The following is a 142,617-nucleotide window of genomic DNA, read 5'->3' on the forward strand; positions in this document are numbered from 1 at the left end:
TTATTCTACCCATTTCACTATTATTTCACATGTTTCCATGTTTTGGTAAAATCAACCTGCTCACCACTTCTTACAGCACAGTAATATTCCATCAGTCATACACCACAACTTATTTAGCCATTCTCCAAGTAATGAGCATCCCCTTAATTTCCAATTCTTTGTCACCACAAAGAGAACTTCTATAAGTATTTTAGCACATGTAGCTCCTTTTCCTTTTTCTCTGATCACCTTAGAAAAGAAGACTTGATAGTGATATTCCTAGGTCAAAGGGTATATATAATTTTGTAACTCTTGGGGCATAATTCCAGATTGTTCTCCAAAATGGTTGGATTAGTTCACAATTCCACCAACAGGCTATATATTCCAGTCTTTCCACATCTCCTCCAACATCTGTCATCTTTCTCATATTATTTTAGCCAATCCAATAGGTCTGAGATGACGTCTCAGAATTATTTTCATTTCGTTGCTCTAATTAATGATTTGAAGCATTTTTTTTATATAACTACATATCTTTTTTATTTCTTTTTCCAAAAATTGCCTGTTCACATCCTTTGACCATTTATCAATTAGGAAATGACTTATGTTCTTATAAATTTGAAAAAAGTTTTCTCCATATTAAAATATGAGGCCTTAACAAATTGTCTATAATTTTTTTTCCAATTTCCCATTTTATTTCTAATCTTGTGCACATTGGTTTTATTTGTACAAAAACAGTTGCATGTATTGTAATCAACGTTATCCCATTTTAAATCTCAATGCTCTTTCTCTCTTGTTTATTCATTAATTCTTCCCCATCCATAAATCTTACAGATAATAGTTCAATGTTCTTCTAACTTATGATCTCTCCCTTTATGCCTAAGTCATGTGTCCATTTTGACCCTATCTTGGTAAATAATATAATGACCTAGTTTCTGCCAGGCTTCTTTCTAATTTTCCCAAAATTGTTTACCAAAAAGTGAATTCTTATCCTAAAAAGTGAAATCTTTATATTTATCAAACACAAATTTATTGTAGTTATTTACAACTGTGTGTGGTATATCTATTCTACTCCATGATCCATTATTTCTTAATCAGTACCACATAGTTTTCATAATTGCTACTTTACAATAGCAAGTTCTTTTACTTCCCACCTTTGTACAGGCTACCTTCTATGCCAAAATATATATATATATATATATATATATATAATATATATATATAATATATATATATATATATATATATTTAGCTCAGGATTCAGTCTCTCTGTTTCTCTCTCTCTCTCTGTCCTTCCCTCCTTTCCTCCCTCCCTCTCTGTCTCTCTGTGTGTGTCTCTCTTTTCTCTTTATACAGGCTACCCTCTATGCCAAAAAAAAATAAGTAGAGTTCTTTTACTTTTTTATTAATTCCTTTGAGATTCTTGTCCTTTTGTTCTTCCAAATGAATTTTATTATTTTTTCTAACTCAATAAAATATTTTTGCTATTTTGATTAGGTGGCACTGAATAAGTGGATTACATTAGGTAGAATTGCCTTTTTTATATTAGTACGGCTCATTCATGAACAATTAACATTTCTCCAATTATTTAAATTTAATTTTTTTTAATAAAGAATGTTTTAAAATCATGTTCATTTAGTTGCTGGATTTGTCTAGGCAGGTACACTCCCAGGTATTTTATATTGTCTGTGGTTATTTTAAATAAAATATATCTTACTATCTGTTCTTGCAGGGCTTAACTAGTGATATATAGAAATGCCGATGATATGTTTGGTTTTATTTTATATCCTGATACTTTGTTAAAATTATTGTTTCAACTAACTTTTTAGTTGAATCTCTAGGATTTTCCAAAATGCCATTATATTATCTGTAAAAAGAGAAAGTTTTATTACTTCATTGGCCATTCAGATTCTTTCAATGTCTTTTTCTTCTTCTATTGCTATTGCTAGCATTTCTAGTACAATATTGAATAATATTGGTGATGATGAGCATTTTTGTTTCACTCCTGATATTTTTGGGAAGGATTCTAGCTTATTCCATTACAGATAATGTTTCCTACTGGTTTTATGTAGGCAAATCCATTTATACTAATGCTTTCAATTTTTTAATAGGAATGAGTGCTACATTTTGACAAAAGCTTTTTCTGCATCTCTTAATATATCATGTGGTTTTTGTTACTTTTGTTACTGATATCAATTATACTAATAGTTTTCCTCCTACTGAGCCACTCCTTCATTCCTGCTACAAATCCCACTTGGTCACAATGTTTAATTTTTATGATATATTGTAGTTTCCTAGCTAGTAGTTTATTTAGGATTTTTAGTCAATGCTTATCAGTGAAATTAGTTTATAATTTTTGTTTCTCTGACTTCAGGTCTCAGGACCACATTTGTTTCATAAGAAAAGTTTGGTAGAACTCCTTCTTTGCCTATCATTCCAAATAACGTATTTAATATTGGAATTAGTTGGTAAAATCCCTTTGCAAATCATTTGGTCCATGTGCTCTTTTCTTGGGGAGCTCATTTATGACCTATTTAATTTCATTTTCTAAAATAGGCTTATTTAGATATTCTATCTCCTCTCCTTTTATTCTGAACAGTTTATTTCTTATAAGTATTCTTCAATTTCACTTAAGCTGTTAAATTTATTAGCATGTAATTGGGCCAAATAACTCCTAATAATTGCTTTAATTTCATTTTCATTAGTGATATACTCAACATTATAATTTTTGATGCTGGCAATTTGGTTTTCTTCTTTCTTTTTTAATCATATTAACCAATGGTTTGACATGTTATTTTTTTTCATAAACCAACTCTTAGTTTTATTTATTAATTTGATGATTTTCTTACATTTAATTTTATTAATCTTACTTTCAGTTTTTAGGATTACCAATTTGGAGATAAATTGGGTTTTTTTAAATTTGTTCTTTTTTAATTGCATACTCAATTCATTAATCTGTTCTTTATTTTTTAATGTAAGCATTTGGAGATATAAATTTTCCTCTGATTCTTGCTCCATCCCATAAATCTTATGTTGCCTCATTTTTGCAATTTTATTTAATAAAATTATTTACTGTTTCTATGACTTGTCTTTTAATCCACTTATTCTTTAAAATTAGGCTATTTAGTCTTCAGTTTATTTTTAATCGTGTTTCCATGGGCATTTATTAAATGTAATTTTTATTATATTATTATTTGTAAAGAATGCATTTTAACACTTCTGCTTTTCTGTGTTTAACTCTAAAGTTTAATGTCCTGATACGCTGTCAATTTTTGTAAAGGTACTATTTACTGCTGAGAAAAAAAGCATTTCTTTCTATTCCATCAATTTCTTTCCACATGTCTATCACACCTACCTTACCTAAGATTCTGTTCATCTCCTTGACTTCTTTCTTATTTGTTGGTAAGATTTACCCAGTTCTGAAAAGGAAATGTTAAAATCCACTCCCCCTTTATTGTTTTGCTCTCTATTTCCAAATGTATTTACCTTTTCTTTTAAAATTTTGAATGTTATAAAATTTGGTTATAGCACTTTTTAATATAATATAATTACCCGGTTTATCTCTTTTAAATAAATCTATTTTAGCTTTATATCATGATCACTACCTCTGCTTTTTTTCATTAATTGAAGCATAATAAATTCTATTCCAGGATTTTGTTTTTATTCTATGTGTGTCTCTCATTTTTAAGTGTATTTCTTGTAAACAACATATTGTCAGGTTCTGTTTTTTTTTTTCTATGATCTGCTATCCAATTACTACTTGTGTATGTCCCTCCATCCTACTTTTACCCGTTGCTTATCATTCTTTCTCTTTTTACTCTATTCCTCCTCAGCAGTCTAATTTACTTCTGACCATTAACTCAATAATCTGAATACCTTTCTAAAAGTCACTCCCTTATCCTATTCTCTTTCCTTCCTGTTTCTTAATCTATACACTTTTCTAATATTCCATCCCTTATCTCTGTAAATTAAGAAGTTATTCCCTCTTTAATCTAGTTCAGATAAGATTAAGGTATTCTTTCTACCTCCACCCCTTAGTCCCTTCCTCTGTAACTTCTTTACATTCAAGCCTCTTTTGTATAAGATAACTTGCTCTATTTTACCTCTCCCTATCCAGTTTTATTTTTTGGTATTATCCCATCATAATCAATTCAACCTCAAGTCTTTCCATATGAGAGGTAAATTAATTTAAACTTATGAAATCCTTTATAATTAGTCTTTCATGTTTACCTTTGTCTCTCCTGGTCCACGTAGATCAATTTTCTGTTCAATTCTGGTCTTATCTTGTCCTGAGTGTAGTCCACAAATTGTTTGATTTTTTTTTCCTAGCGGTTTATAATATTTTCTCCTTGAACTGAGAGGTTTGAAACTTAGCTATAATGTTCCTGTGAGTTTTCATTTTAGGAGTTCTTTGAGGTGGTGATAATTGGTGGATTTTTTTTTCATTTCTAAAACTTCAGAAAATTTTTCCTTAATTATTTCTTGAAATATAATATTTCGACTAACTCTCAGATAGTCCAATAATGCTTTATTATCTCTTATCAATCTGTTTATTACCAAGTTAGTTGTTTTTTTTTCCTAAAGAGATATTCACAATCTCTTCTATTTTTTTTAATGTTTTATTATATTATATCTTGAGGTCTTGTGTTGCTCCATTCTAATTTTGAAGGAGGTATTTCTTCTATAAGTCTTTGCCTCTTTTTTTCCAGCTGGTTGGCTTTCTTTTCTTAATTTTCTTGATTTTTCTTGCATTCCTCTTATTTTTTTTCCTCAACCTCTCCTTTGATTTTTAAAGTCCTTTTAGAAGCTCTTCCAAGAACTCTTTAAGATTTGTGACCATTTTACAGTTTTCTTTGAAGCTTTATAAGAAAGTGTTTTGTCTTCTGAGTTTGAACCCTGATCTCCTCCATCACCGTAGTAGGTAATCTGTGGTCGGATTCTTTCTCTGTCCTTCACTCATTCTTTTTCTAACAACTTTCTGCTAACTTTAGATTAGGGTTGGGCTCTATATTTGGGGCATGGGGGATAAGACTGGCTTTTGAAAACTCTGTTTTCCATGCTGTTGTTTTCTGAGGTTTATCTAGGAGTCTTGGACCTCTTGGTTCTTCCAGTGTTCTCTGTTCTAAGGCCAGGTATGGTCACTGCTCACCCAGCTCACTTTCTGGTGCTCTCAGGTACCTCTCCCAGGGTGCCTGGCGCTGCTGCCAAAGCTCTAGTTTCCAGTGGATCCTGCAGGGCGAGCATCAGTATCCCTCTCTGTCCGGGTACTGAAAGCAGGGACTTTGCTCCTCCGGGAATGACCACAATCCCTCAGGGCTGCACTCATGGTTTGTAGTCCATCAGACCACAGCCGCAGCCTAGGACTGTGTCTGGTCAGCACGCTTGGGCCCTGGGTCCAGCAGAAATGGGACGTTCCCTCCCCTCCCAATCCTTCCCAGATCAGTCACCCAACCCCCACACCTTCATCTTTACCTTTCACCTTGGGGTGAAAGTTCAGGAAGTAGAGGCTGTGACTACCCAGCTGCCCCAGGGCATTTTTGTTGATTTCCTCGGAATCTGCTCCCAGGTGTTTGCACTTCAATCAAGCCAAACCAGCACCTCAGAGCTTAGCGCCTTCCCGACTTTCTCCAAACTCAAGTTATTGAGGATGGGGGTAGACTTAGAGAGAATCGGGTAATTTCCTGCCTCATTGTAACCATCTTCCCACAGTTCCTCCCTCCACCTCCTCTTAATTGCCAAATCTAATAATCTTTTCTTTCTTTATTTGTTAAATTCAATTTATTTTATTTTTTCAGAAAAAATTCTTCCTCTGCCCCTTCTCCTCACCCTTGAGAGAACATGGAAAACCCTATTATAGCCGTATATAGCCAAATAAAAGAAATCTGTGAGCTTTTCTCAATCCTCAGCCTTCTTCAGCTCTCTGGAACCTCTGCCCCTGTCCATCACCTCTTCTCCTTAATACTTTCCTCTTTAGATTTTCATGACACTGCTGGCTCCTGGATATCCTCCTACCTTCCTGTTCCTTCTCAGTTTCCTTGGTTGGATCTTCATCTAGGTCACACATTAATTGTGAGTGTCCCAAAAGGCTCTCTCCTGTCTTCTCTATTTATATGATTTTACTAATCTCATAAAGTTCCACGAATTTAATTATCATCTCTTTGCAGGTGATTTTCAAATCTTTTCTATAAAATTCTGACTCTAATTCCTGACTGCCAGATTCACATCCCCCGACTGCTTATCCAACATTTTGAACTACATATTCCACTGACATCTTTTTTTTAAGAAGGCATTTGAGGTTAAATGACTTGCCCAAGATCACACAGCTGGTAAGTGTTCAGTGTCTAAGGTCACATTTGAACTCAGGTCCTAATGACTCCAGGGTGTTGTTCTATCCATAGTACCATCTAGCTGCCCTTCCATAGACATCTTAAACTTAACTTGTCTAAAACTCAACTCATTAATCATCTTTTCTTTTAAATAACCCTATTACTCTCAAGGGTACCACCATACTCTGACTCCAAGCTTGCAAAACCTAAGGACTGTCCTCAAATCCTTGTTCCTTCTCACCTACTTCTGCTAGATTCTATTGATCATATCTTTAATGCAATATCTTAAGGCTTCTTTCTCCACTCAATACTCTCACCACCCTAGCCCATCATAACTTCTTGTTTGAACTTTTTCAAGTGCCCACTAGTTAGTCTTCCAACCACAAGTCTCCCCTACTTCGGTGCATCTTCCACACAATTTATCAGAGTGATCTTCCTAAAACATAGATCTCCCCACAAAGTAATAAACTCCTATGGCTCCCTATTACCTCCAGGATCAAATATAAAACTCACTGTTTTATTTTTAAAGTCATTCATAACTTGGTCCTTTTCTACCTTTCCAATCTTCTTATACCTTGCTACCTCCCACATTCTCTATAATCCACTAAAACTGAGATGTTTATTTTTCTTCCCTTTATTTTCACTGGCTCTCCCATACCTAGAACTCTCTTGCTTTTCTTCTCCACCTCTTGGCTCCTCTGATTTCTTTAGAGTCCCAGCTAAAATTTCATCTTCTACAATAAGGAGATCTTTTTCTGATCCCCTTTCATTAGGATATATCTCTACTTTATCCTATATACATACATCTTGTTTAAACAGTTATTTACAAATTGTCTTCCCCTCTTAGACTGTGAGCTCCTTGAGGGCAGGGATCATTTTAGCTTTCCTGGAATCCTGGGTGCTCAATGTGTCTGACACATAATATATGCATTTTAAATGGTTGCTAACTTGACTTGTCTTTAATCAGAACCAGAATCAGAGAGGTGACATCTTCTCATCATCATCATCATCAGACTATAGCATCTAGTTATCCAACCATTTCTAAACCTGCCTAATCATTCCACCCTCTTGTCTACATGTTTTCTTGTCCATAAGGATAATATAAAAGAATCTGTCAAATACTTTGCTAAAATCTATGACATGTAACCTACTAGTTAAATAAAGAAGTCACACTGGCTTCCAGTAAACATAAACTTTTTTTTAAGTTCCTATCCTATTTTTTAAAAATATAGTCTCTAACTTTGTCAGGAACTACTCAAACTCCTTGACCTATAATTTGAGGAAATGGCCTTTTTCTCTTTTTCTGAAATTGGGAAGAATAATTGTAATAGAAATATCATCTAACATTTCTATAATGCTTAGTTTGTGCCAGGCACTGTACCAAGCATTTTACAAACATTATCTTGTTTGAGCTTTCACAACAACCTTAGGAGATAGATGATATTATTATCTTCATTTTACAAGAGGAAGAAACTTAGGCAAACAGAGGTTAGATGGTTATATAGCTAGTAAGTGTCCCGGAGTCGATTTGGATTCAGGCTGTCCTGCCTCCAGAATCAGCTCACTTTCCTCTGTGTATTTGCTTTTCTCAGTTCCGCTGTATGTCTTCTATCTTGCTCAATTTTTCAGAGCTCATTGGGAATATCTCAGCTATCACAGTAAAAATTCTTTTCAATACCTAGGAATGGAGTGTCAAGCTATCAGGTACGGTGCCAATGTACCTGATAGCTACCGTAACTTGAATTCACTAATGGCGTCCAGATGTTCTTTTTACATCAACTCACTTATTAGCCAATTCTACTGTGTTCTTTAAATCACAAAGATTATTCTCTTTGTTGGAGAAAAGAGAAACAAACAAACAACAACAACAACAACAACAACAACAAAACCACTGTCTTTTTTTTTGTCGATCCTTAGCATTGTTCCATTCACCCTGAGTAGTGATCCAATCCTGATTTTGCTTTTCCTCTTGTCCCCAATATAGGTTGTTTTTTTTTTTTTTAACATTCATCACCAACTCTGGAGGCATATTAGCACCCATTATTATTCTTGTGAAAGTAAGTTGTTTTTTGTATTCGTCCTATAATATATTTCCTGTACATATACAACAATCTATTAGAAAGCTTTTCCTTGGGATAGGGTGAAAGGAGAGAGAGAATAGAATAAACAGTGAGGAAATACAATTAGCACTAGTAATGATTAAAAGATTTTTAAATATTTGAAGGCCTCATTTCTCAAATGTATAGAGAACTGTATAGGGAAATTTATAAAGGATAAACAAAATTGATAAGAGCCATTCCCCAATTGGTAAATGATCAAAAGACAAGAAATATGTCCAGAGGGCTATAGAAATCCTGCATGTCCTTTGACTACTAGACGTGAATTCCAAAAGAGATTTTTACAAAAGGAAAAGGAAATATATATATATGTGTGTGTGTACATGTATATGTATGTATGTATGTATATGTATGTATATGTATGTATAAAAAATACAGTATCTTTTTTTTTTCAGAGCAAAGAATTGGAAACTAAGGGAATATTCATAAATTAGGGACTGGCTAAATAAAGTATGGTATGTGATTATGATAGTAAGAAATGATGAGCAAAATGCTCTCAGAAAAAAAATGCAAAGTCCTCCATGAGCTCAAGCAAAGTAAAATATACTTTATATAAAGTAATAGCAATGTTGGGGGGTGGTCAGACTTTGCCATTCTCAGTAATGCAGTGATACTCTGAATGACTTATGAAAATTGCTAGTCATACCCAGAGAAAGAACTGATTGTGTCTGAATCCATACTGAAGCATACTTTTTAAAATATTTTTTTCTTGAGGGTATTTTTTGTGGAAGATCTATGTTTTCTTACACAACATGACTTTTATGGAAATAACTTCACATGCGCCTTCTAAGGGGAATTGGGAATGGGGGAGAGTGAGGACAAGAATCTGGAACTCAAAGTTTTAAAAACAAATATAAAAACTGTTTTACTGTAACTGGGGAAATTGAAAATATGAAAAAAGAAAACTCTTCCTTTTTAATCCTCATTTGAATAATTTGTGTGTATGTCTTTAAAATTTCATTCTTTAGAGTTTCCCCTCAAAATAACTTCCCCTGTAAAATTTTTAGGTCATGGTATTTTGCAGATGAGAACTTTCTTGGAATATAAAAATCTAGAGTTTCTGTTCCACTATACCTGGTTTCCTTTTTCAGTCAAAAAAAAAAAAATCTTAGACAGATTGATATCTTCTTTCCAAGGCTTTTTTATTATTTCTACTTCAGCAACCAGTTCCTCCAAATGGATAGGGATCAAATCCACTATGGCAGTTTCCTATCATCGCCACTGACACTTTTTGAAAAATGAAATTGTCATTAAAGCAAGTCAAGAATCTGAGTTGTTCTCCTTTTGGCAGAAAAAGATTTAGGAGACATCCAGATTCACTGAAGGCCTTGATCTCAATTATATACTGCCTCCATTCCAGGTTTATTATCTGTTTCCCAGGTGTCTCATCTATTTTCTACTTCTTGCCTAATGATTTGCAACATGCTACCATGGAAATATGGCTTACATTTCTTGCTCTATTCTCATCTCTCTGCTTTTATTCTCAGTCTGGACCATTGTATGACTCTTGCGAGTACATCTCCCTAGGGAACAGCCTTATTCCACTGCCCTTTATATTGCTTCTGTCCTGGACCAACCACTCTACTTCCAGACCATCTTTAAATCCATGCCCACCAATATTCCAGCCTCCTCCCACTAGCATTCAATGCAAAGCTGACTCTGATTAGTCAGCTTGTGTTCACCACAAAACTTTCCAGTCATCTCCAGCTCAAACCATTACATATTGCTCTCCATCATGCCCACCTTTTTGTAACTCTTGCCTATATATGTGTATGTATACATATCTATATTATGAATATGTATACATATATGTGTGTGTATATACATATCTATATATGTGAATGTGTGTGTATATATATGTATATATGTATGTATATATATGTATATATATACATATATATATATATAAAATCTTTCCTCATTGTTATATCAACAATATCTTTGCGGACAGGGTCTGCTCTTCCTTTCTTATACTTGTACATCCTGTATTTAACTTAGTACCATAGTATTTAATAAATAGACTTTATTTTGAAAAAAAGTTTGTCCTTCCATAGCCATATAGGAATCAATAATTCTACCGCAACCAATTTCAGTGAGCAATTTCTGATTTTCTGTGATCCCATTTGGAATTTTCTTGGCAAAGCTACGGGTGTGGTTTGCCATTTCCTTCTCTAGCCCATTTTAAGATGAGGAAACTGAAACAGACATAGTGAAGTGACTTGCCTAAAGTCACACAGCTAGGAAATGTCTGTGGCCAGATTTGAACTCAGTGACCAATTTCAGTACAAAGTCCAATTTACCACCTTATATTAATATATTAGTTTTGAGTTAATATTAATTTTAAATATTACATTAATAATTGATTGACATTTGTGCAAATGAATAATCGATATGATAAATATCATTTAACTTATATTATTCTTACTTTGCAAATTTGCATATAGATATCTTAGAGCGATTCCATTGCTTCTTTTCTTCTTAGATATTGTCTCTGGTGAATTACTGACCTGTGATGATAATAATGTTTTGTTTTGTTTTTTTCTCGGTTGTACCTGCATATCTCTGTACTTGGCATGTGTATATGCATGCAATCTTATCTAGCTTTCCCCCTTTTTCACTTTAAGGAAATTTGGCAAGACTCCAGGAAAATATGTTGTCTCTAGATCTTACTAGCTGTCCTCCATCTTGGCCATAGCCCAGCATTACTTCATTTTAAATCAAGATTCAGGAATCTATATTCCACTTACAGATATCATCTTCAAAGACAGTTGATTATATCTCGCTTCTTCCTTTCTCTTCTGAATCACTTTCCTTGAATTAATAGTAATAAAGACAATGCCAACTGCCTTCTTATGGTCTTTAATGTTGTAGATTATGGGGGAGGGAGTTATTTGTCTTTGCTCAATACTTTGTAATCCTTACCAGTGCTTTCTTTGTGGTTCAATTGCTTTTCAGTTGTGTCCAACACTTTGTGGTCCCATTTGGAATTTTCTTGGCAAAGATACTGGAGTGGTTTGCCATTTCCTTCTTCAGATCATTTCCAGAATAGGAAACTGAGGCAGACAGTTTGAAGTGACACATAGCTAACGTCTGAGGACAAATTTGAACCTTCCTGACTACAGGTCTAGTGTCCTGTGCACTATGGCGCCACCTAATGGCCAAAGCAGTGCTTTCTGGGTTCCTTCTGATAGCATCATTTCTCCCTGTATGCATCACCTAAAGCTTGTCATTCAAAATGCACACACCTTGGGATGCTCTCCATCATGTCTCAGATATATGCCCAAGGAAACACCATACCTTTCCAGTATTCTCATCAGACTGACCTATAGCTATCTTGGTATCCCTCATCAGAGATTTCAGAATCACTCCTTTCTAGGTTTATTATATGGTCTCTCTCTTCGTAGAGCTTATGCACAAAATGTTAGTTGGTCTGCTAGCCAAATTCACCCATAGGTTTTTGTAGAATCTAGCACAGAGACTCTGTCCCAGTAACCAATGATTTATAGCCTTCAAGAAGCTCAAAGCATTGGAGGGTTGGAGGACTTGTGGAGAGTCCTCTGCTCTACTTTATCATTCCATGGAGCATGAGCAAATGCTTACTCCTTGGATCATCCAGCTTCATCTTCCACTTATTAAATAGCCTCCCTTCCTTCTATGAGAAGTATTCTTCCACCTTCCATACTCCTGGCATAAGTTAGCATTGCTATCACTATTTTTTTCTTTCTTTCCTTCGCCTTCAAAGTATTTCTTCTAATCTTCCTAGGAACACAAGTTATCTCTGACAAGCTGGAGAGGAAACGTGTTCTTCCAAGCTTTTCACCTTCCATAGGAAAGAGACCCACTTGTGTTTGACCATTGTTGGTTATTATAGGGCACCAGTAGAAATAGAAACACAAACTCAACACACCCTCCATGGGCCGCTGCAAAATCCCTCTTGACCTCCATGTGTACTGAGAGGGAGAACTTCAGGTCTCTATTGTTCTTTAAGCTAACTATGACAGCAGACTATTGGCAAGCTCTAGAGGGAAGCTGTATTTAGAAAAGGCTTCTCTCTGTCTTCTTAGGACTTTTCACCTTTCACAGGAAAGCACTCCACTTGTGTTTGACCCATTGATAGTTGTTATTGGGCCCCAGCAGAAACACAAATCCATCACACTCTCCAAGGGCCTTTGCAAAATCCCTCTTGGCCTCCATGTGTACTGAGAGGGAGAATTTCAGGTCTCTATTGTTTTTTAAGCAAACTGTGACAGCAGACTTCTGGCAAGCTCAAGGGGGAAACTGTATTTAGAGAGGATTTCTCTCTAGCTTCTCAGGATAGGACATGAGGTACCTCCATTGCCTTCAATCTTTACTTAGAAGATTCCTGTCAAAGTCTTATTGGAAAAAGAAGCTGCCAGCAGGACAGCTAGATGGCACAGTGGATAGAATACCTGTAGTTAGGAGGATTTGAGTTCAAATCCAGCCTCAGATATTTGATATACAGATTTGCTGTGTGATTCTGAGCAAATCTCTTAACCCCAGTTGCCAAGAAGGAGGAGGAAGAGGAGGAGGAGGAAGTGCTCGTCATGGTGATAGCAGGTACTGAATCAAGATAGAAATCAAACTTCCAGATACTTTTCTTCTCTACCTTTCTATTGTTTTCTCACCAAGCTCTCTCTCTCTCTCTCTCTCTCTCTTTTTCTCTCTCCATTTATTTTTGCTGCTCTCTTCACAACATTTAACCTGTCTTTTATCCACTCTATAGCAAGCAAGGATGCAAGAAAATGACGTTTCATAGAATGGAATGATGCTGATGGCTACACACATGGAAGGTACCTTCACAATTGGCCCAGCCCAATGTCTTGTCAGTCGGTCAAACAAAGCACCGGGCACTGGATTAAATACTGGTGATAAAAAGAAAAAGCAAAAACAGCCTTTGCCCTCAAAGAGCTTACATCCTAAAGAGTGAAACAACATGGAGATAAATAGATATGTATAAGAATAATCAAACTTGTGCAGCTGGGCCTGGAGTCAGGAAGACCCAAGTTCAAATATCACCTCTGACACTTGACCCTAGGCAAGTTACTTTTGTCTATCTCAGTTTCCTCATCTGTAAAATGGGGTACTACTATCTCCCCAGCTTATGGTAAGGATTAAATATCTCTAAGGAATTTGATAATAGCAAGATGCTAATAAATATTAGTATTATGATTATAAGATGCAAAATATATACAGAGTAGATGGAAGATAACCTCAGAGGTGAAGGACCATTAGATTCAGCCCCCATGCACGCCCTCAGGAATTGCTCTTGAAGGTCCAGGAGAAGGTTATCATGATGACAGAAAGTTAGAAAGAAGAAGAGGCTGGTGGGATAGAGACTCATATATATTACCATATATATTCCTCTCTGTAAGTCTAGACTCCATGGCACTTTTTCATATATTACCTTCAGTTCAGGAAGGTCCACAGCCCCTTTCTTAGAACATAGTTAGTGAAAAGACCTATCAGAAGGCCTGGGTTTGAATTTCAGCTCGCATAATTGCTCCCTATGTGATGGTGGGTAAGTGATTTTCTTCCCCTCAGTTGTCTCCTCATCAATGAAATGAGGAGTTTAGATTTGGTGAGATCCTTTTCTATTCTAATTCAGCAGTTCTATGATCCCAGAGAGGTGAGGAACACAAAATTAGGCCTCAGCAAAAAATTAAGGACAAAGGGAGAGAAAATCAAATTCAGCTCCATGTAAGGAAAACCTTCTAATTATTAGAGTTGGACAGGAGTAGAACATGAGAAAATATAAGAACACATCAGATATTACAAAACTCATGCAAAGAAATTTGATTTGGTGAGGGCTGAAAGAAGCACTGGACCCCTTGGGGATACTGATCCTATCCTTGCCTTCCCCTAGAATTGCGCCAATGATCAAATGACACAATACAGGTCAAGTGCATGTGCCTAAAAAATGGATTCTTCTGATATTAAATGTATGTAATCAAATTAATATTATGTAAAGCACTTTGCAAACCTTAAAAGTGCTTTAATAAACTCTGGCTATTATTATTATTGTTACGTGAATATATAAAAAATGATGTTAAAATTTGTCCCTTCTTTTTACCTTATATTTTATATCTTTATTACATATATGTAGGCATTTTGAACCATTATTATATATGTAAATGTATGTTATATCTGTACTCCTGTTTTGTACTTTTATTATACGTGTATATTTCTGCTATATTACTCCTTATATGTTGTACCTTTCTATGTACATGTCTGTTACATTGTATTCCTATGTTGTGCACGTATGTTATATATATATATTCTTCACATGTTAAACCTTTATTGTATGTGTATATGTCTGATATACACTTCTCATATTTTGAGGAGGAAATGACAAACCGTTTCAGTATCTTTGCCAAAAAAAATCCAAATGGGATCACAAGGAGATGGACATGACTGAAAAATGCCTGAACAACTACAAATATGTATATCCTCATATTTTATACCTTTATTTCAAACTACCCCCATGTTTTATTCATTGGTGCTGTCCACTTTACCAACACTAGTTCCAGTCTTTCAGGGAAGACTGATTTCCACTAAGGCAAGGTGACCAATCTTTCAATGTCCATCAGCCCCTCCCTCTGACATCCCTAAGGATAATATTTCAATCTGTGTAAAGGACTTGTTTGAATTCTGCAGGGAAAACAATGGCACAGAACATAAAATAAAATCACTTGCATTAGAAATTGAACTAAGTGGGCTAAAAATGAACAGAGATGATTAAAAACAGCAAAATTGTTGACTAGTTTTTTATTGGAAAACTTAAATCTTAATGAAAGAGCAATGTGAAATTATGGCTTTGAATAATTAATAAAAACAAACTCACTGTGATTCCTGGCTTTTTTGTTCCTCATGACAACTTTGTATTTAAGTGCTGTTTTCCTTTTCATTTTACAGTAAAGGAAACTGAGGCAGACAGGGGTCAGATACTTGACCAGGGGCATACAACTAATAAGTCTCTGAGGCTACATTTGAACTTGGGGCTTCTTGACCCTCTATCTACTGTTTCACCTAGCTATCTCAATTCAATATAATATTAATATAATATAGTCACTCTCATTCAATGTAGTAAACATTTATTAAGTGTCTACTATATTTAAGGCACTGTACTAGGCCCTGGGAATACAAATACAAAAGTAATCCAGTTGCTGCCCTCAAGATGTTCTACTGAATGGGAGATATGTAAAATGATAATATAATACAAGCTAGGAGTCGATGGGGATAACAAAAAAGACAAGTAGAGGGCAAAGACAATCTAGAACAAGGCTTTTTGAACTTTTTCCACTCATGACCCCTCTGTGTCCAAAAAATTTTAATAAGACCCCAGGTATATAAGCATATAAAATAGGTATACAAATCAAACATTCAAGTGTATAGGCATATAAAATAGATATAAAAAATAAATATTTACTAATAATAAATAATAATTTCACGATTCCTACATTCAATTACAAGATCTCACATGGAATCGTGATCCACAATTTAAGCTGGTAACTAGAACACTTTCAGTTGGGAGAAATCCAGGAAGGATCCATCCTGGAAATGGTCCCTAAGATTGAAATTTGTAAGAAATAGAGAATAGCCAGTTACTTAAAAACATAACTATAGGCCAAAAAAAAATTATTATGGGCAAGGGGAGGGCTGTTTATTTCATGGGAATAATATCATTAATGGACAACTGACCAAATAGCACTATAACTGAGCTTCATAATGGAGCATGGGGGTTTAGCTATAGTCTATTAATTGTATTATTGCAAAAAGAAACTATTTACTATCAAATTAGGTGGGCTGTGCCTGCACTGAAATGACTTTCCACTTCCTGAACACATTCTACTGGCAGTGAGTTGGGGGGGAAGAGTCTGGGAGTGCCCAGGATGATAGAAGAAAAAGAAAATCAATTTCAGGAATGAAAATTAACTCAAAACCAATCACCTAACCAATGATTCCCATGCAGACTACTGAAGCTTGACGAGACAAATTTACTGCCCTTTTCCAGTCATCTTGTATCTCTGATTGAGAGAAAGGCTTTCAGACTCATGCCCTTTCCACCAGACAAGGTTACAGTGAGATGGGGAAAGAGTCATTGGCAATAGACTGGAACTCTACAAACTGTGTGGTCTGGAAGTCCACTGACTACGGGGGATTTCTGTTGAAGAAAATAGGGAAGAATTCAGAAAGTAGTCCCTGGTTCTGACCTTGTGACAGTGTCATCCTCCAACGCTTTGGTATACTCTGTGCCCAAGACCTCAGGCAGCTGACAGCTCAGCCCAGTGAGGCTCTCACAAGCACACACACAACAAGAAAACACAGAAACACAGGAGAGAATGACCCAAATAATCAGTCTCCTCAGAACTACATGGCTGTCATCCAATAGGGTCTCAACTGGCTCTCAGTCTTTTCTTCATCACCTGTAATTGTACAATCATAACTTAAGGATCAGTGAAAGACCATCAGTCCAGAGTTTGGACATCTCCCTATTTTAACTACCTAAAGGCAGACTCAGAGAATGAACGAGACCGGTGTTCTCTTTAGAGATATTGGTAACCACGACTACCTTCCTGCCCCCAAAGATCAATCACCCTACCTCCTTCTGTTGTAAAACAGCATCTAGTAAATTTCAGGGACTCTCTTAACAACTCTGGGTGCAAGCCAGGCAGTTCCTTGTTGGAACTGTCCAACAACCACACGTGATCTTCTATCTGCTGACATAGACTGTGTCTAGATAATCAGTCAACTAAATCAGTATGGTTTGAGAGCCAGACACAGAGATCACTCATCCAACTCTTAAGATGCTCTAAATCACTTAGCCACAAACCATCAGACAAATTGTTTCATCTTAATGAGAAAATCAAGTCAAATCAACAAATGTTTAACACAGACTCTGGGCTGAGAAATGTAATGAATTTGATGAAGAGGAGTGTGTCTGCACAGGATGTGGGGCACAGAGATTTTACCAAAAAATGGAGAACTGTGGGAAGCGAGTGTGGATCGCAACATAGCATTTTCACTCTTTTTGTTGTTGTTTGCTTGCATTTTATTTTCTTCCTGATTTTTTTCCAGTCTGATTTGATTTTTCTTGTGCAGCAAGATAATTATATAAATATGTGTGCATATATTGGATTTGACATATATTTCTACCATGTTTAACATATATTGGACTACTTGCCATCTAGGGGAAGGGGTGGGCGAAGGGGGGAAAATTGAAATACAAGGTTTTACAGTTAATGTCACAAAATTATCCATGCATATTTAATGAAAAATAAAAAACTTTAATAAAAAAAAAAGAAAAATGGAGAAATGGAGAAATCATATGGTAGGGGAGTGATGAAGATGGTGATGATGATGATGGTGAAGATGATAATTACTTTTTCTAAAACACTTTGAGATTTGCAAAGCTTCTTCCTCACTCATGATTGCATATATAATTTGCCCAGGGTTTTACAATTATTAAGCATATGAACCACCACTGAAACTCAGGTCTTTTTGACCTGACCAGTATACCAGGTGGCTGAGAACAGTCATGACAGCAAACTCCTTCTATAATCCTGCTCCCAATCTCACCAGGGTGCCCTTATCTTACAATGCTTTTCCCCATCACTACAGGTACACAGAAATAATCCCAAGCTAGAAATGTAAAGAGGAATATGTTGGGGGTAGCTAGGTAGTGCAGTGGATAGAGTGCCAGCCCTGAAGTAAGGAGGACCTGAGTTCAAATCTGGCTTCAGACACGTAACACTTCCTAACTGTGTGACCCTGGGCAATTAACCCAAATTGCCTCAGAAAAAAAGTTATAAAAAATAATAATAGTAAAAGAAGAAGAATATGTTGGAATACTACTGTGCAATTTTGAGCAAATTGATTTTAGAAAAACTTGGAAAGACTTTCATGAATAATGAAGAATGAAATGATCAGAACCAGGAGAATGTTGTTCACAGTAATGGCCACAGGGAAAGGGGCCAGATTTGGACTCAGGGCCTCCAAAATCCAGGCTCAGCACTTTACCACCATACCTACCAAGAAGTCTATCTGATCAACAAAGTGACCAACCACAATCCCAGAGGGCTGATGATAAAGCAAACCCCTCATTTTCCAATAGAGGAATGATGGATCCAGGGCACAGAACGAGGTTTGTATTTCCTGGACATGGTCAAAAAGGGAATTTGTTTGAATGATTCTGCATATGAGCTACAGGGTTGTTGTTTTCCCCTTGATGGGGTATAAAGAGGCAAGAGAGAGAGAAAACAGATTTTTATTCACTGGAGGGAAAAAAATAAATTTTCAAGTAAGTTTCTGAATGTAGCTGGTAAGAAAACAGCCCTGATATGACCTAAGCCCTTTCCCAAGCAACAAGCTAGTCACTATTCCACAAGGCTGAGTTGACTGTGCTGAAGGGAAGAGCTACGAGGGGAAGATCCAGAATCTGACCTTTTCTTGGGACTCAGCCATGGGACCCATTTTTAAAAGCCATGATAAGAATCCTAATGATCAATTCCGAGGGTAGTCATTTGTGGTTTCCTAATGGAATATTTGCTGGGCTGTCAGTGCAGAAGAACAAGGCCTCGGGGGCGGGAGGGAGAAAGGGAAGGACACAAGGAGGGTAGGAATTTTTCTGAAAAATCCCCAAGTTCCACTTAAGCGAATGTTGTTTCTACAGCCATGGGAGCCTCCAGAGGACAGAGACAAAGCCCATGGGTTGTTTTGAAACACCTAAGATATAGGGAGGACAGAGATGGGGAAGAGGTAGTGTTCTGAAATGGGGATGGGGAAGGAAATAAACATTTATAAAGCGCCTACTATATACCAGGCATATTACCAGCATTATTTCATTTAAACCTCATTTCAACCCTGAGAGGTTGGTCCTATTATTATCCCTGCTTTTTCAGTTGAAGTAACTGAAGCAAGTGACTTGCCCAGAGTCACCCAACTAGAAAGTATCTGAGGCTGGATTTTAATTAAATTTAATTTAATTAGTTTAATTCTTATTTCACACCTAGCACTGTAACCTAACATAAAGTTTGTAGTGGGAACACTTGTGTTCAAGGTCTGACTCCAATTCAATTGGACATGTTCCTTCAGAGTACAGACTATTACTTTTTTTCTTTTTCTTTCTTTCTTTCTTTTTTTTTCTTTTTTTTTTTTTTTTTTTTTTTTTTTTTTAGTATTTGTATCCCCAGACCCATCATACTGCCTGACCCATAATAAACATTTAAATACTTTTTGATTGAGCACTGTGCCAGATTGAAGGAAACAAACCCCCCAAAAAGAATGAAACAGCCTCTGCCTTCAGGAAGCTTATGTTCTACAAAAGGGATATATGGACATTTATATAGATAAGGCACATTCAAAACAAATACAAAATAACTAATAGCTAAAGGAAATTAGGAAAGTCCTCTTATCAGAGGTGACTCAAGCTGAGTCTTGAAAGGAAGTAGGGCTCCAAGAAATGTAAGTGAGAAAAAGGCACTCCAGGCATGAGGGACAGCCTGTGCAAATGCATAGAGGTGGGAGATGAGATGTTATATGGACAATATAAAGGTTAATTTGACTAGAATTGGGAGTTTAGAATGTGTGATGAGGATTAATAATCTTGAATGTCAGGATGAAGACAGGCTCTGAAGGGCTTATTATTATTATTAGACATGTGACCAATATGGTGTCATAAAAAGGGCCCTGGACTTGAAAATCAAATTGAATTTGAATTTTCACTTAAATACTAGATGTATAATCATAATCCTAGGAAACTGGATCTCACTTTCCTTATCTGTAAAAGTAAGGAAGATATGCCTAGAGAAAAGTTCTTTAGAAAAAAAAGTTGAGAGTCTTGGAGGACTTCAAGCTCACTATGCATCTGCTCTGTCAGGCAGAGAGATATAGTATAGAGCTAAATGAATCATCAGAGGAAGTTGAGAGCATAGTGTACACAGAGCATTAGTCCTAGAGTCAGCAAGACCTGAGTTCAAATCCAGAATCAGATACTTACTAGCTGTGTAACATTGGGTAAATCGGTTAATCTCTGCCTAAATTTTCCCAACTGTAAAATGAAGATAGCACCCACTGTGTAGGTTGTTGTGAGAATCAAACGAGATATTTGTAAAGTGTTTGGTATGTAGTAGGTGCTATATAAATGCTTATTCCCTTTCCCCACTCTTCATTGCTCCTTCATCTCTGGCCTTGACCAGACTAAAGCTGGTACATTTGACACTAACAGTTGTAAAAAGGACACTGACACTTCTTCTCAATAGCAACTACAGGAGCTCTCCATGGTAGAGCAGGCAGGATAAAGAAAGACTTTGAAGATCACACCTTATGATGACCAACTGAGGGAACTAAGGATGAGCAGCCCAGAAAGGAGTAGACTCATGGTGAATGTGACAGGCCAGTCACAGGGAAAGGGATAAGACTCTTCTGCCTGGCCCTGAGGCTTCCGAACTAAGAACAATTAGTGACAATTACCCCAAAAAAAGCAAAGTTAGGCTTTCTTTGATGAAAAAAAAATCTCCTTAAGAATTAATCAGTATCGATGCTGAGTGAAATGAGCAGAACCAGGAGATCATTATATATCTCAACAACGATACTGTTTGAGGATCTATTCTGATGGAAGTGGACCTCTTTGATAAAGAGAGCCTTAATTGATCAAAGATGGACAGAAGCAGCTACACCCAGAGAAAGAACACTGGAAATGAATATAAACTGCTTGCATTTTTGTTTTTCCTCCCGGGTTATTTATACCTTCTGAATTCAATTCTCCCTGTGCAACAAGAAAACTGTTTGGTTCTGCACACATATATTGTATCTAGGATATACTGCAACCCATTCAACATGTAAAGGACTCTTGCCATCTGGGGGAAGGGGTGGAGGGAGGGAGGGGAAAAATCGGAACAGAAGTGAATGCAAGGGATAATGTTGTAAAAATTACCCTGGCATGGGTTCTATCAATAAAAAATTATTTAAAAATTAAAAAAAAATTTTAAAAAAAAAAGAATTATCAGTATCTTAGAGTAGAATGGGATGCTGTGAGATCAGCAGGTTTCCCTTCTTGTCTGTCAACAGCTGTGTAATAGAGTGCCTGTAGGACTTACTTTAGCAGGTCACAGAGAATTCCTGTTGAGATCCACCTTGGATGGCACTGCAGTCATGGAATCAAAGGCCAAAAAAAATGGAAGAGAACCCTGAAGTTAGTTATACTGATCCATCCATTTCACAGAAGAGAAAACTGAGATCAAGAGAAGGGAAAAGACTGCCAAGGACACTCAGGTAATACATAAAGAGCTGGGATTTGGATCTGAGTCTCCTGCTTCTGAGGCTGTGGTCTTTCCATGAGCTGGAAGCTCAAGAAAGAAGCAGAGCCTGAGAGAAAAAGCAGCTCCCTTCAAAGTGTAGGTCCCAGGGTCTTGCCTTTTAGGTCACCACCAAAACCGCCATCCTTTATGCTCTCGACCAATCACCTTCCCCTAAAACCTATCAGCAGCCACTGAGACTAAAACTAGGTGAAGAGAGTCATCTAGTGGACATGTGGAGTTACTACAATTAAAAACAGTAGGTGTACCACATATCTAGAGAGAAATAGAGATAAATATATACCTGAGTATATGTGTGTGTTGTATATATAAATATATATGTATACTTATATGTATATGTAATTCTTGTACCTTTATACACAAATATATGTATTGAAATTATGTGTGTATATATAGATATATAAATATGTATATTTGTATATAGTTCATATATTATTTAATGTACATATATCATATATACATGAAGAATATGTATTAAATATATATACATAAGGAATATACACATATATTGTGATTCTGTATATCGTGTATGACGATACACACATGTGCATAAGTCATGTATGATAACTGGATGAGTCAGTAGATAGAGCACTCAAGAAGACCTGAATTCAAATCCGGTCTCGGATACTTACTAGCTGTGTGACCCTGGGCAAGTCACAACCTCTGTTTGCCTTAATCCACCGAAGAAAGAAATGGCCAACCCCATTGGTCCCGGTATCTTTGCTAAGAAAAACCCATGAACAGAATGGACCGTGAAGATCAATCAACTGAACAACAAGTGCCATGTATGTGTTGTGTATGTCTAGATGTGTGTGTATGTAGATATGTACACATATAAATTTCATATTTTGCAATATTCTTCTGTTTTGGAGAATCCCAGATTTGAGAGGAAAGATGATATTAAGAATTGGCCAACAAACCAATTCTTGCTTGTCTGGCACCTGCTTTATGCCAAGTGCTGTGTGTGTATGTGTAAAATATTATGGTATATAATAACATATGTGTATATACAACAACTCTCGTATTTGCCAGACCTTTAGGATGCTCCTATCAGCCTAGCCGTACAAGGAACACGTTGGCTTTCTCAACGCAGCATCCAAAGCCCTCTCCGATATGGTACCACCCTAACCCTTCCAGCTGGATTTCGCCATACTGTCCTTCCACTCTAGAATAACAGCAAGCTTTATAATTCAAGGGAGATACAAAGAAAGAGCTCAAGAGAGAGTTCTGGAAAGAGAGAACCAAGTTTTGGACTTCTCTGAAATAGCCTGTTTCTTCACTATAAAATGGGAACGAGATGAACAGGGAGGTAGTTCTACATCTAGGATCTAGGGTTTACTATCCCCTAAATATGAACTGTGTGTCACCCCACCCCTATTCCTATACACTGAGCACTGGACTTGCCATGAGGAGCCTGAGTTTTGGCAACTGATTAGGACATCGGAGAGTTAGAAAGAGATTGATGAAGGATAAGGTTTGGCATCTGGCTGCTGAAGAAATAGTAAGGTAAAAGTATAAGGAATTGGGGAAACGGGATAGGTATAGGGAAAGAAAATATAAATTTAGTTATCAATATAATAAATTTGAGATGCAATGGGATATATAGGGGGAGGTGTCCAGCAGGAAGTTGGAGCCTCAAGGACAACCATTATTCCTTTGTTACTACAAAGTTACTAGCTTGGGAACACACACACGTGCACACACACACACACACACACACACTGGATTTTAGTCCAGCTCTGATGCTTCGTACAGCAGAGAGCATGAAGGACTCCAAATTCGTCTTCTCGGATCCAGAGAATGAAGGGTTTTGAACATCAAACATATCTTAAAAGCAATAAGGATCCTTCTTGAGGAGGAGAGCTCAGACCTGTTCTTTACAAATGGCAGTTTGTTGACGGGGCAGAAGATAGAATTAGAGATGAGAGTGAAGCAGAGAGCCCCATTAGAGGCAGCTGCAATATTCTAAGAGGTATTCTAAGGGTCTGAACTAGAATCATGTATGTATGGAGAGAACATACAAGAGAGATGGAGATAAAACCAAGGAGAAAGTCTCAGAAAGCCACAAATCTTGGGGACTCACAGGATAGTGGGTCCTTGACAGAAATAAGGGTAGTTTAAGAGGAAGGGTAGATTTAGGGGAAAGGATAATAAATTTAAATCATTATTTAATTAATAAAAATAAATTAATAAAAATAATTTTAAAAATTCATTGGGGAAAATTCCATGAAAAGTCCTAAACCAATACAAAAGGATCCCTGATATTATTACAGAGGCTCCTGTAATTTCTAGTGATCCAGGGGAAAGACACTGAAGTAGGGATAAGATACCTAGATTCTAAACCTAATCTGGCACATATTAGACAAAGGGTCTTGGAGAGGTCCATTTACCACTCTGAGCTTCAGTTTAATCATCTATAAAATTCACCCAACATTGATGATGCACTTACTGTGGGCAAGGCCCTACCCTGGTCACTGGGAGACATACAAAGTTTAGACAATTCAGGCTTCTTGTCCTCAGGGAGCTTCTAGGCCAGTAGATCCCTCACCCACAAATAAAGATACAATTCCAAGTCATGGGACAATTGCATTGGAAAGTTTCAGAACCAAGTGATTTGAGAGATCAGAAGGGAGACCTTTCCAGTGAGAGAAGATTAACTAGATGAGATGAAATGCAAGAAGAAAAGGAAAGATGGGGAAAAGAAAGGCGTAGGAGGGGAGAGAGAATCACAGATAGACCATTATGGAACAGTCATAGTAAAAGCCCAAGCAGAGGATTTGAACAAAGGAGAGGTTTGGAAAAGGTTAAAGCCAAAGCAAGAGAAAATCCAGCAAAAAAGGGGGAACATTCTGTCAATAATAAGTTATTTTTAAAAAGGGGGAGACAGGGCCAAGAGTGTCCTCAGTGATAGAGAGGTCAGGATGAAGGTCTGGCATGGTGAGGTACTGGCTTAGTGACTTTTGAAAGAAGAGCTTCAGTAGAACAGCTACTGCTAAAAACCAGATTCAGGGAGGTGAGTAAAAACAAATTGGCTCCCAAAGAAGGAGAAATATTAGGTGTAGATGACTTTTTCAAAATCTTTATTACATAAAGTTTTTCCTAGCTGTTAATCTGAGCACCTTTCTTCTTATATTATCTCCTGTTTACCAGAGACAGAGAGAAAAAATGACAGAGATGGGGAGAAACCGAGATAGAGACAGAGAGAGACAGGAGAGATAGAGGAGGTAAGGAGGAAGAAGAGGAGGAAAAGGGGAAGAAGGGAGAGAAAAAGACAGAGACAGAGACAGAGAAAGGCAGAAACAGAGAGAGAGACAGAAAAGAGAGAGAGGGAGGAGAAGGAGTAAAAAAAGAAGAGGTGTGAGAGAGATAGAGATGGGGAGAGAGACAAAGAGAGGAAAGTGAGAGAGAGGGGGAGGAGAAGGAAGAACAAAAAGAGGAAGAAGGGGGAGGAGAAAGAAGAAGAGGACAGGAGGAGAGGAGGAGAAGGAAGAGAGAGAAGGGGAAAGGAAGGGAGATCCTATTTGTACATAATTGCTTGCATACGACTCTCATTAGATTGTGAGTTCACTGAAAGCAGGATCTGGTTTTGTTTGTTACTTTCTTTAAATCCTTAATTCGTAGCATGGCTTACTGACTTGTCAGCTTTTCAAGAAATTTAACCAACATGATTAAATGGCGGAATGATAGATTGATCAAGAAGCGTCAAGGACTTTTGTAAGGTTAAGGAAACCTGATCGTATTTGGAGGCAGCTGGGAAAAATCTAGTGGCCAAGCAAGACCTCTGGGGAGATGGAAGAGCACCAGGGAAGGGTCACCAGCTCTTACACTGAGCAGAGGGAAGTAGAGAAGAGTGGGTGATGATGGAATTAATGGAAAGAGCTCCTGTCAGGTGTCCTCAATCATTTCTGAAGTAGCAAGCTGTCATCTTCTTTGACTGAAAGGATCGGTAATGGAACAGAGACCAAAATGATGGAAAAAATTATTTTAGGGACAATATGTAACTCCCACAAGGTGGCGATAAAGACCAGAGGCAGTAACAGGTGGGAAAGTCCTTTGTCATTTGGAAAATCCAATTTAAAATGCGAGGAACTATTATTGAACCCCAAATCAGTCTTGTGACTCCCCCGCTCAGCGGCCTGGCCTCCAGAGTCACACAGATGAATGTCTATTCCCTTTTCATGACAGCTCTTCAACAATCTGAAGGCAGCTCCTGGTTCTAAAGATGCAAATAACTTTTGCAATATGCCAGGGAATGATTCAATATGCAAATGATTTCACAATACATTCTTAGAAAAGACAGCCCACATATTCCCAACCCCCACTGTGACCCTCTGTAAATTTCCATATAACCATTGATAGCTCACATTTCCAATGTCTTATAATTTAAAAAAAAAAAAAAAAGAACTTTCCTCCCAACAACCTTTACAAGTAGGTAATCTATATTTTGAGGTGTTTTTTTCAATCATTATGACCCTTTATGATCCTTTATTTATGACCCTATTTACGATTTTCTTAGCAAAGATATTAGAGTGGTTTGCCATTTCCTTCTCTAGCTCATTCTACAGATAAAGAAACAGGGTGAAATGACTTGCCCAAGGTCACACAAATATGTGTGTGTTTAAGACTGGATTTAAGCTCAGAAAGATGAGTATTCATGACGCCAGGCCCAGCACTCTATCCATATATGTCCTAGTTCCATTTTACAGATGGGAAAATTGATGTTCAGGAATGAGGAGGGACTCGCCTATAGTCACATAGTCTGGAAGCATCAAAGACTGGAATAGAGTCCAATTATTCCAGAACCAAATCCACTGTTTTCTCCTACTGAAAGAATGATTTATCCAAAACAAATTCAGAATTTGTTCAGACTTGAGGGGATAAAGAGAGACAATATTTTCTCTTTAAAAATTAAATAGTCAAGAGCATTATCTGTTGGAATCTTTACAAACTGCTAACTCATTAGAGTTGATAGATTATTGATCTGATCTCACAAGAAGATGTTTTGGGCCAGAATCTGAAACAAGGTACTAAGTAGAACTAATTGATACAATGCTTGTGTTCACACCTTTACTCATTGGAGTTCACAAGTACAGAAGTAACTGTGTAACTTTGTGAATTCACACCTCCCTTGAAGCTCTTAGGGCCAAAGATCACTATGGGAGAAAACCCATAATCCCTCTCTCTCATATCCCACAATTCCTCTCTTGTATAAAAGAAACAGACAGAGGCTCTTGGACAGATTTCAGCAGAATTACATGAAGAGTGGAGCTGGATCGAAGGCGGAAGAAAGCAGAGACAGAAGCAAAGGACAAAACTGCAAGAGCTCTTAGAACCAAGGAGAGAGAAAGAGGCCTCTAAGAATCTAGCTATCCAGGCCCAAGGAAAGAGACAAGATTTGGAAGGAGAAATACAGTTGTATTTTACCACCTGGCTGCATTTGGGGTAATTATTGATCTGAACTGATACTAAGGCTGCCCCCAGAAAACCTCCCCCGAGAAACCTACCTTCTCTCCCAGAGAGAACCATCATCTTATATATTTTAAAGAAGAAAAAGAATACAACAATTATCTGTCTTAGAGAGATGGGGTAAGTTTGAAATCAAAGGACTTGAATTCTTTCCCCCACAGTACCTACCTGCCAAACTTTCTGACTCATTTCTTTATCTGTGAAATGAGAGTCTTGAACTAGCAAATCTCTAAGATTCACTAGGGCCAGTGAGTAAAATTTGCAGGAAAATTGACTGATACGTATGGTGTAAGATGTTGAACTGTGCCTACTTCCTACATTAGGGTCAGTGAGTAAAATTTGCAGGAAAATTGACTGATACGTATGGTGTAAGATGTTGATCTGTGCCTACTTTCTACCCTGCTAGTTCCCAGATTTCCCAGCAGTTTTTGTCAAATGATGGATTCTTATTCCAGAAACTGGAGTCTTTTGAGTTTACCAAACTGTAGAGTATTATCGTCATTGGCTACTGTGTCATGTATACCTAATCTATTCTACTGATCCAACACTGTTTCTTAGTCAGTACTTTAGTTTTAGGTCTAGCATGGCTAGGCCACTTTCCTTTACATTTTTTTCCCCTTAATTCCCTTGATATTCTTGACTTCCAAACAATTAGAATGGTGCTAATGTAGAATGGGTGTCTTAATAGTCAACTAGTATCTAGTAAGCACCTACTGTGTGCTGTGTCAGGGCTCCAAAGAAAAATAAAGGACATTCTTCTAAGGAGCTCACAGTCTAAGATTAGATAGTGAGCTCCCCATCACCAGAGGTATTCAAAGAGAGGCTAAATTATTGTAGATTTGAGGAAATTCTCATTGTAGAACTATACCTAATGCCTTCCGAGAACCCTCTCAATTCTAAGATTCAGTCAAGTCTTGATTCTATCAACTCAATTCAATCTAACAAGTATTTATTTAGGTGTCCACTATATACAATGGGGACATAGTGGATAGAATTTGTTATACACTAGTGACCCTGGACTGATGCATTGGCTGAGAACTAATGAAAAAATAGACTCCTGTCATTAAAAATAGAGTAGAGGCTTTATTTTTAGGACCGGTCCTATAAATTTATTGGCAAAGAGTATCTTTGCCAATAAAAAGGGCATATTGCTAAATTGGCAGTTAGCAAAATGGCATCTACCAATATGGATGAACTATTTATAATTTGTAGCCAAAGAGAGTAGGTGGGAGCATTAGGTAGTGCCATAGTGCATAGAAGCCAGAAAGCCCTGAATTCATACTCAACATCACAAGTATCCTAGCTGTGTGATCCTGGGCAAGCCACGTCATCTTAATTGCCTCAGTTTCCTAATCTGTAATTACTCTCTATCCATATATTTCCCTATACTATACTGCCTTTCATGACTAAAACAAATTTGGGGAGAGAGGATACTAGCCCTTTGGGATGGGGGGAATCACTTCAGTTAAGGCTTCAATGAAGGCGTGAAACATGGCAGTTGTCAAAACAATGAGTTTGAATCCCAGTCTTGGACAGAATAACAAGATGATTCTGGGCAAGTTTAAATAAGAGAGAAATAAGATCTCTCTCCCTTCCCCCTTCGCTCTCTTTCTCCTCTTCCTCTCCTCCTGTCCTCTTCCTCTTTCTCCTCCCCCTTCTTCCTCTTTTTGTTCTTCTTCCTTCTCCTCCCCCTCTCTCTCACTTTCCTCTTTGTCTCTCTCCCCATCTCTATCTCTCTCACACCTCTCCTTTTTTACTCCTCCTTCTTTTCCTCCTCCTCCTCCTCTCTTTCTCTTATTTCTTCTCTTTCTATGCTTCACAGGCTGACAAAGGCCCTTCCCAGATCTCAATCAAGACATTACAATAAGGTGATGGTACTTCCATGAACCGTGTCAGATACTCAATCTGCTTGCTGCTTACCAGCTGGTCCATTCTGGAAGGAGGAAGGGGATAATCAACATACATTTCTTTTTCCACTTAGTATTTTATTTTTTTCAATTACATGTAAAGATAGTATTCGACATTCTTCTTTTATGTAAGAGTATGAGTTCCAAAGTTTTTTTTTTTCCTCCTTCCTTCCCCAAGACAGCAAATAATCCGATATAGCTTATAGTATACAATCAGATTAAACATTTCTATGTTGGTCATGTTGTGAAAGAAGAGTCAGAAGAAAAGGGAAAAACCATTTTTTTTAAGTTAAAATAGAATGCTTCCATCTGTATTCAGATTCCATAATCCTTTCTCTGTATGTCAATAGCATTTTCCAACACGAATCCTTTGGAATCGTATTTGGAAATGTCCTGGGATCATTGTATTGCTGAGAACAAAGTCATTCACAGTTGATCATTATATAATGTTGCCGTTGCTGTATACAATGTTCTTCTGGTTCTGCTCATTTCACTCAGCATCAATTCATTAAGTCCAGATTTTCTGAAATCTTCCTGTCCGTACATTTCCAATATATTCTATTACATTCATATATCACAACTTCTTTAGCCATTCCCCAATTGATGGGTATCCCGTGTTCTCAGTTTCCAGTTCTTTGTCACCACAAAAACAGCTGCTATAAATATTTTTGACCATGTAGGTCCCTTTTTTATGATCCCTTTAGCATACAGACCTAATACTAGTATTGCTAGATCAAAAGATATGCACAGTTTGACTGCCTTTTGGGCATAGTTCCAAATTGCTCTCCAGCATGGTTGGATCAGTTCACAAGTCCACCAATTAAGGTATTGTGTTCCAATTTTCCCATATCTTCTCCAACATTTATCATTCTCCTTTTCTGTCACATTAGCCAGTCTGAGAGGTGTGGGCTGATCCCTCGGAGTTGTTTTAATCTGCAATTCTCTAATCAATATTGATTTAGAGCATTTTTTCATATGACAATATATTTAATGTCTTTATCTAAAAACTTGTCTTTATCCTTTGATCATTTATCACTTGGAAAATGACTTGGATTCTTATAAATTTGACTCAGTTCTCAAGAAATGAGGCCTTTAACTGAAATACTGACTGCAAAATCCCAACTTTCTGGGGCAGCTAGTGACTTAGCGGATAGAGCACCAGCCCTGAAATCAGGAAGACCTGAGTTCAAATCTGTTCTCAGAAACTTAACACTTCCTAGCTTTGTGACCCTGGGCAAGTCACTTAACCCCAATTGCCTTAGGAAAAAAAAAATTCCAACTTTCTGCTTTCCTTCTGATCTTGTTTGCCCTGGCTTTGTGCAAAACCTCTTTAAGTTAATGTAATCAAAAATCTCCAGATCTAGGTAGAATTGTCATTATATTAGTTCCACCTACTCATCATCAATTTTTCCAGTAACAAAAGATTAAGGTGAGTGCCTGCTTTAGTTTTAGGTCTGGTACGGCTAGGCACCTTCCTTTGCATTTTTTTCATTATTATTTTTTCCTAGCACTATAAAATAGGAATGCCTAATTAATCAATAATACTTCGATTAGTATGGCACTGAATAAGTAAATCTAGGTAGAATTATCATTTTTATTATTAGTTCCAACTACCCATTATCAGTTTTTCCAGTTGTTTAGATCTGGCTTTATCTGTGTGAAAAGTGTTTGGTAATTGTGTTCATATAGTTCCTGGGTTTATCTTGCCAGGTAAACTCCCGGAGACTTTATATAGCCTAGAGTTATTTTAAATGAAACTTGTCTATCTCTTGCTGTTGGGCTTTGTAAATAATATATAGAAATGCTGATTTTATCCAGCAGCTTTGCTAAAGTTGTCCGTTGTTTACGGTTTTTTTTTTAATTTTTAATTGATTCTCTCAATATACCATCATGTCATCTGCAAACAGCGATGGTTTCTTTTCTCATTACCTACTCTAATCCCTTCGATTTCTTTTTCTTCTCTTATTACTAAAGCTAATTAGGACGATATCGAATAGTGTTTCTAGGACAATATTGAATCGGGGTGATGATGACGGACAACCTGTTTTCACCTCTGATCGGCATGTGTTAAGCGCCTAGTCCGTGCCAGGCGCCGGGCGAAGAGTTCCATAGCGATTGCCTCTTTGGGACCAGTGCCTCAGTTTCCCCGCCTGTAAATCGGGGGGCTGGGGACAGCGCTCCCTCCCTAGGTCGCTACCAGGGTAAACAGACACTGTCGCTAGAATACCCTGCAGACCTTACGGCGCTGGGCTAACGCCAGGCGCAGTTTTGATCGTTATTGTTACAACGCTCCAGGGGGCCGGGCGCGCAGGTAGAGCAGGTAGCGCAGGCGGCGCAGGTAGCGCGCGCCCCGAGCAGGAGCTGAGGCGGGAGCCGGAGCAGGAGCCGGAGCAGGAGCCCGAGCAGGAGCAGGAGCCCGAGCAGGAGCCGCAGCAAGAGCCGGGCAGGTATTCGATGCGCTCGGCGCTCCTCCCCTCTCTCTCCTCCCTCCTCCCTTCCCCGGCCCGCTCCCCCGCCCCTCGGGCCCGACCGGTCGCCGCGGTGGAGGCGCTCGGCGCTCGGCTGCGGCGGCCTGGCGGCTCTCAGCTCTTCTCTCCCTCTCAAGATGGCGGCGGTCGGCGGCGCTGAGGCGGGAGCCGGGCCCGCGGAGTGAAGGTAGCGGCGAGCAGCGACCCCGCCCAACTCGGCCGGCCGGGGCCCCCGGGCGCCCGCCACCCCCGTCCCGCGCCCCGCCGCCGCCCCGGGCCCGCGCCGCTGGCCCCGGGCCGCCTCCCCGCGCCGCGCGGCCTATGCCTTGGGCCCGAGCCGGGGGCTGGAGTGGCGGCCGCAGCCCGGAGCGAGGCGGCGGCCCGGGGCGGCCGGAGTGGGGCCGACGGGGGCGGGACGCGTTCAAACAGAGAAGGCGGGAAAGTGGCGGCGGGGGCCAGGGGCAGGCGCGCGCGCGCGGGGGCGCGCGAGGCCAGGGCAGCCCCGCCCCCCCGCGCCTGCCCAGTGCCCGCCCCCGCCGCGGGGGGCGCCCTGGAGGCCACGGGCGCGAGCGCGGGAGCCGAAGCCGGGTGGGAATGGGGAGCCAGCGGGCGGGAACGGGGGTCGGGGGGCGCGGGAACCGAGCGTGCAGTGCAGGGAGGTCGGAGCACCCCGGGACTCCGAACTGAGAGCACGAAGCCGTCCAGCCCGAGCCCTGCCCGTCTTATAGACCGGGAAACTGAGGCACGGGGCTGGGAAGGAGGGTAGAATACTCTTGTGAGACCAGGGAGCCTGATTCCCCAGCCTAGAGCATGCTATTCGGTCCAGTTCCCCCACATTTTTACAGACGGGGAAACTGAGGGACAGACACGGCAAGGAGCAGAAGGCACTTGTGACCCCACGAATGTGATTATTCGGCCTGCAGCATGTGAGAGCCCAGAGGCCCTCAGGAGCTGTCCGGCCCGACCTCTCCCGCCCCCTTTTTTACAGACTGGGAAACTGAGGCACAGAAAAGGCTCTAGAACCACAGACTCGGAGCTAGAGGGCATCTCCGAGACCTCCAAACCTCACCTTCCCGTTTAACGTCGAGGAAACCCAGGCCCCAAAGCCTAGATTTGAGTTAGGAAGCACCTGAGTGATTGTAGGTCTCGCCTCATTTTACAGGAAACTGAGGCACAGAAAAGGGAAAGAGTGGGGAATAATCAGGGAGCCCCAAATCATGGAGCCAGACTCAGAACTGGAAACACCCTGCAGCCCCCTCCCTTTTCAGAGGAGGGAACTTGAGACCCAGCGAGAACTAGGCCCTCTGGGCCTGTCCTCTAGCTTAACAGGTGGGGAAACCGAGGCTCAGAGGGGTCTCAGGTCGAGAGCTGGAAGTGCTTCCAAACCTGGCAAACAGATAGAAGGTGATGGCGGGCCTGTCTGAGCCCCAGACTTTGCTTAGGCTGCAGGAGGGACTAGAACTCATGACTCCTCATTCCCAGTCCAGAAGACAGAAGCATTCTAGATTCAGCTGTGGGAGGCCTTAAGGATCATCGTGCCCAGACCTGTTTTTCAAGTGGGCAGAGGAGCCCAAGAAGGGGAAGAAGAGCTGGGCGCTGACTGGAAGTGCAGGGGTTCTGCTCCGAGGGACTTGTCAAAGTCAGCTGGTGCCAGCCCTGTCCTTTTGTCTGTAGGAACACGGCTGAATAGGCTTCCAATGCCTATTGTGTCCTAAGTCCTGGAGATCCAGAGACAAAGACTGGCCCCAGAGTAGGGACCAGTGCTGAGGGCGCTCCCCAGGCCAGGCTGTCAGAGGATCAGGGCCAGAGAGCTCATGGGAGAGGGCACAGGATTCTGGCCCCCAGGCTGGGGGCCCTTAGAGGCAATCCACATTCACCCTCTTTTTACACGTGGACAGTCTAGCTCAACAAGCATTTATTAAGCATCCACTATATGCAGAGCTGTATTCTAAGTGCTATCAGTGAGGGCCAAAGAGGGGAAGGAACCAGATGCCAGATATTTTCATTCCCAGGGCTACTGGCTCATAAAAATTTAGAGCTGGAAAGGTCCTGATCGATATAATCCTAGTTAGATAACTAGGCTGCAGTTTTACAGATGGGGAGGAAAAGGGCTTGTAACTACACCAAGAGCCTTGCTCCAGTTCCTAATGGTTCCATGAAGTTGCCTGAGTTCTAGGAAGCCTCCTTGGGGAGATCCGAATGCTGCCAGGGCTTTCCGGGAAAGTGGGGGACATTCTGGGGTCCTGTCTTGCTGGGCTCTGAGACACTGTGGCAGAAATTTGGCAGTCCTTGCTTCTGAGGCTCCCCGAGGTAGGATCGCCCCCCCTCCCAAAGTGAGGACTCAGATGGTGATGTACAACGAAGGCATCAGTAACCAGTCAGAGGGGCCACGAGAACCAGGACAGTCCCTTTGATATTTTTTTCTTGGATTATTCTAAATAATGTCCAGGCTAACCTTGTCTCCAGAGCTGGAGCTAGAGGGAACTTAGAGGTCAGGATCTCCTTCACTTGGAGTCCAATTAGGAAGGGGCAACCCAAGGGTGCCCAGGGCCTAACATAACTCCTGGCACATGTTGGATAGCTAATAAAGGCTTCTGAGATTAAGCAGGTAGCAAAGCCGAGGCCTTAGAACCCAGCACCTCTGAATACAAAACTTTCCATTTAATCAGCTGCTTCCCTGAGTCATTTGGGAGCTGTGTTTTCACCCTGAGGAAGCAACAGAGTATAAGAGAAAAGACTGATTTGGGAGCCAGTGGCTCTGGGTTTGAATCCTGCTACTTCATAGCCACCCAGATTCTGAGAGTTGGAAGGGAACTGGGGCGGGGGGAGGGAGGGGGGAAGAAGGGAGGACTGGCAATCCAGCTATGACTCAAGACTCCCAGTCAGGAAGATTACCCCAGGAGGCCATTCTTACTCTGGACAGCTGGGATACTAATAAATCCTTGTAAGCTTGAGCCTTCCTTGGGTCTTTGAGTGCCTGAAGGCATCCTCATGAGCTCACTGCCATTGTCCCTCTGGGCTCTTCCACTGTATCCCTTGTGTTTTGCTACAGAACCAGGAGGAAGTCCTCAGAGCAGTTCTTAACCATTTTTGTAGCATCAAGCCCTCTAAAAGTTTGGTTGTACTCTGTTCCTCTTAAAATCACGTTTTTAAATGCATAAAATAGGAAGCCATTTATAGTGAATGAAACCAATTATACTGATAGGGAAATGTCATGTTTTTTCCCCATCCAAGTTTCTGAAACTCTTGAAATCTAGCCATCACTTAGACTAGTTAGAGCAACTTCATTCACTGGAGCTTCGCATTTTACAGATTGAAAATAAGATGTACAAAGAAAAAGAAAATAAGATGTAGCTCAGATTAAGTAGTAGATCTAGGATTTGAGGTCTTCTAACTCCAAATCTCACTCCAAGTACAGCACACTTGGTCAAATCAATTATCTTCTGCTCTTGATTTCTTCATCTATAAAATGCAAGGGACTGGGATAGAGAAATTAACACACATATATTAAGTGCTTGCTACAAGGAAGGCAGCTTTGCTGGGCTGATAGGAGAAAAGGGTAAGATGGAGCAAAAGAAAAACCGCAAGTGATGTGTGCTAGGAAAGTTTGCCAAGGGAAGGGACCCTGGCTGACCTCTTAAGATCCTTCATAGCTCCAGATTCTGTGATTAAGGATTGATGCATTACTTATAAACTGGAATATAAGGAAGTGTTCTTCACCCAAAGTCCATGAACTTTTTAAAATTGTGTTTTGATTGCTTTTTCAATGTAATTTTTGTAATATTATGTTTATTTGTTTTATTTTGTGCATCTAAAAAACATTGTTGAGAAGTGCTCCATAAAAGTTTCACCAGAGGGGGCCTTTAGGTCGATAGAGCCCCAGCCCTAAAGTCAGGAGAACTGAGTTCAAATGTGGCCGCAGACATTTAACACTTCCTAGCTATGTGATCCTGGGCAAGTCACTTAACCCCAACTGCTTCAGCCAAAAAAAAAAAAAAAAAGTTTCGTCAGACCACCAAAGGGGTCCATGCAAGGGGACAAAGGGGCAAATCACACTGGTATCTAAATTGAGATGGTTGGACTAAGTGATTTCTGAGGTCCCTTCCAGATCTGCTGTGCTTTGATCCATAAAGAGAAGAATTGAAGGGCTCTCTTCATTCCCTTGTCTTCACCTTTTGCTAATCATGTCCTAGTTTGGCAAGGGGCACAATGGTGGCCTCAAGTATTTGTCCAAATTGTGGATTTTGTGCGTATTTTCTTCTACAGTGTACTTTGAATGTGCTTCACTTATGGGGTTCCCTGTTTGCGGACAGGAATCTTGTTTTAATTTACTCTCACAGAATATAATATCACATTGCATGATATTATATACTCTGAGGGAAAAGATTCATATTCCTACCTTCTGTTGGGCAAGCTGGTCACAGCTGATTTCACATTCATTGTACAGCTCAAGAAATAAAACTTACCTGAATGTAAAACAAAACCTATTTATTAGGCAAAATTTGCATCGATGGAGGGTTTTTGGCCTTGTTTTCAAATGAACTATTGCCATAAATTCTCATTTCTCTTACTGTTGAGTTGTTGGTACCAGCTGTGCCTCTTTCTGGGGACTAAGACATCTGTCCCTATCCCAACTTGTCTGTAGCTCCGAAACTTGCAGAGCTGGTAGGGGCTGGGAGTGCTGCAGAGATCCTGGGGGAAGGCAGTGAAGCCTGGCTGAAGACTGGAATTCTGTGCTGGGAAGAGAAGAACCTGGGACAGAAGTGAGAAGATGCCCCTTGAAGTCATTGGAGAGGTACACTCAAGAGCTAACAGAGACTCTGGACATGCTGGAAGAACCATCTGTAACTGCATTGACCCATGCTCACATCCTCGAAAAGACAAGCTTGGGAAGAAAATGAGGCAGTTTGGAAGACAGCATCTTGATTCTCAGCAATTCCTGGATCTCACTTAAAATGCCCAATTTATAGATTTTACTTTGTTCTTTTTCTATAATCAAATAGAATCCCAGGAAGAAAAAGCTTTTTGATGTTATCTGGGACTCGATTTTTTTTTTAAATCAAATTTTGAGACTTTTACCATTGTAAGCCTAAGTTTTTCATTTACATGTACTATCAAATTTTTATTTAAAGTATATCATATCAAATAGCCCCCTTTCCATATTTTGTATACAAATGTCAAAGAATCTGTAGAACTTTCTAAACATTTTTCAAGATTGTCTCTTTGGGTGTTTAAAGTGCTTCTCACCCCTCTAGAGCCTCAATTTTTCTCCTATCTATCTTAAGGATCAGTTGTATTTTCTTAGCCTACAGAAGTTTGATCTTCATCTCCAAGTTTAAAAAATTCCCAGATTATATATAGGTTCATCTTAATAAGCTTATCGACCATTAGTTTAATTAACTTGCCCCTGCTCCATTTTCTGATAGAAAAGACACAAGTGATCTTTTGAGCATTTTTTCTGAATTAGTAATCCTCAAGATCTGCCCCCCCATCCCAAGTTTACCTCCCTATTTTTATCATAAAATCCAAGCCCTGTTAAGAGACTCGTTATATTAATTGGTCATAAATTGACTAGACGATACCTTTCTTTAACACTGATCTCTAAGACTTACTGCTCCACCACTACCACCGTCTTTTCTTTCTCGCAGTCAGCAAACAGAGCCAACAGCTGCATACTAGATTAATATGTTTTTTTTTTAAAACCATAGAAATGAATTTCTCAACATTAAGGCTAAAACAGTCTGGTGAATATCTCACTGTAGATTTCCAAATTCAGCCTATACTTTTTTATTTAAAGAGATGTCAGTCACCTCAGCATCTTTTTCTAATTTATTAGATGACATCTACGTGTTAAGAAAACATCTAGCAGTAGAATTCCTAATAACAGTATACAAAGTAATCTCTTTTCACCTCCTCTGGGATGAATATCTTGTTGATCTGTTTCTCATCCCAAGCAATTTTTCAAATCCATTGGCAGTTTTAAGAAATGCTCCTTTTATAAGCCAACTAAATCATCCCCACCCTGTTCTTTCTTAGGTTTTTTTCAAATATTCCTGTTCCCACTATGGAACCTGTTATATAGCCTTTTGATGTACAGATGAAGTTTTTGAGTGTGATTTCTAGGCTCAATCTTTGTCCTGGCTTTTAAAATTTATAAGAGGAGCCTTTTTTTCTTCTTTACACATCAGTGACTATATTTAATGGCATTGAATATTTCATGACTGTTTTCCTGTTCATTTTCTTCACTTTTACTTAGTTGGAAGAAATTGACTCGTAGGCACTTACCAGCTCTGACTTCTCAAATTGCTGGGATTTTTGGCAGTGGAAAACTTTCTCAGGAAAATGATATATTTCTGACAAGTTCCTTACCTTGAGACATATGGTGTTAATAAAATAACTTTAAATTTTTTTGAGGAATAAAAAGGAACTATACCTTTCATTACCCCATTGATGCCATCATTAGTCGGATGGAAAGGGGAAGAGCTCAGGGCCTGTTTTAGAACTGCAGTATCCAGTTTTAGCTTCAGGGAGATAGGTAACATTGCACTTGTGACTTATTTTCCCATGTGTCCCCTCAGCCCTTTCTCCAAAGTAACAGTTCTCCTTCACTTCTAATGATAAGAAGAAGAGGCCAGTAATTCCCACTGTCGAGTTTTTCTGATTTGTCTGGCCTCCATCAAGTCTGCTTACAAAGCAGAAAGACAGCAGGGATTTTTAAAATTATTTGTTGACAAAGTTCTCCCCATCTCTGCATCATATTTAAATCTAATGACAGAGAAAAGGACTGTGTGTGTATGTTTATGTACATATACATATAGATGGCATTTTCATTCCTCTTTTTTTAATTTTGTAACCCCCAACATTATGTTTCCTTGATAAGTATTCTCTAGTAAAGCATCTTAAAATTTCTAAATCTTTGCAATGAACGTGAAATTTAAGTAACTGCTAAGCCAAGATAAAGATCTAAATTATTTACTGATTTCATGAGAAATTCTCAAATATGCCTCATGTATATAGGCTAGCATATAAGGTAAATATATTGACTGTCTAGACCATTTGGAATCCCTTGCAAAAATATGTGCATTGCTCTCTTGTGATGTGTCATGTACCTTAAGATATTTGATAAACTTCAATTTCTTCTGCACTTAACAAATTAACAGGGCCATCTTTGATGTTTTAAAAAAAAAAAAAACAACTTATAAACTGGAATCCTAGCAGATCTTTTTCATTTAATTGTGAAGTCCATCAAGTTACTATGAATGCATGACCATCTTAACATTTTTTGCTGATTCAAATTCATCGGTATTCAGGAATATAGCATCCTTCCTCCCTTTTTACTGAAATAATCCAGTTAGAAATCATTTCACCAGTGCTGAGAGATACTGTTGAGCCATTTAGTATGTCACTCACTTTGCCAACTATTTTGATAAATTCCTTAACCTGCCAAAATCCTGAGCTCTATAACATTGCTAGGGTGATAGCCACCTGCCTATTGAAATTGGAATACAATAGATTCCCCTCTGTTGCCATTTCAACCAATGTAAGATCTTCTTACGCTCTTTTGTATGTACAGTGTAATGTGTTGTCTGACAGCCTTCCTGATCTCTGGAGCCCGTGGCCAGGAATGAACCCAGCCGGTTGCCTTAGGTCTTTTTACCCTGCTCAGTTGTACCAGGCCCTCTTGACAGGCTTTTTTTGGCATAAGAATTTATACTTTTCCAAGAAGCACAACTTCAGATTGTGAATCCAAGCCACATTGTTAGGTCTGGTGCACCTTCTGCAATCTGAACCCCTCTAGATTTGCAGGGAACGTAAGGAGGTGTTTCTCGCTGCCCTTTCCTTCAGTGGATGACTACTCATTTCCATCTGGCAGCCTCCTTGGCCTCCACAGTGATTCCCTCACAGGAAGGTTTTCATTCTTTGTTTCTCAGGCCTGGTCCTGTAGCCGGGAAGGAGTCTGGAAACGGCGCCCCATTCTCAGGTCCTGCAGGACGGCCATGGCTTATGATGACTCCAGGAAGAAAGAAGGTATGAGCCCTTAATCTGAGAAGCGTTCCAGAGGGGGTGCCCTCTTCAGTCCCCGCGGGCCATGGAGTGAGAGGCCAGGACTGAAAATCACAGCCTGCTCTCTCCTAGGATGCTACAGAGCACAGTCCTTAGGATGCCCAGTCTCTACAGCATTCCCAGGCTGGGTGCGTGGAAGTGAAAAAGCAATACAGGGAGGGCCAGCATGAGAGCACGGACATTAGCTTCTGTTTTCCTGGGCTGAGCCCCTGCAGCACTCTTGGACCTTGCCAGCTCCATAGAGCAAGAGATTGGGGATAGGAAGCACAGTTTGGCCTCCCCCAGAGAAGCAGAGCACACTAATGGTTCCTCTTTGGGGCCTGCCCTTTGCAGTGCTCTTGACCACTGCCCAATTGAGAACTGAGAACGAGAGGCCCCCACCCAAGGGTGGGTTTTAGGTGTCTGTGCACCCTTACATGTTGGTTCTGGGCCGCCACCTGGGGACGAAGAAGTCGTCTCCTCCCCTTGGATCCAGGCCCTTTACTCTGGTGGAATTATCCACCGTTACTGTCATGAAGCAGAGGGACCGCTGCAGTGACTAAGGGATTTATCGAACGTTTTTGTTTTTCTCCCTCCGATGCTCGCGTGGCTTTCAGATTGCTTTGATGGTGACCAGAGTTTGGAGGACATAGGACTGGCGCCTGGCCGGAGCCAACGAGAGAAGAAGCGTTCTTATAAGGATCTTTTAAGAGAAGAAGAAGAGATTGCCGCTCAGGTCAGGAAGTCCTCCAAGAAGAGGCTGAAGGTAAGGCACTGGTCATCCAGCATGGGGCAGTTGAGTCCTCTCTCTCACGAGTAGCAGAGAGAGCTTCTCTCCTGGGGTTTTTGTTTTTCTTTTTTGGTGTTGTGTTTATCTGTTTCTAAAGGTGTGAATTGACAGGGAACAAAGCATGGTTTCTGAAGGGTTCTTTGCTTGCCTCCTCAAACAGCCGTCAATTTCTATTCCTCTCCCTTGGTTCTAGGAGAGAGATCTCTTCTCCCTGGGCACGGACACGCACAAGAGGAGGAGGAAGCATTCCTCCGGCGAGTCCTGCTATGGAGGTGAGGACAGGAGCGGGACCGCAGGAGTCGGGGCGAGGGAAAGGGCTCCAGATGTTGCTGACTCAGTGGCCTATTTAACAGGACAGTGGTTCTTGTTCTGATTGCCGATAAACCAGTGTGAAGGAGGAGAGAGGTGGAGGGCTGGGATTGTGGAGGATTCAGCATAGAAGAACAGTCTTCATTTGTGATACACCAGGTACCAGGTTCCCTGTCCCTCCCCACCATCCACTTGTCTTCTGCCCATTCCTCTCTAGCACCCCCTTTGCCACATGTGGTTCTCATGCCCTCTGGCCTGCACCTGTGGGTCACTTCTCCCTCTTCTGGAGCATAACTGCATAGCCACTCCTGACTAAGACCAGTTTTTCTTGGCCATGTAATAAGCACAGCTGAAGAGACTAACCCTTTTCCCCAGTGGGTTTGGCCTGGACACAAAGCCAGACGATACTCTGAATTCTAAATTATAACCTACCTTAATCCCACAGCTCTGTTCCATCCTCTGGGGTGTGCTCTGTTTGGTTGCCTGCGAAGACTCCTGAGTGGCCCGCTGCCTCCCAGGTCCTGAGGCAAGCGGCCACGCCGAGCCAGGACGTGCACGGGCATTCACTTCTGAGTGCTGCAAACCACGTAGAGGGTCACCCCTCTCCCCTTCCTGTTGGCCTCTTTCTTCCTCCTGCTGGTGGGGTGTCTGGTGAGAAGGGGAAGCACTTTAGACGGTGCCTCCTATCATTCTGAAACTGTCTTCCTTTTGATGATTTTCAGATCTTTCACCTTTGGAGTCGTCACAGAAGAAAAAGAAGAAGGTGGTACCGAGTTCCCCCGCCTCCGATACAGCCATGGACCTGCTGAAGGCTATCACATCCCCCCTTGCAACAGGTTCCAAGCCCCCCAGAAAAACTGGGGAGAAATCCTCGTTCTCTTCCTTTAGCTCCTCAAGCTATTCAGAAAGCAAAAAGGAGCAGCACCCCAGAAAAAAGGGGAGCAGCGGCAGTGGTGGGGAGCTCTCCCTTGAGGACGGTGGCTTCCATAAGGCCAAAAAAATGAAGCCGCTTTATGTGAATACGGAGACCTTGACCTTGCGAGAGCCAGATGGCTTAAAAATGAAACTTATTCTCTCACCCAAAGAGAAGGAAGGCAGGACAGGTGACGAGGAGCCTTTTCAGAATCCCCCTCCACAAGGGACAATGAAAAAGTCCTCCAAGAAATCAGCTCGAGATGAGCAGGGCACTTTCCTCCTTGGGCACGAACTGCAGAGTTTCCTAAAAACGGCCAGGAAGAAGCACAAGCCGGCCCCGGACCAGCACCCCTCTCCTGGCCCCGAAGGCTTCTCCTCCGACGCCTCCATCTTTTCGGAAGCCCACGGCACTGACTATGAGCTCTCCAGCCTCGAACCTGCTCTGGAGTCGGGTTCATCCTCGGGGGCTGAGCTAGAGGCAGGTGAACTGGTGATTGATGACTCTTACCGGGAGATCAAGAAGAAGAAGAAAAGCAAGAAGAGCAAGAAGAAGAAGGACAAGGAGAGGCACAAGGAGAAGCGGCACTCCAAGTCCAAGAAGAGCCCTGGGCCCTCTGCTGGGACCGTGGCTGTAGGGGAAGCCACGGGGGCAAGCCCTGGGCCCCTGCCCCCAGCGAGCACACCTTTCCCGGCAGCCACGCCTCCACTCCCACCACCAGTCTTCCATCCTGATGGGCAGAGCGAGAAGAAGAAGAGGAAAGAAGAGAAGGAGAGGGAGAAGTCAGAGAAAACAGAAAAGGTAAAGAATTGGTCAGCTGGGGGGGGGGGGGGGGGGGGGGAAGAACACCTGAGGTAATCGGGGCCAGAATTCCCTTAATTACTTTCCCGTGTTCTTTCACCACATCCCCACTTGGCCAGTGCCAAGGAGGGTTTCCAGTCTCCGTAGTGTGAATATGAGGAGAACAGTGTCCAAATAGGGATGCCTTTTAGAGGCCAAATGGAAATGGCCAGAATTGCGAGCGTAATAACCAATCACATGAATGAAACTCATTCTGGTCTTTCCTGAGGATTCCAAACTAGGTGGGTTTGGGGATTTTCTTGTTTTCTCTTTACATTCACTGCTTGAAATGCAAAATCATGGGGCTTTGATCTTCAGACAAAATGAGATTCCCTCCAAGTGACTCTTCTGTAGTCTGTGATCGTACGGTTCCCAAACTTCATTTCTTTGTCATTCTGCAGAAGTGGGGTCTAGCAGAAAGAGCTAAAATCACAGTGACAAGGGACCCTTAATGGCGTCTTTACAAGAAAGCAGCTAATATGTCAGAGAAATTCTCTTCACCTCCATTTTCAAGTAGCGCTTGTGAGCGAATGGGTGGGAAAAAGATGGTGGCAGAGGCGGAATGCAATTCAGAAAAAGGGGAACTAGGGAGCAGCTCAAGGTGAAGGAAGTCAAAGAGCCAGTGGAGATAGACTAAAGATGCTCTAAAAAAGGATATCACCAAGGAGATGGGAAGAGCTGGACTTCAAAGTAAGAGATAGGAGTTTAGTACTGGAAACACTAAGAAAGAAAAGAAAATACATTAAGAAAACAAATCAAGGTATAAAGGAACTGTCAACATGATTTTATGCTTTTTTTCTACAGGATTAACTGCATCAGCATAGATTTATTTAGTGCCTCTTATTTGGCTTGGCCTGGCAATATAGATAAGTTGGTGATGGGGAGAGTTAATGAGGCAAAAGATATTCAAGAAGATGGGGTTAAAGTGTCCAGTCTTTTCCCCTCCCTCATTTAATAGTTAGAAAGAATCTTGAGGAATGAAATCCTAGAATTGGAAGGAATCTCAAAGATCAGCACATATGACCCTTCCCTAAATATAAACCTCTATGGGCAGAACCCTGACACAGATAGCCAAACTTGAGGGGGAAAAACCTTAAAGAAGTCCCAAGGCAGCTCCTTCCTTCTTTGAGCATTTCCCAATGTAGCAAATTCTTCTTCATACTGAGCTGAAATGGATTCCCAGTGATTTAGTGATTCCAATCCTTTCTTCATCTGTCGAGTATCTGGACAGCAGTACTCTCAGGTGGGCCTGATATAGAGGAGGGAGCGAGTTGAGGTTCAAATAGGTTTTGGCACTTGAACCCGGTCTTTTCTGCCTCTAATTCCAGGGCTTCTCTCTCTCTCTCTCTCTCTCTCTCTCTCTCTCTCTCTCTCTCTCTCTCTCTCTCTCTCTCTTTCTCTCTCTCTCTCTCTCTCACTCTCTCTCTCTGTCTCTCTCTCTCTCTCTCTCTGTTTCTCTGTCTCTGTCTCCTCTCCCTCTCTCTTTATAATGACAGCACTTTTTTACCCTCTCCCCAGTCCTTCATCTCTGCCTCTGGTCTTTCACAAAGAAACTTCTACTAATCTTGTCATATATCTGATTTCCCATATTTACTCTGTTCTGCAACCTCCTGTTTCCTTCTGTGACTTTGGTCATGGAGAGAGTGCTAGACAAACTATCCAAGCCCTCTTGAACGAGACAGCTACTTTATCCCCCTGAAATCTTTTTTCCTAGACTAAGCATCCTCAGCTCTTTCAGCTAATATCATAAAACATGGCTTGTCATCTTCTCGCCATCCTGGTCATTCTCCTCTCGATGACCTACTTCTTGATACTCACTGTCCCTCCTGAAATATGGTACCTCCTGAAATCTGAATTGGGAGAGGAGGAGCATTTAGAGAGCTGGTGTGCTTTGTGTCGGGGAAACAGAGTCAGAAGATAGGCAGAGCATGAACTGTGATGAGACATAGCCTTCTGGAGTCTGGTAGAGGTGCCAACATCAGCAATACAATACAAAGCTTGGCCTCCACAGGGCAGCTGCAGGGGAGGTGGAAGTCGCAGTGACCTTAAGATAAAAGGCTCTTCATCTCAGAGGGTGAGGTCATGGGGGCAGAGGGGAGAAGGGGGAGGAGAATGTAGGCCAAACGCTTGATATTTCTAGGATATCAGAAGTAGTTGAAGAGGCTGACCCACCCATAGTCATGGGAAGAAAATGATCCTCATTCTTGCAGAGAAACAGAGAGGGTAATAATTTCATGTCCTGAAAATAGCAAAGGAAATACTGAGAATGTTGTGGAAGAAAACAGCAAGGAATATAGTGTCATCAAGAACAGCTGGGTGTGGTTAGGCAAGAAAGATAAGAATAGAGAAGTTATAGGTGAAAGAAATAAAGCTCAAAGCATTTCCCCTACCATCCTGGAAAAGGGCTATTGTACTGGGCATATTAGAAGGAAACAGGAGGTTGCAGAACAGAGTAAATATGGGAAAGCAGATATATGACAGGATTGGTAGAAATTTCTTTGTGAAAGACCAGAGACAGAGATGAAGGACTGGGGAGAGGGTAAAAAAGTGCTGTCATTATAAAGAGAGAGGGAGAGGAGACAGAGACAGAGAAACAGAGAGAGATGGAGAGAGGAGCAGGCAGATATTATCTTAAGCATCAGGTGTTAGAATGTAGAATAATGAAGTTCTTATGAAATGTACCTTTGGAAAATATGACATTTCCAACCCCAGTCTGGACTTGGCCATATCTCTTGGGAATAAATAGCATAGCAGGAAACATTCTGGATAAAAGAATAATTGTCCAAAAACAGCTCAAGATTATTTCGCAGATAGTGATCATTAGAAGTGAAAACTTTGGGGGGTGGATTTGTTTGTCTTTGTTAGGAAATGGAGCAGGCAGAATATCTCCAGTTAAGGAATATTTTGAAACCATTTTAATGAGTAGCTTAACATTCCCTTCTCAAAATTGTGTGACTTTTTAAAGACATTTCAAAAACAATGTCAGCATTTTTTATGTCTAGAGATAGACTTGAGATAGAATTATACTCTCTTCTTACTAGTGAAACTGAGGCATGAGGCATGAGGACACAAGGTCCATTAAAAATAGGTTCTAGGTGCCTCTCCCTGCAATCTGGTCTTCCCCTAAAAGCACTACTGCCTCAGATGATGGTGACTCCAAAATCTCAGGTGCCTGTTGAGAAGCACTTCCTAAAGTTCAACATTCACTGAAATAACTACTTTGTCCCTTACATTTGTAAATCATTTTGTGATCCTGAATTCATTAAACATTGGAGCTTTATTCATTAAACACTAAGGTGCTATAGAAGGCTTTATGGATAAAGAAGGTGAACTTGAGAGCTTTGTCATGTATGTCACAGAGGCAGCCAGAAGGATGCTGTTAGTCCTCAGGGAACATGGAGATCTGAACTGCGGCAGACAGAAGTAAAACCTGTGAACACGGTGCTTAAATGTGGGAGATGAAGTTGTGAGAAAAGCTGGTGAGGATGCTTCTAGTGAGAATGGTCCTGATGAGGATGCTCCCAGCTCTGAGGATGATCCTGGTAAGGATGCTCCCAGTGAGAATGGTTCTAATGAGGATGCTCTCTGTGAGGATGGTCCCAATGAGGATGGTCCTGATGAGTTTGCTCCTGGTAAGGATGGTCCTGATGAGGATGGGCCCAGTGAGAATAGTCCTGGTAAGGATGGTCTCAATGAGGATGCTCCTGGTGAGGATGCTCCCAGTGAGGATAGTCCTAATGAGGATGCCCCTGGTGATGATGGTCCTGATGAGGATGGTTGCAATGAGAATGCTCCTGGTGAGGAATCCTGATGAGCATGGTCCTAGTGAGGATGTTCTCAGTGAGGATAGTCCTGGTAAGGATGATCCTGGTGAGGATGCTCCTAATGAGGATAGTCCTGATGAGGATGCTTCCAGTGAGGATGGTTCTGGTAAGGATGGTCCCAATGAGGATGCTCCCAGTAAGGATTGTCCTAATGAGGATGATTGCAATGAGGATGCTCCTGGTGAGGATGATCCTTATGAGGATGTCCCCAGTAAGGATAGTCCTGGTAAGGATGATCCTGGTGAGGATGCTCCTAATGAGGATGGTCCTGATGAGGATGGTCCTGATGAGGATGTTCCCAGTGAGGATGGTCTTGGTAAGGCTGGTCCCAATGAGGATGCTTCCAGTAAGGATGGTCCCAATGAGGATGCTCCCAGTAAGGATGGTCCCAATGAGGATGCTCCCAGTAAGGATGGTCCTAATGAGGATGATTGCAATGAGGATGTTCCTGGTGAGGATGGTCCTGATGAGGATGCTCCCAGTAAGGATGGTCCTGGTAAGCATGATCCTGGTGAGGATGTTCCTAATGAGGATAGTCCCGATGAGGATGGTCCTGGTAAGAATGGTCCCAGTAAGGGTGGTCCTGGTGAGGATGCTCCCAGTGAGGATGGTCCTGATGAGGATGTTCCCAGTAAGGATGGTCCTGGTAAGGATGATCCTGGTGAGGATGCTCCTAATGAGGATAGTCCTGATGAAGATGCTTCCAGTGAGGATGGTCCTGGTAAGGATGGTCCCAATGAGGATGCTCCCAGTAAGGATGGTCCTAATGAGGATGGTTGCAATGAGGATGCTCCCGGTGAGGATGGTCCTGATGAGGATGCTCCTAGTAAGGATAGTCCTGGTAAGGATGATCCTGGTGAGGATGCTCCTAATAAGGATGGTCCTGATGAGGATGTTCCCAGTGAGGATGGTCCTGGTAAGGATGGTCCCAGTAAGAATGGTCCTAATGAGGATGCTCCTGATGAGGATGGTTGCAATGAAGATGGTCCTAGTGAGGATGGTCCTAGTGGGGATGGTCCTGATGAGGATGCTCTCGGAGGGTGGTTATAATGAGGATGGTTCTGGTGAGAATGGTACTAGTGAAGATGTTCCTGAGGAGGATGCTCCAGGTGAGGATGGTCCTGATGAGGATGGTCCTGGTAAGAATGATCTGAGTGAGGATGCTCCCATTGAGAATGGTCCTAATGAGGATGTTCCTGGTGAGGATTGTCCTAATGAGGATGATCCTAGTGAGGATGCTCCCAGTGAAGATGATCCTAATGAGGATGGGCCTGGTGAAGATGGTCCTGATGAGAATGCTCCCAATGAGGATGGTCCTGGTGAGGATGGTCCTAGTGAGGATAGTTCTGGTAAGGATGGTCCCAATGAGGATGCGCCCATTGAAGATGGCCCTAATGAGGATGGTCCTGGTTTATTGAGGATGGTCCCGGTAAGAATGATCCTGGTGAGGATGGTCCTGATGAGTTTGCTCCTGGTGAAGACAGACCTAGTGAGGATGGGCCCAATGAGGATGCTCCTGGTAAGGATGGTCGTAATGAAGATGTTCCTGGTGAGGATGCTCCGGGTGAGAATGTTCCCAGTGAAGATGCTCCTGGTGAAGACATTCTTGATTCTATTGAGGATATTCCCGGTCCTGCTTCTGGCAAGGTCTCTGGGTCATCAAGAAAGGGATCAAGTCTAGTGGAGACTCAAATCTACAACAGACCAGGGAAGGAAGGAAAGAGGCAGGTGAAGGGGAGAGTGTACAGAACGGAGAAGGATGGAACATGTTAAAAGATTTCCTTCCAAAATAGTTTAAAATATTGACCATTTTGTGGTTTATAATGATTAGCTCGTGGCTATCCACACCTTGTCCATCTATCGGGAGGGATCCATGTTGTTATTATTCTCATGTTACCACATGTCTGGAAGGCTGTTAGGGCTGAGAGAGTCTTCAGAGACCATTTTGACCAATATTTTTTTTACAAATGACCACACTAAGGCCCAGGGAGTTTAAGATAGTAAGAAAGACAAGATGAATCAGATCCTCCAACCCCAAAGCCATTGTTCTCCACTGTACCATAGACATGAAATAAGAGACTTCAATAATTCTTAGCTTGTTGGCGAGCCCACATCTTCTGGACCGTCTCCACAAACTGGGCTCTGGATTTGCCTTCCAAGGTCATTCTCTAGAGACATTTCAGCTGCTGGGTGACTTGACCCCAGCCGAAGTGGATGTGCATGTCACCAGATAGAGAAACCAAAGGGATGTTATGTGAGAACTAGTGTTCCCCTGGTCTGGCCTTTGGGGCTTAGCCAGATTTGCTGCCAGGGATTAGAAGTTTGTTATTTAATGAGCTACTTGCTTTCCATTGCTTCCAATGCTTTTCTTCTTTTTAGGCTTTTCTCATTTTCCCCACACGAGCTTCACATGAATTGTGCCCTCTCTCAGCTTCTCACTCCAGCACTGTATTGAGTTTAATATCCACTTTGTATTCAAGAGATGTTGCAAAGGTGAAACAAACCAATTGTGCTTGGCAACAGATCGGCAACAGTGTGTCTCGTTCTGGATGATATTCTGAGAAGAAAAATTGGACAGAGTCTCCTTAGAAAAAGTTATAAGGGACTCCTGGCTGCTTGCCATAGGGGGATTAGACTCAGATGTTCCATCCAGGACACTCAAAGTTAGTAGGTTTTTTTTTTTTAATAATTGAATTTTATTTAGATTAACTTTTATGTTAAAATATTATTAGCAATTTTTAGACTTAAAGAAAGTTTTAACTTAGGTAAAAGCTCAGAGACTAATGGAGTAGGAATAATGATTTCTATTTATAGTATATAATACCTAAAACAGTTTTCAGCTATAAATAGAGATCTTATAGGCTTTTTTCCCTTGCCATTATTCTTAATTCTTGGTACTAGGGTTAAAAAACAACTACTGAAAAAATATTGTCAGTGACGTGAAAAATTATATTTATGTGTGTGTATTATGTAAGTATATGTGTCTGTTCATTATTTATATATCTTGCATACTAAACCCTTATCAGAGAAATTTAAGACAATTTTTTCCCCATTCACCACTTACCTTCTTAGTCTAGGTGCATTCATGTTGTCTATGCAGAAGCTTTTCCATTTCATGTTATCAGACTTCTCTCTTGTATCTTCTGTCACCATCCCTTATTTTGTTAAGCATCCATCTCCTACTCAGATCTGTAAGAGGTCTATGGTCTGTTTCTCTTCTCATTTTTTTAATGATATGGTCTTTAATATTAGAATTACATGAACATTTAGGTTTTATTGCAGAGTGCAATGGGAGGTGATGGTCTATGTCTCATTGCTGTTAGACTGTACCTCTTCCTAGCACTTTGTATTACATAGGGAGATCTCGCCTTTATGTTTTTTGTTTCATCAAATACCCAGGTAACTCTGTTTTTGATTTTCCCTTATCTAATCTGTTATATTAATCTGCCTCTATTTTTTAATCAACATCAGTGGATTCATTGATTGCTGCTTCATAATATAGTTTGAAGTCTGGAAATTCTATATCCTCTTTATGCCTACATCTTTTCATAATTTCTCTTCATAGTCTAAGTCTTTTTATTATTTACAAATAAATTTTATTTTATTTATTTAAAATATTTCCCCCCTGAGGCAATTGGGGATAAGTGACTTGCCCAGGGTCATACAGCTAGGCAGTGTTAAGTATCTGAGACCAGATTTGAATCCAGGTTCTCCTGAATTCAAAGCTGGGGCTCTTTCCATTGCACCACCTAGCTGCCCCTCCTTTGATAATTTTATTGATATAAAATTAAATGTTTAAATTAACTGATCACATTATCATTTTACATTCATGTTATATTGGCATGGCCAAGCCAAGAATAAAGATTATTGCTCCAGCTATTTAAGGTTTGTTTGTTTTTTCCCCTTTAAGAAATATTTTATAATGTACAGTCTTTTATGTACTTTAGTAAATCTTTTTTTTTCACCCTCTGAAAGTAGATTGACTTTGTTACAAGGGATAGTTCCTAGAATGGGGAGGGAGAAGGGATCTGTTTTGAAAAGAATGTGATATAGAAACAAAAAAATATTGATAAAAATGAGATGAAATTTGACAGAAAGTAGGTGGACTTTGGGGAAAGAACTAGAGTAGTCAATACCAAAACTAAAACATCCTAGAATAGTCAGTACTAAATATAAAAAGGACATGCTCAAGCTGAAAAATGCCCCTTTCTTAGAGTCTGCAGAATAGTGAGTATCCATTAAATATTGAGATTCTCTTTCTCATGAAATTTTAACTTTCCATAGAGGCAGTTCCTACATTGGATTCCACTAACTCATGAGCAATATTAACATCATGGGAACGGATACATTCATGTTCTTGGCAGGGCACTAAAAGGCAACCGTCATTCGCATTGATATATGCTAGTGATTTTTTTAAAAACTAGCCCATCATTTTGTGGTGACACAACATCCAGCTACTGATTTTTACAGAAAACTAAACTGCTTCACTGACAGAAGTTCCTTGAGTAACACAATCATCAGAGACTAGTGGAATGATCTTTTTTTTTTTCTAACATTTGAAACTTTCTACCAATGGCAAAAAGAGTGTTTTCTTCTCTTGTACTAAAGATAGCAGGGGATTTGGTGGGAAGAGTATTGGAAGGGGAATCAATCACTCTGGATTAGGAAGGCTAAAAGTGAGATGGAAGTAATGATTGACTCCATAGGGTGGTCTCTTGAACCTGCCTTCATATTGGAGTCACCACACTGCTCCCCTGATGATATCCCTTCCCCTTCTGGCTTCAGTCTCCTAATACATGAAATGAGAAGCTTGGACTGGATGACCTCGTACTAAAGTCTTGTATGGATGCATGATTCTTTCAAAAGAAAGAAGAAACCAGTCAATTTCACTTAGGAATTGAAAAAGCAGGAACACATGGCTTTGGGTTGGTGTGTCTCTCCTTCCCCCCTCCCCCCATCCCCTCACCCCTCACCCCCCCCCACAAAGTCATGCATAAACAAGGTAAATACCAAATTCATTGTTTGCAGTTTCTCATGTTGACAGAGAAGACACAAACATTTATTAGCTGTCTGGCCCTACGCAAGTCATTTAACTTAAGCCTGTCTGCTTTAGCTTCTTCGTATGTCAAATGGGGATAGCTGCCACTTTCCAGGATTGTTGTGAGAATTCATTGAGAAAAGATTTATAAAGTACTTAACAAACTTTAAAGTGCTATATAAATGCTATTGTAGTGGTAATGGTTTAGTTAAAGTAGCTTTTGGTAATGAAGAAAAAAAAAAAACAGAATACACTATCATTTTGTTTCAATGAAACAATTGCAATGCCTTAGGATTTTAAGGTGAAGATCGTGGGCCCAGCACCACTCTTGGTGAATTGATTGTGATTCACTTTTACTTCACAAATACAATTAAATTCTCATTTAGATACATTAGTTACATTAAGTGACTTGTGTGGAGTCAGACAGCTAATATATGTTTGAATCTTCTATGTCAACATGAGAAAGTTCAAACAACTTAAATCTTTTTTTTTTTTTTTTTTTGGCTGAGGCAATAGAAGTTAAGTGAAACAATTTAATCTTAAAAAACAAACACACCGGTTTAAAATGAATACTATGTTTCAAAGCATAGAATGTCAGAGATGAAGGTATCTCAGATAAAATCATCTGATCTCCTCGTTTGAAGAAATCATGAAACTGGTACCTTTAACTGATCTATCTCTGAGGTGCAGAGATATGTAATAACTAAACTATGTTTAAATTTTCCATAATATTTTATTTTCCAATTACATGTAGAGATTGTTTTCAACATTCATTTTCATAAGACTGTATTCCAAATTTTTCTCCTTCCCTTACCTTTCCCCTCCCCAAGTCAGCAAGTAATCCTGATGTAGTTAAATATGTTCAGTTCTTTTAAATGTATTTCCATATTTGTCATGAGTAACAGTACTTTTGAGAAAAGCCATCTGGTTTTGTCTTTTGTGCTTTCAGCCCTAAATTCTAGTCAGCCAGGAAACATTTATTAAGTGCCTACGGTGTACTAGGCACTGTGCTAGACTTGTGATACAAAGAAAGGCAAATGACAGACCCCATCCTCAACAAGCTTACAGTCTAAAGAGATTCTTTCCTTCACTCGGCAAACATTTATTGTGTACTCTATGCCTAAGTATTGTGCTAGGTCCTTGCGGGGCTGGAGGGGAGGTGTGCAAATGATACACAATCCCTAACTTCAAGGAGGTTATAATCTATAACCAGTTATGACACATCTACTTCTGGGCTATCTGAAAACCTTAATTCAGAATCATCTCCCTTGATGGAACAGCACAGAAATCCTTCTTCTTTGTCCCCTTGGGTACCAGGTTTCTAAATCTGTGTCCTAATTATGTCTTGTCCTGTTCACTTTTCTCTCTGGGGCTAGCCAAAGAAGAAGAACATGTCTGCTTACCAGGTATTCTGTAAGGAGTATCGGGTCACCATCGTGGCGGAGCACCCAGGCATAGGTAAGGCTGCGTCTCCCCTTTGACCTCAGGCCTTGCAAGGAGTCCCCCTGGGGCAGGCTGCTTCCTTGTGCCTTGTAGGGACTCCTGCATGAATGGGAAGAAGGCCAGATCTGTTTCCGGCTTCATTTCTGATGTTATTTAAGTAGGTCAGATTAGCATCTGAAATGTTAAATACCTGTTTTATAAATAGAAGATGGTCTATCATAGAAGTATCCAGTGAATATTGATGTTTTTGTGGGAGTGTGTATATTGGACTTGCTTTTCCAGGAGGCTGCTGCAAACTTTCCATACTTGGGGGGTCCTGGTCTAGACTTTCTTGTTTACGTGCTTGGTATCACAGCATCCATGCTCTTACCTGTATCCCTGGGGTCTGGCTGTAGGGGTCAGAGTGTAACCCACTACCATAGATGTTCATTTTCTCTATCTTTTCTAAGCAGCTGGTATAGTGGCATAAATCCCGTAGGAGAAGTCAGGAGCCCTGGCTTCTAGCCCTGGCTTTTCTCCTGACCTTCTCTGTGACCTTGGGGGAGCCCATCAGAGCTCTCTAAGCCCCAGCTTCCTTCTCTGAAAACTGCCTGCCTGCCTCTTATATCTCACAAGTTACTGAAAATCAGGGGAGAGCTGAGGGGAAAGCACTTTAGAATAGTACCAGCTAAGATATGGTTAATGTGTGGCCCACTCTTCTTGTATCTAGACGATCGCCTCTGAGACAGGAGGAGACAGAAAAACTTCTTTGGTTCTGTTCTCTCAGGTACTTGGCCTATATAGGACTAAGGGATTCCTTCTATATTTGTGTGGAAGTACAAGTTGATAGGTTCTGTTAGAAAGCATTTATTGAATGTGTTGAAAAAGGAGAACCTTTGGGAGCCAAACTTTTAGGGATTTGGTTCTAGGTTCTCTCTGAGCTGGGCTGGAGGCCTATGCGTTTCATCTGGACAGACCAACAGTGAATTCAAGTCTGATCTTCCTAAATGCTTACACACACTCTTGTCACCTATTTTTGTTCTTCTTTTAATGGAATTGTTTATCCATACTGGATATTTACCTTTTTTTCTTTTTTGCCAGATTTTGGGGAACTGAGCAAGAAATTGGCTGAAGTATGGAAACAGCTGCCAGAAAAAGACAAACTGGTAAGTGTCCAAATAATCATTTAGGAGCTTCTTGTGGTTGAAATACTCCTCAAAACCCTGGCTTCATCGGGGATATTTTGAGTCCCTCGTGGCCTCAGCTCATAGATAGAAATCAGAAAGCTTTCCCCACTTTGGCTGTTGTACGGAGAGTCCAGCCTTGGGCTGTGACTTGGGCAGTGAGTCCAGAGGCCAAGAGAGAGCCAGCCAGAACCTGCCACTCTTGGCCTGGCCATCAGGAGCCCCAAAAAGCCACTGGAAGCACGACTACCTACCAGAACCAAGTTACTTCAGGGACCCTAGAGCCAGAGATCTTTGAATCCGACCTCCTCCCCCCTCCCCTTTTTTTTACCGGGAGGAAAGATGTCTAGGGCAGAGGGCACAGCAGGAGTTGCCTGGGGCCTTTGGCCAGTAAATCTGAGTTTGGACTTGATCCCAGGGCTTCCTACATCCAAGACCAGTGCCCTGTACTATATGCTGCTGTGATGTCTTTCAGATTTTTTAAATAACGCAGTCTAGGTCTTTCCTCTCCCATCAAAGTTCACAGTTTTTCACACATCTGTAGACTTGTGGCCAGAACTTTGTAGCACTGAGCCCTCTTCTAACTGCTCTGGATCTGTGGCCCTGGAGACAACGGTTGTCTCTTCAGCAGGGTAGTTTACAGTCTTTCAGTGATATCCCTCGAGAATAGCTGTCCCTGAGGCATTGTGGGCCTTCCTCTGACCCTAGCAGAACTCTGCCCATGGGTGCTCCCCCTGCCCTACCTGTTGTGGATATTCGTGACATTGACCACGTTCCCATGGTGGATGTGATGTGTAGCCAGGCGCCCTCCCTGCCCTGAGAGTATGGTGGGAAAGTCAGCCCTTTGTGTGAGGAAGCAGCCCCAGGCTCTCCTCTCCAATCTGCCCTCCCTGCGTCCTCCCCTCGAGCCCAGTTCCCCCACGCTCTGTATCTCAAGGAGCCAACTTGACTAAGCGGAGAATGAACAGAAACCTCCTTTGTGGGGCGCACTCAGCCTCCAAACAGAAGCAGAATTGAAAGGGATGCCCAGTCTAGGTCATAACAGTGCAGATTCCACACCACCTAAAGCTACAGGACTCTCTCCTTACAACAGCCAAAGTGGGGAAAGCTTCCTGCAGATTGTTACCCTCGAGTAAAGCTGAAGAAGCTGAGCCTCTGAGAAGGACAATGTCCCCTGTCATGCACCTGGACAGAAAACCCCTCTTCATCACTCTCAGAGGAGCCCACCACTGTTCACTGGTCACTTTTGGCCAATTCTATTGTTAGGCCATTTCTCCCTACGTCAGGCCTCAGTTTGCCTTTTTCCAGCCTCTGTGCCCTACACAATTCTCCTTCTAGGGCACTCCCCAAAATCTCCCCAAAGCCTCCTTTCTCCAGCCCCAGCAGATCCTCTAGGTTTTGCCCTCCAGCTCCCACCTCATCCCTGGTGTCCAGGATGAGACCCTAACTGAGGACTCTGCATTTCTTTCCCTCTTCTAGGCCCCACCAAGGCCCACTCCTGAAAGCAGAATCTCAGGGCTAGGGTCACATGCACTGTGGATTTGGGCTGGTCTTGCTGTCCTCCAACACCCCCATTTCTTTTTCTTGTGCACTCTCATCTCTCCCTGTGTGTATTTCCCAAAGAGGGGTGCAAGAAAACATATTATTCCTTTTTGACAAATGAGAGCATTGAAGCTTTGTAGCAGGGCTTGACTTATTGCAGGTGGTAGTGGTGCAGCCACTCATGCTCTCCATTGTTCCCAACCTTAGACTTGACTCACCAGGCCGGCCAGCCACTTTGTAGAATCCTAACCTTGGCATCCTACTTTTTGGTGATCCCCTTCCATTTTATGTCCTCTTTATATTGGCCGGGCATCCCATCAATCCCTTTGTCAAATCACTGATAAAAATGCAACCAGCCAGAGCCAAGGAGAGATCTCTGCAGTGTTACACCAGACACCCTTTCCTTGAGCTTCAGCAGCCTCTTAACTCTTTAGGTCCAGTGAAATCAATTCCACATCAAAAGAATTGTACTCTTATTTAGCCCATATCTCATTCACAAAAATATGTTGAGCAATTTTGTTCAGTGCCTGGCTATAAACTCCAGGAACGCTTTGGCTACAGCACTGAACTAGCAACTAGCCTGTCATAAAAGGAAATCAGATTATGTGTCATGACTTGTTCAGAATGAAACCATGATGACTGTTCGTGACTTCTTGCTTCCCCTATTTTATGTATGATTTTATTTGTTTTCCATGGACCTGTTCTAATATGGAGAGAAGGTAGCTTAAGGGCAAGCCTTGGGGCTATCTCAGGAGACTGTGGGAAGAACATAAGGAGAGTGGCTCTTTCCCATTGGGAGTCAAGGGTTGGTGGTAGAAATCCTGGGGACTGAAGCAGGGTCTGGCCCTGATGTTGAGCAGGGTCTAAGGGAGCACATGAGAAATTGGCAGAGTCAGCTCCTCCCGGGCTCCCGGTGTTTATAATTATTCCTCTAGCGTAAGATCCTCTAGAATTTTTCCAGGAACTGAAGTCAAGCCCAACAGTCTTTAGTTTCCAGGCAGAATACTTTTCCCTTTAAAAACTGTCCATCTCAGGTCTTCCCTCTCTTTCCGGTTCTCCATACTCAGCAAATGTTTCTCACAGCAGTCGAACATTTCCCCTTTGTGGTTCTCTCCATAACCTGTAGTGTGGTTCTGCCAAGCCCAAGGCCATGACCTATAGAGAGTAAGTACACCAGAGCACTCCTCAGTATCAGTCACTGCTTTCCTAAGCTGCCTGTTTCTAATGGTCTTGCTTTTGGGCCTAAAAGCCTGGGCTGCCAGCAGAGCGGTTCCAGAGGTCAGAGAGCATCATTTAAGAGAAGCGTGCTAGCTGCACGTGGTCCAAAGCTTGAACAGGAGCGGAATCATAGATTAGACCTGCATCAATCTGGGCAGCTCTGGGGCACCCATCTGATCCACTAGCAATGTGCTGTTGCACCGGGAGTGAGAAGCGATCACCCATTTGTGCAAATAATGAAGCAACCTCTTCAAAGAAAGGCAGGCCACAAGTGCTGTTCGGGGTGAACAATTTACCCAGGACCTCTCTCTTCAGAGTCATACTCATTTGTCTATTAAACATTCATTCAGCAGCCATTTATTACTCGCTACAGTGGTCATAATTCATATTTCTATGATGTTTTCAAAGCTATAAGACATTTTCCCCACAATAATCAACACTGTGAGGTGGGTAATAAATTATCATTAGCATTGTTATTATTTCCACTTTACGGATCAGTAAGCCCTGGCCCAGGAGAGAGCCCTGACTTGCTTAGGGGCCCCTGCTAGTCAGCTTCAGAGGGAGACTGGCCCCAGGTCCCCTCCTCTCAGTCTTTCCCAGACAGACCAGCAGCATGTGCTATAGTCACGGCCCAGAGGAGACAGAGTGCTATGGGAGAGCTAAATGAGGGTCACACTTTGAAGGACAATTAAGATTTTAGAAGGAGAAGGCCATTCCAGCCATGGGGAGTAGTGAAAACAGGGAACATACTCATTCTGCTTTCGGAGATTAAGTCTGCCTGACCCTGGAGCAGCTCCCTGCCGGTGAAGCTACTGCCTCTCAAACTCTCCGGAGAGACTCTTCATCAGAATGGATTAGCCATGGGCCCTGGCTCACCAAGTGCTTAGCCCCCATATAAGCTAAATGTCAGGCTTACATTTTGACGATCCATCCCACCACCAGGGCCTCCTTTCTTTAGTAGACCTCCTCACTGGGCCTCCAGCTTGGGCCTCCTGTCCGAGCCCAGCGGGCCATTCAGTTTGCCTCTTCCTTGTTGTTCCCCCACCTGAACAACCTTCTCCATCCTTGTCTCTGCAGGTCTGGAAACAGAAGGCCCAATACCTCCAGCACAAGCAGAATAAGGCCGAGGCCACCACGGTGAAGAGGAAGGCGGCCACCGGCTCCGAAGGGGCCATGAGAATCAAAGGTGGGAGCGAAGGCGGTCTCCCAGTCTGGGAGGTGTCGCATCCCCTCCCGTACACAGGCAGGGGATTGGACTGGCTGACCCCCGAGGGCAGAGTGGGGGGCCAGAAAGGCCTGGGCCATTGTGGGGTGTGAATCGTAAAAAGGCATAACGAGCCTATCACTATCTGGCGCTCAGTTCAGTAACCAAGACTCATCTCCCTGTTTTCTTCCTTTGGCCTTAGCTTCTCCTACTGGAGTGATGTCGCCTCATAAAAAGTCCCCTTCCAGCACAGTCGTGTTATCTTCCTCCCCAGCCAAAGTCCCTGAAACAGACCCCATTGATGTAGCTGCACACCTTCAACTCTTGGGAGAATCGCTGAGCCTTATCGGTCACCGGCTGCAAGAAACCGAGGTGAGTGGGGCCTTCCCTTCAGCCTGACCTCTGCACTTGTCACAAGTCACCCTGACTCCTAAAAACCAGATCCACATCTATTACAATTGTCTTTATATTATATTTATCTTTGCAATTATCTTTATAATTGTCTTCATTGTGTTATGCATTATTATAATGAATTACATTCCCTTTTTATCACTATCTTTATATTATAATTATCATTAATGATCCTCCCTGCCAGATTAATCTTCTTAAAATCTGGCTTTGATCAGACCTTCTCCCTGCCCTCGGACTTCGAGCGACTCTCCTTCATGCATCGGATCCAAGGCCTTCCTCTTGCTGGCCTCCTGAACACACCCTTAACCTCCTCCTTCCCACCGTCGTTGGCTTTGTCCATAGCATTTCCTTCCCTATGAAGGTGGTCTCCAGGGCCTTAGGGCATTTTGTTGGTGCCTCTCTTAGGATCCTCCAGTTATAAGCATGTGTACGTTCTATCTCAGCCCTGTCCCCCACTGTAAGGTCAGAGGCCAGGGACTGCCCTTCCTCCTTGGGCCTCCCCGGTGCCCAGCACAGAGAGGATGCTTGATAAGCATGCGCTCCATGGGAGGCTGTGGCCCCGGGGACTCTGGGGGTAACTAGCATCGCCTTCCTGCCTAGACTCATCCTCACATTCAGCCAGGGGCAGTGTGGGCTAGGAGAAAGGTGACCACACTAGGAGTTGAGGGACCAGGGGTGAACCTGGATGTGCCCTTCTGCTGGTTGCTCTCAAATCCTTATCATTTCCTATAGTTTTCTTCTGCCTTTGTCAAAGCAAAGGTCAATTTGGAGTGATTGCTCACAGCCTGGGGGCCCAAACCACTTGGTTACCAAAGACATCCATTCTCCTCTGACCTTAGAAAGTTAGAGTTTTCCTAAATTCCTGATTTATCCTTCCCAAAAGGCTTGAATTGGGACTATCAATCATTGGAGAGAATTTGTGATGTAAGGAATATATTTGCTTCACACTCTCCCAAGGTCTTGTACTTCCTGAGAATAGGTATCCACAGGGGCCTCCGCTTGCTCCCTCTGAATCATACCTGGCTCTAGGTGCTTGGGAAGTGCTTGTCCTTTGACGTGAGGGAACCCACAAAGTAACTTCGGGATTTCCTATCTTCATTACTCCCTATATCTTCTCACCAGAACCGCTCTTTGGCTGACTGCATTCGAGCCTTCTGATGAGTCCGCAGATGACTTGAGCAATTTTATCAGTCCTTAATCAGTTTGCATTTTTCAGCCAGGAAATCCCCCTAGGTCTATGGAAGGTACAACCCCTTCTGAGAGGCAGTTGAAGTCATTATGAACTTTGTTCAGCAGATGAAATAGCAGGTTGACTTTAGAAAGACAGAAGGATTTGAGGGGCGGATAATTTTTCTCCTGAGTCCCAGGAAAGCTGGGTGTCTGTCTCCTGGATTTTCCACGGGCCCTATGATGCCAGTGACCTTTCCGTATTCTGGTGAGGCTGCCCCAGCATCTGCTCTTCCCTCAAAGCCAGCCAAGTCTTCTCTCCCGGGAAAGCAATGGGAGGTAAAAAGTGTGTTGTATAAGGCAGGTGGATGTTAAAGGTCCCTTGGGAACCTCCACTCCATTGGCTGGCACAGCACTAGATCTGTTTCTTTGCACCTCAAGGGTCATGGCAGGTGATTTAAGAGTGTTACATCCCCTGAATGTAGGTATAGACACACATCCACAGCTGACCCAGAGTCCAGGGCCCATACCCACTTCTGCCTGTGGATTGTGTCCTGCCTCAGTGTCTCCCTTGGCACTTCATCCAGCACTCCCTGCAGACAAGCTGGCAGAGTGGGGTGGCAGGAACAGGGCCTGCCTGGCCAAGAAGGCACCGAGGTGCCTACAAAGGATCTGTTTCCTGAGGAGCAGCTGACCCCAATAGAAAGAGCCCATAGAGTGACCCCCATGATGATGTGACAGAAGGCAGTGACCTGGCGGGTTGGGCCTTGAACCCGAGCTGTGCTGCCATCCTCACGGTGACGAGGCAGGGCTGCCAGCAAGGATGGGTGAGCGTCCATGGGGCCAGCCTACCTAGTGCTTTGAAGATTGGCAGAGTGCCTGACCGACTCACAACAACCCTGGCAGGTACCTGCCATTACTGTCCACATTTCACAGATGAGGAAACTGAGGCAGAAGTGAAATGACTTGCCCAGAGTCACACAGCTCGAAGGGATCTAGGGCAGGGTTCCTTTTATGGCCTCCCATAAAAGCACTACACCCCCTAGAGGATTCTTAGTGGTTTTCAGCAAAACTCCCAGAAGGGCTGGCATTTGTATTCCTCTCTGGGGTCACAGTGTACATGTGTAGGTGGCACATGGGAGATGCTCTCAACGCCCCTTCAGGTTTAGCAGTGTGAATAAACCAAAAGAGGTCAGGCCAGGTGGGCAAGGGCTCCTCAGCTCCTGCAGCCCCTGACCGTGGCCTGTGCTGGGGTCCCAGATGTGGGGCATGAGGATACGCAGCCGGCCCCGGCATGGCCAGGGGCCTCAGCCCGGCAGGACAGGAGGTGGGGGAGCAGCTGCTGCACTCGTCCCCACACCGTCCTCCAACACATCCCCCACTGCAGATAACATGAGCATTGTGTGCACCTCGCGCAGGACTGTCCAGTCACACAGCCCACAAGGGCCTGGCCTCCAGCCCCCGTGCCGGCCTCAGGGCCTTCTCCATCTGCCACCTCCAGAATGCGAGGCCTTGGGCCTAGGCGCTCATACTGAGGGGCCGGACCCAGGAAGGACCATCGGAGATTCACCTGCCACACTCCCCGCTCTGGGTGCTCGGGGTGCCCTGGGGGCCCGGCCGGGCAGTGAGGTGTTCGTGAGGAGTGACTGGAGTCTACGACCCCTTTTTTTCAGGGAATGGTGGCCGTTTCTGGAAGTCTGTCAGTTCTCCTCGATTCCATCATTTGTGCTCTCGGTCCTCTGGCCTGCCTGACCACACAACTGCCTGAGCTGAATGGCTGCCCTAAGCAAGTTCTGGTGAGTCGTGCTGGGCTCGGGCATCTGTGCCAGGCCCCGGAGGAGCCCCTCCGTGTGGGTGTGGGTGTGTGTGCCCGCGTCTGCCTGCGTGCGTGCTCTGTACATTGTCCGCTGGAGGGAGGGAGATGCCCTGCTTAGAGGAGAACAGAACTGGCTTCTTTAAACAGGCTTAGAAAGGAGACGCGCAGTCAAGTGCCCCACCGGTACATGGCTGCTCTAGCCCGCCCGTTCTTCCCCATCCATTTCCAGGCCTCCTGTCTCCCAAATAGGGATAAAGGGAACTTAAAGGCGGTGTCTTCCAGCAGCATTATAACTCATAGGCCCTTCCCAGGGTCTCTGCTGACCCCCATTTCCCCATCTCTAATCCCTCCCCTGGGTCCTTCACTGACCCACCCTCCTTAGGGCCCCTGCTGGCCCCTTCCCCTACCCCCCACCCCACCCCTGCTCTCCAGCACAGAGAGCTCCCCTGAGTCGGGTCCATGCTCTCCCCCTGCAGTCGAATACTCTGGACAACATCGCCTACATCATGCCCGGACTCTGACAGCCAAGGATTCTGGGACCCGCCCTCTCCCTGCCCCCCTGCTGGCCCGCGTGGACATGGACTGTTTTGGCGCCCGTTGCTGGCTTCTGGGTGTAGGTTTTAATGTTTTTAATATATGTACAATATATACATAGGATTGTAACTACCTACTTTTAACAATTTTATGGAACGTGAAGGCCCAGCCAAGGGGAGCCTTGGCTTAAATGTGGGTTTGGGTTTTTAATTTTGTTTTGCTTTGCTTTTCTCCGGTGGTGGATCAATCTGCCTTAAAATCAAAGAAACTTGGGGCCTGGGGGTTGTTCTGGGCACCGAAGGCATCTCTTTTATGGACAGATAAAACGTGGTGGTTTTGTTCCGAGCCGAGTGTTGTCCCCCAGACCTATCATTGACCGTTTGCCTTATCTATCTTGCAGTGGGAAGTGTAAGAGGGAAGAAAGGGATGGGAAGAGGGGAAAGAAAACACAGGTCCTCTCAACTCGAGGTGACCATCTCCACTTCATGCCAGTTGGGAGATGACAAAGTCATTTCCGCCTGGAGGAAAAGAACAGGTTTAGGCAAGGGATGACTAGCTCCTGGTCCCATCATTAGTCTGGATGGAGGCCCAGGGCCTCCTGGGAGGGCCCAGCCCACGGGTGCAGCACGCCAGACACCCGCCGAGCTCCTCCTGGAACGCACTTAGTGGGATGCACTGGCAGAGGGCTGGCGGCTCCAGGCCCGGGGCCTGAACTCCCCGAGGCCTCTGAGGGCCACTGCTTCAGGTGCTCGGTGGCGGGAGAAGACGTGGGTTTGCTCAGCAGGGCCCTCCCTCATCGGCCCATCTTCCAGGGTCTCCTAGCATGTAAGTGCTGAGTATCTGCTCTCTGCTCACAAGGGAGCTGCAGGAAAGCACTTGAGTCTTAGGTAGTTTTGTATGTGTGTGTGTGTATGCGTGTGCGTTTTAATCATGTATATTTAACTCTTTAAAATCTGTTAGTTTTTAATTTATCCTGTAAATTTCTGTATATATAATTTAAGTAACAAAAAAACCTCCACCAGCAGCAGCATGTGGAAGATTGAGATTGGTTAGATCTGTTCCTCTTCCAACCCCTTTCCTCATCCTCCCTCCAGGCTGCCCCAGAAACCCTAACACACCTGTAGCTTGAAGCATTTCTTGACAAAGAAGAATCATTCCTTTAGGATTTTATTCCTCGTGGAAAATTGTGTGGGCTTTGCTGAAGATGAAGGGCTAAGGCATGTGTATGTGGGGCGTGTGTGCGCGCGTGTGTGTGCATGTGTGTGTGTGACCCTTAGCCTTGTTTCCACACAACCAGAATAATTTCACTTTCTCGTAGGAGAGAAAGCTGTTGAAGTTTGGGGGCCCAAGGTCTGCTTGAGTTAGGTCTGACCTCTGTGGTCTGCCTCCTGGGGCTCCTTTCCCTGGGCTCCAGTCCAGCTGGCTCAGAGGAAATTCTTGGGGAGCCTCTGAGGTTCCCCCCATCACATAGCCATGCTATCACCAAGCTCAGCTTTGGGACAGTCACCAGGAGCCGTGTGCACGCCCCCTCACCATTCAAAGCTGCTGTGCGGTTGAACCGAAAAACAGGGAGAAAAGGGAAGGGATGGGAAGTGGCGGGGTTGGCCTCCTGACCCAAAGCTTTGTTGCACACCAGTTTAAAGTAAAAAAAAATGTTTTTAAAAAAGCTTCCATTTTAACAAGGAGGGAACACTGAGACTTAGATCTAGAACCAGAAGAGGTTCCTTCTAAGTTGTCATTTTTAGAGTAAGGAAATTCTGATGTGGGCCCATTCTTTGTTTTTGTTTTGTTTTCAAAACCGAACCCCATTGTATTTGTATTTAAAATTTGTACACATTTGTATAATAATCTGTACCTTGTGGCATTTGGTACTATTAGAGGGAGAGCTTTGGATTCAGACCCACTTACAGTTTTTATATCATTGCTTTGGTTTGGTTTTTTAAACAAATCCTAGTGGTTTGGTCCAAATTCCATTAAAGTTGTATAAAGAAATAAAATTTTGTACTTATATATTAAAACAAAACCCACATTTTTAATATTTGGAGTATCGTCTCATCTGTTTTTCCCTGTGCTGCAAAGCGATAGGTAGTAGATTCCTTCAGGACTCACACCATCCCCCAATTCTCCTTCCCACTGAGAATCCCATCCCCTTTTTCTAATAGAACATCACCCTCCGCCATTTTCCTGGCCCACCTCCACTCGTGCCGTCAGCTTTCACGTCGTGAGCGTACGTGTTTCCCGTCTCCGTGCCAAGGACAGGGAATTTTAACAGACTTGGGGAAGGGGCCTTGCTCAGTAAAAAAAATTTTTAGTGCTTTAGTGCACGACTGCCCTAGTGCAAAGCACCTTAGCCACGACTTAAGTGATTACGCTGAGCTCCGGGAGAGAGGGTGATCTGCCACTGACCCAGCTTAATGTCAGGGCCGGGATCCAAATGGTGATCTTCTGACAGTCACATTACTTGGCCCGTCTCTCCACATTAGTTTCATGAGAGTTCTGGACCGCGAACCAGGCGGTCCCTTCCAAAGGGCCAGGCCCTGTAACTGCTCACTCCGACCTCCTTCCCCTGTTGCTTCTCTTTATACTGAATAGCTGGTTGGTGCAACTGGGGACCAAAGCATCCTGACATTTGCCTCCCCCCTCCCCAGGTCCATGGTTGGCAGATGTCCCCGATGACCTCATTTAGGTCCTGCAGTATTAGTCATTGTCTAAACGGACTCCGTTCCTACCCATCCCGGCTGGCTGCAGGGAGCCTCCTTCATCTTCCAGGGTGCACACTAATGGATTTCCTTCCTCCCTTCCTCAGCCTCACGTTAATGGGAATGTATGAAAATGCTGGACGTGAACATTTCTCCCAGACGCAACAGAGTAGAGATATCACAGGGCTGAGGGGAAGCGAGATTGTGCCTTTATTTTCACTCGAACTGTGATTTTGAGGACTTGCCTCCTATTAGTGCAAACCAGAACCTTCCCTGCCCCTTGGGAGACTCATCTGGGGTCACAGGTAGCATGTGTCTGAGGCAGGAGGGGAACGCGGGCCTTCGGCTCTGAGGCTGGCCCCACCCACTGAGTCATGGCTTTGTCATGGGCTTAAATGGAAATCTGTGACTGTTAAGCCTCCTCAGTTTCTCTTCTAGGCTTTAGAGCTGTGAGGATAATCCCTACCCTCCCAGCGGCAAGGGGAACACTTGCCGAAATCATCACATTTTGTAGGTGAGGGAGGCAGGGGAGGGGACGGCCCTAGGAGGGAGCGGCTGAACCCCGCTGTCTTCTTGAGGGAAGCTGGGGTTCTGGAGGTGGAGACAGAGGGAGTGAGTGCATCCCACTGCACAGAGACAGAGGAGGGAGGTTTGGGATCGAGGAGCAGCGAGGTCTGTCTGAGACAGAGAGAGGAGTCAGCTGGGTGGGAGGCTGGCGGGGGAGGGGTTCCATCAGCGGGTGTGGAAGCTGGTCAGAAGGCATTAATCAAGCCACAGAGGGGTGCGGACCACCTTCCTGGGCCCTAGGAGGGAAGCAGAAGGTTTGGCTCGAACTCTTTCTTCGGCCCTCCTGGGAGGCACTGGGTAGCAGAGGGATGTTGGTGCATCCGACAGCTGTTACGTGAGGGTCGGGAAGTTTGTCAGAGGAGGCCGAGGGGCGTGGGGGCTGCTGATGTCTGGGCGTGAGCTCCTTGAGACCAGAGCTGCGCTTCACTTTTCTTGGTGTCGCCAGCACTTAGCACATTGCCACACAGACCCCCATGGATGCTTGTTGACTTGACTTCTGGTGGAATCCTGGTTTCCCTCTGAACTCAGCTTTGCATGGAGGCTGGGAAGCCTTAGCTGCTGCCCCCGCTGCCAGTCTGCCCATTTCCCAGGGACCTCATGTTCACCTTGTGTGGGCCCTGCACATGTGCATGCGAATCCCTGTTGTGTCTTCTCCCCACCTCCCTGCCGCATGAGAACCTACGCTCCTCTGTGTCTGCATCCTGAGCTCCGGGCACAGCGGGGGCCTGGGTCATTGGGAACCTACTGAAGGCCTTCTGATTGAATCATCCACCACCTGGTCCCGCCCACCCATCCACCCGTAGCTTATAAGTGGATGGTTTGCCTGGGGTCATCTCCAAAGGTCATCTAAAAATGCCCCTTCCCACATCCTCATCTCCTTAAGGGCATTCAGTGACATTTGTGTGGCTGTTTTGTGAGTGAGTAGAGAAACAGGGAAACAGAGGCAGTCACTTAGTGAGAACGAGGGGTAACAGAAGGCAGACCCCACAGCATGGCCCTGGCACTTCCAGATTTTTTAAAGGAGGGCCTTTCATCCATTTGGTCACTCCCACTGAAGGACTTGTGAGAGACAGAGGCAAGAATTGTCAATCAAGTATTAAGTGCCTACTGTGTGCCAGACCCTGGCCTGAGTCCTGGGGATACAGAAAAGGCAAAGGACAGTTTCTGCCCTCAAGGAGCTTACAATCTAATGAATTGCCCAACATTTTTAAAAGAAAAAAGGTTTCAGTATTCTCAGCGAATGGAGTATCCAGACCAACAAGATCCCAGATCCACTTAGGTAGTGGAAGACTTCAGGCTTAGAAAGGGAAGAGCGGCCTTGAATCCCAAACTGCCCTTCAGTCGAGTCATGACATGGAGATGGAGAGAGCCAAGAGCTGGGAGAGCTGGGTTCAAGTCCTGACCACCACGAACTAGCTGTGGGACCTTCAGCAAATCCTCTGATCCTCCCTTTCCCCAGAATGGAAGAAAACTAGCAGCCACTCGAGGGCCCCTGGGGGATGGCTAAAAAGTTGTAGGATGTGATTAGACAGGAGGATGGCTTCCCCATAAGAAAAGATGCAGAGAACAGAAGCCCAAAGAGCGATGGGTGGAGAGAGAGAGAGAACACGAAACTCCTGCAAACAGAGCCAATGACGCTGAGCCTCCTTGTTGTAAACCCAGTGCCCACGATCAGCAAACAGCAGGGCGGAAATAATTGCAAGGACACCAGCTTGACCATCTCTTTATAATCATCATTTTCCTCGTCTAGAGGATGGGTTGGCAAACCGGGGCCCGTTTTTTATAGAGCTAAGGATGATTTGGGGCCCCTGGGCCATAATTTGCCAACCGCCAGTCTATGGGATCAGGGGCCTCAGAGGCAAAACTTCTAGCGCGGGCCCTTCAAGCCGAGAGAAATGATCTGGAGTCACAGATAATGGGCATCAGAGGCAGGACTTGAACTCAGGACCAGTGAAGCCAGAAGAGGCGCTCTCTCCACTGCCCTACATCGTCCTCTTGAGGGAGGCGCGTTCTCGTTTTTATTTTCAGTCAGTGGGTTGATATGTTTATTCTGTGATTTGTCGGGGAGTTCCATTGTGTTTCTGGGGCTTTATCGGGGTCAGTCTTTGCTTTTCACATATCCATATAAATATGTCTTTTGATGGAAGTGAAAGCAAAATTCATCAATGATATGAACAGGGATGCGCCTGGACATCTCTGAGACTCTAGCTTTTGCACGTTGTTCCTCCGTCTTCCCCCAAACCAGACAGAAGCGAGAAGGTGGCCCCGACATGGTGTGAAAATGTGTACTTCCCTCCTGTGCTTCCTTCCAAGCCAGAGAAAGGACTTGGGCCAATGACTTAGCCGTGTCCTTCATTAGAACGTGACTTCTTTTTCTCTCTGCATCCTAGAATGTTCATTCATTCATCTCTGGGCTTCGGTTCCCCTTCCAATAATATCTGCCTACCTCACGGGGTTAATCGTATGGTCCTTACATGGGAGTCAGAAGATTTGCATTTGAGTCTCCTCTTTGCTTCTCAGCTAACTGGGCGACTTTCGGCAACCTTCCGACCTCAGCGTCCCCATTTGTAAATTAAGGGTGTGGGGGCCTCACTGGAAGCTCCCTTTCAGTCTTGACATCTCAAATATAATAGCACATTCAGGTTGACAAAGTACTTTCCTAACGATGACCCTCCAAGTTAGAGAGCGTAAGTATTATGTCCATTTTACAGATGGGGCAGAGAGGCAGAGGAGGATTATCACTCGTCTGGGCTCACAGCTAGTGGAGCAGCCACATCGTTACTAAAGCTTCTTTAATGGCTGTTGTGGACATCAGATCTGAATGGAAAAGCACTTTGAAAATTCCAAGGCCTATGCAAATGTCAGGCCCTAGCACCCTACGTCGGGTCGTTCCTGATCCCCCCAATAACTTTGTATATGTTTTCATTCCCTCGTCAGTGTACATTCTCTCCCTTTTCCTCTCTCCCAGTAGAATGGAAGCCCCTCGAGGGCACAGAATGCTTCCCTTTTGACTTTGTCTCCCCAGGACCTGGCACACAGCAGGTGTTTAATAAATGCTTGTCGAATTGAACCATCGCAGTAACTAATACTTTTATAAAAAGCACTTTAAGGTTTCCTCTGAGGCCTGAACAGATTTCAACTACTTAGGTCTTCAAAAATCACATGATTGTAATCGATGGATACTTCACACCTAATAACAATAAAGAAAACTTCCATTTTTATGACTTTGGGCTTATCGCATCTTCCTAATAACTGTGAGACAGCCTATAAAAGGTCATTAGCTCCATTTCACAGATGAGGAACCCGAGGCACAGAGAGGTCAGACATGTCATAACTGGGAGCCCGCCCACCCGATTTCCCAACAGAAAGGTCAGCCTCTTGCCAAGCGGCCCCCACCCTCAGGGATTTCCAGTTCCCGGCTCTTCCTTCTTTTGCGAGAGCAGACAGCTAGGCTTGCTGGAAAGGGCCCAGCCGGAAGAAGCAGGGGCCGCTGGGAGGACACTGAGTGGTCTGACTGGGCCAGTCCTGGCCAGAGAGGAAGGCTGGGGGAGGATGACTTCCCCGCCGGAGCCTTAATGGAATTTTACCAGGGCCGACAGCAAGAGGAGTGAGCCGCCTGAATTATTCACCTCGTCTCCTTTTACAGACAGAAACCCAAGGGGAGACGGACGTGCTTAAGGTGGCACAGCAAGTCAGCAGAAGGGTGGTCACTAGGCCCGCTTCTCCCCTGGGGGGAGAGGTAGGAGCGTCCCTAAGACAGACACGGAAGACCAGGGGATTGGGCGGGGGGCAGGGGTGGGGAGAGAAGCCCCCCAGGTCAGACAGCAAAGGGAGGCGGAGAGTCACCGAATGCAGCCCTCTGGAGCCCCGCAGTTATTAGTGCCCGTTATGTACCAAGCTTCTTGGAAACGACAATATCCAGGACCCCAGATGTGGGGCTGGCAGAGGGGGCGGCACAAGGTCCTACAGGTCACTGTAGTTGGCATGTTGTTGTCTCTCAGCATTTGATCGGGAGCTCCTTAGGAGGGCTTTCTTGGTATCCACACCATCCCTGGAAAATAGTAGGTGCTTAATAAATGCGCACTGACCCACAGACTTCAGTAAGAAATGAGCAGAACCTGGGTATCCTGATTCCAAGCCCAGCCCCTTGCCGTTTTCCCTCGCCCCTCCCCCACTCCATCCTTTTTATCTTATGGAGAAACTAAGGCAAGAAGAGCCCATAGTGAGCATCTGGTCAAACTCCTTTTATTTTTATTTATTTTTATTTTTTCCCACATATGTAATTTTTTACATGTATATTAACTTTTTTAAATACACATTTCTTTATGAATCATGTTGGGACAGAAACATCAGAACAAAAGGGAGAATCCACGGCAGAAGAAGAAAAAAGTGAACATAGCACTCGTTTTATTTTTTTCACAGGTGCCCAAGGTGCCAAGCCTTACAAAGCACCAGATGTCCTAATGATTCCAAAAAAATCCAGGCCAACGCCCCATTGTACAGATGAGCAAACTGAGGCTGGGAGGCAACCAGTCGTGGGCTTTGTGGCTTCGGGCAAGCCCCGCCCCCTTTCCGGACCTCAGCCGTAAAAAGAGAGGGTGGAGCTAGATGAGAGAGGCGGCCCCTACAGTCGCGTTTTGGGAAGAGAAGGGGAGCCAGAGGGTTGATCTCGACGATCTTTGCTAATCAGGGGAGGAGGGTGAGGGGGTAAGGGCCCCCCGCTCCCGCAGATAAGAGCGCAGTGACGTCAGGACGCTGACGCTCCAGCAGAAAGGGCCTCCCCTTCCCACCTCCCCACCGCCTCCCGACTCGTGTCGGTGATTGGCACGTAACGGGGCGGGGCCTATGGTTACGCCCCCGGCCGGCGGCTCCAAAAGGAGGCTAGTCACGTGACGGCTCCGCGGCCGTGGCAGTTGCTGTCAGCTGATCCCTTGGGCTCGGAGGTGTGGCAGCGGCGACCATGGATTTTCTCCTAGGGAACCCGTTCAGCTCTCCTGTGGGACAGCGCATCGGTAAGTGCCTCGCGCGTCCCAGCCTCCCCAACGTTGGCCTCCGCCCCCCGGGACCCTTCGGGTTCGAATCCCCAGCTCTTGGGGACTCGGGCGATCCTCCCCCCTCGCCCTCCCGAGAGCGCAGAATGACAAGGTCTGTCAGCCAATAGAAAGCATCTCCGTGATGACTAGCGGGAGTTATGGCCTATAGGCTGCGTGGGGGCGGGCTCCAGAGACCGCGGCTCATCCAATCAGTGCCTGAAAGGGTACCCGGAGCCGGGCAGAAAGTTTTCTCTCTTAAAGGGCCCGCAGCGTCCCCGCCCCCGGGAGTCAGGGACTCCCGGGGCTCCGGGCGCCCGCGTAGGTCTTCCCCGGGGTCTGCCACTAGGACAGGGAGTCGGAGCGCTCGGCACTTGTGACCCGGGCGGGAGCGGGAGGTCCGGCGCGGAAAGGGACTTTAGAGGCGGCGGGATTTAAAGGAAAGCGCCTCTGGAGGCGGAGGACCCGAGTTCAAATGCGACACTTCACGACCCAGGTGACCCTGGGCAAGCCCGCTCTCTTGAGCCTCAGTGTCCTCGTCTGCCCCCTGGAAATTCGGTCCCACATCCGTCGGCATCCATTGAGCTCAGGAGCTGGCTGGGGGACGGGGTGCAAGCAAGACGTCCAGATAAGGAAACTGAGGGAAGGAGACAGAAGGCACTAAGCTCCCGCCTGAGCTCCAACTGCGCTGCGGGGGAGCACGCAGCAAGGGCTTACTGCCCGGTAGAACAGCCGCCGGAGTCCTTGCTTTTGGCTGTAAGCCCCTTGCTCTTCATCTGCCCTCTGGCTGAAAAAGCATAGATGAAGCGCCTGCTGTGTGCTCCGCACTGGGGATACTTTAGGAAAATCTAGAAGCCTCTGGAGGAGGGGAGAGGTGGCAGAGGGGGGAGGGGGCATGAAAGCAGAGACGCGCGTGAAACAGGTGCAGAGTAGAGGGAAGGCGTTCGCAGGGGGCTTCAGAAACAAGAAGGGGGTCCGGCCAATGCAAAGGCCCAGAGGTGGGAGTCAGGGAGCAGCAGGAGCAGCGTGGAGGCAGAAGAAAGTGCGAGCAGCCTGGGTGGTGTGGAGGAGAGGGGGAGCCCCTAAGGACTTACTGAGGGGAGGGGCAGAGGGACTGACGGGAGCCCCGGGGGCTTACTGAGGGGACGGGGCAGAGGGACTGACGGGAGCCCCAGGGGCTTATTGAGGGAAGGGGGCAGAGGGACTGACGGGAGCCCCGGGGGCTTACTGAGGGGAGGGGCAGAGGGACTGACGGGAGCCCCGGGGGCTTACTGAGGGGAGGGGCAGAGGGACTGACGGGAGCCCCAGGGGCTTACTGAGGGGAGGGGCAGAGGGACTGAGGGGAGCCCCTGGGGCTTACTGAGGGGAGGGGCAGAGGGACTGACGGGAGCCCCGGGGGCTTACTGAGGGGAGGGGGCAGAGGGACTGACGGGAGCCCCGGGGGCTTACTGAGGGGAGGGGCAGAGGGACTGAGGGGAGCCCCTGGGGCTTACTGAGGGGAGGGGCAGAGGGACTGACGGGAGCCCCGGGGGCTTACTGAGGGGAGGGGCAGAGGGACTGACGGGAGCCCCAGGGGCTTACTGAGGGGAGGGGCAGAGGGACTGAGGGGAGCCCCTGGGGCTTACTGAGGGGAGGGGGCAGAGGGACTGACGGGAGCCCCGGGGGCTTACTGAGGGGAGGGGGCAGAGGGACTGACGGGAGCCCCGGGGGCTTACTGAGGGGAGGGGCAGAGGGACTGACGGGAGCCCCGGGGGCTTACTGAGGGGAGGGGCAGAGGGACTGACGGGAGCCCCGGGGGCTTACTGAGGGGAGGGGGCAGAGGGACTGACGGGAGCCCCAGGGGCTTACTGAGGGGAGGGGCAGAGGGACTGACGGGAGCCCCAGGGGCTTACTGAGGGGGGGGCAGAGGGACTGACGGGAGCCCCAGGGGCTTACTGAGGGGAGGGGGCAGAGGGACTGACGGGAGCCCCGGGGGCTTACTGAGGGGAGGGGGCAGAGGGACTGACGGGAGCCCCGGGGGCTTACTGAGGGGAGGGGCAGAGGGACTGACGGGAGCCCCTGGGGCTTACTGAGGGGAGGGGGCAGAGGGACTGACGGGAGCCCCGGGGGCTTACTGAGGGGAGGGGGCAGAGGGACTGACGGGAGCCCCAGGGGCTTATTGAGGGGAGGGGGCAGAGGGACTGAGGGGAGGGGGCAGAGGGACTGACGGGAGCCCCTGGGGCTTACTGAGGGGAGGGGGCAGAGCTTTTCACTTTGGCACTGCTGTGAGCGTGGGCCTCATGAGAGCAGGTGCAAAGCTCCATCTGCTCCTGGCTGAGTATTTTTCTAGGTAAGACAGTCATAACTAAGCCTGCCTCAGTTTCCTCGGCTGGGAAGTAGGAATAACAACAGCCCCGAGCCCCCAGAGTTGTGGTGACGGTCCCCCTTCTCTCCCCTTCTTTCCCATAAGTCCCTCTCCTGGGGTACCTGCTAGTGAGTGAAGGGAATGTGGAACTTAGACCCGAAAAACTTGGGTTCTGCTGCTGGGCGGCCCGCCGCTCATGCCCCGGTTCTGGGCTTCCAGCCTTGGTTCTGCAGGGCTCCGGTCCCGGATTCCTCCCGCACTCAGGGCAGGGCATCTGACCGTGAGTCACTCTCCGGCCTGGGGAGCGCGAGCTCCGGCCAAGAGCGGCTGCGGGCTCGTAAAACCTGGCCCTTTGTGCTGACAGGCGCCGTCTGTCCCGGACTTTGGGGGGAACCGGCCCTCCGGGGCCGGCGCAACTCGCCGCATCATGGCGAAGGCCCGCTCTCCGCGCCAGCACGCGGAGAAAGCTCTCCCAGGAGTGAGGAGGACGGCCACCCGGGCAGGAGGGCAGCCAGGGTACAGGCTGGGCTGGGGGCCACAGACCCCGCTAGGGCAGGACAGGGCAGTGGAGAACCGCCGCGTGTAGGCACAATAGTCCCTCCAAGGAAGTCTGAGAGATGTTGTCTCCGTTTTACAGATGAGTGACTCCTCAGCACCACGTAGTATCCCAGGCAAGACTCAAACCCAGCTCTCTCCTTGCCCCACGGCGGCCCCCTTACTTGTGCCAGTGTTTTTGGCTGTGACAGGTTTTCCTGAGGCTCTGTATAGAATAGGGCCTTCACCAGAAGCTTAAAAAGGCTAAGTGAGCTCCTCTTGTTAGCTTGAGCTCTTCCTCTCCTTCCCCAGCCCCCAGAGATCTCAGTGTATTAGAAGGAGCCGGGCAGGTCCCTTAGTAATCACGGGCGCCCCCAGAATCAGCCACTACCTTTGGCATTGACCCAAAACTCAGGGGACTAAGGAACGGATGTGACTTGAGTTTCTTTAGCCTTCTGAGATTCACGATGGCCTCATGGGCTAGAGAATCCAGTTATTATCGTGCCCATTTCATAGGGAAGGCCACTGACACTCAGTAGTCAGATGGTGGCCAGGGCCCCGAATCTAAAAGCACAGAGCATGTGAATCCATACCAACCCAGTGTTCTGAACATAGTAGGCTGGGAAGTCCTTATTAGCCCAGTGTTCTCACACATAAGCTCACAAGTCCTTACTAACCCAATGAACTGCCCATAATAGGTCCACAAGCCTTATTAAAACAGTGGTCTGCATATAGTAGGACTTATAAGTCCATACTGATGTGGTGTTCTGCACATAGTCAGCCCATAAGCCCTTTCTAACCCAGTGTTGTGTACATAGTGGACCTATAAGTCCACATTAGCCCAGTGTTCTGCACATAATAAACCCATTAATCTCATAAACTCTTACCAGTCCAGTGGTTTGCACATAGTAGGCCCTTAAATCTATACTATTGCAGTGTTGTGCACATAGTAGGCCCGTGAGCCCTTACTAATCCAGTGATCTGTACTTAGTGGCCCCTGGGAAACATTTATTGAATAGTCCAGTCATTCTGTTACTTCTCTTGGAGGGAGAATGAGCACTAACCTAGGTTCACCCCAGATTCCCTGTTGGCCCAAGGCCATCTTCTTTGGGAGAGGAGAGTCCAAATTTGTACGGAAACTAAAACGGTTCTTCCTCGATCTGTGGGGCCAGGACTCCTACTAATGAGTTGCTCTCCTTGGGTCTGTGCTGATCATGGAACAAGGATACTTGTTCAATTGTGATTCAATAATAATAATAATGTTAAAATAAAATATGTTGGTTTTATACTCATTTACTGGCCCAAACAGGCAGAGTTGAATATCCTCTTCTCTAATAGATGACTGTCTTCCAGCCCGTGGGATGCACACGATCCCTGAACTCCCCATCTCTGCAGGCTGGCAAATATAATTTAGTTAATGCTAACCTTCCTGGCGCATATTGTTCCTCCATCCACGGGCCCCTTCACCAAGGCAACAGCCGGTGGGAAGAGGTTTCCAGATTAATCAGTAATCCCTTGTGGTTACATCTGGTGACCATCTAAGCATTTTCTGAGTACTGTCCAAGGACAGGTCCTGCTAGCACCAAAGCTTAGGTCTTAGAGACAGACTACAGTTTAGGAATCCTGTTTCCCAGCTATGGGACCTCTTGGATAATTTCAGGGGCAGAATAAGTAAGATTTGAAGCTTCCATCTAGCTTTCATTCTGTTCTGTCTCCTGCCTGTGTAACATTGGGCAAATCACTTGCCTCTCTGTGCCTCAGTTTCCTCATCTGTGAAATGGGCCTAATAAAAGCATCTCTCTTCCAGAGTTGTTATGAGGCTTTGTAAAGCACTTTGCAAACACTAAAGAGCTATATAAATGCCAGCTATTCTTACTACTTGTAATACTGAGCTGTGGCCTCCATCACTGCCACCAGTTCCTCACCGGTCTAAATGTCCCTTCTTCCCCTCTCCTCTTAGACAGAAGGTAGGTTACTTAATGGACTTGTTTAAGGTAAGTGTAGGAAGCAAAAGAAAAACTCAGATTATAGAACTCTCAGATTACAGAGTAGAGAAATCTCGTACTAAATAATTCCTGGGATATAGCATGATGCAATGGAAAGAATATTGCGTCTAGAGTCAGAGGCCCCGAGTTCAAATTCAGCCTCTGCCTCTGCTTGTGTGATCTCGGACGTGACACTCTGGGGACCAGTTCTCCTTCATCTACCTAATAAGGTGGTCAGACACCCCTTCCATCTCAGGAGCTCTGGACTCCATGCTCAGCTCTCTTCGTAGGCTAACAAGGTCACTCCGTCTAGCACTGGTACCCGCCTCACAGCCTACCGTGCCCACCGTATTGCCTCAGAGAAAAATCCAGCTCAGGAATTCCTTCTCTCACTTGGCCCGCTGCCACGGTCTTGAGGTACCCTCCTGGCAGCTCCCACCTATTTCAGAAGCCAGTACTCCAGCAGCCATTTGTCTCCCACATCTGGAAGACTCCACCCAAACTGACTGAGTCATAGATCTTCTTTAAGGAGACCGTCTGCTTAAAAAAAGACCTATAGGGAAACTTCATATATATAGGTTTTTAATACCATACTTAAAGAAGTAGATAAGGGAATAAGTATTTATTAAGCACCTACTACATACCAGGCATTGTGCCAAACACTTTACAAATGTTAAATTATTTGATCCTCACGACCCTGGGAGGTACGTACTGTTATGATCCCCTTTTTCCCCTTGAGGAAACTGAGGCATACAGGTTAAGTGACTTAACCAAGGACACACAGCTAGGCCAGATGTGAATTCAGAGCTTCCTGAGCCTAGCCATTGTGCCACTTAGAGACATTTCCCAACAGCAACAAGGAAATGGCCATTTCTTCACCGCATTTCTAGATGAAAGGAAAAGGATACTCTGGAGAAATCTTTTGTGCAAAGTGAGACACTCATAAAAGCAGAGTTCACCGGAGGCCGTTGTGGGATTTTGTATCATATTTACAGCTGGCAGAGATCTCTTCTGGAGACCATCTTATCCAGCCTCTCCTCCAATCATGAATCCCTAATGTGGCGGCCAGCAGCCTCTGAACATCTTATAAAGAGGGACTCACCGACTCCTGCCTGAGTTGGCCTGTTGTGCTAGTGAGAGCTTAAATGATTCAAGTTTTCTCTCCCACTGAAATCAGCTTCTCTAGAGTTACAACACATTGCTCCCAGGTCTGGCCTCCAGGGCCACATTTACACCCTCTCCCGTACTGGAAGGTATATCATCCCCTGCCTTCTCCAAGTCATAGAAAGTAAGCACCATGAGGGAAGGAACTGTCTCATTAAAAAAAAAATCCCTAGCACATAGCAAATGCTTAATAAACATTTGCCTAGTCGTTAATTTCCTTCTCCAAGATTAACTCCCGTGACTCCTATGCATCCGATTATCGTCCTTCCATTTTTCCCTAATAGTTGAGTGGGAAGAAGAAGAACACAAATTGTTTCTGGTCTTGCAAGCCTGGTTTGGGTAGATCCTATCATTGATAGGATTCGGGAAACAAGATATACCTGCTTAAACAGAAGGATGGTGTCGCCTTTGGGAGGAATGTTTAGATGGAAAGATGACAGAGTCTTTAGGGAATGTTTCAGTGGAAAAGGGTTGGAGCTCCAGCTTGGGAATGTTTAGTTTCTGATTAGTGGGACAGTGAAGGAGTATTTTCCCCCCGAGCAAATGAAAAGATGGAAATGAAGATTTGGGAATGATCTTCTAGTTTCTTTGGGGAAGGACTGCCATTTTTTTTTTTTTTTAATCTAGAAGGATGAAATGGGGAGTGAAGGAACTAGGCTGGGTGGAGAGAATATCAACAACTGGAACAGAGCAGGCAGAGCGACTTAAGGGAATCATAAGTAATCTGGACTTTTAAAATAATAATAGACTTTTGAGATCTAGTGTTTTTCTATCATTGAGATTTCCTCCTGTGTCCCTTTCTTTCCCCTCCCAGAGAGACGTAGCTTAAAACAATTTTAATATGGAAAGGGGTGAAGCTAGATGGCACGGTGGATAAAGTCTGAAGTCAGGAGGATCTGAGGGCTAATCTGCAAAACACTAGCTGTGTGACCTTCACCACATCACTTAACCATAATTGCTTCACCCAAAAGAGACAGAGAGAAAGACAGAAAGAAAGAGAGAACATGCGAGAAAGGAGAGAGAGAGAGAGAGAGAGACACTCCCCCCCACTTAAAAAAAAAAGAGAGAAAGAAAAAATATTCAGCAAAGGGAATCCACACATCCAAAAAAACTACTGTTCTGCTCAGTATTCCACACCTGCAGTCCCCAGAGTTGGGGCAGATAGGAGGGAACAAGGGGAGATGTCTTCTCATATATCTTCTTTGAATTCAGGCCTGTATTTTTGCAGCATCCAGTTGCAGTTGTTCTATGCTTGTTAGCTGCCTTTGTAGGATTTCGAAGAAAACCCAGTGTCTCATTTGGATAAAACATAGGTGGGACCCGATAGATTTCTTCCAAGAATTTGAAGAGCCACCATTTAGGAGTGAGATTCATTCTTTTTGACCCCAGAGGGCAGGAATATAGATAAGGTGCAAGTTAGAGAAGGTGGATTTTACAGAAGTGGAACAGAGTGGGTGAGAAGAGCTGGTTTTTCAGCCCCTCAGGCTGGAATCTTCGCAAAGGGATTCCTAGTGTGCTGAAGGATGAAGTAGATGGCTTCTGGGTCCTTCCCGGCAGAGACATTCCCAACTGCACTCATGAGGAAATACCTCGAGAACGAGACAAAATGATAACAAAATTCACTTGGAGGAGCAAAAGATCTAAAAGATCAAGAGCAACAATGACAAAAAGTAAGAAGCTCACTTCTGGTCCTTGTATTCTAAGGCAACAATTAGAAGCGGATCGCTGGGACAGAACAACCAGCAAAGAATCGGGAACAATTGCACTCAGGAACCCAGAGTTTGTTAACTCTTTCGTCCCCCTAAAAAAAAAAGAAATTTACCTGGAGAACTCCCTATTTGACATAAACTTCTAGGAAAACAGGAAAATCATGTGGCAGAAATTAGCTTTCAACAAGCATGCTAAACCGTACACCACATTAAACAGCCTGGGTAGTAAAGGCCGTATCATAAAGCAGAAGAGATCCAGAGCAGATATCTCTCATAGGTCCCCCCCATTCTTCTTCTTCTTCTTCTTTTTTTTTTTTTTTTTTGGGCTGAGGCAGTTGGGTTAAGTGACTTGCCCAGGATCACACAGTTTGGAAGAGTTAAGTGTCTGAGGCCAGATTTGAACTCAGGACATCCTGATTTCAGGGCTGGTGCTCTGTCCACTGTGCCACCTAGCTGCCCCTCCTCCCAATTCTTAACCCGGTGAGATTCTGTAGTAAAGACAGCCTGGTGGGTTCCTCACGGTCTGAAACAAGTTACTGAATGTCTCTTGTCTCAACCCAGCATTGAAACAGATAAAGTCCCTGCCCTACCCACCCGAGAGTATCACAGAACAGAGGGGAATAATGGCTGTGAAAAGGCCAGTGGGACTGGCGTCAGCCCAAAGGAGGCACATGAGAGGTGATCAGCTGAGGCTGAACGAGATGAGGGCCCTTGTAGAGTGGGGCCTGGAAAGGTAGGGCAAACTGGGACAGGGCTGAAAGGCAGGGGAGGGGGGCTGGGCCTGGGCGTTTCAAAGCAGTCCAACCCAGAGAACTGTCCGGGTGCAGAGAAAGTCAAAATCAGAGACACAGATAGGAGAGAGAGAGAGAGAAAGAGAGGAGAGACAGAAGGGAGGGAGGGAGGGAGAGAGGAAGCAGAGAGGTAAGACAGAAAGGAAGGAGAGAGGAGAGGCAGGGACAGAAAGAGAGGAGAGAGGGAGAGAGAGAGAAAGGAAGGAGAGAGGAGAGGCAGGGACAGAAAGAGGAGAGAGGAGAGAGAGAGAGAGAGAGAGAGAGAGAAAGGAGAGAGGCAAGAAAGGACAGAAAGAGAGGAGAGAGAGAGAGAAAGGAAGGAGAGAGGAAAGACAGGGACAGAAAGAGACAGGGAGGAAGGGAGAGGAGAGACAGATACAGAGAGGAGAGTGGGGCAGGTTGTATAAGTAAAGACAGGAACTAAGGGGCTCAGGAAGCCTTAGGAAAACAGGTAGGAACAGGATATTTGAAGGAGGAAGGAGTTGTAGTTTTGTAGAAAGGACACAGTTCTTGGATTTGGGGCCTCCTCGCCCGTCCCTAGCAGATTATGGCAAATCATCTCACGTCCCTGGGTGTTCCCTTTCTGATGGGGTTGCACTTCCAGGCACATTGTTTAATTTACGGTTTCCTTTTTTTAATTCATTTATTTGGGGCATCCTTTTTTAAAACCTTTGAGTTCAGATTCTCCCCCTCCCTACAGCTCTCCCTGCTCATTGAGAAATGAAGGACTAGGCTATCACTTACACTTGTAGAGTTATGCAAAACAGTTTTTTACTTATTCATTTGGGGCCTTCATTTTTTAAATGTTGAGTTGCGAGGAACATTGTAGGGAATTCTCCAGTGGTGCTTCCCTCCACCAACACAGACTCCCCCCCTATCCCAGACTGCCATTCTGTGCCTCTCTTGTCCACATCCTACCAGAAGTTGGAGGAGGGGACATGTCACAGTGGAGAGGGGCCTTCCTTCCTTTCTCCTGACATCATGAAGCTTTGAGGGAAGCGCTATTTTAAAAAGTGATGGTGGCTTTCGGTATGAATACTTGTGCCAGACAGATCCCAGGTTCTCCTTCCAAATGAGAGCTGCCACAGGAGTTCTCCCAGGATGCTCCGCACAACCCAGCATTATCAGGAAATTCCCCTTCAATGGAAACTACACTCATATATGGCTCATCTCTATCTTGAGACTTCGCTGGTTCTGGTGGTATCCGTGTTTTACAGATGAGACAACTGAGGCTCAGAGAAGGGCTTTTCACTGAAGTCCTGTAGCTACTGAAAGCAAAGACACAAACCCAGGCTTTTTGGACCCTCTCTGGAGAGAGCTGTTGCCGTATTTGAAACCTCTGGGTCATCCTTTCTCAGCCACCGTTTCCCAGAGCTCTCGTAGTTCAATGAGCCCGGCCCGTGGCCAAGTCCGCAGTTCCGCTTTGTCGCTCCGCGGAGGTCCCCCTCTTCCAGGTTTGGTTCGGAGCTTGTTGCCCGGTAACTTTCCAGCCCCCTCCCTCTAGGAGACCTCTGTGTCTCAGAGAAGAAGTGAGGATTTGGAAAGAGGCGGAGAGGGGGCCGTGTTTGAGTTTGGAAGGGTCGTCTTGGGGAAGGAACCACTTGGCTTGGGCCCGGCCCCAGAGGGCAGAGCCCGGGCCGGCGGATGAGAGGTGCAGAGCCAAAGGCAGCCAGCCTTGACATCAGGGAAGAGTTCCTAAAAATGACAGCTATTTAAAAGGACAGTCAGCTGCCTCTGGAAGGTAGTGAGGTCCCCCTCAGTGGAGGTATCCAAGAAGGCTTCTTATTCTGGTTGAATGAGGTCACTGCTCATTGGGCACTTAAGTGTATTGAGGGAACACCCAGTGAGACATCCTTTTAGCCCCAGAACTGTCATGGGGAGAGGGGGAGTAGCAAGCAGAAGAGGGGATGATCTCATTTGCCCAGTCCTGTGATTATGGTGTGCTAGGGCCCTTCCTGCGGCTTCGGAAGAGAATGAATCATGCTGTTCCAGCAATCCCGGGGCTGGAGGGGAGGGCCCGCCGACTGTAGGAAAGTTCCTGCTGCACATCCAGAGCTGGGGGCCTGTGGGGTTAGCGGATGGACTGAGCTGGCAGGAGTAGTTGGGGAGAGCTCCCAGAAACCTCCCCAGGGTGAGCGTGCAGGAAGGAGCAGACATCACGGCACTGCCGTGGACCACTTGGGGTCGGAAGGAGCCGCACCTTAAGTTCAGAATGAAAATCACAATTGGTTTTCCAGAAATAGAAGAAGCTGTGGTTTTTAGAGCTTGGAGCGACCTTCAGAAATTATTTGCGGCCACTCTCCTCATTTTACAGGAAGGGAAACTGAGGCCTGAAAGAAGCAGGGCCAGAGTTGAATGATCCCAGATGAGGCAGCTTTAAAGTCAGGATTCTAATCCAGTGCACTTTCCATCAGGCCACACTGCCTGACCCAAATCATCTGTAATCTTTTGCCTTTGAAACCTGGGAATAACCAAAGAATGTCATTTGGGAGTGGTCCCGGAGGTGCCATGGCTGCTGCTGGTATTTAAAGAGCTTAACAAACATCATGCCTGACCCTCAGACCAAGGCTGTGACAGGCATTTTGCAGATGAGGAAACTGAGTCTCAGCAAGGGTCTCTTTGATTCTTTGTCCAGTGCCTGCAAAGCTTTCCCTGTGCCGAGAGAGCCCAAGCTGTCCTGCACCCAGATTCACACAGGGCTTGGGTTTCACACCGTAAGATCAAGCAGTTTCCAAGACTAATCCCATCTTGGGAATCTGGATCTTGGCATCTGCCTTGAGTAAGACTGAGTGAATGGGCTTTGTTCTTCCCCGTTGGGGCAGAGAAACGAGTAAATCCAGGATTTTCTCTGCCTTTCCTTGTGATCGTTTATTATCCAAAGTCCCTTAGCATGCCGGAGCCCCTGGATTAGGAAAGGTTAACTCCTCACCTCCCAAACCCTTCCTAGAATCACCTCAACAGCTAAGGTAGCCTCTGGTGTTGTCACACAGGGTCTACCTCTGTCTTAACAGCCTCCCGTGACCATTCTGACCTGCTCTGCCATCTTCCCAGAATCCTTCTGGCCTTTCTGTTTCAGGAAAGAGTCTGCAGTTGAGTTAGCCCCCGGTTAGCCACCCTGCATGGATAATGGATGGATGGTTGGGTGGATAGATGGATGGATGGACAGAGAGAGGTATGGGTAGGTGGGTAGTGCAGATGGATGGATGGATAATCATTTATTAAGCACTGGGGATACAAGTAGAAAAGTTAGATGGTCCCTTTTTTATTCACATGGAGGACACAACACACGGGAGGTTTCAATTGCAAGTTGACTGCCGCACATTTGGGGATGTGGGAGAGAAAGGAGTGCTTTTCTCTACTGTGAAAGCATAATGTGATTCCCCCTTGTGGTTCCCAGCCGGGCTAAGGGAGGCAGGGCAGGGCGGGGCATCTGGCTCAGGGAGTGGCAGCCAGGAGACTAAGACAACAGCTCACACTGCACCGAGCCGCAACTCCCTGGAATTAATCATTTGGAAACTATGTCCTAAGCAAGTACAGAGGCTTAAGGAAAACTGCTTCTAAACATGTGACCCTTTTTCTAAGCCTGCCATTGTCCCAGAAGGTACCTAAGGCTCCACCGGGCTTTGAAGTTTAAGAACAAGATCTGCCATCTGAGGTTAACGTGGCCCTGCCCTTCCCTATAAACAGCCAAGCCTCCCAAAACAGGAAGGAATGAGCCTCAGTTTCCTCATCTGTAAGATAAAGATAATCATGCTTAAATCACATCCTCCTCGGGATGGTTATAAAGACCGCATGAGATAAAAGCTTTGTAAATCTTCAAGAGTGACCCAACGGCTATTGCTGGCCTTTATTCTGGGGTACCCTAACAAAGGAGGGAGCCAGAGTTCAACATGGCCAACTCACTCTGGGAGGCTGCTGCCAAAAAGACTCCCTGGGCCTTCCACCCAGAGAGGATGAACAGAATTGGCAGGCCAGGGTGCTGCAGTATTAATAAGAGTTATTGGTGAGTTCTAAAAAGTTCTAGAAGACTTTAATGAGGATTTTGGGTGCTAACGTGTTTTAATGAGGATGTTGCATTCTAGAAGAGTTTAATGAGGTTGTTGGGTTCCAGAAGATTTTAATGAAGGTGTTGATGGGTTCTAGAAGAAATCTAGAGAATAAGCAATATGAATTGGTCTAGAAATCATGCTGTGTGGTTTGTTTGTTCAGTTGTTTTTCAGTCATGTCTTACTCTTAATGATCCCATTTGGGGTCTTCTTGGCAAAGGTATTAGAGTGGTTGGTCATTTCTTTCTTACGCTCATTTTTCAGATGAGAAAACTGAGGCAAACAGCGAAATGGCCTGCCCATGGTCACTAGTAAATGTCTCAGGCCAGATTTGGACTCAGGTCTCCCTGATATCTAGCACTCTATCCACTGAACCATCTAGCTTCCCTTGTTGTATAAAGAGACTTGGTCAAAAGACCAATTAGCTTGGAAAAGAGATTTAAGAGAGATTTTGCCCCTTTTCAAATATCAGGTAGAAGTAGGAATTAGACTTGGACCAACAGCTGGCAGCTCAGCAGCTTTGGGGTTCAATATCAGAAAGGTCTAGACCTGATTCTTCCTTACCTTCCCCAGTTATCCCCTCTCCCCCACCTCCTGGTTATCAACAGTCATTAGATGGAAGCTGGATGGCTACACTTAGGGGACCAGGTTCAGAAAAGCCCAGATTTCTGTCTGAAAGGAGCCTCAAGTTTGGAATGGAGGGAATGGAGGCCAAGGGAATCTAATGGTTCAAGGTCACATTAGGTAGTAAGATATCAGGAGATTTGAACCCAGATCCTCTGGTTCCACTATGAGTGTTCTTCTTATACTCTCTGGTCTTCAAGAAAGTGACCCTCATGGGCCAGGCAGTTATGAAACCCAGTGATGTGGGAACTGTTGGCGTCTCCATGTTCTAACCAACCAGTGACCACTATCCAGGGGTTGACATCTGTGAGCCCAGTCGGTTCATCATCACCATGGTTTCCCCATTGCTTCAATTTACAAATCCCTTTCCTCAGAGCAACCCTGTAAAGTTGGAAAATGGCAGCATTGAGCCTCAGGAAGATGGAATAGCTTTTGCTTCCATGATCTGTGATAGACTGAGAGCTCAGTCTTGTGTCTCCCCATTCGGGCTCTGTGGCCTGTTTCTGGAGAGACTCCAACTAAGGGCGTTTATGTATGCTTGCGGGAGAGCTCCTCCTGCCCTCAGCTCTATGGCTGGCCAAAAGGAATCGGAGGTCAGTGAGCCTGGGCCACCAGTTGGAGGATCTCTCCCCACTGGTTCCTTGCTGTAGCTAAGGTGGGAGGAGGAGCCTGAAAGCTCCTCCTTAGAATGGCCCTGTCAGTGTGTCATCCCAAAGGATTGTTGGTCAGGATTCACTGAGTCCCACCTGTGTTTCTGACTCATTCTGTCTGCCCAGAGCATATCCCAGAATTGGCCCTGGTGTCGGTCAGCAGAATTTGGTTTCTTAATCACCACCAAATTAGCTTCTATTGAGCCTGGAGTATGTGAGCTTGTTGAGTTGTTTTCCTATTTTTTTGTATTAGTGACATTATTTGATATTTTATATTTCAATATGATGGGTGTTTTTGGTAATCCCATCCATTTTATTTTAGAGATTTAAAAACATGTTTTTCATTATATGTCGTGGGGATAAGTGGAAGCATTCCCAACAAGCTCAGGGATGAAACAAGGTTGCCCATTATCTCGTCAATGTCATATTAGAAATTGTAGCAGTAAGAGAAGAAAAACAAATTGAAAAAATTAGAGTAGGTAATAAGGAAACAAAATTGTCACTGATTCCAAGTAGTATGGTGGCATATTTTTTCCTCATTTACATTTTTTCATTTTTATTTTCCCCACATTTTTTCCTGGGGTCATACATGTACATCCTTTTTTTTTTTGCATATTTTCTTATGAATTATATTGGTAGAGAAAAACAGAACAAAAGAGAAGAACAGAAGAAGGGAAAAAAGTGAATCTAGCATGTGTTGATTTATATTCAGTCTCCACAGTTCTCACTCTGAATGTAGATGGCATTTTCCATCCAAAGTTTATTGGGATTGCCTTGGCTCACTGAACCACTGAGAAGAACCAAGCCTTTCATAGTTGATCATTGCACAATCTCGCTGTTGATATTTTCTTGATTCTGCTTGTTTCACTCATCAGTTCATTTAAATCTTTCCACAACTTTCTAAAATGAGCTTGTTCATCATTTTTCATGGAACTATAATGTTCCATTACTTTTATATACCCTAACTTAATCAGCCATTCCCAACCGATGGGCGTCTACTCATTTTCCAATTCTTTCCTACCACAAAAAGAGTTGCTACAAACATTTTTGCATATGTGGGTCCTTTTCCCTCCTTTATGATCTCTCTGGGATACAGACCCAATACTGACCCTACTGGATCAAAGGGTGTGCTCAGTTTTATAGCCCTTGAAGCATAGTTTCAAATTCTTCTCCAGAATGGTTGGATGATCATGACGGTATATTTATTTTTTTATATGGCTTTTTATTTATAAGTTATATGCATGGATAATTTTTCAGCATTGACATTGCCAAAACTTTTGTTCCAACTTTTCCCCTCCTTCCCCCGACCCCCTCCCCCAGATGGCAGGTTGACCAATACATGTTAAATATGTTAAAGTATAAGTTAAATACAATATATGTATACATGTCCGAACAGTTATTTTGCTGTACAAAAAGAATCGGACTCTGAAATATTGTATAATTAGCCTGTGAAGGAAATCAAAAATGCAGGTGGACAAAAATAGAGGTATTGGGAATTCTATGTAGTGGTTCCTGGTCATCTCCCAGAGTTCTTTCGTTGGGTGTGGCTGGTTCAGTTCATTACTGCTCTGTTGGAATTGATTTGGTTCATCTCATTGCTGAAGATGACCACGTCCATCAGAATTGATCATCCATGATGGTATATTTAGAGAATCTTAGAGAATCTTAGAGAATCAACTAAAAAATTGCTAGAAACAATTAACAACTTCGGTGAAGTGGCAGGATATAAAATAAATCCACACGAATCATCGACATTTCTATATGTTACCAACAAAATCTAGCAGCAAGAGACAGAAAGAGAAACCCCATTGAAAATAACTGTAGATAAAAACATACTTTCTGAGGGGTCCAGAGGTTTCGACAGACTGCCGATGGAGCCCAGGACACACACAAAAATTGAGGATTGCCCCTATTAAGTATTATCGTCCCTTCCCCTTGGAGTTTAACTGAAGGACTGAGGGGTTGCTGGTAGGTGGGCTGGTAACTAGAGACGAGAGACCCGAGAAGTCTCCTCCTCCACAGCACCCCAGAATAACGGCCAACAATAATAGCCGTCAGGTCACTTCTGCCCTTGGTCCCATGTGGCTGGGAAGGATGTGATTTGAGCCTCATTATCTTTATTTTACAGAAGGGGAAACGGAGGCTCAGTTCTTTCTGGTTTTGTGAGTCTTGACTATTTAGAGGGAAGAGCTGGGCCACGTTGACCCCCAATGGCGGATCTTAAACTTCAGAGCTCTGCCAGGCCTTCTGGATTTTCTGGGATTTAGTAGAAATTAGAGTTCAGAAGAATCTCTCTGGTGATGGCTTGTTTCCTCCTGCTCACTGTGAGTTTTTCATGTGTTAATGAAATGGGAGCATATCTAGAGCTCTCCTTAACCAGGCTGGGCGGTCCAGTCTGTCAAATCATTGGGCACTGATTAAGTGCCTGCTGTACGCCAGGCACTCTGCTAAGCACTGTGGCTTCAGAGAAAGGCAGAACTCGCCACCGCTGCCCCCAGAGAGCTCACCAAAAATCACAAGACCCATTTCACAGACAAGGAAACTGAGGCTCCGAGGGGAGGTTGCCCGAACGTGCCAGAATACCCAGAGAGTAAATACCAGGCGCCTGGGTTGGTCATCCTCCCAGGGCCATGTGAAAATGGAATTCTGCTCATCTGACCTCTGGATTTGTTTCCCTGTTTCTAAAAATAACCTTTTCAAAAGCCAGTTGAGGCTTTTGAGATGCTGAGAGCGGGGTTGTAGAGGTCATCTGACCCCTGCCAAGAGACGTGTGAGGGTCATGAGGTAGGTCATGAACCCAGTTTCCTCCGGACAGTGACGGCTCGGCAGAGAGTGCTGGCCTTGGGGCCGGCAGCACTGGCTTCCACGAGCCTTCCGGGGCTGTTGAAACGGGAGGTAGTGACGTCATCTGGCTCAAACAGGTTCTGTTTGGGGAGGGACCTGGGAACTGGAGAGAGAGTCCCAGGGGGAGTGAGAGGGACGTCTCTGGCCCCCTCTGGGTCATGAGGGTTATGGCCTGCCCTTCCCTGGCTTTAGTGTCTCACCTTTAAAACTGGTAAATAAAAGGGTCACAAACACAAAACATATTGGCTGGTTTTGCCAAAGTGCAAATCTTCGTTTCTTTTTTTAGTTATTTATTTTTTAGCAAGGCAATTGGGGTTAACTTGCCCAGGGTCACAGCTGGAAAGTGGTAAGAGTCTGAGGTCGGATTTGAACTTGCTCTTCCTGGCTCCAGGACCGGTGCTCTACCCGCTGGGCCATATCCAGTTGTCCCCTTTAATGTATCTTGTTAGGAATATTCCACTGAGGAGGGAGTGAGATCTTTCTAGAAAGGAGGGTGATAGAAGGACAAAAGTTATAGAATGAATATGCTTGAGATAATCTTGAAGACAGAAGGAAACCTCCAAAGAGATAATACCCCCAGGAAGACCTTCATTGTAGTTCTTAATTCCTAATTAACTCAAGTTCATTCATGGCTTGACAATGGCCCAGAATCCTTCAGGAATTTAAGATGAGGCTGCCAGCCCGCCCCTCCACCAAAGGCCTTGTGGGCCCTTCTCCCTGTTCGGTTGGCTACCCTTGCAGCCATTCCTCCACCGGACGTGGTGACGTATCAGCAATCCAGATAGCGGCCCTTCCAGATGACCTTGTAGGAGCCACGGGATCAAGCTGGCAGGACCCGGGACAGAAATGTGTGGCTCTCTAAGGCACTGACACGGATCTAGTCTCAGACCTGGGGTGTCTAGAGTCTGCCCGGTTCAGAGAAAACCTAATTAAGCCAGCGATCTGGCTGAGTTTCCAAGGCCTTTGCTTTCTGTTTTTCTTTCAGTGTGAGCGACAGTCTGGAATTAGTCATAACAATTGACATTTATTTCATAGTCCAAAGCTCGCAAAGCCACAACCCTGAGAGCTAATTAATAAAGTGTGATTACCCCCATTTTACAGATGAGGAAGGCTCATTGAACTGCCCAGAGTCACATGACTAGCAAGTGTCCAAGTGGAACATTGCAGGATCAGAGCACTCTGCTAAACAAGAAAGTGTTTCCTTTATCCTGGGAATTATTGATGTCAGTTTTACAGACTAATTACTAATTAACTATAGCTAACATATAGCACTTTAAGGTTGACAGTGTGCCTCAGGTATGTATTGGGTTTCATTTGATCCTCCCAACCTGAGAAGTAGGACCTATTATTACCCCATTTTACAGGTGAGAAAACTAAGGTTAGCCAGCCGGTAAGTGGAGGACACAGGTCGGCACGGTAGCCACCCCGAGACTTGGAGCTCAGCTGTCTCTGGCCCTCTCCGTTGCCTTGTTTTCTCTGTCGGCTTCGCCCCCAAACACAGACCAGGCAGCTGGGACAGTATTGGGGGTGCCAGGCCACGTAAATCCAAGGGCGTTTGCTCAGAGCCCTGCCCTGCCCTAATGCTCTGTGATCCACTTGGGCCACCTGCTGGCTGCGGGGGCAGGAGATGCTGCCCGGGAGTTGGGCCGGAGTCAGCAGATGCCGGAGCGGATGCCCGAGTGCCTCCCCCGGGGTGAGCCTGCCCGCTGCCCACCACCTCCTTCCGGCCCTGCCCACCCCCCTCCAAGGGCCTCTTTCCTTTTTTCCTCTTGCTGTTCTATGGATTAGTTCTTCCTAACCTCCCTCTTCCTGCCCCATTTTCCCGTCTCCTCGTTCCCTTTCTTCAGTCCCGGCCTCTCCATGGATGCCCTAGCCCTGCTCCACCCATCCCACCTTCCCACACACATTGTTCTTACAAGACCACAGAATCCAGAGCCAGCGGGTACCCACTTCCCCAAAACATACCTCTCCTTCCCCCCAGACGTACCCCTACTTTCCCCCCAAATGTACCCCTCCTTCCCCCCAGACGTACCCCTACTTTCCCCCCAAATGTACCCCTACTTCCCCCCAGACGCACCCCTCCTTCCCCCCAGATGCACCCCTACCCTGCTGCCCACCATTTTCAGAGGAGACCTGTGAGGCCTTCACATTATAGACTGGGAGCCAGAAGTGGTTTCTGAGGCCACTGAAGATAATATCATCATGTTACAGATGAAGAAACTCAGACCACGGAAGGTCATGTTCCCCAAATTTGCCAAAACAGTGTCTGAAAGGGACTGGAACTCTTCCCCAAACTCAGCAGAAGCTACTTTACTTGCCCCCCTGTCGTTTTATTCACCAGGAAGCCAAGATCAGATAAAGGAAGTGTTTTGCCCAAGGATTCCCAAGAAGTAAGCGGCTGAGCCCGGTGTGCTCCGACCCCAAATGTGGGGTTCTTTCTGCCCCCCCTCCACGCCGAGAGAGAGTCGACTCCTGTTCTCGAGGACACAGACGGGAGGCCTCCCGGCCTGGGCTCGGCCTCTCCCACGGGCCGGGAATGTTTATCACTAATGATGAGAATTACGTAGAAATAAGTCCCCGTGGCCTCCTCTGGGGGTTGTGTCTCCGAAACAACCAGAGAGACTCCAGAACGTGTGCTTTCCTTTCTCCTACAAGAAGAGAAAATGGCCAACGCAGACGTACATTGTAGGTCTCCCCGTTCGGGTAGCGCTGTTGCTGTCGGTGATGGCTCGGAGGATATGAAATCCATGTCTCCCTCTGCAGAGGGGGATCCTGCACACGTGATCTGGTGCACCGGGTGGGAAAGGGGGAGAAGGGCGGCGTCCCAGGCTCCCCAAGGCCCCTTTTCTACAGAAAAAAAAAACACCTCTTTGGGGAGGGGTGTTTGATAAGCCTGGAATAAATATGTTTTAAAGGCTCCTTTTCAAGGTGATCTGATGATATTCGGCTGTTAGAGGGCTGTGTAAGTGCAATCCTGAGACTTTATCACTTGGTACCCAAAGAAAAGAAGGGAAGTGGGGGCAGCGAGAGGGCGCAGTGATTAGAGCACAAGCTCTGAGTTCAAATCTGGTCTCAGACACTAAGATTTCCTAGCTATGTGACCCTGGGCAAGTCACTTACCCCCAATTGCCTCAGCAAAAAAAAAAAAGGAGGAGGAGGAAGAAAGAAGGGAAGTGGAACCAAAGGAGGTGATTCCTCAGGTCCCTTCTACCTTTAGAGGTCTGTGGGACTGAGGAGTGTGGGCATTTTCCAGCCCCCAGAGCCTTCTTAGAATCACATCACTAAGAGATGAAGGATCACGGCTCTTGGCAGGTGACCTTTGGATTTTGAACGGGAGGAAGATCCCTTCCCCCCAGGCCTGTGTATTTCTCATCTCTGTACCTGAGAGCTTAGAATCTAAGACCAGAAATGTCTGTTATCCATCAGGTCTCATGGGACGGCCTCGGTGGTGCAGTGGGTAGAGCACCAGGCCCGGAGGCAAAAACACTCAGCTTCCCGAGTTCAGCTCTGGCCTCCGACACTTGGCAGCTGGGACTCTGGGCAAGTCCCTAACCCCGTTTGCCTCGGTTTCCTCAGCAGTCAAATGAGCTTGAGAAGGAAATGGCCAACCACTGCAGTGTCTGAGCGAGGGAACGACTAAATGAGTGAGGGAATGAATCCATGTTTAGTGCCCGCTGAGTACCGGGCACTGTGCTGTCAGCCAAAGTTAGATGGGCCTGCCCCAAGAAGCTTTCATTCTAGTGGGGGAAAGTGCACGGACGTGTCCTCTAGGAAAGAGATTTATGTGACCTGGGCTTCGAGGCTCAGGAACGGCGAGTTATTAATCCGTAAGGTCATTAACCGATTGGCGCGTCCTATCCGGAAACATCCATGTTCATTCGATTGCTGTCCCCAGAGATAAAGACGTGGGGACGGGAGATGGAGCAGGGCTCAAATGGCAGGAAGAGGAGATGTGAATCATTGGGGTGAGCTGGCCTAGAGTGAGAGAAGTGCGGTTGTAGTCATTCACCAATAATTTAGCCACCCTCCAGGGTCGGAGGTCAGAGGGTGGGTGGGTCAGTTCCAGAGGGCTTGGGGTTCTCATCTGTCCAAGGGGAGGGTCGTGTACGGCGGCCCCTGAGCACCTCCAGCCCCAAGTTCTGTGCTCCCGCACCTTCCCTTCCCTGTCCCAGCCCTGCTGGCGGACAGACAGTTCCCTCCTTCACTCTGGGGACAGATGGGGGAAGGGGGCGAGAGCTTTTCCTGGCTGCCCTGCGTGGTGTTCTGGCTGGGTTCGTGCTTTTACAGCATCTCGGTTACGCTCCGGAAGCCTGGGGTCCAGGGCTTTGGGAGGCGGACAGAGCCCAGGGACGGAGGCCCTGGGCGTGGGAACAGGGGGGGACTTGGGCAGCCCTGCACAGCCAGCAGGGCCGGGCCAGGCGCCCTCACCGACCGCCCGAGGGTTTTCCATCATGTGCCCCCTTTCCAGGGGCGTCTCAGACCCGTGCTTATGGGGCGCTTGGTGGCAGGAGACCAGCTCTGGCTGGCAGCCGGGCCGAGCTCCCAGGAGAGCCCCCGGGGAGTCATGCTCTTGCCCGCTTCCCTCCAACCCAAGCTCTGCTGGCTGCGGAGCGAATCCGAGGTTAGGCCGGCACCTCTCCGTCTCAGCCGCCTGGCCAGCTTCCAGCCCCGTCTCTCTTTGATGCTGGAGAGGACGGGTGGGAGCGAGGTCACGCTTATTATAGAGCAGACAGGGACAGCCCGCCCACGGCCTGGGCGCCGCCGGCCAAGTCCCCAACCCACACCCACACGGAGAGGGTCACGGGCCTGGCAGGGCCCTTCTCGGGGTCCCGGGCCCGGCCGTTCGGAGCCCGCCTCCCCGCCGGGGCTGGGGCTCTGTTCTCGGGGAGACACCGCCCTGTGTCCGGGTGTCGCTGAGGTGTTTGACTTCCCTGGGCAGATGCCCGGTGGGAGGAGCCCTCTCCCTGCTAATCCCTCGTCTGTTCTCAGAGTGGGTAGTGCCCGGTGCCACTCCCTGGCGGCACGCCCCTTCCCCCCCGAGCACCTCATCACCCCCATCCTTGGCAGCCTTGTACGGAGGAGGAAGGAAGGGGGTTGGAACGGAGACCCTCCCACTGCCGACTCCTTTGCGTTTTCCACCACCACGGGCTGCCCAGGGCTGATTCCTGCCCCTGCCCCCCCTCCATTGGGCAAGTCTGGCTCGTGTGGGGCAGGCCCCTTAAATTCCCAGGTGACAGTTCTGCGGCTCGGCAAGGTCCGGGAGCTGCTCACCACCCCAGAGCGATGCAGCGGGCACCCACCGGCGGGGGGCGCGCGCTCAGCACCGGCCTCCGCGTCTCCCCCAGAGCGTTGCTTGTGGGGTTTCTAGGGGCCTGCCTCCTAACACCAGCGGGAAATGGCGCCGTGGAACCGCCGGGCCTGGAGAGCTCCCTCGTGCCTCCCTCCTGGGGCGTGTGGTTTAGCTTTGCCGGGCCTTCGGCCGTAGAAAAGGGCTGCTGGAGAAGCGGCCCTGAGCCAGGCTGGGGAGGGGGCTGGGAGGCAGAGGGGGGAGGGGACGGACAGCCTGCGGGGCGGCACAGGGGCCATGGCAGGGAGCAGCTTCCCGGCCGGCAGGGTGCCCGAAGGAGGAGGATTGTCAGGAAGGCGCGGGCGTCCGGCGCGTGCAGAGTCAGGGCAGAGAGCGCCCGACGGGAGAGGGGACGGTGGTGGGGGGAGAGGGGGGTAGTAGTACCGGTGGGAGCGGTCGTAGTGATAACAGTGTAAGAGCAGCACTCCCACGGTGCTCCTGTGCACCAGACACGGACTGACTGCTTTACAGATACTTTTATTTGGCCCTCACCACCTAGGGAGGCAGATGCGCTTATTCCCCATTTTACAGATGAGGGACTGAGGTGCACTGGGTGGGTGAGGTCAGATCTGAACTCGGGTCTTCCTGACTCCTGGCCCAGCCCCGTGTGCGCTGCGGCGCCCCCGTCTGCCTGGGCGTGCTTAGGCGGCTACTACAGTGAGAGAAGTGACGAGGGCCTGGTGAGTGTGGAACAGGGAGAGCCAAAGTCAGTGTCGCTTGGAAACTGAGTGGGTGACATGGAACCGTGGGAGGCCTCCCCTGCCCCCCATTACAGAAGAAGAAACTGAGGCGGAAGTACGGAGCTGGATTAGAACCTGGGTCCCCATCCCCCCAATCCAGTGCTTTCTCCCTGCAGCCCGCCAGCACGTGGGATGGAGAGCAGGTCAGGGAGGGAAAGCGTCCCCCCGCCGGGCTGCGCCTTCCCAGCAAGGCCGGAGTTTCCCAGGGCAGGGGCCGGCTCCGCTGGGTGTTTGTCTCCTGGTTGGCTGACAGGCCTGTCTCCCGGTGCAGGGGCTACGTCGTCTCCCGGGCCTGAAACCCACTAGAACAGAGAGGGTGGAGTCAGTGCGTTCATAACTACCTGCTGTATGCGGGCCCTGTGCCACAGGAAGCCCACTGTAAGGGGGGGCAACATGCAAAATCCGCACCGAAAAGCCGGGTGTGGGAAAGGGAACACTGTCGCCCAGAAGGAATGGTGAGCGGGGGCGTCAGAGAAACCTGGAAACACTTAGACAAACGGACACAAAGTGAGCAGGGCCAGGAGAACACCGTGCACAGTAACAGCCACTGTCCGGGGATCTGCTCTGACGGACCGAGCTCTCCTCAGCCACGATCTAAGGCGATTCCAAAAGATCCACGATGGAAAACACATCCGGAGGAAGAACGAGGGAGTCCGAATGCAGAGCGAAGCCCACCGTTTTCACTTGGTTGTTTTTTGTCTTTCCTTTCTCCTTTCATGACATGATGAGTGTGGAAATGTTTAAGGAGATTGCGTATCGAGAATCTCTATCAGTCGCTTCCTGGTCGGGGAGGAGGGAGAAAAATTTGGAACTCAAAATCTTACAGAGATAAATATTGAAAACTGTCTTTACATGTAACTGGAAAAATAAAATACTATTAAGTAAAAAAAAGAGAGAGGGAGGGAGAAAAGACATATACATGGTAAATAGGAGGCCCCGGCCTTGAAGGGGAAGGCAGAAAAAGCTTCTTGCTGAAGGTGGGATTTTAGCTGAGACTTGGAGAAAGCCAGGGCATGGGAAGAGCACTCTGGGTAGGGGCGGGGGCAGGGGAGCTGACACAGACAATGAAAAGGCCTGGAGATATAGAGGACCAGCAAGGTAGCCAGTTCCTGGCTCCAACAGTGTTAGAAGCGTGAGCAGAAGAGCAAGTGGAGAAGGACTTTGGCCCCCAAACCAGTGGTAAAAGGGAAGCGCTTTTTGAACCCAATTAAGGCAGGCTTGAGTGCGGCCTTAATTGTTTATTTGCCCTAAGTGGTGTTCATTGCTCTGAGCTGTGACCCACTCTGCAGGCAGAACAGTCAGGGTGTCTACTTCTTAGGCAGCTTTGAAAAACAAGAGAGAACCGGGTGTTCATCTTCTGTCGCCTCTTCTGTTCAAGAAGCCTTGCCCTGGCTTCTACCCGGTTCCTTCCCCATAGGGTTCCCCTCCGAGAGGAGTGGGCTTTCTGGTCCCCTCCAGCTGCCCCCTTTGCTCTGAGACCCCGAATCTTTTCTGAGGGTCATCCCCCCTCCCTCCCCAGGTGTTGCATCCAGGTCCCCCAGATGTCCATAAGTGGATTAAATCCCCAAGCTCCCTGATACCTGCGATTGTTTTGTTTTTTCTTGGTATTCCTATAGCCTGATGCATCGTAGGTACACGGCATAAATGTGGGTTTGTTGATTGCTTGAGAAAGAGTAGATTGAGACCTAGAGAGAGGAATAAAGGAGGGATGTGGCTGAGGAAGGCTCAGGGGAGGTTCCATTCTGCAGGAGGGACCTGAAGGTAAGAAACTGGAGTGGATGGAGGTGAGGATGAAGTGAGGATGGAGGTGAAGGTGGAGGTGAGGATGAGGCGAGGATGGAGGTGAAGGTAAAAATGGAGATAAAGGTGGAGGTGAGGATGAGGGGAGGGTGGGGGTAGGTTGCAAGCACACAGGAGCAGAGACACGCGCAGTAACCCACCATGTGCTTGGTCACATTCTCAGTCATCAAGTCCCAAAATGGGCCCTTTTGACCCCAGTCTCTTTTCCCCAGAGCGAGCCACCGATGGATCCCTGCAGAGCGAGGACTGGTCCCTCAACATGGAGATCTGTGACATCATCAACGAGACAGAGGAGGGGTAAGGGGGCTGGCGGGGCCGTTGGAGGAGAGCTGCGCACTCGTGTGGGGGAGCAGAGGCCGAGAGCGCCCCATGGGGCAGCGGGCATAGGCAGCCGTGCCCCCTGAGCCCCCGAGCCAAGGCCTGCCGCAGCCTGGCTCCCTGCGTGTGGCTGCTCTGGGAATGACTCCACACCTGGGAGCACCACAGCCAAATTAGTCCTCGAGGCAGGGGTCCCTTGGGTGCCGGTATCGGGCCTCCCGTCCATACTCAGCGGGCCAGGCCCTCCTCGCCACCGGCCTCCTCTCGTAGCTGCGTCCTCTCCCTTCCTCACTCCTCTGTATTGGCCTCCCTGGGGCCCTCCCGCCCAAGCTCCGACTCCCTCTCCCGGGATTCACCCCCATCCCCTCCAAAGCAGCCCTCCCTTTCTTTGCCAACTTCTCGTGTGTCCACCTTAGGAACTGGTCCGAAACCCAGCGAGAAGGGCTGTGTCCCCACGGAAAGGAGAGGCGCTTTCCTTGTGGGCGACACTGGGGCCCTCCGTCTCCAGCCGGGGTGTTAGCGTCAGCTAAGCTGGCCCGGGTGCCCCGGCCGGGGCTTCCCTCGGCTCGAGCTGGCCTACTTCCTCGGGCCGGGTCTCCTTAAAGTCTTACTGTTGCCTCCTTGTAAACACCCCCCCGCCCCGAGAAGCACAGCCTTCCCCAGAACCCCCAGCCGGTGGCGTGGGGACTGTCACCTGGGCCCCGACCTCGGTGCTGAGCCACCCAGGCCTCGAAGGAAGTGGGAGTAATCGCCGACTCGCTTACCCCGCCAGGAGCCCCCACGGGGTTCATGGTGACATGGGTACCAGGGGCCCACCCTGACACCTCCTGCCTGTGAGGCTCTCTGGGTCAGACTTGCCAGCCTCTTCTAGCCTCTCGGGGGCTCAGGTTCCGTACCGTGAGCTTAGGCTCAGCGGGCCCTCGGGTCCCCTCCTCGTCCAGATCTGGGGCCCGCCTGACGCTCTCGGGCCGCGGTTCAGCCCTGACGGGCTCCCAGAGCGCCCCCGGGGCCACTTCCAGCTCCTCCTTTCTAACACTCCTCATGGAAAGAAGGCTCAGAGAGCTTGTGCTCCCTGTGGCGCCCCCCACGGGTTCTCCCTCAGGCTCTGTGCTGCAGCCGCGCCCTCTCGTTTCCCACAGCCCCAAAGATGCCCTACGTGCCCTGAAGAAGAGGATCGTGGGAAATAAAAACTTCCACGAGGTGATGCTGGCGCTCACGGTGAGTGCCCCCAACCCGCCGGCGCCCCGGGCTCTTCTGCATCCGCCTCTCCCCCGATCCTCCACACATCCACGCGTGTGCATGTTGTCTCGCCTCTGGGTCATGGAGGCAGGAAAGGGGAAGGGTCTGGGGACTGGGGCCCGGCCTGGGACAGGCATAAGGGGAATCAGGAAAATGGCGGGAAGAGCCAGACCCTCGAGCCGTGGTCCCCTGGCCCTGCCGCTTCACCTGGGGACTTCTAGAACCCCGAGACCCAGAAATCTCAGCCCATGTAGGGGAAGACTGCCTCGAGGGCAACGTGGGTTAGCCCCCTCCAGACTGGCCACTTGGCTGCCCGGGCAGTCATGGCTGGCGGGGGATAAGGGACAAAGCCCTTTCCAGCCCTCAGTCCCTCGGCCAGAGGGTAGGGGGGATTTCCTTCCACCAGAGAAGGGGACAAGGTTCTAGGGGCATTCTGGGCAACAAAGTGGGGGAAGGGGAACGGAGCAGGGGGAGGTGTTAGTAATGGCGGCGATCGAAGGAGGTTTGCCTTAATGGCGGGGGAAGGACCAGGGCAGTTTGAGCTTTACCTACTAGAGCTTCCTCTTCCTCCAGGGCTATTATTTCTCCCCACTGTGGGTCTGCTCTGACCAAGACTTACACTTGAGGCCTTGTCTCCACATAGCCCCCAGCAGAGAACCGGCCTTTCTCTGACAAAATGATCTCCTGTTTGAAAGGAGTAAGAGCCCCTTCACAGGCGCTTTCTGCCCAGAATTCTCACCGTTCTTTCTCGGACCCTTTAGGTCCTGGAAACCTGCGTTAAAAACTGTGGCCACCGCTTCCACGTCCTGGTGGCCGGCCAGGACTTCGTGGAAGGGGTCCTGGTGAGGACCATCTTGCCAAAGAACAACCCCCCCACCACCGTCAGCGACAAGGTGCTGATGCTCATCCAGGTGAGCGCCAGGCAAGGGGCAGGGTCACGGGAGCTCTGGGGAAGAGCAGGGGTCCCCAGGGGAAAATGAGATCCTGGAGAAGGAGGCACATGGATCTGGAACCCACATTCCCCCCTCCCCACAAAGAAAAGAGAACGCCAAAATCCCAGCAATGTCAGACCTGCAGGAAAAATCAGTAGATTGGTATCTGAGTTCAAATCCTCCCTTGGACTCAGTTCCCTCTCCTATAAAATGAGTTGGATCCAATGGCCTTTTTGGTCCGCTCGTTATAGGGGTCTGAGCTCCCGATCCCAGCCCCGGCTGTGTGGCCCCGAGCCTCTCAGAGCCCGGCCCAAGTGGGAGGGCATCTTTCCCAGCATGTCTTTGTGCTCGGCTTGGTCACTTCAGGGTCAAAGCTGTTGACCGTTGGCCTACAGCCTCCTCATCGTCCTCATTGCTTTTTAGGTTTACAACTATTTCTCAATTAATCCTCACAATGACCCTCTCAAATAACCCTCACAACAATCCCTTTATTATCCCTGTAGTACAAATGGAGAAATTGAGGCCCAGAGTGGTTAAATGACTTGGCTTGTGTCAGAGTCGAGTTGAACCCAGGTCTCCCTGATCCCCACGTCCCATGCTCCACCTTGCCGCCTCGGTGCACTGAGGTCCTGCTAGGTACAAGGGGAGGGTGCTAGTACTGGAGTTAGCCATCAGCAGCTTGTCCTAGGCAAGATTCTCTGGGCTGAGATAGAGGGGACTGTCTGTGAGGCCCTGAGGAAGTCCTTGACCTCCCCTTCCCTCAGTTTCTCCCTCTTCAAAATGGGAAGAATAAGGATTTTCCTAATTCTTGAGAGGGTGATTATGATTGTAGGGTAGCAGTTCCAGAAGGAAAAACCCTCTTGGGCTAGAAAGTACCACACGGATAGAAAGGGACGATTCCGATCATTGAAGAGATAAAGAAACTGGTATGGAACTGCTTCCGTAAACATCTGTGTGAGGTGCTGTGGCAGTGCTAGAAGGGGTGGAGACAGAAAATGAGAAATCATTCCTGCCCTCAAGAGTTTCCAGTCTTTTTGAAATGGACCGCCATCTTGTTTTCCAAATAGGTCACTCCTCCCTTCCCTGCCCGGAGAGTTAATAAAAAAGAAAACCACAAAGACTTCAGCTAAAAGCTGACTCCCCCAGCCACGTGGAGTGGAGTTTGTAGTGTGGCCCACCCACAGGCCCCCGGCCTCTGCAAAGAATCAGGGGAAGGGCCTTTGCAAGAAGATCCTAGTGGAGGGATGCAGCAGACAAGCAAAAGCAACCTCACCAGAGAAGAGAGAGGGGAATATGGAAGAAGGCCCAGCCACACAGTCAGGCCCGGGAGTGGCCTCAAGGGAGGCCCTGAAATCCAGATCTCAGACCCTTGGGGGGCTCTGAAGGATATGAGAGGTTGAAATCCTGGGCTGATGAGTCTGAGGCCATGAACTGAGCAGTAGAAAAGATGCTAGCAGCCCTCTGCCTCAGCCCCCATTCTGTAGATAAGGAAACTGTGAGCCACGTGGATTCCCTGGTTTGCTCCACAATTTAGCAGGAATGAGAAGTGAACCCAGATCCTCTCCCTCTTGATGTAGTGACCTTTCGCTGGCTTCCAGAGCCCCTCTCTGGGTCCTCCCACAGCACTCCTAGCTTTCCTTGTGTCCCAGTTGCCAGGAATGAACAAGAAGATCAGGGAGGAAAGGTCAGCACAGTGACCGGCCAGGTCTGTCCCCTCTATCTTCCAACAGTCCTGGGCAGACGCCTTCCGAAGCTCACCCGACCTGACGGGAGTCGTGGCTGTCTATGAAGATCTCCGGAGGAAGGGCCTGGAGTTTCCCATGACGGACCTGGACATGCTGTCCCCCATCCACACACCCCAGAGGGTAAGGAGGCTCACCATCCCTCACGCCCCCCCGTCAGGCCAGGGCAGGCCCGTCTCCGTCCCCTGTGCGGACCAAGCCGAGAGGCGAGAAGGCTGGGAAGAGACAGAGCAGAGCTTGGCTGGCTGCTGAGCGCGGGCCTCCTGCCTTTCTCTAGCCAACTCTTGCTCCTTTCTCTCTGATTCGCTTTTTGTCCCTAGTCCGTGTACGGCTCCGAGTCCCCACCAGGACAGAATTCATCAGTTCCGCAGTCTGCCCAGCGCACAAACTCCCAACAGCAAGCCGCGCCCCTGCCGAACGTGCCGTCCGCCCCCGACGACGTGCCTGTGACGCCAACGCCGGAGCAGGTAAAGAGCGGCCGGGCTTTACCCCCATGGGGAAGGAGGCTGAGTGAGCAATGATCCCTGCTGGCCCCTGCTGCAGGACACGGGTTGGGAGAATCCGGGACAGCACTGCAGTCACTGGCATTTGGGGAAGGATCTCCTGTGGCCAACCTTCTGCTGACCCGTGGAGTCTCTCCCTCCGTCCCTCAGTTTCCCCCTAATGAAAGAGTGTATTAATAAGAATTCCCTTGAGCTATGTTCCAACCCCATGTAGATCTCTGTCTAGGAGACAATTTGTATTTCTCTGGTACCAAAAGATCTAACTTTTTAAAAATCCTGGAGCATAAATATAAATTAAAGGCTATGTTTCTTTGAGGGTGGAGTACCAGGCTGAGTCAGAGGTCCTAAGTTCAATACCTATCTCTGATCCATGTCGGCTTTGTGACCCTAGTCAGGTCCCTGAATCTCTCTGTGCTCCCGGCAGCTCCTTAAACAAAAAGGTGCAGAGAAGGGGCTGATCTGTCCTAGTAGATGACTTTCCTCACCTAGGAGTTCCCCATACCAATGAAATCTTAGATCCAGACCAAAAAAATCCAAGACCGCACTGTTAGCACCTCAACTAACTGGCTGTGTGAGAGAGTGAGGGCCACCCAGAAGCTCATGAGTCCTGGGAAACCAAGGACAAGGTACCTAACTTTCCGAGCCTCCCATCCCTCATCCTTAAAGGAGGATCGGAAGCCGTGCCGTGCCCCTGCTTGGTGAGAATCGGGGATGGTGCTTTGGAAAATTGGGGTCACCTGAGAGGCAATATGGGTCTGACAGATAAAGAGTACCTAAACTGGAGTCTGCCTGTGCTGCCTGTGTGACCCAGGGCAGGTTTTGGGCACCCTTCTGTGCCCCAGGCTATCCCTGAGACTCTCAAGTGCCAAGGAGACACCAGTCTGGCCTGGGTGAGAGAGTCCGGCCTAGTCCAAACAGGTCAATGGCCTGTTCCAAGAGGCACCAGGCTAAGGGCACTTTTAAATATCGGTTAGCAATAAACAAATTTAAGCACTTATTACTTGCCCGGCACTGTGCTAAGTGCTGGTGGCACAAATACAAATGAAAACAAAGTCCCTGCCCTTGAGGAACTTACAGTCTAAAAGGGGAAGACGGCATACTGGAAGGAGGTAAGGGGAGAAGGTACCCGGCTGGGGGCATGAAGGAGAACCTGGAGAAGTCCCCAAAGTGGCCGGAGCTCCCTTCCTCCACGGAGGCCCTGGAGCCGTCCCGATGCTGTATGAGGGGGCTCAGACTCTTCCCACACTCCCCTACTGGCGATCCTTCCTTGGGGTGGCAAGCACGGGGGATTTCCCAGAGAAGCATGTGTGATTGCACTACTCTTCCCTCTACTTCCTTGCCTCCCACACACACGTACACTCCGCTCCTACCCGACCACCCCCAGGATTCCCAACTTTTGATAGACTAGGCAGGTGGCAGCCACTTCTCTGCCTAAGAACAGAGACCTGGCCCTGCCCATTCCCTCCCCCACCCCAGCCCCTGCCTCAGAAGGGAGGAGCCCGAGGGTCTCAGTGGCCTCGTTAGCAGCTATCTTAGGCCCCGGGGAAGATGCTGTAATTCTGCCATCAGCACACTTTGGCTACGGCCGTTCTGACCTTGCTTTCCCTCCTTTCCCAGCTGTGCCGTTGGCTTGGAAATGGTATGTTTGGAAAGGGCCACAGGTCTGAGGGGCTAGAGATAGAGCTTGGGGGTAGGAGGGTGCTGGGGGGAGGGGGGAGATCATATCCCCACTGGAGAATGGCTTGCTGGGATGGGGCCTTGAGCTCTTATGGAAAGGACCTAGCTAAGCTTGGGGCTGGCTACGTACAGCCTTGGGGCTTTATCACCCCTGCTCCCCTTGCCCAGCCAGACCAAACATAAATGTAGATGTCATGTGTATAGAAGAATTGCACATGTTTAACACATATTGGATTACTTGCTGTCTAGGGGAGCGGGGAGTAAGGTTCCCCTCACTCCAGGTTAGGGGGGAGTGAGGAGGGAGAAAAATTTCAAACCCAAGGTTTTGCGAGGGTGAACGTCGAAAACGATCTTTGCATGTATTTGGAAAATAAAAGGCTGTTATCTTAAAATAAATAAATAAATTTTGTTTCAGATTGGGAAACTCCGCAGTGAGCTGGAGGTGGTGAATGGGAATGTGAAGGTGATGTCGGAGATGCTAACCGAGCTGGTCCCCGGGCAGGCCGAACCCTCGGACCTGGAGCTGCTTCAGGTAAGAGTCCCCGCTCCCCTTCGCCTCTCCCTTTTCTAGGTGCTTCTTCCCGGCTCATGTAAGTGCCCAAGGGATGATGGGAGGGAGACGGAAAGATTATCAGCTGACTCACACTCAGTGGCGATAGCCAGATTGGCGTTCAGCTTCGAGAAGAGGGGGCAAGGATCAGTGCCCTGGACCTGGGCGAGGGCTCTTGATAGCCCTGCTTGTTTACTTCCTGGTGACGGACATCACCGCCATGCGGTGCAGACAAGGAAGTAGAAACACTGGGGGGATGTGTCCTAACATTATCCAGTGTTGGTTCAGTTTTTATATTTAAAAAAATTTCTTTTAAATCACCTTTCCAAATATATCTCTTCTTTTGCTGTTACCTGGTGAGCCATTCCTTGTAACAGAATAATTTTGAGATGAGGGGGAGAAAGCAAAACTGACGGAGCTGAGTCTTAGCATATGCAGTATTTCTGCCCGTAGCCCCCCACTTCTGCAGAAGAGAGAAAAGGGGCTTCTGAGAAGCAGATCATAGTAACAAGGATTTTTATCCCCATTTTAGAGATGAGGAAATTGAAACTTGACTTCCTCATGAGCTAAAAAAAGGGCCAGAGCCTGAAGAGGAATATTGGAGGGGGAGAATAGAGGCAGGAGCCGTGGCTGGGGGCTTGCCTCCGGACTGAAAGAAAACCGAGCAGAGGCTGATGAAAGGCCACGTAGCACAGGACGCCCTCCTAACGCCAAAAACCGGGAGGGAAAGGGCCGGTGTGTCAGGGGGACTGAGTCTTTAAAGGCTTTTAAGGGAAGATTTAGAGCCAGAACGCTCAGTTCGAGCCCTATCGCTTACCAGCTCTTGGATCTCAGGCTTCCCATCTTAGGGTTTCCCTTCCTGGATTATATAGAGCTGGGCTGATATTCTCTGAAAAGGAGCTTTGTGAGGTTAGTTAGTTAATTAGGGGCTTCACAGACACGTTTTGAGACAGGAGCATCAGCCTGAGAAGGCGGGAGATCCGGATTCTGTGCAACGTCCCGTCCCGTCAGCCTCGTCAGCTGCTCCTCTCACCCCCCCAGCTTCCTTCAGAGGCGCCTCCTTGGACGAGGCCTTTTCTCGTTCCCCCGGGTGGGCGCACCTCCTCCCGGCCCAGCCGGGTGTTTATTTTGGGTGTGTGTTATATGTAGCAGTGACCGTGGTTCTCCCTAGAGAAGGTGAGCTCCTCGAGGGCACGCCTTTCTGTGCTCAGTGCCTGGCACATAGTGGGGACTGATTTATCTGGGCCCTCACTGTGTGAGATTGGTCACCGGGACCCTTCCAACGTGGTGATGCCGGGGGAAGTCTGGGGCTTCAGCTGGGGCCAGAGAGAGAAAGCCCACACTCCGCCGCCTGCCTCTGGGACCCAAGTCCCTTCTCCTCCCCGCTCTCGGGTGCCTCCTCTGTAAAATGAAGGGCTTGTCCCCGGAGACCCCTCCCAGGCCTGGAGCCGGCACGCTGGGAGCCTACAAGGCCCGTCATGAGGAAGACAAACAGAGCAACGCTCGGGGGCAGCCTGGGCCCAAAGGCCCCTCTGGTTACAGATGGAGAAACCGAGGCCCTGCGCACACTGACTTGGCCAAGGCCTCCCAAGTGGACGGGGGACTTGAGCCTGGCCTGACCCCAAACCCGGCTCCTTCCCCCATCCCACCGGCCGCCACATTGACCTGTGGGTGAGGGGGAGAAGGACCTTCCTGTCCGAGGTGCTGGGAAGGGCGTGAGGCAGGCGGCCTCGGAAGGGACCAAGGGGAAGGAAGTGCTTGGTCACTGGCGGGACCGAGGCTGGAGCCAGGGAAGAAGTGGGAGCTGTGCCGGCGTACGAGAAAGCAGGAGCCCCAAAGGCCGAGGCGGGCTCGTGGCCGCCTCGGAGGCCCAAGAGCGCGATGTCTTTGCCAGGAAGGGCCACAGGGGCCATCTTCAGTCTCTCTGACGCCGTGGAACTAAAGCCTAGAGGCAGGAAGGGGCCAGTGGGCCAGAGAACAAGGAGACCTGAGCAGCGTCCGGGCCTGAGGGCTGATGGGTAACTTGACTGAAGCTGGGAAGAGCCTGATTTACTGGGAGCAGATGCTGATGGGTGATTTCCCAGCAGACAGGCACACATATACTAACTGATAAGAAAGAGCCTCTAGGGCAGGGGTGCCCAGAGAGGGGACCCGACCCATGGGGTGTGGGCCTGCTCTGCCGCCACCTCCAAGATGCACAGGTGCCCACCCTCCCCTGCCCCCGCTCTGCTGCTGAGCTGGGCCCCCACTGGGAATCTTTGCCGTTAACCTGGTGGCTTGGTGGGTAGTTGGGTTTTATGGACCACCGCCCCAGGGAGCTGGCCTTACAACCCCAACTCTGTGAAGCTGTGGCAACCAGAGTCTGGGGAATTAAAGCTGGAAAGACCCCAGGAACCATGGGCTCATATATAACTCAGTCAGTGACATTGACTTAAGCCTACTGTGTGCCAGGCCCACTGTGTGCTGAGCACTGGGGATATACAGAAGAGCAAAAGAGAGCTTAACAGTCCCATGGGAACGCACAAAGGAGAAGGCCTCAGCTGTGGAGGAGACGGGAAGGGCTCTAGAACAGCAGGGGGCCTCAGAGGCCTTCGAGTTCAGCCCCCTTTCTCCCCATTTTACAGATGAGGAAACTGAGACCCTGAAAGGGCAAGCCCAGGCTGCAGTGAAGGCCCGAGGCAGGCTTCTTCCTGACTCCAGGTTCCCCCTCTGTCTATCACATCCCTTCCACACCCTGCCCCCGACTGGGGAGGCACCGACCTGAGCCCAGAAGGCCCCAAGCCCGTCTCGACAGGGCCCGGCTCGGCTCCGTGCCCCTCCTGCCTCCCCAGGCCAGTGGCTCCGAGCTCCTGGAGGGCTCGCCCCCTTGCCTCAGTGGGGTTCCCACCATCTGCTTGCTTGTCCCCATGTGGCCAGGAGCTGAACCGGACGTGCCGAGCCATGCAGCAGCGAGTCCTCGAGCTCATCCCCCGGGTCCTCAACGAGCAGCTGACCGAGGAGCTCCTGCTCGTCAACGACAACCTCAACAACGTCTTCCTGCGTCACGAACGGTAGCCCCGACCCCCTCCCTGGGCGGGGGCACTCCCGGGGCCTCTCCGCCCTAGGGCAGGTGGGAAGGCCTCCCTGGAGAAAGCCGAGCCTCCAGCCCCAGACCATCTCCTTAATGCTCAGTCCTGAGGACGAGGTGGCGGGGACTGCGAGCCCTGCGGGACCAGAACGGGCCCTGGAGGCATTTCGCTTAGGGAAGGCTCGGGGGCTTTTGTCCCCAGGGGCAGCTGCGGGTTCCCTGTGAGGGATACTTTTCTAACTGTCCCAAAATGGCCCGGGCTGCCCCGAGAGGCGGCGGGTTCCCTCCCCGAGGTCTCCCAGGGGAGGCGGGATGGCCGCTGGCCTTGCGGGGGGGAGTTCCCGCTGAGACGCAGGCTGTCCCAGCCCGGCCCTGAGGACCTGGCCGGCTCCAGGATTCTGGGAAGGCGAGCTCCTGACCCCTCTCTTCCTCCTCACAGGTTTGAGCGGTTCCGAACGGGCCAGCACAACAAGGTAAGAGACCGGGGGAGACCTGGTCACTCTGTGGGAATCCCACTGACCCGCCTCGGATGACTCCCCACCCTTAGAGCCCCGGGTCCCACCAAGGCTCCGTGCCAGCGGGAGGCCCTAAAAGCTAACTCCCCTCGGCCCCCCTTGGGTCCGGCCAGCCTTTCTGACCTTTACACACACGTGACTCCCCCTCCATCTCCCACCCCCTGCCTTTGCACTCACTAGCTCCCCCTTGCCTCGGTCTACGCCCTCCTATCCCCCAAGACCCCTTGAAAGTCCTTTGTCTCAGAATTCAGTTTGGGGGCCACTTTCTGCATGTGGTGTTTTTCTAACGCCCCCTTCACCCCCTCGGCCAAAAGCTTGTGACTCCCCTCCCACCATCCCCAAGCGAAACTACCTTGTTTCTATTCTGTATGCACGTCCTGCCGTCTGGACGGGCTGTTTCCTGCTGTAACCTCCTGGAGACCAGGAACTGCCTCGTTTCTGGCCGGCATAGTCCCCTAACAAGCGGTGACAGGGACGGACTGACCGGTGCCCGCGTAACCAATGAGCCGGCCGGCCAGTACTGAATAAGCACCTACTGTGCGCCGGGCCGCGGGCTGAGGTCCCAGAGAAAAAGCGCACACAGTCCCCACCCCCACCCCCCAGGGGTCTCTCCTTCCGGGGGGGAGATAATAGCCCGTCATTACACACAAGGTAACGGTGGCGGCCGAGGAAGAGCTTCGGGCCGGACCCGGTCCGTCTGCGGCCTGTACCGTGAGCAGGCCCCAAGGGGGCGCTGCTCCTCCCCGCCCGGCCCGGGGGGATTCGGGGGGCCGTCGCGCCCGCTCTCCCAGGCTGCCTGCAGGGGGTGAGCATGTCGGGGCTTCCTTTGTGAAGGTTCCAAGCGAGGCGGAGCCAGCGGCCAACCTGATCGACCTGGGCGCCGGTTCTGCCCCCGCGGGGCACCCGCCCGGAGCCCCCAGCGCCCTCTCCTCCCAGCTCGCCGGCATGAGTAAGTGAGCGGCAGAGCAGCGGTCTGGGATCCCGGGGGCGGTTTGGCCCGCTTCCTGTCGGACGGACGGCCGGCCGCATCTCCCCGGCTCTCCCGCCCCTCTGGCCCAGGCCCTCCTGAGGAACAGGGCCATTAAGTACTGGTACCTGGTGCCCGCAGGCTCGGGGGCCCCTGCCTGCCGCTCTGCCTGGGCACAGGGGCTGCTGAGCCTGGGAAGGGGCCGGGAGGTTAGCGTCCCGAGAGCTGCGGGTGCCCTGCGGTCTGAGGCCGGGCCGGGGGCCTTGGCTCCCCTGGCTCCCATGCTGGGCTGGGGCAGCCTCAGGGGGGGTCCTGGGCACGGGACTGACTGGGGGACCCCAGGGAGCGGGGAGGAGGGAGAGTCGTTCCCTCCCCTCCCACTCTTCTAGCTCAAAAAGGGAGAGACCCCCTCCGCCCTCCCCACCTGTGCCCGCAGCGCCCCCCCTCGTGGAAATCTCCTCTTCCTCCAAGCCGCAGCCAGGCTTTCCCACGGGCCCCTCCCAGAACTTGCTGCAGTCTGACCTGGCGTGTCCTGCCCCGGAGGCCCAGGCCGAGGGGCCCGGTGCCAGCCTCTGACCGCGCGGCCTTTCTCCCGCAGACCTGGGCGCCGGCAGCGTCAGCGCCGCCCTGCAGTCCCTGGACACCGCGGGAAAGCTGGAAGACGAGTTTGACATGTTTGCCCTGACCCGGGGGAGCTCGCTGGCGGACCAGCGCAAGGAGTGAGTGGGGGCGGCGGGAGGGAGACGGGGGTGCCCCGGGGGCAGGGATCCCCTCCCCCAGTCTGGCCGTTGGCAGCGGGCCCCGGGGCCTGGGCACTCCCCGTCCCCATGGGCCCCAGAGGCCGCCTCGGGTCTGTCGCTCTCCCGGGTCTGAGGAAGGGCAGCCTTGGAGGGGAGCCTCAGCACAGGCACGGCGGGCTGCCAGAGCTGGTCCCCAGGGGGGCCGGAGCTCCCCTTCCAACAGCCTCTCCGGCCACTTTGGGGCCCGTTTTCCTTCTCAGTAGGGTCGGGGGTGGGACCTCCCGGTTCCAGGGCTAGAACCCGTGATACGTTACCTGCATACAGGGGGTTACGCCATTCAGAGTCAGCCCCGTGGCTCAGAGAGAATTCTGACCAAACGGGGAGTCAGAGGCTGTTACCTTGGGACTCTTCTGCACAGCCCTGAGGGGGTCCTCGTCCCTGGCTCTCAGAGGGAGGGAGGGAGGCTGGGGCAGAGCCTGAGCCCAGGGCCCCTCTTAGGCCGTCCTCCCCAGCTCCACCTAGAGTCCCCCCCGAGAGTGTCCCGGCTCTTGATCTGCCGGGTGAGCCTGCCCTCTCTGCCTGGGCTCCGTGCCCTCGGAGCCTTCCCTGGGCATCGTGTTTGGGGGGTCTCATCGACAGAGATGTGCATTAGCCTCATCCTCCTCCCCTGCTCAGAAGTTGGCTCCAGCTGCCCTCGATGGGCTTGTCCTGGGTACAGGGATCGGGCCCAGCTCTGGGTGCCCGTGGGATCCTGCGAGTGGAGAGGAAGATCTCTGGGCCGGGCCGCAGGCTTAGCTGGTGTGTGCCGGGCCCCCCACGACCAGCCCAGGGCATCCGATTCCCGGGGAGATTCGGGCCGCGGTCTTTGGGAGGCAGCAGGAAAGACCCTTCCCAAAGGAGGCCCATTGAGCCTCCCCACTTGGGCCAATCTGCTTGCCTCCCAAAATGGCAGCCATCTGTGGTTATAAGCAAGTACCTGGTGCTGCCCACGGACCCGGGCCACTGACCGCAGCATCTCCCTCCCTGACGGGGCCTGGGAGCAAGCCCTCCTGCAGCCTCCCCAGCCTTGGAAACAGGGACTTCCATGGAAGCCTCAGGCAGGCCCTTCGGCTTCGGGGGTGGGGAGCATGGTTCGGACAGGGTGAGCCCTGAGTATCCTCCAGTTCTAGACTCGGGGTCCTCAACCCCGGGCGCTCATCGCTGGGCGACCGCAGGCAAGTCACATCAGGTCTGCTCAGTGTTAAATGATGGTCGCGGCCCTTTCCAGCTCGCCATCTTTGGTTCTCCATCTCATCCCGCTCTCTGTGGGGAACGTTTTCCGGCTATGAAACAACTCTTTCTCCTTCCTTCCCCTCCCACCCTCCTCCATCTTCTGACTTTTCATATCTTGGTTTTGGTCTTTCCTTCTGGCGTCATACAGAGTGTCTTCCCCGGATACTGGAGGATCGCCCTCGAATCCTAGCTCCCATTCACCTTCCAAGTCTTTCCTTATTTGGGTGAAACATCCCTAGTCTTCAGCCTCCTGTAACTCGGTGTGATGGAAGGAGATTTGGAGTCAGGAGACTGGGGGTCAGATTTCTGATTTCCTTACAATCTGGGTGTCTGGGGGAAAGTGAGTCGGCTTCTCTCTGGGCCTTCTGGGTTGGAGTCGTTGAATTCTAACGCCTTTCTCCAAGCTGATTCTCTGGGGTTAGGCCCCTCCTCAATCTCAGTCGATTTCCTCCATGGAGTTTTAGCTTGTCTTTGCTTCCTTTGTAGTTGGTACCCATAGTGGGGGGAAGGAGGGGCTATTTCCTCTGACCCTTTCTTAAAGATCATTGACTTCCTTGATCATTCTGCAGCCTTGTGTGGCTATTAATGTATGTGTATCTTTTTTCTTTGGTAGATTTGAACCCTCCTGAAGGCAGGTACCCCAGTTTTGTACTCTTTGTTTCTCCCTCTAGTACTTAGTACAATGCCTTCTAGAGTTACAGGATATCGGATCTGGAAGAAAGAACTGAAAACAGAATTCTGAGTTAGGAGGACCCTTAAAACAGGGGTGTCAGGGCTGGGAGGGAGCTTAGAACAGGGAATGTCAGAGCTGGGAGGGACCTGAGAACAGGGGATGTCAGAGCTGGGAGGGACCTTAGAACAGGGGATGTCAGAGCTGGGAGGGACCTTAGAACAGGGGATGTCAGAGCTGGGAGGGACCTGAGAACAGGGGATGTCAGAGCTGGGAGGGACCTTAGAACAGGGGATGTCAGAGCTGGGAGGGACCTTAGAACAGGGGATGTCAGAGCTAGAACAGAAATGTAAGATCTGAGAGGGATTTGGGAACAAAGAATGTCAAAGCTGGGAGGGGGCTCAGAACAGGAGATGTCAGAACTGGGAGGACCTTAGAACAAGGGAATATTAGAACTTGGCTCAAAGTGAATGTAAATAGCGATTGTTTCTCTTCTGGCCAGAACCTGACAGTCTTTCCCTCCCACATTGATTTTTCTTTTTCTGAGTAGGTAAAAGAGGCCATTTTTGGCCTCATTTTTTACCTAGCCTTAATGATTGATTGGGCATTGATTCAAACTGAGACCTAGTTTAGATTTTAGCTTAAAAAGGCCAAGGTCTCCGGCTGCATCCGGGGCCATCTGCAGCCGTCCTGGTCTTCGTCCTGGCCACTGGCCCCAGACGGCTGTGGAGGAGAAAGTGAGGCAGGTGACCTGGCACAGCCCCGCCGCTCTTCGGTCCAATTCATTCATCACTTTTGTGACGTCTTTGGTGTTCTTCAGGAACAAAGAACAGCAACTCGTGACTCCCAGCTCCGCCTGCTGGGCCAGTCAGAAAACTGGTCAGTGTTTCTGGGTATTCTTCAGGAAATGCTTTGGAGATCTCGAGGCCGCAGCAGGAATGGCCTCTGTGCGTATTTGCACAGCTCCTTGGCGCTTACAGAGAATTTGTGCCTCCCGTCCGTGGGAGCCAGCACAGAGTAGGGAATTTAGTGAGAAGCGGCCAGTGGTCCACGGAGGCCGGCCTCCTTAGCCCGGGACTCTGGCCAGCCAGGCCAATAGAGACTAGAATTCCTGGGTCCGTGAGTACACTTGCGGGCAGCCTGCCTTCCTCACACCTTGCCTGGGAGCAGAGCTGGCAGCCCATGGAGCTCCCTGCTTTCCTGGAGCCTGGGGATGAATCTCTGACCTGGCAAGCATCATGGAAGACGTCTCTCGACCTATTTCAGAATCAAGGCCATTCCTTGGGGGTAGGGCCTTAGGTTCAATTGCCTGTTCCCAGGCCTATGGGATCTCTTTTTTTTTCTTGCTGAGGCAATCGGGGTTAAGTGACTTGCCCAGGATCACACAACTAGGATGTGTTAAGCATCTGAGACCAGATTTGAGGGATCTCTCCTCTTTACCATGGTCTGGACTGGCTCAGATCTGGGGCTTTTAAAGCCCATAGTTCCCCACAAAAACCTGATGTGATTTAGGGTACATTCAGAGAGACCCAGGGCCTGGAATAGAAAGGCATTGGGGGAGAAGGGCTGGAGAGATGGGCTCCGTCAGGAAGCGCTCTGTCCGAGGCCTGCCTGACACACGCTGGCCGTGGGACCCTGGACAGGTAACTTCATCACTCTGGGAGTCAGTTTCCTCATCTGTTAACCAGAGTTAGACTTGGTGGGACTCAAAAAGAGTCCGATTCAATGCGAAGAGAAGGGAAGCCCTGCCAGTGTGGGGAGCTGCCGGGGACGCGGCGTTGCCTCTTGTGTGGCTCTTCCGCCGAGGGCCGGTGCCCCCACTGGGCCCTTTCTGCTCACTCTCTGCCGGCTCCTCCCTCCCAGGTGGGCACCTCACCTTGTCCCTTTTTTTTTCTTTCTCTTGAGCAGCGAATTTCTGACCCCTGGTCCAGATACTTTCTGTGATTTCTCCTCCCCTGCCCAGTCCCTCCCCCTGCTCCACCCTTCGCTCCTTCATCTTGTTGACAGTACGGGCTGGCTGATTGCTGAGCCACCTCCTGGGCTCACCGCTGCCTTCGCCTCTCCCCAGGGCACAGCAGCAGGAGGAAGTGCCTGCTCCCTTGCAGGGCCTGGGCCGGGGCAGCTGGCCTGGGGTGGAGGGCGGGGAGGGGGGCCGGCTTCCCAGAGCCCCGATCCGCTTCTGGGGAGGGATGCCCGGCGAAACCTGACCCCTCGGCCCATCCCCCAGCGGGCCGGCAGCTTTGGAGAGAAAGCCCGTGCTCTGTGTGTCCGGTAGGGCCCGGCAGATTTTTCTGCCGAGGGAGCATCTTCTATTTATTCCTCGCACTCGGCCCGTGGCTGCGGCAGAGGCTCCTCCGGCCGCCTCTCCCTGGCATGTCGGCCCAGCAGTGCTGGAGGCACCTGAAGCCCTTCCTGCCCTTCCTCCTCATCAGCGGCTTGGTGGCCGCGCTCTTCGTCGTCCTGCACGCCATCGTCTACGGCGGCCCCTTTACGGACAAGGATTTTTTTGACAAGTTTGACCGTAGATGGCCCAGGCCCTTGGCTTTCAACCACACTGGGAAGATCTGATTCTCTTCTCTCCCCCTCCCCACCCCACCCCTGGGCTGCCAAGGAGGATTGGCGAGAAGGGCAGCCTGTCCGGGCTCTGAGGATTCCGCCCCCGTGGCCTCCCTCGCCCTCGAGAAGTGATGTATGTACGATGGGCGCCCTCCCCTGCCGGAGAACAACCCAGGGGGAAGAGAGGGGAGCTCATTAAGGGCAGGAGCAGCAAGGGGTGAAGGGTATGCAGTCGGGGTGCTTCTTGGTGAACACGGGGATGTGGGGTACACAGTAGGTGTGCAAGGGCTCATAGTAGGTGTACATCTTGGTGAGGAATGCAAGGGCTCATAGTAGGTGTACATCTTGGTGAGGAGTGCAAGGGCTCATAGTAGGTATCCATCTTGGTGAGGAGTGAGGAGTGCAAGGGCTCATAGTAGGTGTACATCTTGGTGAAGAGGGGTACAGAGCTCACAGTAGGTGTACTTTTTGGTGAGCAGCAGAGATGTAAGGTGCACAGTAGGTGTACAACTTGGTGAAGGGTGAGGGATACAAGGCTTCACATCTCAGTGAAGACCAGAGGTGCAGGGTGCACAGTAGGAGTGGGGAAGGTAGGGAGGGAATCATTCCCTCTTTTTGGTGAACTGCATGGTGAATGGAGCACAGGATGCACAGTAGGTGTATCTTTTGGTGAAGGGGGCACAGACTCACAGTAGGTGGCCAGAGGTGCACAGTAGGTGTGAGGGAGGTAGGAAGGGAATCATCATTCCCTCTTCTTGGTGAATAGCACATGGTGAGTGGAGCACGGGATGCACAGGTGGTATATAATCTTGGTGAAGAGTGAGGGGAGCAGGGCTCGCAGTAGGTCTGCTTCTAGGTGACCTGATGTTAGCCTTTCTGAAAGAAAGGCCAGTCCTCGAACCCTTTAGTGAGGACGTCTGCAGGCTTGTCTGGGGTCTCTGTTTCTGGATTGGGAGTGGAAGCAGGCTGATGCAGTAGAGAGCTCTGAAGGCCCTGCCCAGTCCCGCTTCGCTCCAAGCCGGGCCTCCCACAGGGCCCCCTCCTCTGAGCCCCGGAGAGGTTGGGACCCGCCTGACGCCCCGAGTGCCGGGGTGGCTGCCAGGACGCCGCTGGGGTCTCTCTGGCGAGTTCTTTCCCGATGGCCTTGAGCGACGCTGGCTGGGAGTCTGGGGTCGCTTATATGCGCGGCTTCCTCGAGGCTGGTGTTTGCCTTGCCCTGGAAGCCGTGGGGTCACTCACAGGGCATGGGCCGCTGCTGGCACAAAGCATGAAGGGACCAGGGGCCGTGGCCTCAGCCCACCTGCCCAGCCCCAGCCGCGTCCTGGTCCTCCGCCTCCAGAGACACCTCCTCCCCCTCTCTCTTACGCCCTGGCTCCCCCGGGACCCCGCTCCTTCCTCCTCTTCCTGGCCATTGGATCGCCTTCCGGGGCCTTTCTCAGCCTCAGTTGCTTTCTCTGGACCCGTCTGGGTCTGGAAAGGCTTGGATCCAGCTTCCCACCCAAACGCTGCCAAGAAAATGGACTGAGTCACTTGAGGAGGGTGTGGAGGGAGGAAAATGGGAGTCACCGGCGCTGGGACTGGGTCATGATAAGAACCATGATAGGGATTAGAGCCAGGCTGTCATGAACTCCCAGGTGAGGCCGGTCCATCTCCCAGGGCCGGTAAGCAGTCGTTCCGGCACAGCAGCGGGGACCGGGCTGAATCCTGCCCCAAACCTGCTTCCCTAGCCAGGTGACCACTTACCACAGCCTCAGTTTCCTCATCTGTAAAATGGGGTTAATAGTAGCCCCTGCCTCTCAGAGCCTTGAAGGGATAGGTCTCAACTCAGATCCCACCTTCTACAGGAAACGCTCCCCTGTCGCTCTTAATTCTCGAGCCTCATTATCCCGCCTCGAGCTCGTCTGTACTTGTGTTTGCTTGTTTCCTCCATGCGACTGTGAGCTCCGAGAGCAAGTTCCGCCTCTTGCTGCATCCTGCTGCTTAGCCATCCTTCATCCTCCCTTCCCAGAGAGCTCCAGGGGCCCCGAGGGGCACATTTTGCTTACCTGTGGGACCCTGGGCAAACCGCCCACCCCCTCTGAATGACCTGTTCTCTGCTCAGAGCTCTGAGGGCATCCACACCTCCCTCAGCGCAGATCGCAGCCCCTCTGCCCCGCCCCCCCCCCGCTCCCGGCCTGTGTGATTCCCCTCCCAGGCCCTCTGTGGATGGGCCTCCATTCTGGGGTTGCCACGCATGGGCCCATCGGTGCAGCCAGGAGCTGAGGCCGGGCCCTGCCACGCGCGCGTCGTTCCCATCCTGACCGCCCGTTGGTCTCTTTCAGAGTCAAGTATGAAGCCCCCCAGGCCAAGGACGGGCTGGCAGGAGCCCTGGATGCCCGGCAGCAGAGCACCGGCGCGGTAAGTCTGGGGGGCACGGAGCCGGAGCAGGCCCTGCCTGGGGAAGCTTCCTCCTCCGGTGGCCCCGGAGCCTTCCCGTCCCACCTAGTCCCCCCAACACCTGGGCAGTCCCTCCCTTCCCCCTCATCTGCCAAGCAGGGGCTGCTCCGGCCCTTCCTCCCCAGATCTAAGGTCAAAGTGGCTTCTCTCGTCGGGCTTCCTGCTCCCTTCAAAAACTGGGGGGCTTCTGGGTCCTTTCCCACTGAGCCTCAGGTGTTCTAGCAAACAGCCTGAAGCGGGAGTTAGTCCGAAGGATAAGGGGGGAGGAGTGGGGGAGGGTGTGTATGAGGTGTGTGTGAGTGGGGGGGTACGTCAGTGCGGGGGGGGGGAGGTGTGAGTGGGGGGGTACGTCAGTATGGGGGGGAGGTGTGAGTGTGGGGGGTACGTCAGTGCGGGGGGGGGGTGTGAGTGTGGGGGGTACGTCAGTGCGGGGGGGGGTGAGTGTGGGGGGTACGTCAGTGCGGGGGGGGGGAGGTGTGAGTGGGGGGGGTATGTCAGTGCGGGGGGGGGTGAGTGTGGGGGGTACGTCAGTGCGGGGGGGGCGGATGGGTGTGGTTGGGTAGATAGGAAGGGGGGTGTAGACACGGGGGTGTGTATGTGGGCAGGGTGTGGCGCATTTGGGGCCTGAAGGCTCAAGGGTTTGGGGGCAGGGACTGTTGGCTAGAAAGCTCTAGAAGAGGCAGGAGGCTGCCGCCGGGATCCACCTGTCCTCCGGGGGGGACCTTTGAGGCAACAGCCCATCTGAGAGGGCAGCCCGGGCCGGGCCCACGGGGGCCGCCTGACCAGGAGCACAGGCCGGATGTGGCCGCAGGACCCCGGCCCCTGGGCCAGCGAGCTGCTCGCAGCCCCCCGCCCGCCCCCTGCGAGGGCTCCGTGTTCACGCCCAGCAGCCCTCCCAGGGCGGCCGTACAAGGATTGTCTCCACTTTATGGAGGAGTACACTGAGGCTCAGAGAAGGTTATTGGCCAGCCCAGGGTCACCCGGCAGATAATGTCCAGAGCCAAACGGGGTCAGGGGGCGGTGAGAGCAAGGTCACCGTGGGCATGGTGGGTTCCCCTGAAAGGAGAACTATTGCTGTCAGGGAACGGAGCAGCCCCTCCGCACGAAGCTCGTGGTCCCTCTGTTGGAAGGACGGGGTGGCAGGGTTTTACTTTCCAGAAGGTGGTGAGCCTCCCGTCCCTGACGGTGCGCAGGCAGGGGGGATTGTGAGGAGACCCGCCCCTGGAGCAGGAGACTGGGCGGAATGACCCCCGGCCCCACTCGGGCCCACGAGCCCCAGAGCTTCCGTCCTGTGCCCCGGAGGCTCCCGGGCTCACGTCTGGGGCGGGGGCGGGAGCCCCTCTTCCTGAAACTCCCCCTCGGGCTTCCTGGGGACCCCGGAGCCGCGCTCTCCGCCCTATTTACCGAAGCCTTCCGGGCCGACGTTCTCTCAACCAGATGGAAGGCGGCGGAGCGGAGGCCCTCAGCACCTGGATGGCGAGCCAGGGAATGGTGAGGCCGGGCCAGGCCCTCGGGGGCGGGGGAGCCCGGGACGAGGAGCAGCTGGGGGCGCCCCCCCCCCCCGGGACTGCCGGGCGTCCCACTGCCCCTCGGCCCCTGCGGGTGCGGGCTCTGCTTCTGCCTCTGCGGCCCGGGGCGTCCGGCGCTTCCTCGGGGACGGGGCGGGGCTCTCAGGGACAGCAGGGCCGCCCAGGCGGCAGTCCCGGGGCTCCCTGCTGCGGCTTCGTGCTTCTGCCCGGCAGCTCTGCGGGACCAGGCGGGGGGCGGCGCCCGGAGGGGGCAGTGCTGGGGGCCTGGGGCCTGGGGCCTGGGCATCGGGGCCTGGCCGAGAACAGCCTCTCTCCTTTCCCTCTCCTGCGCCTCGCTGTGTGTTTGTCTCTCTCTCTCTGTCTCTCTGTCTCTGTCTCTCTCATCTTTGTCTCTGCCTCCACCCCCCCTCTCCATCCTCCGTCTCCATCCCTCTCCCTCTGTATGTTTCCATTCTTCTGCCTCCTTCCCCTTCCCCTCACTTACCGTCCCCATCCCCCTCCGTAGCCTTTGTGTCTGTCCCTGTGTCTCTTCCGTCTCCCTCGTTCCCTCCCCCTCCTTGCCCCCCCCATTATTTCCTGCCCACGGTCTATGAAGAAGCCTCTTCCAGCCCCCGCCATCCCTCCGTCAGCCCCGACCCCGCGCAGTCACCACGGGCTCAGCCACTTTTCCTTGTTCTCTGTCCCTTCCCAGGGCTTCCTTGGGAGCCCTGAGCCCCCGGAGGCAGACGGGGAAGCCAGAGGGTCGGGCTGGGACGCCCCCATCAGAGAGCCGGCAGCCACAGGGACGGGCACTGGGCCCGAGCCACGGTCAGGAGGGGCTCTCGCCAGGCCGGCGCCCCCGCGGCCAACAGCCCCTCTCCCCAGGCCGGCAGTTTGGATCAGGAGCCCCCTGGGCTCGGGCTGCCAGGCCCAGCCTCCGTGGGAAGCCCCCAACCACTTAGTGCCGGGCTCCGGCCCATGACGATGTGGAAGAAGGAACGATAGGAAGGCCCCCTGCGAGCCCTCCCCGGACCCTTAGCCCGTCACTGGGGACAGACAGGTCCAACCCCGGCTGTGGGACGGCCCGGCCCGTGGTGCCGAGGGCCGCAGAGGAGCCGGCCCGGCTGCAGCGGGGCGTTACTCGCTTTCCCACCTTCCCCACTCTTCTGCTCGGCCTGGGCCCAATCTGGGCCGGAGACAGTCTGGTCGGCGCCGTCTCCCCGAGGCTGAGGGGCCAACCTGCGGCCCGAGAGGGGCTTCCCTTCGCTGGGGGCCCGGGGCCGGTGCATGGTGGCCGGCCCGGCCCAGGTTTCCCCTCCTCTCCCCCGTTCCGACCCCCGCAAGGGGCTCCCAGAGCCGCCCACGATGCCGTGGACAAGGGGCCTCCTCCGGGCTCCGTGGCTCTCACTCATGTCTGTCTCCCGCCTCGCCTTCCAGATCCCGGTCACTCAGGCCTCCCTCATGGAGGACATCGAGCAGTGGCTTTCCACCGACGTGGTGAGTAGCCCCCGTTGTCACTCATGCCCTGGGGGGGCAGAGAGCCTCATCTTCTCTTAGGGATCCCCCCTCCCCTCCCCACCTCCACCCCGGCCTTTATTTACAGAGCCCCGAGCTGGGAGCCTGAGGGGGGTCCGGGGGCTGCTAGAGCAGAGCTGAAGGTTGGAGCAGGAGTGGGGGAAGCCCCCCGGCAGCTCCTCTCCATGTCCCTGTGGGAGGGCCCCGGCCCACCCTGCCCCTCACTGCCTTCACAACCGAGCAAACGCAGCCCTTCGCACCGGATCTCAAATGAAGCCAGAGGGGCTTCGCTGACAGGCTGCCCTCCCATGATGCTTTTCCTTCTCCCCCAGGGAAACGAAGGAGAGGATTCCAAAGGCGTCACCAGCGAAGGTAGTGGTCTCCCTTCCCCCTCATCTCCGCCCCTTTCTCCTTTCTTGGCCCGCCCACAGAAGCTTCCCGTTTCTTTTAAGGAAACGCGGGTTTTCCATGTACATAATTTACCCCCTTCTCCCTTTATTAAAAAAAGATTTCCTGATGCTAACACCCCACCCCAAGGGGAGCCTCCCTCGCAACAAAGAATCGTTAGGCAAAAGCAAGCCCACAAATGCCCCGCTCCAGACCTGGGGCCCGCCGCCTCTCTACTGGAGGAAGTCCCCGCGTGTCCTCTGGGGCCTGTGGGGCCTGTGGGGCCTGGGGCCTTTATGCTCTCTGGGGTCCGTGCACCCGCTGGGGCCGAGCACTCCCTGGGGCCCGAGCACTCCCTGGGGCCGAGCACTCCCCGCCCGAGCACTCCCTGGGGCCGAGCACTCCCCGCCCGAGCACTCCCCGGGGCCCGAGCACTCCCCGGGGCCCGAGCACTCCCTGGGCCCCGAGCACTCCCTGGGGCCGAGCACTCCCCGCCCGAGCACTCCCCGGGGCCGAGCACTCCCTGGGGCCCGAGCACTCCCTGCGGCCCGAGCACTCCCTGGGGCCCGAGCACTCCCTGGGGCCCGAGCACTCCCTGGGGCCCGAGCACTCCCCGGGGCCGAGCACTCCCTGGGGCCCGAGCACTCCCTGGGGCCCGAGCACCCTGCCCCTGTCCCTCACCGGGCTCTCCGTCTCCGGCCCTCGGCCCCTGACTCCCCCTCTCCTTCCCTCCCAGAATTTGACAAGTTCCTGGAAGAACGGGCCAAGGCTGCCGAGAGGCTCCCCACGCTCCCCAGCCCCCCGGAGGGGGCACCCGGCTCCGCCGCCCAGAAGAAGAAGGACCAAGACAGCGACTCCCTCTTTGCCTTGTGAGCCGCGGGTCCGAGGGCACCGGAGGCCCCTCTCCTTTGGCCTGCTGGGCCGGACGGGGAGGACCCCGGGGCCTGCGTTTCGGCTGCTTTGGGGCGGCGCGTTAGCTTCTATCCCAGGGGTCGCTTGGGCCGGGCGGGGCCTCTGCAGAGAGGACGTCGTCCGCGTGGAGGGGCCGCGCGCCCGGGGCCGCCTCCTCCTCCCGCCCACTCCGAGCGCCGCCTCTGCCGCTGCTCCCCCAGTCTCCGCCTCTAGGCTGACCACCTCCTCTCTCAGGGCAACTCGTCCATGTACCTCTCTCCAGGGCGGCCTCTGCCCCCGCCCTTAGTTTGAGTTCTCGATCCTCTGAGGACCCCCCCCCCCAAGCTCCCCCGTCCGGTTTGTGACCCTTCCCCGACATCCGGCCCTTGGACAATCAGCCCCCCCTTTCCGCCGGCCCCCCAGGATGCTGCACACGGTCCCCATCCGTCCCTTCCCAGGCCGGCCCCGGGCCTCCCACCCACAGAATGAGGGGCCCACGTGGGCCCTTTCTCGCTGCACAAAGTTCAGGTACCAGAGGACGGTGAGAGCGGAGGCTCCGCCAGCACTGGGGACCCCCACAAAGCAAGCGCACTTTCAGGGGGAGCCTGGGCTCCCCCCGGCCCCCCGGGCCAGGTCTGTGCCTTAGAGCTCCCCACTCATGTCCCCCCTCCCGCCCACCCGCATCCCCTCCTCCCGGGGAGTAAGAGTTAGTACCAGGGGGAGGCCCGACAGCCGGGCAGCCTCTTCAGCAACTGAGAACCCGCACAGGGGTCCGTGCAATGGGAGATTGGCCTTTTGTATATCACACATTAAAGATGGAAAAGCAACGCCCGGCTCTTTGTTGGCCTTGGCCCTGCCAGGGGGACGTGGCCGAGGTCAGGGCCGAGGCTGTGCCAGTCGGGGGTGAGCCGGAGCTGCCCAGGAGGGCCCCGAGTGTCGCCCACGAGGCTCCCGGCCCGCACAAGCGTGGCAAGAGCGTGCCCCCAACAAGCATGCCAGCCGGGCTTCCGCCCGCCCGGGACGCCACAGGCCGCAGCTAGGGCCCAGGCACCCACCACCGCCGACTGCTGCCCCGCCGCCTCCCCCCGGCCCCACCTTCACGCCCAGCCCCCTCTGTGTGAGTCTCCGAAGGAACTAGGCAGGCACCAAGTAGCTTCCACTGGGCCACGTGCAGGGTGGGGCGAGCTTCCTGTGGGGGTGCTGAGCATCCTGGCCCCGGAGGCCCTCACAGGTAGTGCCCGCCCAGGACCCCGGAAGGACTTTCCTGATCTGGGCAGGAGCCTCCGAGGTCCCGTAAGGCGTCTAACACAAGCTTACACGCACAAACACTGACATCCGTATGGAGAAAAGCACTTATTATGCCCTTACTGTGTGTGAAGCCCTATGCTAAGCACTGAAGATACAAGGGTCGCTCTCATGGAGCGCTCCTGTTGGGGGAGACCCCCAGAGCAGCCCTGCCCAGGCCTTCAGGGCGCAGCGGCAAAGCAGATGGCGAGACGCTGTGTCACGGGAAGTCGCTCGATGACCAGTTGTCATTTCTGCCCGCCCGTGTCTCTCAGCAGCCCTTCTCTCCATCTCCTCGGCCCCCGAGGCCTCCATCACTCTGACCTGGACTGTTGCGCTGACCCCATCGGCCTCCCACAGTGACCCAGTAGCCCCCAGGGGCGCCCCGTTACCCCTAGGGTTAAGTCCGTGCTCCTGCGGCACTCACGGCCCGGCCGCGACTTACCCCTCCTCATTCATGGGACTTCGCTCCTCCCCAACACTCTGGTCCCGCCACGACTCCCGTTCTGCTGCTCGTCGGACCCTCCCACCTCCGCTGCCGCCCTTCCTTCTCTCAGAGCCCTCGTCTCCTTCAGGGCCTGGGCTAGGTGGTCCTGAGGTGCTTCCAACAAGGGTTCTGGGGGTCGTCTTCTCTGAGGCAACTGAAGTTAAGTGACCTGCCCAGGGTCACACAGCCAGGACGTGTTAAGTGTCTGAGGCCAGATTTGGACTCAGGTCCTCCTGACGTCAGGGATGGGGCTCTATCCACTGCGCCACCTGGCTGCCCCTCACCAAGGGTTCTTAATCTAGAGGAGTCTGTGAGCTGTTCGTTTGAACACAGGATGTCCCCAAATCCGCAGGACATTCTAATTTTGATCCCTGAATTTTCATGTAATGGGTTTCCTCGCTAAACCTATGTATTTTATTTGGTACATTTAAAAACATCCTGGGGAGACTGGGAAGTGTCTGAGACATACAAAACAAGTTGAGGACCCCTTTTTAAAAATCATCGTTGCAGGGGACTTCCAGTGGGGATCCTCCGTACCCTCAGACCAACCCCTGCTCAGTGACTGAGACTTCAGAGCTAGCCTCGGCCCTAAAAGATCAACGACTTTGCCCAGAGCCATACAGCCGCGATATTCAGATTTGAATCCAGGGTTTTGCAACTATAATCATAGCAGATAGATTTGAAATCAAGGGTTTCCCAATTGCAATCATGTCAGATGGATTTGAATCCGGGATTTCCCAACTATAATATCAGGTAGATTTGAATCCAGGGCATCCCAAATGTAGTCATAGCAGCTGGATTTGAATCCAGGGCTTCCCAATTGCAATCATGTCAGATTTGAATCCAGGCTTTTGCAACTATAATCATAGCAGATTTGAAATCAAGGGTTTCCCAACTGTAATCATGTCAGATGGATTTGAATCCAGGGCTTCCCAACTGTAATCATCAGCTTCTCATTGAAGCAGACGCCGCAAAACCCTCATAGCTTCTCATGCAGCAGCCACTGAACTAGAGGTAACCCCGTATATATGAGTCTAATGCATGAATCAAAATTGCTTTCTCCCACTCTCAAAAGTCAGGCTTTTTCTTTACTTTTAGGCCATTTTGAAATAGACACTTAAGGACATGTTGCACAATCCTATCCTAGTGGTGAACACAGCTTCCTGGAAAGTATTCACTTTCCTTCCCAGCTTAGGGACCGCAAGAAGAACATGAGTAATGACTGCTCTTAACGGCGATGATCTTAGAGATGGACAAGGTCTTCTTCACCCTTCAACGGGTGGGTGAAGGCTTTGAATCCCAAGAGTTGGAAAGGATCTCAGGGAATATCCCATCCATCCCTTGCCTGAATGAGGGCCGCCTCTACCACTGAGCCTTCAAAGGAACATTCAGTCTTTGCTGACTAAGGAGGGGGAGGCTGCTCATTTCCTTTGGGGACGGCTTCCATTGTTGAAGCTGAAATCTCCTTTGCTACTTTATCCCTTCCTAGTATGGTACAGAATTCTGTTCTACATGGCAAGCCTTCGGATACTTGGAAAAGGTCATCATGTCCCTCTCCCTATCCCCCCGCCCCATCTTCTCTTTCTCGATCTGCACATCCCCTTCCTTCATTCCTTCAACCAGCCTTGATGTAATACGGTCCTACTTGGCCCCCTACCCCAGTAAAGTCCTTCTTAATGCCAGTGCCCAGCAAATGGCTGAATAAGTTATGGAGTGTGAAAGTAAGGGGATATTATTGTTCTATAAATAATGAACAAGCTGATTTTAGAAAAGCCTGGAAAGATTTCCATGAACTGATGCTGAGGGAAGCAAAAAGAACCAGGAATACATTGTACACGGCAACAAGATTGTGTGCTGCGATCGGAAACCCAAGGCAATTCCAATAAATTTTGGATGGAAAACCCCAAACACACCCAAAGAGAGAACTATGGAGATTGAATGTGGTTTTTTATTGTTTTTACCTTTTTTGGTTTTTTTTCTCTCTTGTGGTTTTTCCCTTTTGTTCTGATTTTTCTCTCTAAACATGACATATGGAAATATATAAAAAATGAATATACATGCATAAAGTCAAATAAAAGAAAAAACTAATGAAAATGGATATGGCATCCAGGACAGAGAAGGATAATCCAATTATCCCCTCTTGACCCCGGATGTTGAGCCTCTCACTTCCTTGTTATGGATCTGACAATACTATGACTTTCATTATTTTCAATACAACAAGATTTGCATCCGGGGCATAGTAGATTATGGAAGAGCAGGAAGACCTGAATTCAAATCCTGTTTTTGATCCTTGTTAGCCACATGACCCCAAGCAAGTAATTTAAACTCGGAGCTTTGGTTTTCTTAAACAGGGAAACTGGACTGAATGACCCCACAGGTCCGTCACTTCCCTCTATAAATCCATGCATCCGTTCGCGTGTTTTTTTTTGTCATGGCATCGCTGACTCGTTACTCTTGGAGACCACAAAATATTTGTTCCCATTGTGCCTCCCGGCTCCTCCTCTGGGACAGAGGGCCGAGACGTCATAGGCAGAAGGCCAACTCCGTGAGGGAGGTTTTGTCCCAGAGCCCCCAGCCTCCAGCAGTGTCTGACACAGAAGACTCCTGATCAATGCTTATCAATTGGCGAATTTATCAATAGGCTGGCTTTGCAAGCACTCCTCGCCTCTCTATACGTAAACCCCTCTTCTCTCCCCTCACCTCCTCAAGCCCCATACAGAATTTGCTGTCAGCAAAAACAAGCCATTTGGAGTCCGTATCGATTGTGTCTCTGTGACCTAAGAATGCTGGGAAGCAAGAGCAAGCTGACTTGGGCCTGCTGATTAAGTCCTTATCATCTGGGCCTCGACTTCCTGAGGTGTAAAGTGAGAGGGCCCGGCCAGAAGGTCTCTGCAGTCGCTTAGGGTCCTAGATCCTGGGCACTGGGAGGCCCGAGTCCAAGGCCTGATTTACCACTCCCTCCCCTCTTGTTTTTGGGCGTGGCCTTCAATGTCCTTGACCCTAAGATGAGAGACTTCTGGTTAGGTGACCTCCAAGGACCATTCCTGCTCAGAATGGTCAAGATCCTAGGATGCCTGTAGAAAATCTAAATTCAAATCCAGCCTCAGACACTTCCTAGCTGTGGGACCCTGGGCAAGTCACTTTAGCCTGTTTGCCTCAGTTTCCTAATCTGTCAAATGAGCTGGAGAAGGAAATGGCAAACCCCTCCAGTATCTCTGCCAAGAAAACCCCAAATAAGATCACAAAAAATCCAGAAACAACTAAACAAAAGCAGAGACTCTCTTGCTGAGTAAAGTACATGAGCTTTGGGGCAATTCTTCTCCCCAGCATATGGGGGCCTTTTCCAATTATTGGTAGCTTTAATTAAAAAAAAAAATGGATATTTGTATCAGTGTTTTAAGGTTTGCAAATCACATTCTTTAGGAAAAAAAAAAAAGGAAAATTTTGTTAATATAAAAATTAAAAGCTTTTGTACAAGCAAAATAAATAGAGCTAAATTAAGGAAAGAATAGAGATTGGAAAAAAGGTCACAAATCACATTTTTTACAATATCCTCATGAGCTATTCAGAATATTCCACTATTTTTACCATCAGATAAATGGGGGTGTACCTAAATTCTAATCCCCCCAAAATCCCTAATTGGTGACTAAGCATTAAGGATACACTAGATGCCAGACCCTGTTCCTTAGCACTGGGGAGACAAAGGAAGGAAAAGACAGAGCCCTTGGCTTCGGGGGCCACCCTGTGATGGGGAGACAGCTTTTACAATGGAGGAAAGAGGTCCGGCCCCGAGACCCAAGTCTTGCTCACAGGAATAGGATCCAGAGCTGGGATTCCATCAGGATAAGAAACACCCAGGTGAGGAAAGTCGTCCCCCTAAGTAGGCCGGCTTCTCCTCTGCAACTTTTAGGCTCAAAGAATATCCTGAGGGATCAGGGAAACAGCCTCCATGGGCCAGAGCGGGATTTGAATCCAGGTCTCCTTAAGCACTGAGCCAGGCTGTCTGCAGACTTGTGCATGGCAAGTGTCTAAAACACCGCGGAGTTCGGTTTAACCAGAATTCAATCGGATGATCCCATGACTCCCGGCCTCTGCTTTCTCTTCTGGTTCTAGCGTGTGTGGAGAAAGCCAAGCCAGTGGAAGGAAGCCATCAGGTCAGGCGGAGGGAGAGGGGGCTCCGGTTTCCTGCAGGCTCCCGGGTTTGGGGCCCAGGACCGCTCTCAACCTCCCCCCAACGGATCAGTTTACAGCTCACAGGAAGCCAGCCCTCCACACTAAAGTAGAACCAGATGCTTGGCGGAGCCCGCTCGGCCACCCTGAGCTAGGCAGGGAGGCCCCCGGCACCTGGCTGCAGGCTGGAGGGGCCGGGCAGCTGAGGAAGGGGCCCCAGCAGGGAGGGGAGGCTGGAAACCACACAGGAACCGGACCCCTCCCCGCCCCATCCAGCTCGGACTGGGATTCTGGGACGGGGAAGGGGGAGGCCCCTCCAAGGGAGAGCAGGGGGTGAAGGCCAGGGGAGGGGGAGGACGGGGAAAGTGGCGGGGGAAGATGGAGGGAAAGAGCAGAAGTCTGCTGGGATCCCACCGAGGCCTCAGCTCACCTCTCCCCCAGCCTCCCAGGCTGCCAGGAAAAACAAGGAGCCGTCCCACTCCCATACCACAAGCCTCCCCTCCCAGCCCGAGGTCTGGGCGCTCAGCTCCGCCTCAGAGAAATGACCACACATGAGGCCTGAAAGGGCCTGGGCCCAGCCTCCATGTGAAGGCCTTTTCCGCCATGACTGCGGGCACCGTCCTGCCTTTGGCCCTGACTCTGGCCCCATGTACGGCCCCAGCTCCAGGGGCTCGGGCTTGCTGCGGTCCCCAACCCCTTCCCCGGCTCTTCCCTCCGGGCCCCCCTTCAAGTCTCCTCCACCCTCTCCCGCCATGTCCCGGGTCTGGAAGCATCCCAAGGGGGCGTGAGAGAAAACTGTGGCTTTGGAACAGCAGCGGCCTTCTGGGCCCTGAGAGCCTTTCTCTGCGGAGGGAAGGGGTTTAACCGGGAGACCCTTAGCCCGAGGGCCCTGATTTCTTAAACTATAATATATTCATTTTGTGCCATTAAAAGCATGACTCTGAGAAGGGATCACGAGCTAGGTTTTATTACGGCCAAAGGGATCCAGGAGCCAAAAAGGGGGAAGGACCCTGCTCAAGAGCAGAGCTCCTTAAACTATTCCACTCAAGAACCCAAGAAACGTTGATGTGACCCTAGCTGTGTGGGTATATAAAACAGGGATACAGATCAAACATTTACCAATAATAAATCTTAATTTCACGACCCCCACATTCATCCCTTAGAGGGTGGCCACCCACAGTTTAAGAAATTGTGCTTTAAATTTGTCTAAGAGCTCTTTCAATCAACAAACCGACGCGCACTTATTAAGTGCCTGCTGTATATTAAGCCTCTACAATTCTTCCTTTTACAAAGGCCCTCCGAGCCAGTTCTTGAAGGCTCTGAGACGCCACTAGATGGCAGCAGCGCCCCACCGCGGTCAGCAGCCAGGGCAGCAAGCACAGGCTTTTTAGTCCTCCTAGACATCCCCTCCCACGCCCTCAGATAGATGGAAACCAGAGTGGCTCCCATTTCTAAGTCTGACCCAGCCCTTTGCCCCAGGAATCCTGGGAGAGGGAAGGAAGGTTGGTACAGGGACACGTGGGGGCTCCCACGTTCAGACCCTCCTCGGTTCTCCCCTATCTTATTCCAACAGCCTCCTCCCGGTCTCCCTGCCTCCACCTGCCGACAAGGTGACTTTTCCTATGCCCCAAACTGCCCGTGTCATTCTTCTCGAGCCACGCCGGTGCCTCCCTGTTGCCTTTAGAATAAAATAAAACAAAAACCCCATTTTTAAGCTGCAAAACCTGGCCCCAAACGACATTTCCAGAAGGGAGAATCGAGGAGGCTTCAGCTGAAGCAGAAAAAAGCAGGGATAGCGGTTCTGCTCTCAGACAAAGCAAAAGCAGAAAGGGATCTAACCAAATGAGATAAGGAAGGAAACCGCATCTTACTAAAAGGCCCATGGGTACCGAACACACATGAACTAAGTGGTTTAGCTTCTAGCGGATCATGAGTGCCCCCTGCCCCCTCCCTGAGAGCCAGAGTAGCCTCTCTTTTGTTTGTCACACCGGAAAAGCTACCTCCCCTCCACGGCCTTTGCCCTCCCTCTCCCCCAAGCCTGGGCGCCATTTCTTCCTCACTTCCCTTCCTTTAAGAAGCAATTCAACATTATCTTCTGCATGAAGCCTTTCCTGATTCTTCCCCGACTTCTATTTAAAAATGTAAAATGATAGGAGGCCCCTGCCTCAGAGAGCTGTATGATCTGAGATAAGTCACTTGCTCCTGTCTGCCTCAGTTTCCCCATCTTAAAATGAGCTGGAGAAGGAAACGGCCACCCCCTCCAGTGTCTCTGCCAGGAAAATGACTGAACAGCTATTATTAATACCTCTATATTACTACTATCGTTATTACTTGTATTTATCTCCTCCTAGGACCCATCAGGAAGAAGGCATTACGCCCCACCATTGACGCCCAAAGCTGATATTCTCTTTAAACTACTTCCTGCACGTTGAATAATTTTTTTCTTTTTATTTGCAAAATTCAATTTTTATACTATCTCAGTATTAATTTTTTTTTCACAAAAAACTTATTACATAATATTTAGGTACATACATCTATCGGTATCTATAGGTCGATCGAGAGATGCTATCATGGATCGTACATAGCTATTATACATAGTCAGACACGCTGACCTACATATGTCCCTGTTGTCTTCCTCATTGGGACGGAAGCTCCTGGTGAATAGACTGTCTCCTTGTGGTCCGTGCGTTCCGGGCGCCCGACCCATGGGGGACACTCGGTGACCGCTTTCCCAGTGAGCGATTCTGTCTCCCCCCTGACACTCATCGCCTCGGTGACTTGGGGAAAAGCTATTGAACTCCTCTAGGTCTGTTTCCTTGTGGACAAGACTTCCTCTAAATCGTTCTGAATCTGCCTTTCTATGCGCAAAATGCAGGACCGGCCCCCTATCCCTTCCCTCTGTGCCCTGAGCTCACCAAGACCTTTCCACTGCAAGTATTATGATGAAGGAAAAGCTCTGAGTCGGGGGCCAAATCTCCCCAGTTCTGGCCCAATCTGCCACTAAAATGATGGCGCTTCCCCTCTCAGGGCCCCCTCTGAAAGTCTGATGGCATTTTCCCCTTACCCCCTCCTCAGACAATAGTTCAGAGCAGTCTATTAGTCCACGTCCCCTAAAACCACAGCTTCTGAGCCCCTACCAATGTGTTTGCCTTTAACAGCCAGCCAAGAGACTTACATGAACTGATGCTGAGTGAAATGAGCAGAACCGGGAGATCATTATATACCTCAACAATGATACTGTATGAGGATGTATTCTGATGGAAGTGGATCTCTTCAATAAAGAGAAAATCTAACTCAGTTTCAATGGATCAAAGATGGACAGAAGCAGCTACACCCAAAGAAAGAACACTGGGAAATGAATGTAAACTGCTTGTATCTTTGTTTTTCTTCCCCGGTTATTTCTACCTTCTGAATCCAATTCTCCCTGTGCAGCAAGAAACCTGTTTGGTTCTGCACACGTATATTGTATCTAGGATATACTGTAACCTATTCAACATGTAAAGGACTGCTTGCCATCTAGGGGAGGGGGTGGAGGGAGGGAGGGGAAAAATCGGAACAGAAGTGAGTGCAAGGGATCATGCTGTAAAAAATTACCCTGGCATGGGTTCTGTCAATAAAAAGTTATTAAAAAATAAAAAATAAAAATAGCAGTCGGCCAAAGGATAATTAGTCCAAAGCAAAGGCATTCAATGAATGGCTTAAAAAGGTGACATTCAAATATTGTCCCCATCAACTTACGTGTGATCTCTCATAGATACAAATATTTGGAACTCAAGGCCGTCAATAGAAACACAAATATAGAGAACTCAAATATACATATGGGGAATGCAAATACATATATATATATATATATATATATATATATATGAATACAAATATAAGCAACTCAAATACACAAAAACAAATGGGTATAAGGAGAGGTCAAATACAGATAGGTAAATACAGATATAGATAACGCAAATACACAAATACAAATATGTATACAGAGAAGTCAAATATAGATAGGTAAATACAAATATAATTAATGCAAATACACAAATACAAATGCACCTATAGGAAAAACAAATACACACATAAGTACAAATAGAAGGAATTCAAATATAAATACACAGGTAAAGAATTCCCATACATATGAATACAAATATAGAAAATTCAGTATACATATGAAAATATACATAAGGGAATTCACGCAGATATGCAAATACAAACGGGGGAATTCAAATATATATAAATATAAATGCACATATAGGGAATTCAAATATAGATACTGGAAATTCAAATATAAAAACATATAAAGAATTCATATATATGTGAATATAGGAAATTGAAATACACGTACACAAAAACAAAGGCACGTCTATGGAGCTTGTGACAAGGACGTGTGTGTGTGTGTACGTGTGTGAGCACACGTATAGGAGCAATGTGAGGCTGGTGTGCCCATGGAGGGAGGGGCAGCTCAAATCTCTAGCATTGCAGAGCTTCTGATGTCATCTCGGGGTATCAAAATGCTGCTCCAGGTCTGTTCCTTCTCACATAGCTTCTTCCTAATGTCACTCAAAGGGATGCTGAAGACTTCTGGGAAGGCTCCTCTGCGTCCCCCAGATGCTCTCGATTGTCTCAAGATGCTGACCCAACAGAAGTCCTCGATTATCTGTTCTTCGGGGCAAGAGTCGCCCTGTTGTGTTGCTGCTGTTGTTTTCTGCCCACAGCTCTTTTGGAAAAGGAAGAAACCCTTACCCGAAACCAGCAAAAAGCCAGGGGAGGAGGGTGTGAGAGGAGGGGAAGAGCCGAGGGAAATCTCAGCTTTCTTGGCTTGGCTGTGTCGTCTCTCACTTCTCGTGTAGAAAATTCACAGCAACGACAACACACCGTGTGTAGAGCATTGTGAGGTTTGCAGACAGCTTTGCAAATATCATCTCACTTGATTCCCCCCAAAAGCCCCAGGAGGATTATCCCCACTTTACAGATGAGGAAACTGAGGTACAGAGCTGTTAAGTGACTTGCCCAGGGTCTGAAGCTTATTTAAACCCGAATCTTGTTGAATCCAGGCCCTGTACTTAGCTAGACCATTAGTCATTTCTTTCAATTCAACTTCCACTCTCCCCGGACCACAGGGAGCAGGTCCCGTTCAGATTCTAGAGGTTCAGCTATAAGTTATAGAAGGGATATTGTCCAAGAACTAGACACAGCTCTGGAATTAGGGTTCCCTCCAGAATCTAATCCTCTTCCTTAACATCCCCCCCCACACACGTAAAGATGAGCAGGCGTGGAAAAGGCACAGAGACGAATGGAAGCTCAAAGGCAGGATCCTTTTGGTCTTTCCAGCCGGCCCGGCCCATTTCCTGACCTTTCCGGCCGGAGCTGAAAAGGGGTTTTCCTATATATATCCATCCTTGCATGTGTCAAGGTTAGGTCCCATTGATTTCCAAGGCTTCTTCCTAAGATCCCAAGATCCAACGGGGCAAGTTAAGGAACACAGGAATTCCCTTCACAATGCCATTTCCTCCCCAAACTGGAACAATGACTCAGCAGGCACCAGTCAGCCAAGGATCGTCAGCGCTGGAAGGAACGCTGACCGGGAGCCAGACGAGGGTCCAGGTCCTGACCCCCGTTTACTTCTCTGCGACCCCTTGAACACAGGATCCATAAAATGAAGGTTTCACTTCAACCTGCATCCAGTAAACACCTACTACACGCCGGGCTCTGGGCTAAGCAATTTGAAAGCCAGCGACAAAATAAAACAGCCCCTGCCCTCAGAGAGCTTCCATTCTACTGGGGTTGGATCAGACCAAAGGTCCCTCAAGCACAGTTCCTGGCAAACAGAAGGCACTTAATAAATGCTTGTTGGCTGACTCTGGAGTGACAGCTTTTGATTTTATTCTTAACATATTTAGGTCATTAAGGGCTAGCTAGCATTATGACTTAGTGTCTCAAATTCTATCTGGAGTCTGGGACCCAAAGTACTAAAAATGGGAAAGGTAAGAATCATAAGGCTGAGAGGTAGAAGGAAGCTTAGGGATCACCTAGACCAACTGCCTCATTTTACAGATGAGGAAACCGAGACCCAGCGACTCATCAGGATCACACAGCATATGTCAGAGCTGGGATTTGAATCATGGAGCTCTTATCACCCATCCTGCGGGCCACAGTTGAAGAGATTATTAAATGGATTAGGATGCTCATCAAAAGTGTAGGAAAAGGGAGCGGCTGAAGCCTAGGGTTAAAAGGGAGGGAGAAACATGACAGTGTGCACGAGGCTCTGCCCTATCTGCCCAACCTTCTGTCCCCAGGGCAGGCTTCTGTGGGTAGCTCAGAGGGAGCCCAGAACCCCAACTCAGCCCTTGGACCTCTCAGTCTGAGTTCTTGAACATTGTTCCCATGAAAGTCTCCTCCTAAGGATAACACCAATAGCGCCTGATTTCAGGAGCTGAGGACAAATAAATTCTAGAACAGGGGATGTCAGAGCTGGGAGGGGGCTTAGAACAGGGGGTGTCAGAGCTGGGAGGGGGCTTAGAACAGGGGGTGTCAGAGCTGGGAGGGAGCCTGGAACAGGGAATGTCAGAGCTGGGAGGGAGCTTAGAACAGGAGATGTCAGAGCCAGGAGGGAGCTTAGAACAGGGGATGTCAGAGCTGGGAGGGAGCTTAGAATAGGGGGTGTCAGAGCGGGGAGGGGGCTTAGAACAGGGGGTGTCAGAGCGGGGAGGGGGCTTAGAACAGGGGGTGTCAGGGCTGGGAGGGAGCTTAGAACAGGGGGTGTCAGGGCTGGGAGGGAGCTTAGAACAGGGGATGTCAGAGCTGGGAGGGAGCTTAGAACAGGGGGTGTCAGAGCGGGGAGGGGGCTTAGAACAGGGGGTGTCAGAGCGGGGAGGGGGCTTAGAACAGGAGGTGTCAGAGAGGGGAGGGAGCTTAGAACAGGGGATGTCAGAGCTGGGAGGGAGCTTAGAACAGGGGGTGTCAGAGCGGGGAGGGGGCTTAGAATAGGGGATGCCAGAGCTGGGAGGGAGCTTAGAACAGGGGGTGTCAGAGCCGGGAGGGGGCTTAGAACAGGGGATGTCAGGGCTGGGAGGGGGCTTAGAACAAGAATTGTCAGAAATGAAAGTTTAGAACAGAGAATGTCAAAAATGTTTCTTGGGGATCATTTATTCCAACCCCTCCACATTGCAGATGAAGAAACTGAGGTTGCTGTCAGGAAGCAGGCCCCCTCCTACCCTGCTGCCACCTTTGGAGGATGTGGGAGTCTTTGTCTGTAGCTTCAGCTACTTCCTCTGCTCCTCTTCCGTTTCTGGTGGCTCAGAGCCAGTGGGTCACTGACGTCACCGATAGCTTTAGCCATGGCCGGGGTGCGGACATGAGAGGGAGCTGGGAGCAGGGGCCAGCCTCGGCAACCCGTGGAGTACTGGGGGCTCCCTGCAGTAGAGGGGCCCCCTCCTTGGACACGGGGACAGCCAGAGTCCTTTCTGAGGGAGGTTGGGAGGGGGAGGGCTGGGGGAAAGCCTTAGGAGGCTGGCAGGGTCAAGTGGGCCTCGGTCCGTGCTGGAGGCCGAGGAGGTCAGGATGTTCTCTTTGGAACATGAACACGGCAAGGTTTTCTGATTATTCCTATTTCTGTGGTTCCTCCATTCCCAACAATCCCATGAAGAGGCGAGAGCCAGACTTACTGTGCTTGTTTCAGACAGGAGGAAACGGCCTCAGAGAAGTGGCCACTTGCCCATGATTCAGTTCTGTTCCCCAGCTCCCGACTGTGGTCCATGACCCCCTGTGAAGTCTCGTAACTGAAGGCGGCCGTCATGGTTTGTTATCGGTAAAGTTTGGTTTGTACGCCTGTTGTGGGTGCAGGGCCATGCGAAAATTCCTCAAGTGAAAAGGAGATCCCACAAACTCCAAGGACAGAGGGATTGTCCCAGCTTTTAAATCCGGGGCGTTCCGAGGGCTGAGGACCGTCGGGGACATCTCCGTGTCAGGGAACCAGCCCTCCCCTCAGCGACCTGACAAACTTACCTTTGAGCCTTCGTCTGGAATCTGTCCAGACCGCTCCCCCTTTCGTACGAGGACGTGCCCGTAGTCTCAGTGCCTGGAATTCTTTCTAAAACAAATAGATTATTCATTCAGCAAACATTTGCTTAATTTAAAAAAAATAATAAAGTTTTGGCTGTCTCTTGTCTGATTGTTATTTCGTGTGTCCTTTGTTCCTGAGGACAGCCATGACACTGAGGAGGTAACCCCGTGACCAGTGGGTGAGTTGGATTTAAGGTGAGGATTTAAAGTCCCCTCCTTCACTTTCTCCTCCAAAATCACCTGAGTTCAGAGGCCAGGTGCAGACCAGGAGGCCTGGAGCAGGAGACCTTTCAAGCCCAGGTACTTAACAGATCTCAGTCTGACTGAGGCGATGTCTAATCAGGCTAAGTAAGAAGTAAGGTGGAGAGCGATCGCTCACCTAGGCCACAAAAAATAAGTCAGTCTGGGAGGGGAAGAGCCTCTGGATTTCTGGGCAAAACAGCCGCCATTTCTAGTTACATTCTCTCCGAGGCCATCAAGGCCAAAACAAACACCAGGTGGGCTTGGCTGGGCTCCCTGATTAGCTAATCAATGAGAACCAGAGGAGAAGCCATGAAGAGCAGTCCCTGGAGAGGACACATCCACCTCTCGGCCTCTTGGTTAACAGTTCCTGGCTCTGACTTTTGCCCCAGCCAATAGCCTCTATTTCATCCACCCAGGCAAGAGTTCTTCTTTCCTAACATTAATATAATGTGAGAGGGAGGCCTATAAAACCTCACCTTTCCTTTCCCCCTAGTTGATTCAAAATGAACAGTCCATTTCATCAGCATTTATTCAGCCCTTCTGTGCCAAGGAGTGGGCAAAGACAAAACAAGTGAAATTGGGTAAATCTCTCCGAGTCTCAGTTTCTCATTTGTCAATAAAGGGTTTGGACTGGATGGTCCCTAAGCTTCTGATTCTGTGTGAATGATTATCATTCATATAACTCTAATTCTTTGGACCAATCACAAGTCATAATTTCCTCTGAATTATGGTATCACGTCACATCACATCACAAAGAAGTCCAGGATTGTCCCTGATCAAACGAGATGTTTGTAAAGTGTTTAACACAGTGCTTGACACATAGTAGGTGCTTAATAAATGCTTATTCTGAAACCTAGTAGGCGCTTGATAAGTGCTTATTCTCATTTTTCCCCTTCCCTTCGAAAAGTTGTCCCAGGCTTATACTAAAAGGGGGTGAAGAGGTGTGGAGAGGAGGGAACAATATTAATATTGAAACACTGAAATTGTCCATCTATTCTAATTCGCTCATTTTTACAGATGAGGAAATGGAAGCCTAGAAAGTTAAATGGCCATTTACCGGAAATCCCAAGGAAATGTATGTAGCATGGTATATGGGGGAAAAAAAAATAGATTTGAAATCAGAAGACCTTTGGAGGGAATGGAAGGAATCCTGGATTTGGAGCAGAAGATCTGATTTCAACTCTCTTTTCTGTCATTTGCCACCCATGTGACTGACTCAGTGTCTTCAAATGTAAAAATGAGCAAATTGGACTAGGTCAGGGCTTTTTAAGCTTTTTTCACTCATGACTTTTTTTTTGTTTGTTTTTTGCCTGAGAAATTCTTATGCAATCCCTGGTATGTTGATATGTAAATTAAGTTTGCAAATCAAATATTTACTGATAACAAATAAAGAAAATGAAGAAATTTATTTTAAAACAATTCTTTGGTATACATTTTACTATTGATTATAGATGAAAGCAAATTTGCATATTAATGATAGGTGTTCTTGTTTATTTTTAGATAAAGAATTAAATCTTGGCGGAAATATTTGATACCTTTTACCATTGTTAAATTTTTCATGACTCCACATTCAGTTGCGCCACTCCCCATGGGTCAGTCCACAGTTTAAGAAGCTTTAGACTAGATGATTTCTTTAAAAATTCTCACAGCACTAAATTTGTGATTCTGGGACAAAGATAAGATTGGAACTCAGACCTCTTCCTGTTTCTAAGGTACTGTATTCCCTTCCCCACATAACCTTCCCCGCATTCCCTTTATTTGGGTTCCTAAGGTCACCCGTCCAGTTTTTCTGCCTTCTTCACTGCATTGAGTTCTGTAGAATTATAAACCAGTCCCAGCCCCAGCCAGGACAGGTACCTGGACCACCTGAAGGAGGCTGAAGGAGCAGGGACGGTGCCAAAGACAGATGCCCAGATAGAGTGTTGATAACAGACTTGGGGAGGTCTCCTGCTTTCCTGCCAAGACCAAGGCCGAAAGGGGGTGCAGATAAGCGGGAGAACCTGGGTTGAGGAGATAGCATGGACCACAGGAAAGCTGCTGGTGAGCAAGGTCCTAACTTCTACCCATTCTAGAATGCCTCCTTCAAAATGCTCCCTCTGACAGGAAGCCTTCTTTGTCTCCCACGGTGACCCTGACCTTCCTGCAGGACCACCCCCAGCAGTTTGCACCTACTTTTTGCAGGGACTCTACATGAACCTTGGACGCCACCCCTGGAATGACTGGGTTCCCACAAGAGAGCTTGTGACTTATCTGGCCCAGATCCAGGTCTCCAATCCCTCCCAAGCCCCCTGCTCCCAGCCCTGCAGCTTCTCTCCCGGCCCCGGCCTTTCTCTGTCCTGTCTTCTTCCCTTAAATACCCTCCTTGAGGCAGGGACTCTCTTGCAGGGTCTGTGCCCCCTAGGTCTTAGTACAGTGCCTGGCACTTGGTAAATGCTTAATGAGTACTTTAGTATAACAACTACTATGAAAATAGCCACTTTTTATATGGTACATGAAGGCTCGCAAAACAACATCCATGATCTCATCTGTCCTCAGAACTTGGCTTTGTGGTAGATGCTGTTGTACAGGTGAGGAAACAGCCTGAGAGAGGTTAAATAACTTGCCCAGAGTTGCATTGTTAGGAGGCAGGATTTGAGTTCAAAGTCACTTGACTCCCAAATCCAGCATTCTATCTACTGCATCACTTAGCTGCGGTCTCTTTATCTAACCATCCGTCTATCCTTCCATCTATCTATCCATCCATTCATCTACCTCTATATCCATTTATATCTATCTGTTCATCTATCTATTTTCTACCATTTGTCTGTCAGTCCATCCATCTATCCTTCCATCCATCCATCTACCTATACATCTATCTATCCATCCATCCTTCCATCCATCTATCCACCCATTCATCTATCCTTCCCTCCATTTATCCATCCATCCACCCATCCATCATCTATCCATCCATCTGTCTATCTTCTACCATTTGTCTGTCAGTCTATCTATCCATCTATCCTTCCATCCATCCATCTACCTATACATCTATCTATCCATCTATCCTTCCATCCATCTATCCACCCATTCATCTATCCTTCCCTCCATTTATCCATCCATCCACCCATCCATCATCTATCCATCCATCTGTCTATCTTCTACCATTTGTCTGTCAGTCTATCTATCCATCTATCCTTCCATCCATCTATCCATCCATTACCTAGCTATCAATCTATCTATCTTCTATCTAATATTATGATTGTCCATGTTCACGTCCAACCCTAGCTCTAGCTTTTTGCTGCTCTGCTCCTTGGTCATTCACCCGCTGGATGACTTTGGGGAAGCCACATCTCCTCTGAACCTGTTTCCTGAGCTGTAAAGCAAGGAGCTTGGGCTCCAGGAGCTGACCTCTTGTGCTTGTTATCAGTTCCTCTTTCCTTGGAGATCAGACCAAGCCATTCCTGATCTGGCTGTTTCTGTTCCTTTTCTGAGCCCGAGGCTCAGGGAACCCTTGCTCAGTGTTGTCAAAACACTCCAGTGAACTCTGGGACACTAAAGCTGGTTCTGCAAAGCTCGGATGGTGAAAGGGTGCTTGCTTGGGGGGCATAGGGAGGAAGAGGCTGGCAGGAAAGTACTTGTAATTATGACATATTTACATCACTGCAGACTTTCATTTTATAGAAATATAAAATCCTTTGGGCCTTTGAAAGCTATTAATGACAAAGGCCCTTCCCACCTGTCCAGATTTCTTATATCTCCATCCCTTCTACTCATTCTGAAATCCAGGGACCTCCCTAGGCTTTCTCAAGCACAATGCTCCACATCCAGACTCCAGGCCTTTGGCATTGGAAAGCTTAGACCCCGTGCCTGGATTGCCATCCTTCCTCATCTCCATCTCCTGGCTTCCCTGATTGCCTTCAATATTCAGCTCAAACCCTACCTTCTGCAGGAGGCAATTGCCACCCTCTCCTCCCCCGTTGCTAATGCCTTCTCTTTGAGATTTCTGTGTTCTTGTCTTGGATAGTTATTAGATCTACCTTGAAGGACCAGGAGGATTTCAACATGTGACAACTGAGTGGGGAGGGTATTCTAGGTATTCAGAACTGTTTGGGCAAAAGCAACTAAGGAAGATGGCATTGTGTGTGCCATCCTGTAAGAAGAACATGGAACTAGAGGAGAGAGACACACAAATATCCATACCCTTTGACCAAAAGGCTCAATGACCCAAGGTGGTCACTGAAAAAGAAAACAGTCTCCATATGCACCAAAATATTCATAACAGCATTTTTTTTGGTGGGGATTGGGAAAGAACTGGGAACAAGTAGATATTCATGGAAATGAAAGTAGCTAAGTACATTAAGAATACAATGGAATTTCACTGTTCTGTAAGAAAGGAAAAATGGAGAAAATATGGAGAAGTGTGAGAAGACCTACATGAACAGATGCAGATCAAAGTCAACAGAGCCTAGAAAACAACAGATAAAAAGACTACAACAATGGAAATGGAGGCAGGGAAGGGAGGGGGGAGGAATAGCCACAAACCTATCAAAAATGATTGTTGTAAAATGACAAAAAACAAGCTTTGCCTCAATTAAGAGACAAGAAAAGACACATCCACTTCTTCCCGCCTCCTTAGCCAAGTGGGAGTGGTATGGTACATTGCAAATGTTATTAGAATTTTTGATGCACTGATAGGTTTTGTTGATTTTTTTTTTCCTCTTCTTTTTTTCTTTAAAAATATTCTTTTGGTTCTGCAAACATATATTGTATCTAGGATATACTGCAACATATCCAACATATAAAGGACTGCTTGCCATCTAGGGGAGGGGGTGGAGGGAGGGAGGGGAAAAAAATCGGAACAGAAATGAGTGTCAATATAATGTAATTATTAAATAAAAAAAAACTTAAAATAAAAAAAAAAAATAAAAAATAAAAATATTCTTTTTATCTGAAATGATTCTCTAGGGGAAAGAGAAAGAGAGGAAGACAGAGAAACTGAGACAGAGAAACTGGCAGAGACTGGCAGAAGAGAGTGGGAGAAATGTTGATAATGTTAAAAAACAACAACAATAAAAATATCAATAAAATATCAAAAAATACCAATAGAAACTTATTTTAAATAATAAAATAATTCTAAAAGAAGAAAGGAAGATACTATAGTTCGAAAGAAGGGTGTTCCCAAGTGGTGGAGTCTTTCATCATTGGCCCTTGAAGACTTTGGACTTTCCTCGACAGATAGACAGTTGCTAGATAGAGTGCCCATTGAAGGTCATACTTCTGCCTCACAAAGACCTTCTCTAACTACAAAACTCAGCTCAACAAGCCAATTTCAGAAAAGCCGGGAGAGATTTATATGAATTGATGCTTAGTGAAGTGAGCAGAACCAGGAGAACATTGTACACAGTAAGATCAAGTTTATGTGATGGGCTTCCAGGAGTGGAGCCAGGATGGAGAAGTAAAGCCAGGAAGCTGCTCGAGCTCTCCCAGTTTCCCTCAAAACTGTTTATATCTCAACACTGGGAAATGAATATAAACTGCTTGCATTTTTGTTTTTCTTCCCGGGTTATTTATACCTTCTGAATCAAATTCTCCCTGTGCAATAAGAGAAGTGTTTGGATATACTAGGATATACTGTATCTAGGATATACTGTAACCTATTCAACATGTAAAGGACTGCTTGCCATCTGGGGGAGGGGGTGGAGGGAAGGAGGGGAAAAATCTGAACAGAAGCGAGTGCAAGGGATAATGTTGTAAAAAAAAAAAAAAAGTACCCAGGCATGGGTTCTGTCAATAAAAAGTTATTTAAAAAAAAAAAAACTGTTTATATCTCTAGATAAGAAAGTGAAATCTGTAACTCTTAAGAACTGTGTCTGTTACTGGGACAGACAGAGAAGGGCAGCACATAGACAGAGTGTGATATGAATGGATTCTGTGTAATTATTTGAAAAAAAAACATTGGGGGTAGGAAAAGGTCTATACTGGAAAAAGAGGAAAGGAGAGGTATAATGGGACAAATTAGATCACATGAAGAGGTGCAAAAGACCTATTACAATTGAGGGAAAGAAGGGGAGTGGATGAGCATTGTCTGAAGCTTGTTCTCATCAGTTTTGGCTCTAAAAGGGAATAACTTAATCATTCATTTGGGTATAGAAATTTATCTAACCCAATAAGGAAGTAGGAAGAGAAAGAGGAAAGAAAAGCGGGGAATCTGGGTAGGAGAACTGAAACACTGAGGGAAAAGGTAAGAGAAAGGGGAAGGAGTGATAGAAGATAAGGTAGTGGGCCAGATGGGTGAAAAACACTATTATGGATAAGGTGAAAAGAGAACAAAAGTATGTACAGGGGAGAAAATAGAGATGGAGGGAAATAAAGAAAGCTGGTAATCATAACTGTGCATATGAATGGGATGAATTCTCCCATTAAATAGAAGCGAATAGTAGAATGGATAAAAAAACAGAATCTTACAATATATTGTTTTCAAGAAGCACATTTAACACAGAGAGACATACAGAGTAAAGGTAAAAGGCTGGAACAAAATTTATTATGCTTCAGGTGAAATAAAAAAAAGCAACGGCAGCAATTCTGATCTCAGATAAAGCAAAAGTAAAAATCGATCTAATTAAAAGAGATAAGGAAGGAAAGTACATCTTTTTTTTTTATTATTTCTTAATTAATTATAACTTTTTATTGACAGAGCCCATGCCAGGGTAATTTTTTACAGCATGATCCCTTGCACTCACTTCTGTTCCGATTTTTCCCCTCCCTCCCTCCACCCCCTCCCCTAGATGGCAAGCAGTTTTATATATGTTAGATATGTTGCAGTATATCCTAGATACAATATGTGTTTACAACATTATCTCTTGCACTCACTTCTGTTCCAACTTTTCCCCTCCTTCCCTCCACACCCTCCCCCAGATGGCAAGCAGTCCTTTACATGTTAAATAGGTTACAGTATATCTTAGATACAATATCTGTGTGTAGAACTGAACAGTTCTCTTGTTGCACAGAAAGAATTAGATTCAGAAGGTAAAAATAACCAGGAAAGAAAAACTAAAATGCAAATAGTTTACATTCATTCCCAGTGTTCTCTCTTTGGGTGTGGCTGCTTCAGGCCATAGGAAAGTGCATCTTGATAAAGGATACCATAAACAATGAAATAACAATGCTAAATGTACATGCACCAAATGGTAGAACATACAAATTCCTAGAAAATATACTGAGCCAGTTACAAGAAAAAATAGACAGCAACACTATATTAGTGGGGGACCTCAATCTTACCCTCTCAGAATCAGACAAATCTAACCACAAAATAAACAAGAAAGAAACTAGGGAGGTTAATAGGATCCTAGAAAACATAGCTATGATAGACCTCTGGAGAAAACTGAATAGAGACAGAAAGAAATACACCTTTTTCTTGACAGTACATGGTACTTATATAAAAATTGATCATACATGAAGGCATAAAAACTTCACAAATGCAAAAATAGTAAATGCTTCCTTTTCAGACCATAATACAATAAAAATTATATTCAGTAAAGGGCCAGTAAAAACCAATTGGAAATTAAATTCTAACCTAATTCTTAAAAAATGACTGGTTCAAACAACAAATCACAGAAACAATCCATAATTTCATCCAAGAGAATGACAATAATGAGACAATATACCAAACCTTATGGGACACAGCCAAAGCAGTTCTTAGGGGAAATTTAATATCTCTAAATAGCAACATAAATAAAATAAAGAAAGAGAAGAATATGAATTGGGCATGCAATTAAAAAAACTAGGAAAAGAACAAATAATTACCCCAAGTAAATACCAAATTAGAAATTCTGTAACTCAAAAGAGAGATTAGTAAAATTGAAACTAAGAAAACTATTGAACTAATTAATAAAACTAAGAAATGGTTTTATGTGGGGGGAATAGCTAAACCTTTGAGTAATTTGACTAGAAAAAAATAAAGGAGAAAAACAGATCATCAAATCAGAAATGAAAAGAGTGAACTTACCACCAATGAAAAAGAAATTAAAGTAACAATTAGGAGCTATTTTGCCCAACTGTATAGCAGCAAATCCAACAATCTAACAGAAATAGATGAATAATCACAAAAATATAAACTGCCCAGATAAATAGAAGAGAAAATAAGTTACTTAAATAGTTCCATTTTAGAAAAAGAAATTGAAAAAGTCATTAATGAACTCCCTAAGAAAAAATCTCCAGGGCCAAATAGATTCACAAGTGAGTACTAGCCAACATTTAAAGAACAATTAATTCCAATACTATGTGAACTATTTGGAAAAATAGGTAAAGACGGAGTCCTGCCAAATTCTTTCTATGATACAAATATGGTACTGATACTTAAACCAGAAAGAGTCAAAAATGAGAAATAAAATTGCAGACTAATCTTTCCTATGAATATTGATGCAAAAATTTTAAATAAAATATTAGTAGAGACTACAGCAACTTATAAGTAAGATAATATTCTATGACCAAGCCGGATTTATACCAGGAATTTAGGGCTGGTTCAATATTAGGAAATCTATTAGCATAATTGGCTATATCAATAACCAAACTAAAAGAAATCATATGATAATCTCAGTAGATGCAGAAAAATCTTTTGATAAAATACAGCACCCATTCCTTTTCAAAACAGTAGCGATCAAAGGGATAAAAGGAGCTTTCTTTAAAATAATAAGCAGTATCTATTTAAAACCAACAGCAAGCATTATTTGTAATGGAGAGAAGCTGGATGCATTCCCAATAAGATCAAGGATAAAACAAGGATGCCCATTATCACCATTATTATTCAATATTATACTAGAAATGTTGGCTTTCACAATAAGAAAGAAAAAGGAATTAGAATAGGCAATGAGGAAATAAAACTATTACTCTTTGCAGATGATGATATACTTAGAGAATCCTAGAAAATCATCCAAAAACCTACTTGAAACAATTAACAGCTTTAGCAAAGTTGCAGAATATAAAACAAACTCACACAAATCTTCAGCATTTCTATATATTATTGTCAAAGCCCATCAGCAAGAGATAAAGAGAAATTCCATTTAAAATAACTGTAGACAAAATAAAATATTTGGATGTCTACCTGCCAAGATAAAACTAAGAACTATATAAACACAGTTACAAAACGTTTCTCACACAATTAACGTCAGCTCTAAACAACTGGAAAATTATCAATTGCTCATGGGTAGGTTGAGCTAATATAAAATTGACATTCTGCCTAAATTGGTCTACTTGTTCAGTGACATACCAAACTACCAAAAAAAAAAAAAAAACATTTCATGGAACTAGAAAAAATAATAAAAAAAATTCATCTAAAAGAATAAAAGGTCAAGAATATCAAGGAAATTAATGAAAAAAAATACAAAGGCTGGTGGCTTAGCAGTACCAAACCTATATTATAAAGCAGCAGTCATCAAAACCATTTAGTACTGACTTAAAAATAGCATGGTGGATCAGTAAAATATATTAGATACACCAGACACACTAATCAAGGCCTATAGCAATCTAGTATTTGATAAACTCCCAAACTCCAACTTCTAGAATAAGAATTCACCATTTGACAAAAATTGCTGCCCTCAGACATTTAACACTTCCTAGATGTGTGACCCTGGGCAAGTTATTTAACCCCAATTGCTTCAGAAAAAAAAATTTATATGTGTAAGGTGCCTCTTGTAATAGATTATTATGTTACTTCAGGGCAATGATTTCCTCTTATAGTTATTTCTTCCATATTGTAGGGGCTTCTGGAAAACTGAGTAAAATTATGTATATATTGTTGCCAACTTTAACTTTTTACTTATTTTAACTTTAAAAAACAAATTATATATATTTATGACATTGAAAGATAAAATATTGGTATTTTGGTTGGTAAAATGGTTGGTATTATATAATACTATATGTATGTATTTCTGAGCTTCTAAACTTTTTCTGCTTCATCTGCTTTTACAAAACTCCCCCCTCAGATTCCCATTTTATTTCTTATGCTGATCCATTACATATAGAAATTGAGATGAGGGAAGCAGTGAAATGGAAGGAATCATTATACTTCTAAGATCAAGTGTGCCCTCCTCAGTTTGGCGTTTAAAGGCCACCCATTATGGCCCCCAAATGCCTTCTCAATCTCCCACAATTAGGGAATTGGTCCTGTTATGCCACAGTTCTCTTTAACTGTCCTGA

At 47.8% G+C, this 142,617-nt stretch overlaps 2 protein-coding genes across 8 annotated transcripts; both read left to right on the forward strand.

The window, feature by feature from the left end:
• Positions 1-31,702: 31,702 nt before the first annotated feature.
• Positions 31,703-68,185, forward strand: HMGXB4 (HMG-box containing 4). Of its 4 annotated transcripts, XR_007947673.1 has the most exons (12): positions 31,703-31,781; positions 39,526-39,622; positions 40,255-40,403; positions 40,621-40,699; positions 41,459-42,450; positions 52,728-52,809; positions 53,875-53,939; positions 57,795-57,903; positions 58,124-58,293; positions 61,173-61,295; positions 61,792-61,928; positions 67,827-68,185. XR_007947673.1 is itself a non-coding variant. In XM_051961610.1 (11 exons), exons 2-11 carry the CDS (start codon positions 39,592-39,594, stop codon positions 61,834-61,836), a joined length of 1,845 nt encoding a protein of 614 aa, XP_051817570.1. In that variant the 5' UTR covers positions 31,703-31,781; positions 39,526-39,591; the 3' UTR covers positions 61,837-63,885. The 4 variants fall into 4 exon arrangements, 3 of the variants coding, with proteins under 3 accessions (XP_051817570.1, XP_051817572.1, XP_051817571.1); XM_051961610.1 differs by lacking the exon at positions 67,827-68,185 and having other exon boundaries at positions 61,792-63,885; XM_051961612.1 differs by lacking the exons at positions 39,526-39,622; positions 67,827-68,185 and having other exon boundaries at positions 31,736-31,781; positions 61,792-63,885.
• A 1,300-nt stretch (positions 68,186-69,485) lies between these two features.
• On the forward strand, positions 69,486-119,035 carry TOM1 (target of myb1 membrane trafficking protein). 4 transcript variants are annotated; one of them, XM_051961613.1, is made up of 16 exons: positions 69,486-70,127; positions 94,936-95,020; positions 96,181-96,259; positions 97,042-97,191; positions 98,943-99,077; positions 99,275-99,421; positions 101,550-101,666; positions 104,601-104,734; positions 105,191-105,224; positions 106,101-106,215; positions 106,832-106,952; positions 113,793-113,868; positions 115,345-115,398; positions 116,853-116,912; positions 117,263-117,305; positions 118,054-119,035. In XM_051961613.1, the coding sequence occupies exons 1-16, from the start codon at positions 70,076-70,078 to the stop codon at positions 118,188-118,190; spliced, it is 1,539 nt and encodes a 512-aa protein (XP_051817573.1). In that variant the 5' UTR covers positions 69,486-70,075; the 3' UTR covers positions 118,191-119,035. The 4 variants fall into 4 exon arrangements, with proteins under 4 accessions (XP_051817573.1, XP_051817575.1, XP_051817574.1 ...); XM_051961614.1 differs by having other exon boundaries at positions 69,964-70,127; positions 117,263-117,302; XM_051961615.1 differs by lacking the exon at positions 115,345-115,398 and having other exon boundaries at positions 69,942-70,127.
• Positions 119,036-142,617: the final 23,582 nt, after the last annotated feature.

Source organism: Antechinus flavipes, chromosome 5, assembly GCF_016432865.1.
Source record: "Antechinus flavipes isolate AdamAnt ecotype Samford, QLD, Australia chromosome 5, AdamAnt_v2, whole genome shotgun sequence".
Taxonomy (NCBI): domain Eukaryota; kingdom Metazoa; phylum Chordata; class Mammalia; order Dasyuromorphia; family Dasyuridae; genus Antechinus; species Antechinus flavipes.

Coding starts and splice junctions, on each gene's coding strand:
- HMGXB4 (XM_051961610.1), top strand. CDS start 39,592: ATGGCTTATGATGACTCCAGGAAGAAAGAAG. Junction 40,404..40,620: donor CCTCCAAGAAGAGGCTGAAG/GTAAGGCACTGG, acceptor CCTTGGTTCTAG/GAGAGAGATCTCTTCTCCCT. Junction 53,940..57,794: donor TGCCAGAAAAAGACAAACTG/GTAAGTGTCCAA, acceptor TTGTCTCTGCAG/GTCTGGAAACAGAAGGCCCA.
- TOM1 (XM_051961613.1), top strand. CDS start 70,076: ATGGATTTTCTCCTAGGGAACCCGTTCAGCTCTCCTGTGGGACAGCGC. Junction 70,128..94,935: donor TCCTGTGGGACAGCGCATCG/GTAAGTGCCTCG, acceptor TCTTTTCCCCAG/AGCGAGCCACCGATGGATCC. Junction 101,667..104,600: donor CGGACCTGGAGCTGCTTCAG/GTAAGAGTCCCC, acceptor CCATGTGGCCAG/GAGCTGAACCGGACGTGCCG.